This window comes from Hyla sarda, chromosome 1, assembly GCF_029499605.1.
Source record: "Hyla sarda isolate aHylSar1 chromosome 1, aHylSar1.hap1, whole genome shotgun sequence".
Taxonomy (NCBI): domain Eukaryota; kingdom Metazoa; phylum Chordata; class Amphibia; order Anura; family Hylidae; genus Hyla; species Hyla sarda.
In genome coordinates this window covers 408,433,280-408,555,175 of record NC_079189.1, presented here as the reverse complement: position 1 = coordinate 408,555,175, position 121,896 = coordinate 408,433,280, and the positions used below count along the sequence as shown (strand labels likewise).

The 121,896-nt window shown below is 42.8% G+C and overlaps 2 protein-coding genes across 9 annotated transcripts; both read right to left on the bottom strand.

Moving 5' to 3' along the window:
• Window positions 1-3,710: 3,710 nt before the first annotated feature.
• P2RX2 (purinergic receptor P2X 2) lies at window positions 3,711-64,205 on the bottom strand. 4 transcript variants are annotated; one of them, XM_056528644.1, is made up of 14 exons: window positions 58,365-64,205; window positions 58,025-58,149; window positions 29,171-29,401; window positions 28,885-29,035; window positions 27,285-27,356; window positions 25,035-25,110; window positions 23,694-23,790; window positions 21,843-21,923; window positions 21,047-21,179; window positions 19,989-20,116; window positions 13,086-13,176; window positions 11,982-12,047; window positions 7,781-7,858; window positions 3,712-5,668 (listed from the first exon to the last, which is right to left on the bottom strand). In XM_056528644.1, exons 3-14 carry the CDS (start codon window positions 29,311-29,313, stop codon window positions 5,465-5,467), a joined length of 1,320 nt encoding a protein of 439 aa, XP_056384619.1. In that variant the 5' UTR covers window positions 29,314-29,401; window positions 58,025-58,149; window positions 58,365-64,205; the 3' UTR covers window positions 3,712-5,464. The 4 variants fall into 4 exon arrangements, with proteins under 4 accessions (XP_056384620.1, XP_056384619.1, XP_056384617.1 ...); XM_056528642.1 differs by having other exon boundaries at window positions 58,025-64,205; XM_056528643.1 differs by lacking the exons at window positions 58,025-58,149; window positions 58,365-64,205 and adding an exon at window positions 34,113-34,458.
• A 263-nt stretch (window positions 64,206-64,468) lies between these two features.
• Window positions 64,469-115,157, bottom strand: INPP5J (inositol polyphosphate-5-phosphatase J). 5 transcript variants are annotated; one of them, XM_056528640.1, is made up of 13 exons: window positions 115,113-115,157; window positions 86,130-86,668; window positions 81,752-81,859; window positions 81,534-81,642; window positions 79,199-79,315; window positions 76,915-77,090; window positions 73,229-73,340; window positions 70,235-70,344; window positions 69,943-70,126; window positions 66,864-67,001; window positions 66,685-66,774; window positions 66,491-66,595; window positions 64,469-66,329 (listed from the first exon to the last, which is right to left on the bottom strand). In XM_056528640.1, the coding sequence occupies exons 2-13, from the start codon at window positions 86,666-86,668 to the stop codon at window positions 65,832-65,834; spliced, it is 2,286 nt and encodes a 761-aa protein (XP_056384615.1). In that variant the 5' UTR covers window positions 115,113-115,157; the 3' UTR covers window positions 64,469-65,831. The 5 variants fall into 5 exon arrangements, with proteins under 5 accessions (XP_056384615.1, XP_056384614.1, XP_056384612.1 ...); XM_056528639.1 differs by lacking the exon at window positions 115,113-115,157 and adding an exon at window positions 92,265-92,758; XM_056528637.1 differs by lacking the exon at window positions 115,113-115,157 and adding an exon at window positions 92,019-92,172.
• Window positions 115,158-121,896: the final 6,739 nt, after the last annotated feature.

The window sequence follows — 121,896 nt, the reverse complement described above, 5'->3', positions numbered from 1 at the left end:
CTTATATTCCTGGTCACCATAAACCCGTATGACCTGGAATCGGCGCAAATCGCAGGTGTGAATTCACTTGCGATTTGCGCCGATCACCAACATGGGGGGGTCTTATGACCCCCCTGGACAATTGCGCGGGATGCCTGCTGATCGATATCAGCAGTCACCCCGGTCCGGTCCCCGCCCTGGGTCCTTAAGTACCAGGGACCGAAGGCGTACCTGTACGCCCTGGGTCCCTATGTGTCCCAGTTGATATTTTTTTCATATCAACTGGCTCCAGAAACAGATTTGTAAATTACTTTTATTAAAAAAATCTTATTCCCACCAGTACTTATCAGATGCTGAAGTTGAGTTGTTCTTTTCTGTCTGAAAACAGTGCTCTCTGCTGACACCTCTGTCTGTCTCAGGAACTGTCCAGTGCAGGAGAAGTTTGCTATGGGGATTTGATTTGCTTCTACTGTGGACCGTTCCTGAGACAGACAGGTGTCAGCAGAGAGCACTGTTGTCAGACAGAAAAGAACAACTCAACTTCAGCAGCTGATAAGTACTGGTAGGATTAAGATTTTTTTTATAGAATTAACTTACAAATCTGTTATCTTTCTGAAGCCAGTTGATTAGATTTTTTTTTCATTGAATACCCCTTTAACCCCTTAAGGACCCAGGGCGTACAGGTGCGCTCTGACGTCCTGGGACTTAAGGACCCAGGGCATACCTGTACGCCCGTGGGAATTCCTGTCCCCGCCTGGCTGAGTCCTGAGACCCCGTGCCCCCCCCCCCCCATATGTTGGCGATCGCCGCAGGTCGCCGGTGAATTCACACCAGCGATCTGCGCCGATTCCGGTCATACGGGACCCGATGACCTGGTACTATACACCGCTAATCAGCTCCTGTTGCTATGGGGAGGTGGCGATAACGTCACCTCTCAGATGTGCTGCTATTGGTGGTTCGACCAATAGCAGCTGGCAGAGGAGGGGTTAATGTCCCCTTCTCTCAGCTCTGCTAGCCCACCGATTTTTTTTTTCCCTTTATAACGGAAACAACACACAACACTGTCCCCTCCGAAGTGATCCTGCCTATGACCGGATTTACAAAGTGAGGCCGGTCATAGATCACTTTGCGGCCAAATTTTTGGAGGCCTACGTACCACTCAGGGAGCTCTCGGTAGATGAGCCAGTATATTCCCTCGAAGCGGGCGCGGTATGGCGTGAAACTCTACAAACTTTGTGAAAGTACCTCCGGGTACAATTACAAGTTTAGAGTATATGAGGGACGAGATTCCCGTATTGAACCCCCAGAATGTCCCCCCACTCTGGGTGTTAGCGGGAAAATCGTTTGGGACCTTGTGCACCTATTGGTGGATAAGGGTTACCACGTGTATGTGGATAACTTTTATACCAGCATCCCTCTCTTCACATCCTTGCTGTCAGATCCACTCCGCTTGTGGGACCGTGCGGAAGAACCAGAGAGGCCTCCCTCTAAAGGGTGAGTCCCGTGCCCTTACCCAACAAAACCTGTTGCTGGTCAAGGAACTGGGAAACTTGCCCTGATCATCCGAGCCTCTGCATTAAAAATTGCTTCAGGGAGTATCACACTTCCATGCTGTACTAAATTTTCCCTATTCATTTTAATTTCCCATAATTTGATCCCAATGTACCAAGTCCAGAGTACATTCCAAATTTTAACCCCATAAACCACTAAATTGCCCAAAAAACTCTTTAAAAAACAAAACAAAAAAAATTGATAAGACCTCTGGGGGTATTTTTTCCAAAAATGGGTCATGGGTTACTAGTCACCTGAGTGAGGTGCGCATTTGTGGCAACAGGTTAGGGACGGCCACATACATTACATTCCCAGAATGATTCAGAGCATAGGGTTTGGGGTGGGCATATTTTTTTTTACTTTTGGCTATACTCTGGGTCATCATTCTGGAAACATAATTGGCATATCAGTAGTAACATTGTAATTTCCCCCCTATACACCTTTCCCAGGGGCTGTACTGTGTGGAATGGGGTCACATGTGGGTGTTCCTTCCTTTTATTTTCCGCTGAATGTATGTTACCGTCAGCTACTGATATGCCATAGGCTTCAAATGCAAACAGACCTCTATGGGGTAACCCCAGCATTTTAGTGTAAAAAAAAATCTTATTTTTCCTTGTCACATCCCACTTTAATGAACATTTATCAAACACCTGTGAGGTGTTAAGGCTCACTGTACTGCTTGTTACGTTCCTTGAGGGGTGTAGTTTCCAAAATAGTATGCCATGTGTATTTTTTTTTTTCTGTTCTGGCACCATAGGGGCTTTCTAAATGCGACATTCCCCCAAAAACCATTTCAGAAAAACTCACTCTCCAAAATCCCATTGTCGCTGCTTTCCTTCTGAGCCCTTTAGTGCACCCACAGAGCACTTTACATACACCTATTAGGTATTTCCTTACTCGAGAGAAATTGGGTTACAAATTTTAAGGTGATTTCTCTTTTACCCTTGTAAAAATTCAAAAACTTGGTCTACATGCGAGTGTAAAAATGAAGATTTTGAATTTTCTTCTTTACTTTGCTGCTATTCCTGTGAAACACCTAAAGGGTTAACAAACTTTCAGAATGTCATTTTGAATACTTTGAGGGGTGCAGTTTTTATAATGGGGTCATTTATGGGGTATTTCTTATATGAACATCCTTCAAATCCACTTCAAAACTGAACTGGTCCCTGAAAAATTCTGATTTTGAAAATTTTGTGAAAAATTGGAAAATGACTGCTGAATTTTGAAGCCCTCTGATGTCTTCCAAAAGTAAAAACATGTCAACTTTATGATACAAACATAAAGTAGACATGTTGTATATGTGAATTACTATATCATTTATATGGAATATCCATTTTCCTTATAAGCAGAGAGCTTCAAAGTAAAAAAAAATGCTAAATTTTGACATTTTTCATAAAATTTTGGAATTTTTCACCAAGAAATGATGCAAACACTGGTGAAAATTTACCACTAACGTAAAGTAGAATATGTCAGGAATAAAAAAATCTCGGAATCGGAATGAAGAGTATAAGTGGTCAGATGTGCAAAAAAAATCACACATCCAACATTTTTATGGATAAATAAGTATGACTTACTATAAAGATAAAAAGAGATAAGAGAGCGCTCCAATGTGAAGTATCTAGATGTACTTTGTGAGTAATTTTCAATCAGTGTACCCTCACTGAGTGTTGTTGTGCAAGCAAAGAGGCACAACGCTCAGGCTAAGTTTCCATTTGGGTTTTTTTCTGGCAGTTTTTGGAAAGCTGCCACTGCAGTTTTTGAGCCAAAGTCAGAAGTGGATCCATAAGGGAGGAGAAGTATAAGTCCTTCCTTTATATGTCCTATTCCTTTTGAATCCACTTCTGACTTTGGCTCAAAAACTGCAGCGGCAGATGTCCAAAAACTGCCAGAAAAAAACCAAGTGGAAACTTAGCCTCGATAAGCTTGGTAAATGCAGATCCTGGCTGGACATGCGGATGGTGATAGTTCCCTCACGGACTGCTGCTGGTTCCCTCTATTCACACATTCGTGAGCACAATAATGAAGGAAGAAGCTCACTAGGTGCGTATGAGGAATGGAAAAAAAAACGCTGTCTTGGAACCAGGATAATGTTATTTTATAAGAATAAAACTTCAACATTCTTCCTTTATCCTGGTTCCAGGACAGCGTTTTTTTCTTCCAGATTTTCCGCACGCATCTTGTGCGCTTCTTAATTCATTAGTACAAAGATTACAGTCATTCAGAATAATTCTGGGAGATTTTAGTTCTGAAGCTTTCAGAATTGTGAATTCAGTTCTGGATTATATTTAAGACTGACACACAGAGAGAAACCGTCCACAATAAATAAAATATAATTACAACGTTATTCAACTTTTCACATGGATTCTATATGTACATTGTTAAAAAGTGTTTAAAGTCAGATATACCCTTTGAAGTGGTATAAATTATAGATTTAAAGGCTTTGTGTTCAGGGCTTGACCACATGTAGGACTGAATCATACTTCAATCCTTTTTTTTTTTTGTCTTAAAAGATAGCAGTATGAATATTCACCAAGGCAATGGACAGTTCCTGACACGGACAGAGGTGTCAGCAAAGAGCACTGTGGTAAGACTGGAAAGAAGTGCAGAGCTTTATCTGTAGTATACAGCAGCTGATAAGTACTGGAAGGATTAAGATTTTTTTTTAATAGAAGTGATTTACAAATCTGTTTAACTTTCTGGAGCAAGTTGATTAAAAAAATTAGTTTTCCACCGGAGTACCCCTTTAAGACCTCTAAAGATCATATAGCAAATTTTTATCATCTTCCTAAAGTTTTTCTTCATAGATGTTGGTTAGTAAGAAGCAAACATTAAATTATTTCAGTTCTAAAATAGAAGGAATTCATACATCCCCATTATCAGGTGTGTTCTTTCTGTATCACATATAGAGACATCTTTGTAACATGTTGCTATTTTTAAGAACATTCAACACTTTTATAGCCCAGGTATTCTGTACATCTGTCCTAGTACTTATCTTATAGGTTTGTTCCCCTGAACTCTATGAATTGTTCGGGGTGATATGCGCCCCAATATATATATATATATATATATATATTTAGCTGGTGTCTTTTTCTGAAAACTGACAGTACAGCTAGGCTTCATCTAGGAGATATGCTCAGAATTTCATTATGGCCACTCTAATACCACAAGCAACTTGATAATTGATTTATGGACAGTTCTCAGCACTTACTACATCTCCTGATAATATTCCTGTGAGGCGTCCTAATATACAAGGCTTCCATTTCACTTGTAAAATTAGATGAAAAAAGATGTTGTGCAGTAAGTAGATTACAAAGTAATGGAAGTAAATCTGAGACCACAGGTCCTGATCTTTATAATTACTGTTAAATCTTGTTATCTACAGAGAAAGATCATTGCTTATGATTTCCCTGCTCATGAATCCCCAAAGGACGAGTGTCCTGGACTCTCAAACAGAAAGAAAAGAAGGGAGGTCCCAAAAGAAAGATGGCAGAAGTAGCTAGAAGTAAGAAAATGTAATGGATAGGTAGATCATATGATTATAGGTCGTGTAAGAATTTAGCAGCAGCTAAAGTAGTAAAGAAAGGAATAAAATAGGAAATATCCGGGAACTGTAAAAAATGACAAATGGGAATATAGTTTGAGATATATTTACAAAAAGAGGCAATACATTACAGTAAATATGAGTTAGGGTTTAGAGCAAAGGTTGTGCATTGTCTAAGAGAGTGTGACATCAGTTAGCGCTGGTGGTCCAATGTTGAGTGGTAGTCCTTGATTCCTTTTACTTCTGTCCAGTTTTCTTTTTTTAAGTTGAGAGCCTTTTAAAGTCATCCAGACTAAACCCAGACAGAGACAGTAATTTGTACGTTCCTGAGTCTTTAATCATCGATAAAAATTGTTAGACCTTTATAGAGAGTTTAAGCCTCTCTTTGAAATGTCAGCTTCCTGGTGGAGGCTTTGTCCCATGACTTTGTGATTGCTCTTGATGGCCCTCTTGATCTGTGACACTCTTGGATGAAGGACTGCTGTCTTTGAATGGAGGATCATGATTGGTGCAGAGGGATTCAGAGGTAGCGGGTGAGTCCTGGGGAGAGCTAACTGTGGTAACTGTTGCAGTATTTGTCTCTTCTAATTTCCAAACCTTTAAAAAGTGATTCATAGTTGCTACTGTTAGAATAATTATGGTTAAAACATCAAACTCCACAAAACATCTACATATGTTTCCAGTGCACACTACAGGCAAAGAGATTTCTGAACCATCAACTGCTAGAAGAGTATGAAAGATTCACACACTGATAGTTTTTGCTTGCATGTACTATGTTGGAAAAAAACCCATAAACATAGCAAAATAATAACTCTCTGCTAGATAGTGATTCCTTTAGGTTCAACAAGATGATACCATTGTGTATCATGTTATTTCACATATTTATGCAGTTAGCAATGCTAAGCTACAGTATCTCACAATTGAATACACCCCGCACATTTTTGTAAATATTTTGTTATCTCTTTTCATGTGACAACACTGAAGAAATGACACTCTGCTACAATGTACAGTAGTGAGTGCACAGCCTGGATAACAGTGTTTAATATTGCTGCCCCCCCCCCCCCTTAAAATAACTCAACACACAGCCATTAATGTCTAAACCTTGGCAATAAAAGTGAGTACTCTCCTAAGTGGAAATGTACAAATTGGTCTCAATTAGCCATTCCCCCCCCCCCCCCCCCGATGTCATGTGATTAATTTAGTTTTACAAGATCTCAGATGTGAATGGGGAGCAGTCTTAAATTTGTTGTTATCGCTCTCACACACTCTAATACTAGTCACAGGAGGTTCAGCATGGCACCTCCTGGCAAAGAAATCTCTGGAGATCTGGAAAAAAAAAAATAATTGTTGCTCTACATAAAGATGGCCTAGGCTATAAAACGATTGCCAAGACCCAGAAACTGAGCTGCAGCACAGTGAACAAGACCATACAGAGCTTTTACAGGACAGGTTCCATTAAGAACAGGCCAAAAAAGTTTTAAGTGCACATGCTCAGCATCATATCCAGAGGTTGTCTTTGGGGAAAAAAGACATATGAGTGCTGCCAGCATTGCTGCAGAGGTTAAAGGGATAGGGGTGGGGTGGTGGGGGTCAGCCTGTCAGTGCTCAGACCACATGCTGCACACTGAACCATATTTCTCTATATGGTTGTCATCCCAGAAGGAAGCCTCTTCTACGGATGATGCACAAGAAAGTCTGCAAACAGTTTGCTAAACACAAGCAGACTAAGGGCATGGATTACAGGAACCATGTCCTGTGCTCCAATGAGACCAAGATAAACTTATTTGGTTCAGATGGTGTTAAGCATGTGTGGTGGCAACCAGGTGAGGAGTAGAAAGACTGTTTTGCCTACAGTCAAGCATGGTAGTGGGGAGTGTCATGGTCTGGGGCTGCATGAATGCTGCTGGCACTGGAGAGCTACAGTTCATTGAGGGAACCATAAATGGCAAAATGTACTGTGATATACTGAGGCAAGCATGTCTCCAGACCTAAACCCTATTGAGCATCTGTAGGGCATCCTCAAATGTAAGGTGGGGAACGCAAGGTCTCTAACATCCACCAGCTTTGTGATGTTGTCATGGAGGAGTGGAAGAGGACTACATTGGCAACCTGTGAAGCTCTGGTTAACTCCACGTCAAAGAGTCTTATGGAAGTGTGTAAAAATTAAGGTGACCACACAAAATATTTACACTTTGGGCCAAATTTGAACAGTGTACTCACTATTGTTGCCAATGTTTAGACATTAATGGCTGTGTTTAGTTATTTTGAGGGGACAGCAACATTAAACACCGTTATACAGACTGTATATTCACTACCTTACATTGTAGCCGAGTGTCATTTCTTCAGTTATGTCATATAAAACGATATAGTACAATGTGAGGAGTGTACTCACTTATGTAAGATACTGTATGGAGCTACAAACAGTAGGGTCTTCATTAATCTGGCCTGCAAAAAGAATAGTGAACTTAGATTGACCCATTGGCCCTGACATTGAGGGACTGGATCTAACCCTGTGTGACTATTTTACATTTGGTTTCACCTACAGTATTGTGTTCTAACACAAATAAATACATTTTAGACTAAATTTCAGCAGCCAGTTTGACAAAAACTGGCCCTTCTGACATGTCTCTAAGCTTAGCTTCCTATGACATGTCAGGTTTAAAAAGCTAGAAGATTTTATATGTCAGCGTACAGATATATCATCTTTACCTTGTCATATTTCCTGAGACTGTAAATGTGGTCTTTGTTCATGAAGGTCAGCAGTATCCAGTCACAGAACACGGAACCCTACAGGGCAAACAAACACGTTAAGGTCTTATGCAAAAAGCTATACTACGGGAATATTTGATGCTATATGTATGGGGGTATTATTTCTATTTTTACAATAATAATAGTAATATGCCTACAGCAGCAGACACAGCTACATATAGATTCATAATGTGATGAAAAATGTATTTTATTTGTAAAAGAATAGTAAAAGATGCACTGAGAAACACTAATGACACAGCAGCAAACTATAAACATAATTCATAAATTAAGATCAAAACTAAAAGCAAATCCACATCATTTAAATAGTTACTGTTGTTTCAAACATCCCTTATTGTGATAACCTATGTGATTTCTAACAGATTTGTAAATCAGTTTGTTAACCAGAGGAAAAACAGCTAGGTCAGGACAAAACACAGGAATAAGGGGGCAGGCTTAGCATGTGCTATATGCAGAAGAGAGAGAGAGAGCCTTGACTGTGTATCTGCTTAACTTATCCCCTATCCCAGCAGTCAGACCCCCCTGCAATCTCTGGAAAGGGGCCTTGCTTTCAGTGAGAAGCGCATGCTGCAGACTGCACGCGTTCCATTCATTTCTACGTGAGTGCCGAAATAGTAGCGCACTCTGGCATCATCTGCACTCCCATAGAAATAAATGAAGGGTGTTCCGTCTACCGGTAGATGACACGTGCGCCTCAGTGAGAGAGCAAGTGTCCCGTTCTGGAAACCGCGGGGGTCCCCCACATTCAGCTAGTTATCCGTGCGCATGAACGTCCCTGTGCATAGTCGTCAAGGCAACGTCACTAGTCTGGGGTCAGCCCGGAGTGGAGAAGAGGGCCTCCCGGTGAAAATGGACAGCCCGGAATGACTAACCCTCCACACCGGACAGTCCCTGCAGCATAGATGGCCCGGATCAGCTCACCCTTCCTTCCCACCAAGGGGAGGTGAGTAGAAAACTAAAGGGGGGGGTCAGGATGATGACGAAGGCCGCAGTGGTCTTCAACCTGCGGACTTCCAGATGTTTCAAAACCACAACTCCCAGCATGCCCGGACAGCCGATGTTGGGAGTTGTAGTTTTGCAACATCTGGAGGTCAGCAGGTTGAAGACCACTGAGTGAAGGGATTGACAGGCAGTGATGATGAAGGGGGGGGGGATGATGACGAGGGTGATGATGACAGGGTGATGATGATGGGGTGATGATGATGGGGGGTGAAAATGACAGGGTGATGATGACGGGGTGTTGATGACGGGGGTCTGGATGTTGACAGGGTGATAATGACAGACGTGATGACGGGGGTGATAATGACGGGGTCTGGATGATGACATGGGGGGGATGATGTATTTCCCACCCTAGGCTTATAGTCGAGTCAATAACTTTTCCTGGGTTTTTGGGGTGAAATTAGGGGCCTCGGCTTATATTCGGGTCGCTTATACTCGAGTATATATGGTAATCGTGGCTATAGTTCTCCTTTAAACTTAACCATACACTGTAGGGATACACTTTAACTAAATGCTATTAAGGCTAGTATTCCATTGCCCTATATTCCTATCTCTGAATTCCTAGCAGTCAAACAATACATTATATACTTGCAGCTTATCACACAGTAACATATTACAGGCCACATGAGACTCTTGAGCTGCAGGTTGTGTGTATATGATCTATGGGAATAGTAACAAATGCCTGAAACATTTATAATTTATTACAGAACTAGCTGAGTACCCGGGGTTGCCCGATTTTCCTTCCTAATCTTTGTTGGGGAGGAAAATAAACAAAGGAGGAAGCTTTTGACTTCATATCCCGTCCTCATATATTGTTGTCATATCCCAACCCCACATCCCAACCTCCTATCCCGTCCTCCTATACTGTCCTCCTATGCCGTCCTCCTATGCCGTCCTCCTATGCCGACCTCCTATCCCGTCCTCCTATCCTGTCTCCTATCCCGACCTCCTGTCTCGACCTCCTATACCGTCCTGCTATCCCGACCTGCTATGCCGACCTCCTATCCCGTCCTCCTATCCCGACCTCCTATCCCGTCCTCCTATCCCCACCTCCTATCCTGTCCTCTTATCTCGACCTCCTATCCCGTCCTCCTATCCCGTCCTCCTATCCCGTCCTCCTTTCCCATCCTCATATCTTGACCTCCTATCCAGACCTCCTATCCCGACCACCTACCTGACCTCCTATCCCGACCTCCCATCCCGTTCTCATATCCCGACCCGTACCTCCTATCCCGTCCTCCTATCCCGTCCTCCTGTCTCGACCTCCTGGCTCGACCTCCTGTCCCGTCCTCCTATCCCGTCCTCCTATCCCCAACCCCTATCATGTCCTCCAATCTCGAGCTCCTATCCCGACCTCCTATCTCGAGCTCCTATCTCGAGCTCTCATCCCGTCCTCCTTTCCCATTCTCCTTTCCCGTCCTCATATCTCGACCTCCTATCCAGACCTTCTATCCCGTCCTCATATCCCGTCCTCCTATCCCGACCTCCCATCCCGTCCTCATATCCCGACCCGTAATATGTGACCAGGTAATGAAATAGATCCAGCCGTACGGAAATTATGTGGGAACATACATTTCCCATTGATTTGCATGGGACTTTAAACAAAAACCCCGACCCTCACAAATGGGGGTAGTTAATGGTTAAATTAACTGTCCTATATTTTAAGTGGACATATCAGTAACATGTGACCAAGTATTATGGAAATATCTCCAGCCGTTTGGAAGTCATGCAGTAACATATATTTCCCATTGACTTGCATGGGACTTTAAACATCAGCCCCGCCCCTGGCAAATGGGGGTGAGTAAGGGTTAAATCACCACCTATATAAGTAACATGTGTGCCAAGTTTCATGTTAATATCTTTAGCCATTTGAAAGTTTTTGTGGAACATACATACACACACACGTTGAGTTTTATATATATAGATAGGAGAGCACTGTATGACCCTGCCAATAACTATGAAAATGGAAATGGTAATGATCCATATCTAATGAAATGTGCATATTTGTAACATTATCAGACAGCATATGTTCCCTAGAATTATAAAGCTGTAACTCTAAAAAGTTTGTTATAAAATTGTGAACACTTCCCCTGCGTAGCTGAGCAAAATGTAATAGTGATGGTAGTAACACATCTTGGCTTCATGGCTATGTTTCTAATCTCCATCCTGGTTACCTTTTTAGGTACTTCATCTGGTACTTGTAGTCCTTTCTAACCCTAACCCATGCCTAGCCTTTATGGGTGCACTGCCTGACCCTTCACTGACAACCCTGGCCGCCTTCTCTTTACATCTCCGCCTTAGCTATGCTCCCAGCTATGCTAATCTGAGACTATTTGGGGAATTCTGTGCACCAAGTCAACATAACCATACAAAGGTTAAAGAATGAAGCGGTGGGATGCGCAAACATGAAGCTTGATCTATTCTCTGGGAGACGCAGAAACAGCCCAGTACAGTCTTTAGTTGTTTCCGGCAGCTCCCATAGAGAATGTATGAAGTGGTGGCATGCACGCATTCTAAAGGGAGACTGGGATCTTTGTTCTTGAAAGGGCGGTGGGCCCCAGCAGTCAGCTAGTTCTCCACTATCTTGTGGATAGGGGCTAACTTTATTTTTTTATGAAATTATTTTTTTTTATGTTGACTTCAAGCCAAATGGCATGTTGGCAATGGTTAGCCTCCATGAATAAAATAGGCACTGTCACAACAATATTTAGTCATGATTCCCAAACAAGGGATCCCCCTTATTGTCTGAGGTAATACTTTCACACACAGCTCTGGTGTGTGGGAGTATACCTCATCCGAGATCCTAATGCTTTATTCATATATTAAGGTTACATTTCGCCCAATGGAAGGATGCCTTAAGGACATTGCTCTTTATATGGCCAGACAACATAGAAAGATAAGAAACATTTGGAACAGATTAGAAGTTATGCAGGAAACAGAATAAAGGACCACTTTGGAGGGATATCGTAACAACGGGGCTAAGGACATATATATATATATATATATATATATATATATATATATATATATATATATATATATATATGTAAATAATAATTGAGATGAAAAGATTTTCCTCTGTTCATCAGTACATTTTCAGCACAATAATTGCACATGATTGAAAAAAGAAATAATGTTTACTTACAACACCAATGGAAGTCAGGGCTGTGGCCAAGTTAATGATGGTTGGGATGAGACTAAACTTTCCAGCCTGTGTGATGAGAAATACTTTTACCATTACAAAAGTGAATGGACAGTGGGTAGGTACAGTATGTTCACTTTGTTATAAAAACCACGTGTATAAACCACCTAAAAACTTCCTGCAGAACAGCTTGCAAATCAGTGCGATTTTTTACAGGTTTTTCTAGAAACTTTATTCTGGGAACTAGAAACCAGACATTTTTGGGGCCTTTTTTGAGCATTTTTTGGGGGTGTTTTTGAGGCTTTCTTTGCCCGTGTCAACATAGACACATTAGCTGTCCGCATAACAATACAGACAGAACACTTCATTTAGCAAGATCATTTCTTTTTTATTCACATTTAAGGCTTTCCAGACTATGTAAAACCGCCATCTCAGCAATGCCCATTGCTGCACATTATAGAGCTAGAGCAGGGCACTCTTCAGAAGTGGTTTGGGCAGCATGAAACAGGCACTGGCTCCCAGATCACAACTAGCTATGATTTGCTTTGAAGAAAGATTTACTTTAGAGAAATTGTGGCTTAAAAAACAATTAGGAAAAGGGCTATTAATCACCTGGACAGTCCATGAGGGTTATTTCTCTGCACTGAGCTTGACTGATAGATCTTCCACTATATACAAATGAGGAGAGATCTGTCCATGAAGCCCGGCGGGGCAGGGAGAAGCCTGCGGAGACTATCCAGGTTGCCCACTACAGCTCCACACACCCCTCCTGGTGAATGATGGATATCTCCCTGCCTGGGATTCAGTGCTATCTAGGCTGATGTCACAAGCGGGAGGAATATATTCATCGACCAGGCATCTAATATACATTCTGCTCATGCCACAAACAATCTATAATAAAGGGATAAATGCCATTTACATGGCCATAGTAAGGATATGTTTGAAATTCATTCTAAAAGAGAATAGACCATAGAGCCAGCAGTTTAATATTGAAACAGCTGGTGACAGGTTCCCTTTAATGTTTCTACTACTCTGGTATAAGAGTTGGCCTCTGCTTTCAATCATGTAAATGTCCCTCTGTATAGACATAAGATGAACTGACATTACCTGTCCATGCACAATGACATCAATACGGATTCCATAAACTTTTATTAACGTGCGGACTTCTGAACCATTCTTGTTGTAATACTTGGCAAACCTAAGAGTGATAAAATAACTATAATGACATATATTTTATACAAAACAAACATTGTTTCCTTACAGTGCTAGGGCCATAGGTTTAAATCTAAGCAAAGGGAATGTCTGTATCAAGTTTTTATTTTCCCCTGTGTTTGTATGTGTTTTCTTTGCGTATTTCAGCTTCCCTCCATATGCCAAAACATAGCAAATAAAATTCAGTGTAATAAAATCAGTGGATTGGACAGGATTTGGAAAGACAGGTTTTAATGTGTTAACCTATTAGGAAGATGCTCACGTCACGATTTAACCTTACGCTCAGGATATATATTGGCCTTCTGTCTATAAAAGGATCACCAACATTTCAGAGGCTCCATGTACTTTTATGGCCTAAACGTAGTCAACTATTTTTGGTCCATTTCCTGCATGTATATATTTACTTAAAAGTACAGTCTGTAAAAAAATAAAAATAAATAAAAGTACATAAGGCCACTACAAGTACCCTGAAATACATGTTGGCATCCTTTTTTGACAGAATGCCAATGAGTGTAAGGTTAAATCATGGTGTGAACATCGCCCTTATATAGGACACATACTGTATATTCCCTTATTCCTCCTCTGGCTTCTCCTGTCTTCTCGTCAGTGATATTTATGGCATGTCCATAGATTTAACCCGTTCACTGCTTCTCTATTGCGGAAATTACTGGTACACTAGCTGCAGAAGGGCAGTGTAAGTGTTAAATCTAGAGACTTCTGCAATAAATACCACTGATAAGGCGACAGCAGCACGACAAGAATAGAGCTTACTACTCCCTCATGTATTGTGGACTGTTTTATTGTTTTTTAGCTTCAGTGAATGGGAATATAGAATACGGCAAATTACCTAACAAATTAACTATTACCTTGCAAGATTGTTGTGTAACTCCATCAAACACCCAGGAAATAAACTGGACTGTCATATCTATCTATCTATCTATCTATATATGTCCAGAGGAAAAGTTGCTGAGTTGCCCATAGCAACCAATCAGATTGCCTCTGAAAAATGAAAGAAGCGATCTGATTGGTTGCTATGGGCAACTCAGCAACTTTTCCTCTGGACAGGTTTTCATACATCTCCCCTAGTGTGTGTGTGTGTGTGTGTGTGTATATGTATGTTCCAGTATCACTTCTAAACGGCTAAAGATATTTCCATGAAACTTAGGACACGTTACTAATTTATCAGCTAAAAGCATAGGCTAGGTAAATTAAAGGGGTATTCCAGGCAAAAACTTTTTTTTATATATCAACTGGTTCCGGAAAGTTAAACAGATTTGTAAATTACTTCTATTAAAAAATCTTAATCCTTCCAATAGTTATTAGCTTCTGAAGTTGATTTGCTGTTTTCTGTCTAACTGCTCAATGATGATGTCACGTCACGGGAGCTGTGCATGATGGGAGAATATCCCTTGCATGATGGGAGAATATGCCCATAGGAGCTGGACAGCTCCCGGGACGTGAGTCATCAGAAAGCAGTTAGACAGAAAACAGCAACTCAACTTCAGAAGCTAATAACTATTGGAAGGATTAAGATTTTTTAATAGAAGTAATTTACAAATCTGTTTAACTTTCCGGAGCCAGTTGATATATATAAAAAAAGTTTTTGCCTGGAATACCCCTTTAACCTTTACCCACCCCAGGTCAGGGTTTGTGCTTAAAGTCCCATACAAGTCTACGGGAAATATATGTTACTGCATAACGTCCAAACGGCTGGAGATACACTGCTCAAAAAAAAAACAAAGGGAACACTTAAACAACACAATGTAACTCCAAGTCAATCACACTTCTGTGAAATCACACTGTCCACTCAGGAAGCAACACTGATTGACAATCAATTTCACATGCTGTTGTGCAAATGGAACAGACAACAGGTGAAAATTAGAGGCAAATAGCAAGACGACCCCAATAAAGGAGTGGTTCTTCAGGTGGTGACCACAGACCACTTCTCAGTTCCTATGCTTCCTGGCTGATGTTTTGGTCATTTTTGAATGTTGGCGGTGCTTTCACTCAAGTGGTACCATGAGACGGAGTCTACAACCCACAAAAGTGGCACAGATAGTGCCGCTAATCCAGGATGGCACATCAATGCGAGCTGTGGCAAGAAGGTTTGTTGTGTCTGTCATCATAGTTTTCAGAGCATGGCGGCGCTACCAGGAGACAGGCCAGTACATCAGGAGACATGGAGGACACAATAGGAGGGCAACACCCAGCAGAAGGACCGCTACCTCCGCCTTTGTGCAAAGAGGAGCAGGAGGAGCACTGCAAGAGCCCTGCAAAATGACCTCCAGCAGGCCACAAATGTGCATGTGTCCACTCAAACGGTCAGAAACAGACTCCATGAGGGTGGTATGAGACCTGACGTCCACAGGTGGGGGTTGTGCTTACAGTCCAGCACCGTGCAGGACGTTTGGCATTTTCCAGAGAACACCAAGATAGGCAAATTCGCCACTGGCGCCCTGTACTCTTCACAGATGAAAGCAGGTTTACACTGAGCACATGTGACAGACATGACAGAGTCTGGAGATGCCGTGGAGAACGTTCTGCTGCCTGCAACATCTTCCAGCATGACCGGTGGGTCAGTAATGGTGTGGAGTGGCATTTCTTTGGGGGCCGCAGAGTCCTCCATGTGCTAGACTGACTGCCATTAGGTACTGAGATGAGATCCTCAGACCCCTTGTGAGACCATATGCTGGTGCGGTTGGCCCTGGGTTCCTCCTATTTCAGGAGTTGGCGGATGCTTTAGTGCAGGTCTAGGAGGACATCCCTCAAGAGACCACCTCATCAGGAGCATGGCCAGGCGTTGTAGGGAGGTCATACGGACACGTGGAGGCCACACACACTACTGAGTCTCATTTTGACTTGTTTTAAGGACATTACATCAAAGTTGGATCAGCCTGTAGTGTGGTTTTCCATGTTGATTTTGAGTGTGACTCCATATCCAGACCTCCATGGGTTGATAAATTTGATTTCCATTTATAATTTTTGGGTGATTTTGTTGTCAGCACATTCAACTATGTGAAGACAAAAGTATTTCATACGATTAGTTCATTCATTCAGATCTAGGATGTGTTATCTTAGTGTTCCCTTTTTTTTGTTGTTGAGCAGTGTATTTCAATAATACTTGGTCACATTTTACTTATTTATCCACAAAAAATATTGGATAGTTAATTGAACCCTAACCTACCCCCATTTGCGAGGGTCAGGGTATGTTCCAGAATAACTTCTGTACGACTGTAAGATATTTCGATAATACTTGGTACACATACTACTTATATGTCAAAAGAAAATATAGAATAGTTGAATTAACCTTAACCTAGCCCCTTATGTGAAGGATGGGGTTTTTGTTTCACGTCCCATGCAAGTATGTGGGGCTTCAGGTACCTTACTCCACAAGCTCTACTCTTCATCTCTTGGTGAATGCATCAGTCCGGCTGGCAAGCCAGACCCTCCACGCATGCAATCTCACAAAGCCACGCCCACCCTTTAAGCCACACCTCATTTATTTTCTACTCTTTTGTGCATCTGTCTGGCTGGCAAATCATGCCCACTCTCACAAAGCCATGCCCGCTTCTATTTCCAGCTTACAATATCTTCATTACAACTCAGCCCCACCTGAGGATGGGATATGAGGACGGCATATGAGGATGATATATAAGGACGGGATGAAAGGTCGGCATATGAGGACGAGATATGAGGGCCAGGTATGGGGATGGGATATGAGATCAGGATATGAGGAGAAGACGGGCAATGTCGGGTACTCAATAGTACTTTATACAGTAAATGTTGTGGATGAATGGCTGACACTTCCATAACAGCAAAGTGGGGTGTCAACTGCATGGTAAAGTCTATGGTGTTTAAAACAAATGCTATATGACAATGTAATAGATTATGTATTTCCTAATACAGAAGTATAGGTTCCCCATATTTTTTTTTTATAATTTGGCTAAATTAAAGCAGATTATTTTCCAATAAGGCCTAGATGTAACCAAGTCTGGAAATGGTACAGATTTCGTATGTTTAATTCTTAGTGTACACTTAGTCTACACAATCTACAATGTTTCACATTTATTGAAAATATCATGCTGTTTGATAAAATGTGTCCCATTCATAGGCTGTCTAGTCCAAGTTTAGACCAACTATTAATTGGCCTAAACTGCATCAGAACCTTGTTCCAGAATTCTGACACATTTCTGGTGCATCTTTAAGTGTATGAGGAAAGCCTCCTGCGAGAGGCTGAAACACGTCACACCTGTTATCCTGTATGACCGCGGTTTTTACTGAATAAAGTACGCTTTCTTCCACGGATCTTGTGCTGGACATTCTCCTGTTTTGCATTGTTCGTGGCGTGGTCCGCACCTGTCCATGCATCAGCCATAAGGAGGTGAGCTGGACTAACAACTTTCTCTATCTTTAAGTGTCACTATAATTTGGAAACCTTTTGACATGTTCTCCAGACATGTTAAAAGTTTCATTCACATTTGGTCCAGTCCAGCTATGGTCAAGAGTTATAACCCTGTGAAGTGGCTACTCCATCCAACTTATTCAGCCCAGGGTTACTGAATCTGGATTGAGTGACAGCTGGGGAATAAGGCGCGCAATGACACACGCTTCTCAATTGCTGTGGATATCAGGACTGACAACTGGTGTGGTCTTAACTTTTGACATGACTGTTAAAGGGGTTATCCAGGAATAGAAAACCAGAGCTAATTTCCTCCAAAAAAAGGAGCCACCTCTGTCCTCAGGTTGTGTGTGGTCTACAACTTGTCTCCATTCACTTCAATAGAACTGAGCTGCAATACCACACACAACCTAAGGACAAAGGTGGTGCTGCTTTTAGATTAAATTAGCTCAGATTTTCTATTCCTGGATAACCCCTTTAAACATGTGAAAAGTTTTTCCAAATGGCAGTGATGCATTAAGCCATGTAATGTTTTGTAGGTGTCTAAAACTCATAATGAATGTGGCACAAGTCATGTAAGTCAGATTTTGGTGCAAGTTTGGTGCATTTGAAGTAGTAGCTTCCCTGACTCCATAAAAAAATAAATAAAATACTGCAACATTAAAAGCGGAACTCCAATGATGGTATGGCTGCAGGATACCTGATTAAATCTTGAAACTTACCAGCTCATACAGCAGTCAGAAAATTGAGTTGCAGGAAGTCCTATGCAAGTCCATTGGACGTCTGATATATCTGTATACTGATCACTTTAGTCTCATGCTATGAGATTTAAACAGGTATCCTGCCACCAGAACATCCAGTATCCTACTTTAATAGGTGCAGAATCAGACTGAACTTTCTAACAGTAACATGTTAAGAGTTCATGTATAACGCCTGTGGTTGGCTTTCAACAATGAACTGTCAATCCTGCCATTCACCACTGCCAGGTTTCTGTCTGTGCCCAACTCTCTTCCCAACTGCATCATGCTGCTTCCTCCCTTACTGTTTTTCGTGGTCTGGCCCATAGGATACATGCTCTCTCTTTACTACTTAAAGGGCCAGTGCATGCATATCTGTTTCCCACCTATCCCTGCCCAGTTCTACCTATTTAAGGCTGCTCCACCTGCTTATAAGTGCCTGAGCAATGTTATGGTTTGTCACCTGGCAAAGTTATTTTGTGAAGCTGATCTGAAATCCTGTGTTCAACCCATACCTGTCCTCTCAACTCCATCTCTGCCTGACCCTTCTGAACTGTATTGACTTCCCTGTACTTTACCTGAGCTGTTGACCCTGAATCTGTGTAGACACAACCCTTCTGCCTGTTCATGAGTATGCTGTTTTGAAGCTTGCCCTAAAAGGAGATCTCCAGTCTTTAGAAACGTATCCCCTATCCTTAGGATAGGGGATAAGTTTCAGATTGCAGGGAGTCCGAACGTTGGGACCCCCGCAATCTCCCGTACGGGGCCCCGGCAGCCCGCGGGAAGGGGGTGTGTCGACCACAGCACGAAGCAGCAGCTGACACACCCCCTCAATACAACTCTATGGCAAAGCTGGAGCGCTGCCTTCGGCAATCTCCGGCTCTGCCATAGCGCTGTATTGAGGGGGTATGTAAGCCGCCGCTTCGTGCTGTGGTCAACACGCGCTCTCTGGCCAGCGAGCCGGAGCTCCGTACAGGAGATCGCGGGGGGCCCCAGCGGTCGGACCCCCCGGGATCTGAAACTTATTCCCTATCCTTAGGATAGGGGATAAGTTTTTCAGGACTGGACTACTCCTTTAAACTATGCTCAAACCCAAACTTGTTTTTGTTTGACCCTTTAGTGCCTCACATTGGGGTCTTCTGGGCAAGCTGCTACCCACATCGGGACCACTGTTCAGAAGTCACATAGTACCTTTAGCAGTTAAGTTTAGCCCGAAATAAAACCAGTTGGAGAGCACAGCAGTTCACATTCACTGCTGTTACAGATAATTCTCAGTTACAGGCTAGCCGGATCTGTCACACAATTGTCACCAATGGCACCTCACAGGTTCTATTAAGCTATAATGGAATGTCTGTTGTTTGTTAGGGAATAATAGTGCTGTATGCTCCATTTCTGTTACCCTGCCCAACTGAGATGCTCATGCTACTTTAAATAGGGATAAGAAGCTGAAACCATTATGAACCACTATGCTGTGATGCTGAGTCTACAGGCAAATGGTCCTGTCTTGATTAACCTCTTCCCCTCCCAGTGTCTATTATTGATGTGTGTCATATCTTCATTATCACTCCACTGTGCATTGCATAAGGAATGTATACATAACATTGTTTTCTCTCTCTGCTATACATTACTTGTTATTAAATGGTAAAACCATCAAGCACTAACCTGTAGTTATAACCAGTAGAAATATTGTTCTGCAGGTCGAGGCGTCGGAATGAATACTGTGGACGACACTTTGAGGGAGGTAAATCTAAATTACAGTTCCAGTTAATGATAACGCCAATGATTCCTCCCTTTAAAATAAACAGACCATTTTTCAGCATTAGTAAATCATCACTGAGAGTTTAAAACACTAAACCAGCAGCAGAAAATGTTAAGAAATATAAAATAAACCATTTCTCAACTGCGCTTTAGTGACCATGCTCTGCTGGTCCCTGCTTTCTTTATTTTTCAAAAGCAACATGCACATGACCACTGCAGCATCAGCAGGGATATTAGCATCAGACCATTGAGGCCAGGGATGAGCTACCATGGTCATGCGGTACATCAACTCTCAAGGAAAATAAAGGCAATGGACAATAAGTACTGTCTAATTTGCTCTCATCAACCAATCCCAGCTAATTAGTATTATTTTTTTATCAGATTGGGAAATCTTGGCCATTGAGGAAAAACAATTAAAGAAAATGTCCTGCTTTGTGCAGAAAGAGTGTGTGGGGTCAACAGTAGCCTGTCCACCTTCATGAATAAGGAGAGGTGGTCTGCATCCTAGACAATGAGCCATAAACAAGAGGCAGAGAAAAGCAGCTGTGATATATATCTATATATATATATATATATATATATATTTCTTTACACAAAAGTGTATAACTTTACATGTTTAAAAAATTACTATGAAGTTGCGAGTGCCCATATAAGACCATCTGGGACCACCAGAGCATTGATACTGGAGTAGTGGGTGATTAAACATGAGAATTATATTTGATATTTTTTTCTTTGTTAATATAATTTTCTGCTATTGGTTTAATTATTATTATTTTTATTCTCAGACAAGCTCTCAGGCTTTTCCTTCATGGACTGGAAAATGGCATTCCAGTCAGCTGTCAGTCTGTGGACTTACCAGCTAAAATTACACTAAAATCTAAACACTGGATATGAAAGGAAACTGCATTCAGCTTTTTTTTCTGTCATTTACCATCAGTGATCTTTCTGAAATACAAGCTGACCTTATATGCTATTTCTGTGAAGTTAATACCAGCTTCTTTTACAATAAAGTCCATGGTGAAAATTGGGCATGAATGAGAGTGTACAGGGTGGTAAGTACAATTCTTCAAGGCATCGTTCCCCTCGATGTTACCCCTATGAGACACAAAATAGATCAGAAAGTCAGAGTTTTTATGCCCACAACACAAAGTTTAGATTTTTTTCCTGCAAATGTTCAAAAATATCTTTATAACTTTAACCCCCATATATTACAGCACCTATCTTCTGTTGCAGTATTTTGTAGGTTATTTGTTTATGTTGCCTCAATTTATCTCAGGTGTTAAAGTAATACTGTAGTGGAAAATAACTTATCCCCCCCTCCGCAATCTCCTGTACGGGGCACTGGCAGTCGACAGTAAGGGAGTGTTCCATCCCCGCATGACGCACGCAGCGGCTGACTCGTCCCCTCCATGTATTTCTATGGGATAACTGGGTGGGGGCGTGTCAACCGCAACGTCATGCAGAGACATACACGCCCCCTTTCTGCGGACTGCCGGGGCCCTGTACAGGAGACTGTAGGGGGTCCCAGCGGACAGACCCCCGCGATCTATAAATTATCCCCTATCCTTCGGATAGGGAATAAGTTATTTTCCACTACAGTATTCCTTTAAGTAAATACTTAATGCATTGTCTGAAGCTCATCAACAAAACAATTTTAAGCATACATTAGGAGCATTGGAATCACCTCGCTGAGCAATCTAAGTAGTCTGGGCTCCATTTGTACACACTTTTTGGACACTATCGATTAAATAATCTTACTTGGAGAATCCAAACTGAGGGAAATGGATGTTGTTCTTGATCAGGATGGTGAAGCTTGGGATAAACTCATGCAATGACTCACTACAAAGAAAGAGACAATGGGCAGAAATGAAGACAAGATTTTATTATGGTGGTGGGAAATGGGAAGAAGAGATATATATAGACAGCCAAGAAATGTAAAAACCCTCTGAGGACATTAGCAATGGTTCTGAGCTCTTCTCAAGGGAAATTAAGTATTGTATTTCCTTGCACTGTGCAATTTAAAGAGAACGGTGAAGATTTAGAAGATACAGAACAAACATGCAACAAAAATGGCAGGGCTCTGCACAGGTAAGCAATAAAGTCAGTGAGCTTTTAAAATGTAGGTCAGCATCTTTTATACAAAATCTAAACTCCCATCAATAAACTTAAGTTAAATTAGAATTAAGTCGTGTCAGTGGCAAGGAGGCGTGGCTTAGAGTGTGCAGTGTCCTACGTATGCAACACCTGTGCTTTGTATGCTCGTTATTTTGCAAAATCATGGTAAAACTGTAGTAATGTGAGTATGGTCACATAGCTGTTTGGACTACACAGAGTCCATAAACCAGCACAGATACTCCTCCTGTCCCTAGAAGCACCTCCCTGATGATGTCAACAAAGGTCCTACAGTGTAAAAGGAAGAAGTATTGAGAAAAGCATGGGGGTTAGGGGGAAGATATAGAGACCAGGGATGGGAATTGGTTAGGGTGGCAGTAAGTAGAGGGCCATAGGGAACACTAAATAAGGGAGGTGTGTATAGGGAACAGTGTGGAGCATATGTGGGGCATAAAAGAGGCACTGTTACTGATTTTAGTGCGTGCGAGCACCATTACGGTATGAAGTACAAAAGTTGGCACTATTAGGCTAGAGCTACACGGTGACTGTGAGCGTAACATGGGTTGCATGGCCAAGGATCACCATGTTGGACTCCCTGAATTATGCTGCCTCTCACCTAATGTATGTGAATGGGATCACATTACCACCCGGTAATTATCGCGACCAGAAAGTCATCTGGGATGGATTTATCACATTTGTCAGGTCACGGTCACAGCCATTTGTGGTTTGCAATGCAACCACATCCACTCAGATTAGCTTAGATGCAGCATGATTCAGGAAGTGGGACATGGCAATTTTTAAAGAGTACCTATCACCATCCAAACTTTTCCTAATCCCCCTCCCCATATGTCCCTGACTGTGACAAAGTCTATCCCTGCATTTATTTTGCTTTAAAAAAACCTAAAATACCTTTTTTCTATGCTCTTCGGGTAGTGCAGTTGTAAGCAGAGCAGGGGAGGTTGTCATAGCAAGGAGAGCATAATTAGCCATGTGGAAAGTGGATAGAGGGGAGAGGAACATGAAAAAGAGAAGAGGGAATGTATCCTCTCTGTTTGCTCCCTGCTTGTGTACAGCTCAGTGCTCTCTCCCTTCCTCCCTCCTGCCTGTCTGACAGGCTGGGAGCTGCACTGAGCTGATTTCAGACACACTCACTGAGTCCGAAATGCTTCCTGACAGGATTGCTAGGGAGACCCCTTATGGAGAAGTTTTTAAAGTAAAAAAACAACATGAAAGGAGGGGAAAAAATCAATAAAAACAATTAAAAAGTTGTTCAGTAGGGCTTTATCTTTAATATATAAAAAGTTTGTTTCATGAGAGGTACACTTTAACTGCGGAACTGATAGACCCCACTTTTAATTTTGCCTAAGGCAAGGCCAATTTTGCACAAGTCAGATCACATTTTGTCTTGTCTGCAAACATGTACAATAAAAAATTAAGTACAATTCCCTCTATAAACTTCCTAGAAATGGAAGTATATTTTTAAAATACATTACCAACCTAGTCACAGTTTCATCTTCCAGCGGACACCATGCAAGAATCTCACAAGTTTTAAGTGATCCACGAGGTGAACTGACACAGCGCCCGGTCTGCACTCCTACAGGAGAAGATACAGTAAGCTCACCTTGTATATCCACATGATATAAACACAGTGATTCTACATCGGCTACAAACGTCAATGATGACATCTGCTGTGTGTAAATAGCAAGGCCTTCAGATGCAACATTCTAAGGGTAACATTTTTTGAAATTGTGTAAATTATTTAGTTTAAACACATATATTTATTTTTCTATATTTCCTTTTATATTTTTAAATCACTTCGCAACTTTGCAATTTGTAAATTTTTCTTAAGGGTGATCGCCAAGCAGGATAAATGACGTTACATATAATCTGCAATACAAATTTGATTTATTTACTTTATTTATTTATATATTTATTTGTTTAATTGTTTACTATTTTAACACAATAAAAAAAAGTAGCTTGGAAAAAAGTTTTCAGTTGTTTTTGTGCTGCTGTGATCAGTGCATAGAGATAACAGGAAGTTACAACCAGGGCCAAACATGGGGCTGAAGGGGGAATAACCTCTGGGCCCAAGATATACAGCACTAACCCTTCCAATCCCTTCCATCAGGGATTCTTACATTAATTTTCGCTGCCACATACAGTTAACTCCTTTACTGCCCTAGACCACTAGGGATTACGATAATAACCCCCTCACTGGTGTACACTACCAGGGACTACCAACAACCCATTTACTGCTATATACAAACAGGAATCATCACATTCATACCCCTACTGTTCTAGATTACCAGGTACCACATTCATTCCTTCACTTCCCTCAACCACAATGGATCCATACATTAACTCATTCACTGACCAAGAGTACCATTAACCAGGCCACCAGGGATTCTTAAATCAATCCCTTCATTGTCCTCTATGACCAAGTAGTATGAAATGAATCCACTTACTGCTCTAGATTACCAGGGATTCTGAAATTAACCCCATTACTGCCCTAAACTACCAGGGATGTAGACAATAAGGTATGTATCTGACAATTATAGATAATTACTAGGATTTTGTACATTTATATTTATGTGATCGAGAAAGAGGGAACTGAGGGCAAGTCTCTAACTGGTGCCCTTAAGGCTTAGGGAGAAAATTAGCGGTGATGCCTCTGAAAGTTGTGGGCCACAACCATAAAGAAAGGTTGCCTGGGGTAGGCAGGGGCCAAGATGAACTTTTGCATTAGGGCCCATGAACTCTTAGCTATGCCCCTTGCTCTAAGCAGCATAATCTGCCACTAAAGTAAACCATGACTGTAGTAAACATTAAGAGACTTACCATGACCAAGCACATGCATCTCTCCATTTTTACAGTCTTCGGCTGAGACACAGCGAGCATCAATAACACTCTTACTCTGAAAAGAAATGGTAATAACATAGCAAATAATCAGAAATGTTTGTTTTGCCAATGTATGAATCGCTTTGGTATTAACCAACATTAGTCAGTATCAATCCACAATGCTGACTTTAAAGGCAAAATAGGCAAATGGGCCCTGTGTATACTATGGACTGATGAATCTCTGCATTGGAAAATTAGATAAAATGATCCTCCCAGTCAAAATAGGCCAAAAAAAAAATATTGTCCTTCAGTAGGATAGTATAGATGTGACATTTTGTCATAGTTTCATAGCTGACATTTACAAGTCCTCTTGTGCTATGCTGGAATAGTATAACAAATCCATTTGCAACAAATACCGTACACACATATTACTCTAGGAATGCAATGTAAAGATTACAAGAGCTGCTTCTTTTTCTTTATTCAAAAAAATAACCCTACAAGCTATTGAACATTATGATCTATGGCTGACGGAATGCAAAGCCAATACATAAACTGTAATGTGGTGAAACAGCGTGTACTATTTTAATGCTGAAAAGGCCAATGTCCTTAGAACATATTTACAGGGACAGTTACTTAAATGATTCAATATACTCAGGAAAATGACATTTCTGAACTCTTAGAGTTATCTTATCTTAGTTATTTGTGCAGGGTTTTTTTTGTTTGTTTTTTTTCAGATGACCATCATATTTTATAGCCTAATATAAATGCAAATGGTCAGATATTTGGTTTAAATACTGTCTATTGGCAAAATAAAGAGGGCAATGCCATAAAAGGCACCAGTTATATGTAAAGCAGGGTGAAGGCTGGCATTCATTTAAGTTTCCTTGCTTATTTCTTAGGTTTTCTAATGTTTAATAATGTAATGGAATGTTTGTCTTAATCCGCCATTAAAAAGAATGTAGCTTTTTTTTTCCTTTTTTTGCAAAAGTACCAAAATGTGTTTAATGCTACATCACCAAAATAGAATGGTGTCCAAGTAAACAACATGCAAAAATGATGGCTTCCTTTACAGAATACATTCCCATGCTCTTTTAAACCACCCTTATAGCTACTTTAGACTCTCTTTTTGCAGGGGTTGTTACATTCATCTCCTGGCTACACAGGTACATTTGGTAGCTTCCCTAGACACGTACTGCATGATCCCAAGATCAAACACTGGCATCTTCCATGGACAATGTGAGTACCGTATTTTTCGCCATATAAGACGCTCTGGCATATAAGACGCACCCAATTTTAAAAGAGGAAAATCTAGAAAAAAAAGATTCTGAACCAAATACAATGTGAAGAATAGAACAGTGATCTTCAACCTGCGGACCTCCAGATGTTGCAAAACTACAACTCCCAGCATGCCAGGAGTTGTAGTTTTGCAACATCTGGAGGTCCGCAGGTTGAAGACCACTGGTATAGGAGGTATTACTCACATGTCCCCGCCGCTCTGGACCCGTCACCGCTGCCCTGGGTGTCACCCTCCATCGCTGTTGCCGCGGGTGTCGCCCTCCATCGCTGTCCCAGGGGTGTCCCCGTCGCTCCAGACCATTTCTGCTGCCCAGTATCCTCGCTCTCCGTCGCCGCCTTCATGTCGCTACACACGCCGCTCCTATTGGATGACGGGACGGCGTGGGCGATGACGTGATGACGACGAAGGAGAGCACCAGCCCGGCACAGAGCAGACACCGAGGAGGCAGGTAAGGTCCCTCCCGGTGTCCTGTAAGCTGTTCGGGATGCCGCGTTTCACCGCAGCAATCCCGAACAGTCCCACTGAGCAGCCGGGTTAGTGTCACTTTCACTTCAGACGCGGCGGTCAGCTTTGATCGCCACGTCTGAAGGGTTAATAAAGGGCATCACCACGATCAGTGATGTCCTGTATTAGCCGCGGGTCCCGGCCGTTGATGGCCGCAGGGACCGCCGCGATAGGACAGGGTTTTAATGTGTATTTGCCATATAAGACGCACCAACTTCCCCCACCCCCCCCAGTTTTGGGGAACAAAAAGTGCGTCTTATACGGCGAAAAATACGGTACTTACTACGGTACTTTGCCGCCCCACCTGTAGGATTTTTTTTTTTTTGCACTCTTTAACCCTTACGTTTTTTGAACCCTACTGCAGCAGCATTGAATGTCTTTATGGTAGGAAATTAGGGAGCTACAAATAATCTACATATACTTAAAAAATAAAATGAACTGGTTCTCACCTCAGGGCAGGTTCCCAAGGTCTGGAGTTTGGTGCTTTCTGTCCTGGTTATGATGGTGAAAATGCTGCCGCCCTGATACAGAAGGAAGTGATTGATAAGGCTTTATCACAGGAAGCTTGTGATTTTACAAAAACCGTGACTGATGGGTCTTACAACTGCCTTTCCTGGTCATTATTTTCCCAACGCTCCTCACTTAATGGTTTTTACATTCTCGTCTTCCATTCACATTTACATATTTCTCTCTAATTCATTTCTCAGCACAACTGACAACATCCTGCACTGAGTTCTCCAGAATGTAATATTGTGTCTTACTCCTCGCTTCTTTCTTATTCACTCAAACATGTTCACCATTTCTCACAGTCACTTCTTCACTTTCATTAATTTGAGTACACAGCTTCTGATCCTGATATTATTATTATTATTTTTATTATTATTACTATTATTATTCTGTAGATAAAACTTTGCACACCACTGTTGAATTGAATCAAGGTAGCTTTATTTGCAATCCCAAAACAAGATTTTAATGACGTCATTAAAATCTTGTTTTGGGATTGCAAATAAAGCTACCTTCAGGTCCAGTGTGGACCGAAACGTCATTAAAATCTAGTTTTGGGATTGCAAATAAAGCTACCTTGATTCAATTCAACAGTGGTGTGCGAAGTTTTATCTACAGAATAGTGTAAGGATTGGCGTGACCAAGCGGTTTTTGCCGCGAAACGTTGCCGCAAGGGCTCCTCGGAGCTCTCTTTCCTGTCCTCCCCATGAACCCCATTGTACCTGGATCACTATATGGATTGTCTATGGATCTGAAATAAACCAGTGCTGCGCTGTGATTCTTTCTTCTTACATTGTCGCATCTCTGTCTAAGTGCTACTGCACCGCCCAAGTGTAAGGTACAGTTAACCCCCGACAACACCAATTCCCTATAAGACCCGGTGCCGAGCGCTCTTTTCTTTGCATCATAATAAAATACTGTAAGGATTGGGATTCCCACTCCTGCACCCACGACCAATTTGAGCGTGACGTATTTCTACATAAATTATTATTATTCATCACATTATTGAGACATTTCCTTCATCTAGCTACCTGTCATTTTCCACCAAGTTATTCTGTAGCCACAACTGCCATGGCCATTTTATCTTCCTTCACCACAACAAGAACACAATAATTCATTCAATGTAACATTTTAACTAACTTTATCTCTTCTGAACAGTTGCATTTCCATTATTCATTCCTTTGTCTTCAGCACCTCTCTGTTCATCATGTAAGTTAGCTATCCATGGTATCATTCATCTGTTCCTAGAACAATCATTACTCACTTGTATCTGCTAAATGTATAATGTCCGGATACATATTTCTGGATTCTTTTTTGTTACTTTTGTGTATATTTCATGTATTAATCAACTTTTCAATGTTTATAGAATCATTCCTGTCTGATCATTCACACTGTAACAAACATTTTTCTTTCCTTTTGTCCACAAAATATAAATATAGAATTACTATAGAGGGCACTTACATAATGAAAATACCTTAGCTTCATTTGAATCTATGTAACTTCTTAATCTCTACCATTTCTCATTACTTTACTATGACATCTTACCTCTGGAGGCTTCACATACTCAGCAACATCCCAGATCTTCTTAGTTCCTCTTTGGACTTTGGACATAGAGACCCCTTTGACTTTAGTGATAACAGCGCTCTCTGGACCTGTCTCCCGAGCCTGATATCCTTTCTGGACCACAAACACATACCTGTCAATTAAGTAGAAATGATCAGTAGAGATCTGGACGAGAAGATTCTGATGTTATAGAATTATTGTCATGTATATAGACACTAGATATCTGATGTGTGTCTATTGTCATAGCCACTACTGGATGTGCACTCACCAAGCAAAGTACACTATTATCAAAAGCTGCAATAGTCTGTATATGGTTCCAAGATGACGATTCTTGACCACAATTACTTTGGGGGTCTCGTACTCCCATAATTGCCCAAACCATGTCAGGGAGCGGGTTCGGCAGCCTGTCATCGGCCAACGTCCTGTCCACAATCACAAATTGGCAAGTGATCTCAAAATTCCTGCTTTGTAGCTTTAGTGCCAGAATTTTCATAGAATGCTGGGAAAAAAGAAAATACAACATCCAGATCTGCAGCACTGGGGTTTGTGCATTGTCCTCTCACTTCTCCTTAGAACGTACATAAAGTACTCAGTGCTAATCTAGTGTATGGAGGGGAGGGTAAACCCACAGAGCAGAGAGGGCGCAAGAATCAATCGGATCAGTACAGTTTATACATTGGTTCCCTCTAGTGGTACATTTAGAGAATGCATTCTGTCACTAGACATATTTTCTTTTCTTTTTTCTTTCTTTTCAGAACTAGTCATTGTTTTCCCTTTTAAAATGATCTATAAACCACCTACATCTCACTTGTGGCACTACAATCACAGACTCATTGTTACCTTTATGAGAATAGCAACATCATTTCAGCACTATTCATAATACACTTCTTGCCATGCACTATGGGAGCTCAGTGGTTAGCACTGTTGCCTTATTGCATTGGCTCCCTAGGTCTAAGTCTAGATGAGCAATCCATATGGATGGAGTTTGTTTGTTCTTCCCTTGGGTACATAGGTTTCCTTTGCGCTCATTTAACTTTAAAGGGGTTATTCAGGAATAGAAAACTACAACAAATGTCTTTCCAAAACACGTCTGTCCCCAGGCTGGGTGTGGTTTTACAACTTTGCTCCATTCACTTCAATGAAACGGACCTGCAGAACCACACCCAACCTGGAGACAGATGGGGAACGTTTTTTGAAAGAAAGCAGCTCTGTTTTTCTATTTCTGGATAACCCCTTTAAAGGGGTTATCCAGGAAAAACTTTTTTTTATATATCAACTGGCTCCAGAAAGGTAAACAGATGATTTGTAAATTACTTCTATTAACCCCTTAAGGACCAAGCCCATTTTAACCTTAAGGACCAGGCCAATTAAATTTTAGCGTTTTTGTTTTTTCCTCCTCGCCTTCAAAAATCCATTACTCCTTTATATTTCAATCTACAGACCCATGTAAGGGCTTGTTTTTTTGCGTGACCAATTGTACTTTGTAGTGTAACTTCTCATTTTACCGTAAAATGTACGGCAACCCCACCCAAAAAATTTTTAGGGAGGAAATTTTTATGAAAATCACAATTTTGCACATTTTGGAGGATTTTGTTTTCACACTGTACACTTTACGGTAAAAATGACATGTGTTCTTTATTCTGTGGGTCAATACAATTAAAATGATATCCATGGATAGATACTTTTATATTTTTGTACCGCTTAAAAAAAAATCTAAAACTTTTTGTACAAAATCAGTAATCTAAAATCGCCCTATTTTGACCACCTATAACTTTTTCATTTTTCCATATATAGGGCAGTATGAGGGCTCATTTTTTGCGCAATCATCTGTACTTTTTATCGATACCACATTTGCATAGATAAAACTTTTAGATAATTTTTTATTTTTTTTAATAAAATGTGACAAAAAATCAGCATTTTTGGACATTTTTAATTTTTTTACATTTACGCCATTCACCATACAGGATGATTAACATTATATTTTGATAGTATGGACATTTACACACGTGGCCATACCAAATATGTTTATAAAAAAGTTACACTTTTTGGGGGTAAAATGGGGAAAAACAGACTATTTTCATTTTTATTGGGGGAGGGGATTTTTCTGTATCATCAGTGATCTTCTGCTCTGGTCTGCTCGATCTCAGACCAGAGCAGAAGACCCCGGGAGACGGCCGGAGCCATGTGAGGGGACCTCCGGCCGCCATGCTGGATGATCGGATCCCCACGGCAGCGCTGCGGGCGATCCGATCATCCATTCAAAGTACCGCACTGCCGCAGATGCTGTGATCTGTATTGATCACAGCATCTGAGAGGTTAATGACGGACATCCGCACGATCACGGATGCCGGCCATTATCGGCGGGTCCCCGGCTGCTACTAGCAGCCGGAACCTGCCGTGTATGACGCGAGCACCGTTCCGATGCTCGCAGTCATACACCGGACGTAAATGTACGTCCTGGTGCGGGAAGTCCCGCCAAACCAGGACGTACATTTACGCCCGTGGTCATTAAGGGGTTAAAAAATCTTAATCCTTTTAGTACTTATGAGCTGATGAAGTTGATTAGTTATTTTCTGTCTAAGCGCTCTCTGATGACACGTGTCTCGGAAACTGCCCAGTTTAGAAGTAAATCCCCATAGCAAACATCTTCTACTCTGATCAGTTCCCTAGACAAGCAGAGATGTCAGCACTGTTGCCAGACAGAAAACAACAACTCAACTTCAGCAGCTGATAATTATTTAAAGGATTAAGATTTTTTTTAATAGAAGTAATTTACAAATCTTAAACAGTAACGAACCCCTCAAGGCTAGCATCAGTTGCCTGATACATAGATGAAAAATATTGATAATAATGACTGGATCGTGCTCCAATTATAACATGAAAATATAAAATATAATTCAAATATAAAACATTTTACAGTTAGTCCTCGAAGCACAGGGCCCTTGTCCCGAGGAAATTAATATATAAAATAGATTATATGACATAAAATATCAATATAAACAAACACCGATAGCTAACATTGGAAAATTTCAACAATATGATATCACTTTTGATAATCCGGCCTCCGGTAATCCGGAAATGAGCTCAAGTCCCATAAGTGGTAAAGATTCCAAAATGATGGAAATAGAAGGATATATTATAGTTACCAGCCTGCAATAAGTCCCGACAGCATGTCACCTTGAGTTAAAGCGTGAAGTCTGCACATTTGAGATGGTAACAGACGCTGGCATGCGTCTTCGTGGCGGTCTGCCTGCCACAGACCAGCTGAAATGGTAGCCGCTTTCGGAATTATTCGCTGTAGATGGACTAACTATTCGCTGTAGAGGACTAACTGTTACATTTTTTATATTTTAAATATATTTTATATTTTCATGTTATAATTGGAGCACGATCCAGTCATTATTATCAATATTTTTCATCTATGTATCAGGAAACTGATGCTGGCCTTGAGGGGTTGGTCACTGTTTAAATTTTGCTATTTTAATTCTAACACCAGGTGTAGGTATACAACCTCCTTACCTCGGCTAGTTAATTGTGAGCTGCACATCCCCTGTTTTAATTTACAAATCTGTTTAACTTTCTGGAGTTGATATAAAAAAAAAAAAAATTTCCTGGAATACTCCTTTAAGCTCTGTTTCCTACATACACGTGAACACTCGGCTCAACCAAGCATGCATGTATTCTCTCCTGGAGAACAAAATGATTGGGCAGTTGAAATCCAACATCCCCAATCTTTCTCTTCCTGTGACATCTGCCATTGTGGGAAGAATTGAGAGGCCACTATACACATGAGTTGGTCGATTAATATTGACAAAATTGGTGGGTTTGACCAACATACCTAATATGTATGGGTAGCTTTAGTGTTTGCATCTGAGTTAAGGAATTAACATTAGGAGCACCATTGGTAACAGACACTATTGGGAATGGTGACAATCTCTGTATAGAGCTGCAGAAAATGTGGGCTATGAAATGAAAGACAGATAAATAAATAAAAACTTTATACATATAACATTACAGTTTAGACATCAGATCTTGTAAAGTAGTGATTTGTTCTGCCAATTTCATTTCAGGAGATGCAGTAATGGGTAGCTGCCATCCAACATGAAAAGTTAAAGATGTGTGTTGCAGAATTTCCCTACTTTGTAATTCTGTCATTATGTGGTTCCCATAAGCTTCTTAGTTATAACCTCATAAAATATTAATATCCAAAGGCTACTGGAAGGGGGAATTTGCTAAGATTGGCATTTTACATGCTAGTCCAAGAAAAAAACCTATAGGCTATGTTCACATGGTGGAATTTCTGTGCTTCTTATTAGATTCCTTTCTGCCAAGCTTGCAGAGGATTTTTTTTTTTTTTGCAGTTTTGTATATTCCTTGTGGAATGTGTGTGGAATTTGTGCTGAATTTGTGCTGATTTTCTTGCGCTCAACACACACATTCTGGGCAGAATTTAGAGTCCCCTTGACTTTAATGGACTCTGCAAAAACGTTTGACTATTGGGCATGATGACTACTAGATTATAGCAGCCAAGTACCCGCTGCAGTGATGGATGCCACATTATCACAAAATGCCACAATCTATTGTCAGTATGTACAATGTCATTATATCCAGAAGGTGAAGTAGGCAAAAGTGGGATCAGTGGTTGTAGAATGAAGGATCCATGCGGACATTTATTCTCTAATTTTCCAGCTATCCGTCTTAATTTACATAAACCCAGTAAGAAAAAATGTCATATTTTTTACAATGTATATCAAGAGTTGTGAAATACTGCACTCACCATGGTGTCCGGCAATGGTCTTTTTTTGTGGACTTCAATTTCTAAAGATGTGCTTGGAATAGGTAGTCAGTTGAATCATGGTGTGACTGTAATAAATCCACCAAGCCATTATATGTAATTATATCATTGCCAGGTTAATGCCATTGTAATGTAATCTAACAATAACATGCTATCATCATTCCTAACAATGTATTATTGATCCATTTAAATCTGATTTTATGATACATTTGCCTATTAAGATGACCTCATTCTTCTGCATCAGCTCTAGAATTGTTTATCTGTTCTATCCATGCATAGTTCTGTTACTGTCACGGAATATGTCATTTTATGGTAAATGATTTTCAGCACCATCCAAAGGTTAGTAGTAAAACTTATGTGCAAGTGAATATAGCAATACATATAGTAATACAGAAGAAATTCATGGGGCACTAACCTGGCGTTGTAGAATGGTTCTCTTTATTCAGACAGGTGCAGGACAGAACATACGGCAAGGCAGCAGGGGCGTAACAGGCTACATCCTTTTCGTACCCAGCATGTACTTATTCCGACCTTATCATTACCAGCACCAGCCTCCGCAGCAATCCTAGATATCTGATGAAGATCCTCTTATGGGTCGAAACGTCATGTAAATAATCTGTTGGATTGCTGAATATGCGGAATAAATCTACACATACTTTATTGCATATAAGTGCTGAGTTTATTTCTATTGCAGGGAGCACCATGTCAGACTGGAAAGACTACACAACAAAAGAGTACCTGTCACTAAATAAACTTTTCGAAACTAACACAGGCTATGTTCCCTAACTACTCTTTACACCCCTCCTACCCTTAGCTTTTTAAAGCTCTGACATTTTTTCTGTGTCTAGTACCTTTAAAATCTTCCAGCAAAAGAAAGTAGGTGTTTTCTGAACTGAAGCTGGGGGACCACTTCCGCCCTCTCATGGTTGCAGTGCTGTGATGAATAAAAGACCTAAAGCTCTGTGCAGCAGCTTTCAGTCAGGCTCTTTGTAGCTGTTAATCAAGCTCAGTGCAGAGAAACACTTCCTGAGTCTGGACTCCTGCCATTACAAGCAGGAGACCAAAATCTGAGATTTTGACCAGATAGAAAGTGTTCTGCCCAAGAAGGGAGACCCTTAGTGGCCAGAAGTATTCAAAAACTAATGAAAAACTAACATAAAATGTTTTTTTTTTTTTTTTTTTTTTTTTATGGAAGCCAATTACAAAAGTTTTTTATTTGGCATAAGGAATCTGTGGTGCCTTGGGAGGGGGGGTGTATGGCAGTTGGGGTGTTGCTGTGAGGTATATCACGGTTATAATTAACTCTTGTCAGTCGGGACGCCAGGGTGAGGGTTAAATGCTGTATGGCTTGGCCTATCGCCACCCTTCCCAAAAGCAATAGGGAGATGTAGAATAAAGTATTGTCCACAACCAGAGCTTTGCTGAAAACTTGCGTAAACTTTACTGAAGATTTTCTGTAACGTGCAAATACAGGAACAGTGTTTATAACAGAGTCTATATACAGCTTAGCAGAGATTGACGTATGGTTGGTACTTTTGTAAGTTTTTTTTAGCTTAGTAGGATTTAGTATGCGCAGATCCGCTGGATTTAGGGTTATGTTTAGGTCCAGAGGTCTCGCTAGCATAAGCAGGGAAGTTGTAAGAACTCACTGTTTCGTTTCAGGCCAAGGCCGGCAGGCTGTGGCCTAGTATTTGTCATTGTAAGTTGCGCAGATCTTGACTCTCCAACGATCCGGAACCCAAGAGCAAAGAGATGCTGCTTTCTTTGCAGCGCAGGAACAAGAGAGCGTCTATTGGCTTCAGCTCCCTTATATGGGCAGGGGCTGGCCGTTTTAGGATTGGTCCACACCATCTGTCAATCAGCTTTACAAGGCATTGTGGGTATCACATCACCCAGAATCTCCAAAGGTCCTTTTACCTACCATAGAGACTAAACTACAGTCACATGACCTGCAGGCCCTGCGACGCTATGCAAGGTAAGTATACACTTTCTATACAGTATTTACATTTATTTTAGCAATATAACTATATGAGGGGTGACTAGGGGATGACTAAAGAAGCGGAACCCCACAGTTACTAGGAACTCTGACTTTGGGGACCCATAACCAAGGTACGGTATCGGGACACCACAAATCAAATGTTTAAAATCATGTTTGATGACAGTGCCCATTCAAAGCCAAACTGCAGCTGATAACTACTGGAAGGCCCAATTATTATTATTATTTTTTTTTAAATAGAAATAGGAGTAATTTACTAATCTGTATAACTTTCTGGCACCAGTTGATTTTAAAAACAATTTATTTTTTCTGGAGTACTCCTTCAAAAATACCATTAATTTCAAGTACCGTATTTATCGGCATATAACACGCACTTTTCTGGCTAAAATTTTTTGCCTAAAGTCTACCTGCGTGTTATACGCCGATAAGCCGCTGCAGTTCAATGATTTAAAGCGGGCGTTTTAAATCAATGAACTGCAGCGGCTTTGCAGGTGCAGAGACCTGCCGTCGCTGTCGGCTTCTCTGCCCCTGCCTGTCCTGGAGTCTAGAGCCCTGCTGCCAGCCCTTCTCTCCCCCTGGCTATCGGTGCCGCTGCCCGTTCTCTCCCCCTGGCTATCGGTACCGCTGCCCGTTCTCTCCCCCTGGCTATCGGTGCCGCTGCCCCTTCTCTCCCCCTGGCTATCGGTGCCGCTGCCCCTTCTCTCCCCCTGGCTATCGGTGCCGCTGCCCCATTGCCTCCCCCATCCCCGGTTGTATAATTACCTGTTGCCGGGGTCGGGTCTGCGCTGCTTCAGGCCTCCGGGGTGCGTCCCCTGCGTCGTTGCTATGCGCTGTGAGACGCAATGATGTCACTCGTCATTGCACCGCTCCGTGCAGTGCATAGCAACGACGCATGGGACGCACACCAGAGGCCTGAAGCAGCACAGACCCGACCCCGGCAACAGGTAATTATACAACCGGGGATGGGGGAGGCAACGGGGCAGCAGCATCGGCAATGGGTGCCGCTGCCCCTTCTCTCCCCCTGGCTATCGGCGCCGGCAGATAGCCAGCGGAAGAGAAGCGGCGGCAGCAGGACTCTAGACCCCCAGGAAAGGCAGGGGGAGAGAAGCGGGCAGCCACGGCCTCTCTCCCCCTGCCTTTCCTGGGGCTGTATCGGGGTATACGCATGCACACACACGCACCCTCATTTTACCAAGGATATTTGGGTAAAAAACTTTTTTTACCCAAATATCCTTGGTAAAATGAGGGTGCGTGTTATAGGCCGGTGCGTGGTATACCCCGATAAATACGGTATTTATAATAGCGTATTCTTTAAAGGAATTTTCTGGAGAAAACTTTTTAATGCTATGTTCCCTGGCTGGGTAAATAAAAAAAAAAGTGTATACATACCTCCTTTGCTCCCCGCCAGGCTCTGGTATCAGGTAGTTCCCTCTGTGGCACAGACACTGTGCTTTTCTGAACTGCAGATTGTAGCGTCTGTGGCCGATGTAGCTCACAGTACCACTCCGCCAGTCGCTGACTGAGGCGGGACAGCGCTTGTGCCAATGATTTTGTTATGGAAAAAAAAAAAAAAACTAGAAAAGCATACTAAATTTATAAAGAAAGAAAAAAAAAACAGAACAAAAAGCCATCACTGAGCAGCTGACCAGTGATCATCCAAACAGAACAAACATCATAAAACGAAGAGGGCGTGTGGTCACTTCCCAGTGAGTTTTTGACACCTTTGGAAAGTTTAGGGGGGCTGGTTACATACCTTTTTAACCCCCCCCCCCCCCCCCGATCAGACACTTATCGCTTATCCTGTGGATAGGGGATAAGTTGTCTTTTGCTGCAGATGTCCCTTAAAAGCATATGCACACAGCATTCTACACCCATAATAACCTGATACCAAATATACAAGGCACACTAAAAATCAAGCCCAGTTTGTATACGAATCCATTAACTAAAACCTGATTTGGATTTCTCCCAGCAACATCCACAGACCCCTCAAAAAGCTATGAAACATCAACAAAGAAAGACGAATTGCTTGCAGTGTATTAATATTTCACTATAAACTTTTGTGTACCATCTGACCACAGTGGAACAAAAACAGCCTTTCTTTGAAAAACGTGTGAAACTACCCTACCACTGTATATTCTGATAATTTTCTGTATAAAAGAAGGTGTATTCTAAGTTTTTTGTTGAATCAGAGGTAACAGACTGCCATAACATGTTGGCAAAGTGAAAATGATCACCCGAACCGCGGACCTGGCTGGCCACTAACACTAGCACACAAGGTCCTGACACCTGTCCAGAGGAAAAGTTGCTGAGTTGCCTATAGCAACCAATCAGATTGCTTCTTTCATTTTTCAGAGGCCTTTCCAAGAATGAAAGAAGTCCAATACCTGCAGGGTGGCCGCTCTCTGTCTGTCTGCCTATTTACCTAAACTAAGGGGCTAGGCAGGGAATACACCTATACCTGTGAGTTTGTGTGGAGGGGGCCTGTCTACCTGCCTTTACCTATCTAAACTAAGGGAGTAGGAGATCTACCTAGTCAATTGGAGGGAGGGGGGTACTTGGGTCTGCCTGCCTACCACCAGCCTATTCATCTTCCTAATCTAAGGGAGAGGAGATCTAACTAACCAATGTGAGGTGGGAAGGTGGGTCTGCCTGTCTACCTGCCTATTTACCTACCCAATCTAAGGGGGGGGGGGGGGGTGGGGCGGGGGAATCTACCTGGCTAATTGGGCGCAGGTGCTGCCTGCCTGCCTACCCACCTAATCTTGAGGGGGGGGGATTTATCTAGCTAATGTGTGTAAGGAGGGGGTCTGCCTGCCTACCTACCTAGTCTAAGGGAGGGATATCTACCTAGCGAATGTGGGGGGCTGCCTGCCTACCTAGGGAGCTAATATGGCGCACAAAGGGAGCTTACTACTAAATGGGACACAAAGGGTGTCTGATTGCCATATGGGGGCACAGAGGGGGGCAAACTATTATATGGGAGCACAGAGAGGGCATCACTACTATATAGGAGCATAAAGGGGACCTAATACTATATGGGACACTGAGTGGGCTTATACTAATATGGCCCCCACATAGTAGTAGTGAGGCAATATCATGGGACGTTTGTATAGAGATGAGGATGATGCTGAAGCGAGGAGTCTAAAATGTGTGTCTCGCAGATTCGGCGGCGACAATTCTTCATGATGCCCAGGACAGATGGAGAAGAAAAGTAAAAGTGAACCACTCTGAACAAAGAGGACTGCAGCACCTGTGTAGTGTTGGTGTCTACCTGTATATGCACACTGTATGTGAGAATCTTGATCTTTGCATGGTGGATTTTTTTTTCCAATTAAAGTTTTATTCAGTTTCAAATAAAAACAAATAAAAAAACAAAGTACAATCACCGTACAAGTATACTGGTGCAGAACAAGTCTACGTTTAGGAGTTACATAACACCAAACTTCCGATCAGGGAACAATAAAGCATCTTAGTAAACCTCAAACTGAGAAAGAGAAGTATGCCATACTGGAAAATTCAATTGACATTAACCAAATCGTGTCCAGCCAGACACGAACGCAACATGAGTAAGGAAACTGATATCAAATTCCAGGTAACAAGATATTCACAAGAAGGGCACAAGGGTACAAGCACAAGGGGACAAGACAAGGGAAAGGAGAAAAGAATTAGGAGTCCACAGATGGGAGAGAACAAAAGAGATAAGAAGTTAGGTAGAGATAGAGGGGCCAGGAACAGGAGCCACTGGGTTCTGAGGGGACAGCAAAGTACGATATTCAGGAGTAGACTGGAAAGACAGCCAGTCAAACCAAGTTTTAGTATAGCGATCCTTCTCTGCAGGGGTCAAGGCAATTAGTTCCTCCATATTGCATGGTGGATTTTATTTAGTGAATCAAAAAGAAAAAAAGATTATGATCACCCCTCCATGTTGTAGCTCCAATGTCCAAGATGACCAGGTGTTGCTGCCGTAAGCACGGTGATGAGAATGAAAGGAATCCTTTTTGCAAAAGGAGAAAACCAGCACTGCAGTCCTTCTACCCTGAGTAAAGCTACTGTTATCCATAACTTGGCGTCTGAGTCATTATTGCCCCCCTTGCCTAGCCCCAGGATCTAGCGGTATACCTTCGGGTGGTATCAAGGATAAACCACGCCCTGGAGTCATGAATAGAAGGGGTTAATGCCATCTGCCCCTAGGGTAACAACATCTGCCCTCATCACACCCCGTTACCACAACTTTTGGTGTCCTACGAACAGGATATGGGTGTGCGCCTTATGCCACAAGTCCTCCCCCAGTCTGCACTGTGTCCAGTATTGCAGAGAAAAATGCACGAGTGACAAAAATTGCGCCAGAAAGTGTACGGTACATTATCAGTGGAAAGTGTTATACCCAAGGCACTTGTGAAATAGAGGGGGAGATGAAGAAAAGACTGTTATCTGCTACTGTGAACTGTGTGAACTGTACAGAGTCAGTACCTCAAAGGGTTAACTTGGTCCGGTGTTTCTCGCACGTGCAAGCGGTCGCAGCTCCGCCCCATCAGTCCCCAGCGGTGACGCCTCTTCAGTGCTGCGAGGAGGAACCAAAGAGCCACCCTGTGTTGCACAGGGGAAGATTTTGCAGACCGGACCAAAACCGGAAGTTCCCTGGGCGCAGCCATATTGGAGGCTCTGGCTGCTGCACTCCTCTCTGCTGTCATCTGTCAAGCACCCGCTGCTGCGCAGACTCTGCAAACACCAACGATTTCCAGTATCTAGTCTCCGGTGCCAGTAGCTATCAGTATTAACCCGTAAGTGCCCGCAAGTCTGGTCGCAAGATGGATTACAGCTGCGTGCCTGCAAAATAGAGGGGGAGCATCCATTACAGTACCCCCATCAGTCAAGTCAAAGCCGCTGCTGCACTACAGTAAGCATCTTAAATCAGAATGCACCTTATTTCCCTTAAAGCGACAGCACACTCAAAATTCAACAGGATGTCAGAACCCAACTCTCCAGATCAACCAGGCGACAGCGCCCCTTCATCTCCAGCAGCGAGGTCATCACCTGCGCCAGTAGCCAGTATCTTGCCAGACCTGCCTACAGTCAGCATCAACAGTCCTGGTGTTCCAGCGTCTACACCGGTATTCATGGGGAACCCTGTCCTCCCTACCTACAATGGAGACCCCTTCACCTTGAGGGATTTCAAAGAGAGGATCCAGAGTTTGTTTGTCTTTTACTCTTTCCCTCCTAACCAACAGGTAAAATTGCTCACAGGACAACTCCAGGGACCAGCGTTAGAAGAAGTCCGCACCTGGCCAGCCTCCGAGAATGCGACTTCAGAGCAGATCTTTGAAGGACTGTACCAGGTATTTGAGTCACACTCTCCGTCAGAGATACGTCTCCGGCTGTATGAAAAGCCAGGTGAGACCTTGAGAGCATATGCCGTAGCCCTACAGAATGCCCTAGAGACTGTCCAAAAATTAGATGGTATAACTCCCGAGCAGGGCAACAAGGTGTTAATGGACAGATTTATTATTCATAATAAGTGGGACAAAGCCCAGCTGAGAATGTTAGCGGTCCAAAACCCCAACATGTCATTCCCCACTTTCAAAAGACTGGCTATCCAAGTGATTGAGTCCGGGACTGAGATAGAGGAAGTTTGTACACCCCTTACACCTGTTCCAGAGCCACTAGGGGCAGTAGCCAGACCTATACCAGCACCCTCACCAGCCCCGCCCCAGTGTCATCTACTTTGTCAGTCACCGCAGCCTCAGATTTACAGAGTGTTAGGCAGGACTTTGAACAACTGACTAAGGCTGTGAAGGAGCATGCCACCCGGGCTGCTCCACCTGACCGTGAACCACTCCTGCCTAGGAAACCTGCTCCTACTCCCCACAATCCTTCACCCAATAGACCATCAGGGACTAAAGACCCTTTTGCACTTACTGTAATAAGTCAGGACATTGGAAAATGCAGTGCTGGGAATTAAACGGATTTCCCCTGAGGTCGTGGACCGGCCCTCAGGAAAACAGTCATCAGGTCCAATCCCCGAACGACCTAACTCAGGACTCTCACTTTATGTTGCCTCCTGCCTCTATGTAAAAGTTATTGTAGAAGGTGTACCATTGGAGGCATTGATAGATACAGGGTCACAAGTGTCTACTATACCTAAAAGTGTTTTCTATCAGCATTGGGATGCTAGTTTATTGTGTGAGCCTGATGATGTTAACTTCCTAGTAGTTGCGTGTAATGGGCAACCAGTCCCCAGACATGGGGAGAGCATGTACTTAGCGGACAGGGTGTGATTGTAACTAATGTGACCGATAAGGGGTCTGCTGAGTTTTTATTGGGGATGAACATTATGAAGAATTGTTTCACTGAAGAGTTAGATGCCTTGCATACCTCTCTTTCCCATATGTCCCCTTCAGGCCAGTGGGCTGTGCAGCACCACTTGAAAGTTCTACAGGCGGAGCAGAAGTTTGCCAACAAGCAAAGTGAAATCTGCAGAGTATGAGTCCCTATTCTGGTGTCGTGCACGTCCCGGAGTCAAGAATAGGGACAATCAAGCCCTACTGGAATCTATGCAAATGGAAGATCATCCTCTAGTTCGAGCTGCGAGAAGCCTTGTCACTGTCACCAACGGGAGAGTCCTGGTGCGGTTAGTAAACCTGTCTGATTCTGCTACTGACTTGCCTAAATACACTTATGTAGCCCAGTTGTACCTCCTAGAGTTAAAAGACATTGTGACAGAACGTCTGGTGGCCTGACAGCGTGCAGCTCAAGTGGCCGAAGCATCCAGTGTGAGCCCTCCAGAGCCCCGGTGGGCGTAACTCCAGGTTGGAGACGACACTACCCCAAGGGACCAAGTCAATTGAATTATCAATGTGGCCAAGAGGTACAGTTAGGCTTTCAGCAAGCACCCCACAGACTTCGGGCAGACTTCAATGATCCAGCACCGTATCCTCACAGGTGACTGCCCACCTATCAAGGAAAGACACCATCCGGTGTTGCTCGGCATGTATCAGACTGCCAAAAAGATGCTGGCCGACATGAAAGAGGCAGACGTAATCCAGGAAAGTCAGAGCCCCTGGGCGGCGCAACTTGTCCTAGTCAAAAAAAAGGATGGAGCTTCTGAGTCGAAATTGAACAACGTCAAACACAAAGACGCTTATCCTTTGCCAAGGATCGAGGAGTCACTCACCGCCCTCGGGTCGGCTGCTTACTTCTCCACCCTGGACTTAACCAGTGGATATTGGCAAGTGCCCATGAAGGATCAGGAGAAGACCGCCTTTGTGACAGCCATGGGACTGTTTGAATTTAAAAGTATGCCTTTTGGGCTGTGCAATGCCCCTGCTACCTTCCAGCATCTGATGGAAAGGTGCCTGGGCCATCTGAATTTTCAAAGTGTCCTATTGTACCTGGACAATGTCATTGTGTATTCCAAGTCCTACCAGGAACACCCCAACCACCTTTTGGATGTCCTTCAAGTCCGAATCAAGCGTAGATTGAAGATTAAACCGTCAAAGTGTCATTTGTTCAAACCTCAAGTCCATTACTTGGGTCATGTTGTCAGCGCAGAGGGAGTCCAGCCCAATCCTGAAAAGGTGGAAGTACTGGCCAATCAAGTGCATGGTGAAAGACGTCAGGAGCTTCCTGGGATTTGCCGGCTACTACCGCTGCTTCATCCCACATTTCGCCCAAATTGCAGAACTCCTCACAGCTCTCCTACGGGGTACAGCAAAGGAGAACTACAATGGAAGACTACCTATTGAATGGGCTGAAGAGCAAGAGACAGCATTCCGAGCTCTTAAACATCTGCTGACAGGACCACCCATCTTGGCGTAACCAGACTACAGTCAGCCATTCCGGCTGTATACTAATGCCAGTTTCGAAGGTCTGGGAGCTGTCCTGTCCCAAGTCCAGGAAGGGCAAGAGCGAGTAATTGTCTATGCCAGTCGTGACCTGCGTGGTGCAGAGAAGAACAATGCAAATTACAGCACATTCAAGTTGGAACTTCTTGCCCTGGTGTGGGCCATGACTGAAAAGTTAAAAGACTATTTGGCAGCCACACCATTTACTGTCTGGCCCACCTGAACACTGCGAAGTTGAGTGCCATCGAGCAGCGTTGGGCTTCAAGGTTAGCCAATTACAGTTTCACCATCAAGTACAGAAGGGGCAAGTCGAATGTCAATGCCGACGTACTGACTAAGATGTCTCCCGGCGTGTAGAATCCCCTGATGAAGACGTGTGGGAAGAAGGGGAGATGCCCCCATTCTACCAACGGTTCGTGAACCATAATGTTGTGAATGCCCTCATGGTGGGTGAACCCAGGTCTGAATAGGTTAAAGAAGACCTATACACCTGGAAGACTCTTCAGGACAAAAGTCGAGTCATGGGGGATCTGTTGAACTACCTTTTGGCAAAAAAGGTACCAACCCGTCTACGCTGGGCCCAATATGACTAAGAGCTGAAACGTCTGTGGTGACAGAGGAAGCGGCTGTTTGTGCAAAAAGGAATGTTATACCAAAATTCTTTGGATCCGGTCGACTTCATCAGATTCTGGTTCCCCGAAGAGATGCGGCCATAGTCCTCAAGGCATACCATGATCAGTCGGGACACTTTGGAGTCCACAAGACCGAAGCTACTGTCAGGCAAAGATTCTATTGGTTCGGAATACGGAGCAAAGATTCTATTGGTTTGGAATACGGAGCAACATTGAGAAATGGCGCAGTGAATGTGCTGTCTGTAATGTCACTAAGAACGTGCGCAAGGACGCAAGAGCACCCCTCCATTCCATCCAGAGTGAAATGCCTAACCAGTTGGGCATGCTAGACCATGTCAAGTTGTCTCCAACCTGGTCCGGGTACATTTATGCTCTCACCATGGTGGATCACTACTCTAAATGGGTTGTCGTTGTACCCGTCAAAAACCTCACAGCCAAGACAGCGGCCCAGATGTTCTACTCCAATTGGGTGCAAACCCTTAGGTGTCCAGAGTCTGTCCTGACAGACCGTGGAACAGCCTTTGAGGCCCAACTCTTTCAAGAACTGTATAAATTCCATGGCTGCAAGAAACGCCAGACTACTGCTTACCACCCCCAGGGGAACAGGCTCTGTGAGCGCTTCAATCAAGTCTTTATCCACGTGTTGCGAGCAGCCTCTGTGTCAAGACAAGAAGAGTGGGACCGAACTATTGGAGATATATAATAATACAGTCCATTGTTCTATGGGATACACCCCTTTCTACTTGATGATGGGGCGACATGGGCAGCTGCCTAAAGACCAAACATTTGGGCTTCAAGCCCCGTTCAACAACTCTCCGTAAGCCTCCCTGGATTGGATCTCAGACCACCAGAGAAGAATCCAAGCGGCAAAAGAAATTGTCAGCAAGAAGATGGGTGAGGCCCAGCAGAGGCAACAGGAGGACTATAACCATCATGCTTCTGCCAAACCACTTCAATTGGGCAAGTCTGGCTGCGGACGTTTCCAAGGACCCAAAAGTTAGACTCTATCTGGGAGACAGAAACATACATGGTGACGGCCTTACCCTATCCGGAATCTGATGTATATGACGTAAAAAAGCCTGGGTACGAGCCACAAGTTGTTCACCGAAACCGAATCAAGTTATGTCTGAAAGAAAATCTTCCAGTGCTCCCAGCACCACCTCCTCCAGCTGACAGACCTGCGAGAGAGTATGTTCCAGGTGAGGGAATCCACCCATCCATGGATTTCCCCATGCTTTCTCCAACCCAACCTGCGATCTTCTGTGTCTCACCAGCATCGGGGCTGGTTCAACCTACTCTAGTCTCTACGCCAGTCCCAGTCTTGTCACAATTGGCTCCGGTCTATACACCAGTCTCTAGAAAACCAACTCTGTCTCCAGCGCAGATGCCAGCAACTATGGGCCCTACCAGTCCTGAACTAATACCAGCTCCTGAGTTCGTGAAGGCGAATCAGTTGCAGCCTCGGAAGTTCCAAGAGCTCCAGAAGAAGCAAGAGTTCCAGATTCCCCCGAGGTGGTGTTGCGTAGATCCCAAAGGTCTACTCAAGGACAGCTTCCCGCTAGATATAGGGAGTAAAAACAGTATCACACATAGTACAACTAATTCAGTCAGTCTCTATAATGTATATATGAATTAGTCAAAATGTCTAATCAGGACTATATCTAACGTGTCCATTACCAGTCCATATTGCCGAAATGTTTATATGTATCTAACATTTTTCCTGTCCCCGTGTACAAGGTGCTCTCCTGGCCAGAGGGTTCCCCTGCAACTTAAGTAAAGCACGTAGAGTGACAGAAATGCTGTATATTTAGGTAACAATAGTGTGTTGTATAAAATATGTCTAGAGTTCTGGGGAGAAGTGTTTTAGTACTGAAGGGCCCCAGTAGCTAAGGCATTGGGTAAATAGCCTCCGGCAGCCCAATCCGCAATTTATAGTTCAGTGTCTAGAGTGTAATGAATCCCGTGTGTCTAAAACAATTTATTTCCCAAAGGAGCATGTATGGACATTTCTTAAGTGCTACATGAACTCATCCCCTGTTGTTATTAACTATCCAGACCTGTGAAGGACATTTTATACCATGTGTTCAGGAAGCGTTGTCATTTTAAGACTGTTTACCATGTGACTTGTCATATGATTGTTACCCAGGAGGTACCAATGACCAGGTGATCCCAGGGGTGACCTATGGGTGTGATGAGGGCAGATGTTGTTACCCTAGGCGAAAAAAATTACCCTCATGCAGTCCTGTATATGAAAAAATGAGAAACTTATAGGGGTCAGAATAGGGCGATTTTAAACAAACTTATTTTGTTAAGTTTTTTTAATCCCTTAAAGGGGTACACCCCCTCCCATAGACTTGCATTTTGGGGGCGGGGTGAGACGTCACATGGGGGGGGGCAGGGAGTCATGACGTCACGATACTCCGGCCCAGTAGTCGTGACCCGGCAGACTCCCAGAGGTGGCAGCTGCATGCGAAATAGCGTGGGTCCCCAGCGGCGGGACCCCTGCGATCAGACATCTTATCCTCTATCCTATGGAGAGGGGATAAGATGTCCTGGGGCCAGAGTACCCCTATAAGAACTCAGCAAATTTTCATTTTTTCATTTTTGTTTTTTCCTCCTTCCCTTCTAAAAATCATAACGCTTTCAATTTTGTACCTACAGACCCACATAAAGTCTTGTTTTTTGCATCACCAATTGTACTTTTTTTTAGTGACATCACTTATTTTAAAATATAATCTGCAGCGAAACAAAATAAAATATTTGTGAGGTGAAAAAAAAATGCCATTTTGTAATTTTGGGGGCAACCGTTTCTATGCAGTGCACTTTTCGGTAAAAATGACACCTTATGTTTATTCTGTAGGTCCATACAGTTAAAATAAAACTCATATAAATTGGGTATTTTTGTATTTTTAATACTATAAAATACTATAAAAAATTATAAACTACATGCACCAAAATTAGTATGTTTAAAATTGGCATCTTCTGACCCCTATAACTTTTTTATTTTTCCACTTACAGTCATGGCTGTAAATGGAAAAAAGAAAATGAAGTATTTCTCACAGGAAAGGATTGCAGTAACACATGTTTTGCTATACACATGTTTATTCCCTTGGAATAAACCAAAAAAGGGAGGAAAAAATGCAAATTGGACATAATGTCACACTAAACCCCAAAAATGGGCTGGACAAAATTATTGGCACCCTTTCAAAACTATGGAAAAATAAGATTGTTTCAAGCATGTGATGCTCCTTTCAACTCTGGGGCAAGTAACAGGTGTGGGCAATCTAAAAATCTCACCTGAAAGCAGATAAAAAAGGAGTTCACTCAGTTCACTCAGTCTTTGCATTGTGTGTCTGTGTGTGCTACACTAAGCATGGACAACAGAAAGAGGAGAAGAGAACTGTCTGAGGACTTGAGAACCAAAATTGTGGAAAAATATCAACAATCTCAAGGTTACAAGTCCATCTCCAGAGATCTAGATTTGCCTTTGTCCACAGTGCGCAACTTTATCAAGAAGTTTGCAATCCATGGCCCTGTAGATAATCTCCCTGGGCATGGACAGAAGAGAAAAATTGATGAAAGGTGTCAACACAGGATAGTCCGGATGGTGGATAAGCAGCCCCAAACAAGTTTCAAAGATATTCAAGCTGTCCTGCAGGCTCAGGGCGCAACAGTGTCAGCGCAAACTATCTGTCGACATTTCAATGAAATTAAACGCTATGGCAGGAGACCCACAGACATAAAAAAAAATCTACATTTTGCCAAAATGAACTTGAGTAAGCCAAAATCCTTCTGGGAAAACTCTCATTATTGCTTTGATTGACTCCCGCCTTGACTACTGTAACTCTTTACTAATAGGCCTTCATTTCTCCAAACACTCTCCTCTCCAGTCCATCCTTAATGCCGCAGCCAGACTCAGACGCAAGCGCTGGAGAGTTCTGAAGTGGCCAGCAAGGTGGTCATTATTATACAGTAAGGTGCAAAAAGGGGGCATTGTGTGGGGCATTAAGTGGAAAACTATTAGTGTGTGAAGAATAAAATGAGCGCTATTACTGACAGGTAGCACTAAGAAGATCACTGTTCTAGTATATGTGGGCACTATTAATGATGTACTATAACAGTGATCTCCTCAGTGCTGTCTATCAATAATAGCACCCACATATACTATAACAGTGATCTTCTCAGTGCTGCCTGTCAGTAATAGCGCCCACATATACTATAACAGTGATCTTCTCAGTGCTGCCTGTCAGTAATAGCTGACAGGCAGCACTGAGAAGATCACAGTTATAGTATATGTGTGCGCTATTACTGACAGGCAGCACTGAGAAGATCAGTTATAGTATATGTGGGTGTTATTACTGACAGACAGCACTGAGAAGATCACTGTTATAGTATATGACTGTTATAGTATATGTGTGCGCTATTACTGACAGGCAGCACTGAGAAGATCAGTTATAGTATATGTGGGTGTTATTACTGACAGACAGCACTGAGAAGATCACTGTTGTAGTATATGACTGTTATAGTATATGTGTGCGCTATTACTGACAGGCAGCACTGAGAAGATCAGTTATAGTATATGTGGGTGTTATTACTGACAGACAGCACTGAGAAGATCACTGTTATAGTATATCACTGTTATAGTATATGTGGGCGCTATTACTGACAGGCAGCACTGAGATCACTGTTATAGTATATGTGGGCGTTCTTACTGACAGATAGCACTGAGAAGATCACTGTTATAATATATGTGGGTGCTAATACTGACAGGCAGCACTGAGATCACTGTTATAGTATATGTGGGCGTTCTTACTGACAGATAGCACTGAGAAGATCACTGTTATAGTATATGTGGGTGCTAATACTGACAGGCAGCACTGAGAAGATCACTTACAGTATATGCGGGCGTTATTACTGACAGATAGCACAGAGAAGAAGGGCCACACTTAGTCTAAAACCGGCCCTGCACACAGGATTTGAAATGAAGGGAAAGCACTTGATGGAAATGTTAGCAGAATGCCCAGGGCGTGTCCAGCTTTACTGTTTGCAGGAAGATGGCACAACAAGTCCCCCTTTGGGTGAACTCCGGGGGATGGAGCCAGAGGTCTACTTTGGGCTGACTCCCAGGGAGTATGCAAGAAGCCCACTTTGGGCTGATGACCAGGAAAGTATACGCACAGCTTTGCAATAGAGGGTCAGTATGTTATGGTAATGTCTGGGGGGGGGGGGGGTGCCACAGGCCCCTTAAGGGCTGACTCCGGAAGAGGGCGCCACAGGCCCCCTATGGGCGGACTCTCAGCGAGGGCGCAATAGACCCCATTTTTGCTGAATCCAGGAGAGGGCACCACAGGCCCTCCTTGGGCTGACTTGGGAGGAGGGTGACACAGGCCCTTTTTAGGCTGAATCCAGGGAGAGCACCACAGGCACTTATTTGGCCTGACTCCCCTGTAGGCTGCCACTAAAATCCTAGGGCAAGTAACTGTACTCTATGGGAGAGATGTCGGCTAAAGGTGAAGAATGTTTCCATCCCATCATTTCTGAATAAGGGCTATCTATCCTATATATTTTACACAAATGTGTTGATTGTTGTTATGGCAGATTTGGCAGACATATGTGATTAGGTGCTAGGGGTAGCTTTGGTTATACTTTTGGAAAATAAAGTATTGGCCAGAAGAAAACTCAGATGACACACAAGTTCTGGAACAATTGACTACCATCTATAGGCAAGATGGAGATTCACACTTTATGACTATAGGCAACCCAATACATTCTGCACATGAAAGATTATTTTTCTGTATGGTAATTGTGACAAATATATGTGATCATGTACTATTGGCAGCTATGTTTACAAAATAAAGTATTGATCAGAAAAAAAGGTTCTGGTGGCTGCTAAAGGCATAAACAGTTTTCATTCCCAACATTTCGAATCACAGGCTAATATATATATATATATATATATATATATATATATATATTACTCATTGGTGTGGTTTGCTGTATGTCGTGACAGATATCTGTGATCATGTGATAGGGGTAGTTTATTTTGTAAAATTAAGTATTGGACAGAAGAAAAGTCCAATATCACACAAGTCCTTGGGCAAGTGATTGCCCTCTATTGGAAAGATGCCAGAAAAAGATGATTTTTTTTTCACAGTTTACCTTACACTATATATGTTACAAATAGAAGAGTTGCTCCCTGTATGGCAATGCAACAACCAAGGCCAATAGATGGGAGAAGTGCCAGGTAAAGTTCAAGACTGTAATGAGGCTTATCTGTTTTGCCCACTTGTTGCCATTTTTATGTATTATCGTAAGGTGTTTTGTATGAATTACTTAAGAGATTGTGATTTATAATGCAACACATGTGGTAGTGTAGGTCTGCCCTTCTTTTGATAAAATTTGTAGTGTGTGATAATGAAAGTTCTAACTCCCTTCCTGGAGTGTGTAGCAGTGTTATATACAGAGGGTTCAGTGTGTGGCAGCATATTCAGCAGGTACAGTGTTTGGCAGTATTCTATTCAGTGGCTCAGTGTGTGGCAGGGTTATATTCAATGGGTAAGGTGTGTGGCATGTCCTGAACTATCAAGTTACTGATGTAATGTTTCCAGAGGTGCGATTCAAATGTTTAACAGGTTCCCTACTTGACGTAAAGGACGCCCATGGTGTAGTGCCTCGCAGAAAAGTTTTTACAATGTAAAAATACAGCGCAAGTCAAGGCTATGTTCACACTGCAGTGGTGCACTGTGTTCAGGGTCTGTTTTTTGTTCCAAATGGACCATGAATGGGTCGGAAAACACTGCAGTTGTGCTCTGTGTTCAGGGTCCTGTTTGTTGTTCTCCGACCCATTCATGGTCCATTTGGCACAAAAAAAAAACAGACACCGATGGGTCACGACAGGTCATATTGACTTTGAATGGGGTCCGTGGATATACAGAAGTTGAGCAGAGAAATTTGGACATGCAGGATTATCCTCTCTGCCTAACTGCCATAACTTGAATGAACTTGGCTAGCGGAGGTCCTCTGTAAGGAGCTCAACACTAATAACTCAGTATTACTTAGAACAGTTTTAATACATGAGGTCCAGTATCTCTAACTCATGCAAATATGTTTTTCAGGTAATAGCTTTATATTCACTATGTTAGTTTTCAGTCTATATATCTCCAGGTGTTTTATATAGTTCGGATTTTCTTCATTCCTAGCGCATCCCTTCTGGAACTAAGAGCTCCTTTAATTTGCGCATTATAAAACATAAGTGTCTATACCCCACCCATAAAAAACTGACAGTAATTGATCAAAATGTAAGGATTTTCTTGTACTTCTTCTATGTAAGACGTAACTATTCTATTTTACCATATAAGGGTTATATGAGGGCTTATTTTTTTAGCTGTGATTTGTAGTTTTATATATATATATATATATATATATATATATATATATATCACTTTTGCATATATGTGACTTTTTAATCACTTAAATTTTTTCTGGGATGTGATGTGACCAAAAAGCAGCAATTTTGAACATTCTATTTTTGGTTTACGCAACTCACAATGTGGAATCATTAACATTAGATTTTAAAAGTTCTGACACTTACACATGTGACAATACCAAATATGTTTGATGTGACCAAAAAGCATACATTTTAGCATTTATGTGACTTTTTAATCACTTTCACTTAAAAATCACTCATAAAATCTTTTAACCAATTCATAGTAATAGTTTACAAGTTAATAAACTACATCATCCTTTTCATCCTCATCCATTTGCAACCTTTGTAACACCTCTAGTGTTGATATACAGTGTCACTATGGACCATGGACTTCCACAGTGGATGTCTGCGTGTCAAGTGAGCAGAGGTTGAGGTTATCTAACCTCTCTATAGACATGTCACAGTGTGAGTAAATAATAACAGATCCTTCCCATAACCAGACACATCAAGAAAAGAAACGTTATTTAACTATATGATGGCATTGCTACTAAAGAGAAGTTGCTTAAAAACAGTTTGCCTGTACTGTATTGTTGTGTTAAATATTATTACTCTATATGCACACTCGGAGAAGCACAGGCTTCAGTTATACAATTGTTTATATCAAATGTCAGAAATAGTGTTCAAAGGAACGGCATTATCTTAGTAAATACCTAATATATAAACTGCCTGTACACACAAAGGGGCAATTGGTGAGGGGGGGGGGGGGCGACTTCTCTCTTTACAGTCATGTCACATCTTGTAGGGTAGACAGTGAACCCTAAGCTATCCCAGCCCACTGTCCAAACCTACCTGGACGATCCACCCTAAATGGCTTCCCCTAATTTGGCAACATTCTCTACAATGATTAAGTGTGCATGAAGTATAAGAACAGATGTAGTCAACAGGCGACCACATAGTCAACCAAACTATCTAAGATCCTAGGGACCCCATTCTCTAGCTCCCCCTGTACCTCAGTTGAGCAGGAATTCTCTGAGAAATTGAGAGAGAAGCAATGTATTTTTTAAACAAGGACCTATATTGTTGGACCTTGGTATGAGCTGATGCACTGTCTAAGTGCTCAAACTCAGATCCTGCATAATCTTTATCCTGATGGCACATCCTGGCCTTCCAGACCCTGGTGACCTGGTCTGAAGCACGGGAGATGCCTTCTAAGCCTGACTCGATTACAGGACATGATCGGTCCGCAACTAAGATGGCTTTGCTTGTGCCAGGATGCAAGATGGCGCTGTAGCACGGCCGCACTCCTTCCCCCTTTGCACAGGGGACCTGGGTACCTGCAGAAGGGAGCGCAGAGGCACAGGAACCTACATTTAACAATGCAGATACCCTTCTTCAGGCCTTTCCAGCCTGCAAGACTTCCCTCAAAGGTAAAATGGAGAAAATCAAAGTGGATGTGGGGCTCCTTAGGCAGGACATGCAGAATCTCTGTGCTCAGCCTATGTCACCCTGTCCTTGTATATCTGGGTTGGGGGACACTGTGGCTCCCATGCCTAAATTTCTCACTTCCCTCACAGCACAGGCGGAGCAAGCTAAACAGAAAAATAATGATCTTGAAAACCAGCTACATCGGAACAGTGTTGAACAGTGGCTGAAGGAACTGTTTCCTGATGTTTTATTCTCCCCTGCGTTTGCAGTAGAACGAGCCCACCAAGTCTCTGCTAAATTGCCTATCCCTGAAGCTCCACCAAGACCTTTATTGGCAGGATCCGGACCTGATCCTACGGTCTGCCCACAGGCTGCAAGTCATCACATTTGAGAACGCCAAGGTTTCTATATTCCCTGATTTCTTTGTATTTACAGAGGCACAGAGCTACCTTCGCTTCTGTCAAGGTTCGACTGAAGAGCAAAGGGGTCCCTTATTCCATGGCGTACCCAGCAAGGTTGAGAGTTGTGCATGGAGACAGAGCAGTTTTCTTCTCTATGCCGCAAGAAGCAAACAAGGATCTATGTTATGCATTGTGAATCCTAAACAAATTTGGTAGCCCGAGGCGATAAGGTACAGGATTTATTACCTATACAATCTCATATTGCCCAAAAGAAACCTTTTGACACATTTTTTCTTTTTTTGTGGACAACTATACTTTTTTTTGCAAAAAAACAAAAATCCACAACTACAAGTGGGCCTTATAAGTTGCATCTGGGCCCATACTGTGCACAGATCACATATGATGACATGATAAAATGGTGATACCTTAGTAGAAGAGCTGTCATGGCTATTTAGGGCACATTCCGTTGATCTTCTTGTGTAGTCTGCTCATAGAGATACCAATAGCACTAGTAATAGCAATCAAAAGACTGCTATAAATAGTTCCCTATGAGGACTTAAAATATGTAAAATAAATAGAAAAACTTTTTAAAAATGTGAATAAGCACCTCCCCTAATAAACATTTATTTCCTTTTTTTTTTTAAAGTGAAGAAAAAAAAAAAATTAATAAACATATTTGGTATTGTCACATGTGTAAGTGTCAGAACTTTTAAAATATAATGCTAATGATTCCACATGTGAGCGGCGTAAACCAAAAATAGAAAGTTCAAAATTGCTGTTTTTTGGTCACATCACATCCCAGACAAATAACAGCTCAAAAAAATAAGTCCTCATATAACCCATATATGGTAAAAATAAGAAAGCTATAGGGGTCAGAATAGGGAAGTTCTAAAAAGATACTTATTTGGTTACAAAAAGTTTGGGTTATTTAAAATCAGTACAATAAAAGATTAAACTGTGGTATAACTTACCTGGATCCGCGGTCCAGTTCTGCTGCTTATTAACAGGCATTGCTAATATGTTAAACCCTAGCTTTACGCAATGAAGGTGGAAGCCAGCAAGAAGGCAGGAGAGCTGGGTCCTGCATCCATTGCGCAAAGCAGGAGATTAACATATTAGAAATGCCGGCTAATAACCGGTCTAAAACCAGAACCAGACCACGGATCCGGGTAATTTATACATAATTTTAATCCAGTTCACCAGCACTATAATCCTGTGTATTGGGTTTAGTGTTTGTGAACTGGCTGTCAGTTTCACTTTAAAGGGGTAGTCCAGTGGTGAAAAACGTATCCCCTATCCTAAGGATAGGGGATAAGTTTGAGATCGCGGGGGGTCTGACCGCTGGGGCCCCCTGCGATCTCTCTGTACGGGGGCCAGGCTCTCCGGCCAGATAGCGGGTGTCGACCCCCGCACGAAGCGGCGGCCGACACGCCCCCTCAATACATCTCTATGGCAGAGCCGGAGATTGCCGAAGGCTAGCGCTTCGGCTCTGTCATAGAGTTGTATTGAGGGGGTGTGTCGGCCGCCGCTTCGTGTGGAGGTCGACACGCCCCCTTCCCGCGGGCTGTCGGGGCTCCGTACAGGAGATCGCAGGGGACCCCAGCGGTCGGACCCCCCGCTATCTCAAACTTATCCCCTATCCTTAGGATAGGGGATAAGTTGGTCACCACTGGATATCTCCTTTAAGGCCAAAATGGGCTGTGTTCTTAAGGGGTTAATTCCTTGCAATCAATACAGGGTCTCAGACCACCACCCTTTCTCCCTACAAAGAAAAACCTTGCCCCCACAGGAGACACTGAAGGACAGATGTGGCCCTTTTGCAAACTTTTCTGAATGTAATCCTTTATAGCTTGTCTTTCAGGGCCAGACAGATTGTAAATCCCACAAGTGCGATACTTAGCACTAGGCACCAGATCAATTGCACAATCATTGTGGGGGATGGGCATCGGAACCAGTTTTGAATAAACAATAAACTTAAAACATAAGCAAAATCTGTAGGTTACTGTAGTGATTAGATGATGACTTGTAATGCCAAAGTATAATGCAGTATAATAACTACAGTGCAGTAGGTCTATTTACTTTATTAACCTAAACAAAGCCAGTCAGTGACTGTGTTTTTGCCCACTTCCTGCACATTCCCCCCTACCCACCCAGATCTGTATACTGCTGCTATGGGATAAGGATCTATAGAAGTTATATACCTTGAAAAACAGCCCATAACATGGTAAAAATGCTACAAAAATGCTGTAAAAAAGGCAAAATGTGAACATAACCTAAAAAAAAAAAAAAAAAAAAATCTCCATAAAACATTTCTCTAAAAAAAAAAAAAAAAATAATGTAAACTGACCCCAGTGTCAGCAGTTTAGGCTGTTGGGGTCTAGCCAGAATATTAGATAACCAGGTGCAGTGATAAAACTTCAAACCCTGTCTCTGCAAACCAAAGGCAGCATTAGGAAATGATTTCAGTGATGGAATCGAAATCACTAATGCACAAAACCTCTGCATGCCACTTCAACTTTAACAGGTAAGCACAAGGCATAGCCTTCTATATTGTTCCCTAATAATAGAATATGCTGCACTATACGAGTAAAGTGCTTCTTTAAGACATTTTATTACAGTAGAGAAGTGTTTCCCAACCAGGGTGCCCTCAGCTGTTGCAAAACTACAACTCCCAGCATGCTGGGAATTGTAGTTTTACAGCAGCCAGGGGCACCCTGATTGGGAAACACTGCAGTAGAGAAATCAAGAAGGGAGAGATTATGGCAAATAAGTCCTCCATGACATTATTGTGCATTAAAGAATTCACTCAATAAATGTTTTTACCTAAAGACCGTAAGGCATGTTCCCATTGTCCTCTGCAAAACATAAGGAAATACAGAGAGGTGTTCCTTTACAATCATAAAGATAAGACTTTGTAGAAGCTTCGGTCTGTGGATGCGGAGCATGAATGAGACAGGTAGGTGTGACGCCAAGGTCAGGAGACAAATAGCATACATCACCTCATTCCTTTATCGTACTATAAAAGTGCTCTCTGATTCACACACAGCCACTTCTATGGGTACTAAGGCTACATTGTTCTACAGCTATGGATTGTATTGAGGAAAGGACAGAAATGTTTCCATGAGATGGGTTTTGGTGGCTTTGTGCAGTTTTGTTCCACGATTTGTGAAACTGCAACACACATTCTGACTGGTGCAATATACATAGATGCTTGTATAAGTATGTTTTGGAGGGCTTGTATAGTTGTACCAATGCTCTGTCTCATTGCCTTATTTACCGTAAATGGGGAGAAGGTTAAGTCCAGACCTAGACGGAGTTGGATCATGCCCGGAACACTATGGTGTGGAGTCGGAAGCGCTGCAGAAAACTTTACCAGCTTAGGTGAGATGAATACACCAAAATCGGTGTAGATCCAACATCCCTGCAGATATATATATATATATACACCCATATACACACAATAAAGTGATATGACAACCGGCAAAAACTGCACCCTACAAATGATATGTAATTATCTTCTCTGTAAGGACTAGTATACAGATGAATTCCTCCTCTTAGGAATTCTACTTGTACAAGCAGACACTTTTTTGGGGGGGATATTTAGGCTTTATGTACATATAAACTTACTCATGTTTTCTCATGTAATGTTTTTCTTCTTAGGTGTATTTGATGGGGTGGACCGCTGCTGCAGAGAACATGACCACTGCTTTCCACAGATTCAATCATTTGAATATTTGTATGGGATTCGGAATTACAGGTTTCACACCATCTCCCACTGTGACTGTGACCAGAGGTGAGAATCGGACTTAGAGAATGCTTAGAAATCATATTTTCTGGAAACCTGGTTTGGAGAATTTTTTAAAAAATGTAGCTTACTGATCGGAGATCTTAGCTGAGAGAATGTGCAGTGAATGCATGAACTGGGAACAGAGCAGTGGCCAGGGAACAAGTAACTTCTGTTGGTGGGGGTCAAACCCCCACCAATTAGTTAGTTGCTCCCTATCTTGTGGATAACTACCTTAAGGGAGTTATCCAGAGAAAAATAGTTATACAGATTTGTAAATTACTGCTACCGTATTTAATAATCTTAACCATTCCAGTACTTATCGGCTGCTGTATGCTCCACAGAAAGTTGGGTAGTTCTTTTCGATTTGACCACAGTGCTCTATGCTGCCACCCCTGTCGGTGTCAGGGAACTGTCCAGAGTAGGAGCAAATTCCCATAGCAAACCTCTCGTGCTCCGGACAGTTCCTGACATGGACAGAGATGGCAGCAGAGAGCCCTGTGGTCAAGCTGGAAAGAACTATACAACTTTCTCTGGAGAATACAGCAGCTGATAAGATTTTTAAATAGAAGTAATTTACAAATCTGTATAACTTTCTGGCACCAGTTGATTTAAAAAGGTTTTAATTCTTTCACTATGCAAGCAAACAGCAACTGAACCACTCGATTGCTGGAGGAGAATATTTTTTATTTGCCAATAAGTCAGTCCACATGGCGTAAAACAAGGCCTACATGACAAGGAATATTGCTGAGGTCTATCTGTGGCTTCCTCTAGTAGCATGTTGCTATAACATGAGTAAGTTTACTTCTATTTTACTCTTACCACCATTGGTCTCATGTCTTCATTGTTTCCTTAGGTTTAGACTGTGTCTTCACGCCCTTAATGATACAATGTCCTCAATTGTTGGCAGCGTGTTTTTCAACATCTTGGAAATGCCCTGCTTCAGCCTGAGAGAGGAGGAACAGTGTGTAGAGTGGTACTGGTGGGGAGGGTGAGTTTCTGGTTCTAATACTGAATTTGCTCTACTTGTAAGGGCTTAGTTCTATTGAAATGCTGGCAGAGGTAAACAAGCTTTAGTTGCACAGTAATATTCAGTAATATGTAGTAATGCCCAATTTTTCTATGTATCTTTTTACTAGTTGCAAAAATAATGGCACTGTACCAAAAGCCGAGCTTCACAATCCAGAGATCTTCAACTCCAGCAATCCAGAAGGTCACACATCTGCCTCAATACGTCACAAAGATGGACAGAGGGTGGAATCCAGCTCACATATACCCAATCTTACATCTAGCCCTCCGTCACTGGCAAACAATGCAAAGTCAAGAAGAAGACGGCTGAAGAAACTGCAGAGAGCGCAAACTAAAAGAGAAAGTCAAGGAATCTCAAAGGAAAGCGGTATAGCAGAAGAAAAATCTAAAAAACTGCATGTAAAAGCCAAACAGTACTCAAAACACTGATAAAAAAAAAGCTACGTGGACAAAAGTTCAGGTAAACAACCAATTATTTAAATAAAAATAAATTTCTTAACAGTAGGAACAGCCATGTAAATGGAACAAAAGACACATTGCAAAAATATCTATCTTGCTGGAGATTAGAGATTTATTCTAGAACAGGGCTGGTTCACGCGCTGCATAAAAGCCTTCAGCGATGAACGCTGCAGAACTACGCATGATCCAGTGTATGGCATCACAGAAGATGTAACACAGATGTATGTGGTCCTGGAAAACACTGGTTTATGACAGACAGAACTAACATGCAGCTGAATTCCTGTCGCTACCACATAATCACATTGTTTTCTTTGCACTCACTATAAAGTATTTTATTATATTAGGCATACAAGAATACCACAATGCTCTATGTGGCTACTGTGCTATATACACATTTTTGGTAGCAAAGTTATTTATAATGTAATCTTAACTTTGGGTTACAAAAGAGTCAAGGGATTTCCCATTTCTAGGCCCATTTAAACGAATGTATTTCAGTTTTCTCAGTTTATAAGTTCTGTATACAGTACATTTTATTTCAAGTGATAGTTTAAATGACCACTAAACCTAAAATAACCTATGATGTACAGTAACTAATGTGATATGTGTAGATATACCTGTTCGGTATATGGGGGGGTGGATATTCTCCTATACATAGAACACTTTAGATCACTGTCCTTACCCTGACACAACTGGCTGCTAACATGGAGAAGTGTGTGTGTATAATTATATTGCTAATTTCTTCATGGGAATCATGGGACACATTTTTAAAAACCTGCCTAGAAGAAAAATTGCTGAGTTGCCCATAGCAACCAATCAGATCATTTTTCAGAGGCCTTTTCAAAAATAAAAGAAGCGATCTGATTGGTTTCTATGGGCAACTCAGTGTCTTTACCTCTGGTCAGGTTTTGTTAAATCTGACCCAATTTCTCTTTTATATATTATTGGGGGCCAATCGTTGTACCCAAACAATTCCCTGTTAGCCCCTGAGCAGCACTGAGAATTTCATGCATAATGTGACAACGCATAACTAAATAAGAAAAGTAAAACAAAGTATGACAAAGGAACATGTCATAAGGCCTTTTAAGACCCGATAATGAGAAGCGATCTTGCTGGACGGAGCTTGTTTACTATTTACAAGGCTCGGCCATTTGTGCAGCCCTTATACTCCATCATTGTCGGCCGCATATCCTGTTTACATAAGGCGATATGTAGCTGATAACAATCATTTCATTGGCCACACAAAGAGATCCATCAGCCAACACCACCGTTAGCTCATTCGGCAGCTGACATTAGACCATTTCACACAAGCCGATTATGGGGAACAAGTGTTCCAAGGAATGCTTATTAAGCTGAAACATGACATTTTTGTATTGTTCTTTGTATTTTTAGAACTTATAACTATACATTTCTATATTTTATACTAAAAAAAAATATTTTTTTCCTGTAAAGTATTTTGCTTGTAAATAAAGTTGTAGAATGAAATTCATATCATGTTACTGCGCATACTGGAAAATTAAAAAAAAGCATATGTGAAACATAAACCTTTACATTTTCATATGTTTTCCATTTACTGTAATGTAAAAACAATAAAGTATACAGGAGGTATATGTTTCTCAAGAAGCATAGTAAAGTATGGTATGCTATGCTATTGCATCCCACAAAATTAAGAGTACACAGAAGTAAACAAGGCAAAAGTGGTCACAAGTATGCACTTTTGCACTAGGGGGATTAAACTGGCAGAGTCACTGGTAGAGAAGGATCTGGGTGTACTTGTAGATCACAGACTACAGAATAGCATGCAATGTCAGGCTGCTGCTTCCAAAGCCAGCAGGATATTGTCATGTATAAAAAGAGGCATGGACTCAAGGGACAGGGACATAATACTCCCCCTTTATAAAGCATTGGTACGGCCTTACCTGGAATATGCTGTTCAGTTTTGGGCTCCGGTTCATAGAAAGGATGTCATGGAGCTGGAAAAATCAACTAAACTAATAAGGGGCATGGAACATTGTAGTTATGAGGAAACATTAAAATAATTACAGTTGTATAGTCTTGAGAAGAGACTAAGAGAAGGGGGTATATGACCAATTTATTGAAATAAATAAATGGACCATACAAAAAAATATGGGAAAAATCCTGTTCCTGGTAAAAAAATAAAAAAAAAATAAAAAAAGACAAGGGGACACTGCCTCTGCCTGGCAAAAAAGACAAGCCTACTTTAATATAAGAACTGTGAATTTGTGGAAAAGTCTACCTCAGGAACTGGTCACAGTAAAAAGATTTTTTAGAGAATAATAACATTAATGCATATGTAGAAATGATCAATTATCAGTTATCACATCCCATCCCCTTCATCAATCCATACCCCTTCCCTTTATTCATTGAGCTGAACTTGACAGACATGTCTTTTTCCAATCGTACTAACTATATAACTATGTCACCTGGAGTCACTGATATTTAATATATAACATATATTTTATAGAAAAAGAAATCTGTACGTATATCATGATCACCACCAGTAAATCTCAGTGCACAGATAATATAGACTTTGTCTAAAAAGTAAAGATTTTATTATTCCTGCTAGGTTCTAAGCACATTTTTTATTTCAAAGTTTAGATTGCTATGTGAAAATGGCCTTTGACTGTGAATATTCCACAATCCACTAGAGGCAAAACATTGCAAACAATACAAACACGTGAAACAGTCATAAGAGGGTGAACTAAAAAAGAAATGTCCACATGATGTGCATTTCCTTCAGAGCAATATACCTAACTATGTGAGGTGCATTACATTGTACAGCATAGAAAAGTACTCAAACAGTCAGTGCTGAAACAATACCAAACCCCCAAAAATCTATTCTGCCACTACAGGCAGACAGTACTGGAACCCAGGCAGCCTGCTTCCTTCTTCTTAATAATGAAACATCAGGACACTTGTAGAACATCTTAGAAAATACAACAGTGCAACAAAAGGGCAGCTGAGTGGGTATGGCACATCTGGTCAGACTGCGAGTGGGCAGAGGGTATCAGCATTTAGCGTTTTCCCACTCAACTAAGATGGCAAATCTTCTAATACATGAAAAACAACATAAAATATACAGATACATATCCTCATTTCTGCATTAACACCTTATAGAACATTTGTTTGAAGTAAATTCATAGAATTGTATATCCCTTTATGTACCAGTCTTCTGCACAACTAGTTAACTTCTACATTCTTTCTTCATTTGCAAGCTAAGACTTTGGTCTCATAGGATTCAGATTTCTCGGATAGTTTTTCTGTAAAGCTGATAGTAAGCCAGCCAATATGTCAGACTAGTCAAACATATATTTTTACTTTATGTAAGGGAATGACTGGTGTACTTATGTATGTAAGATTATTATGCGTGTATAGACCTGATTTAATGTGCCTTTGATGACACCTAGTGGTAATCTCTGAATACTGCAGTTACAGAGGAATTCTGGAGTTTGGAGCAAAAAATTGAATGGTGGCTGCAGGGTCATTATACACAATAAAGCAGTATAATACTAATCCTACAGCCTAAACATGTATACTTACCTTTTTGTCATACCTTTTCTCCTTATGTGCTTCTTCACAGCCAGACTAGATATGGCTTTAGCTGCAGCTCATGTGGGTAGCAGACTACCGTTCCCATCATGCATGCCTGACATCAAGCATAGCTGTGCTTCTCCACCTGTATTTCTATGTATCTCTATCTTCTTATGCACTTCATATTGTGCTCCCTCTCATACTGCTGAGCCTCTCATAGTAGTTCCTAATTCCCATGTTCTTCTATTTAATAACTCCCAATGCTATCAACAAAAAACCCTAAGGAGGGTAAGGGGTCCTTTAATAGAAAAACCACCAACTCCTGGGCCAAGGCCCCGAGTAACAAACACCCCTTTATATTGTGCCCACCTATAAAAATTAACTTTTACTTATTGTCAAATAAACCCTATGAACAGTGAATTAAAATTACACTGTGATGATACTATTATCAGTACCAGATATACACTGCTCCAAAAAAATAAATGGAACACTAAGATAACACATCCTAGATCCGAATGAATGAACTAATCGTATAAAATACTTTCGCCTTTACATAGTTGAATGTTCTGACTACAAAATCACACAAAAATTATCAATGGAAATCAAATTTATCAACCCATGGAGGTCTGGATATGGAGTCACAACCAAAATCTAAGTGGAAAACCACACTATAGGCTGATCCAACTTTGATGTAATGTCCTTAAAACAAGTCACAATGAGGCTCAGTAGTGTGTGTGGCCTCCACGTGCCCGTATGACCTCCCTACAACGCCTGGGCATGCTCCTGATGAGGTGGTGGATGGTCTCCTGAGGGATGTCCTCCCAGACCTGGACTAAAGCATCTGCCAACTCCTGGACAGTCTGTGGTGCAACGTGGCGTTGGTGGATGGAGAGAGACATGATGACCCAGATGTGTTCAATCGGATTCAGGTCTGGGGAACGGACGGGCCAGACCATAGCATCAATGCCTTCCTCTTGCAGAAACTGCTGACACACTTTAGCCACATGAGGTCTAGCATTGTCTTGCATTAGGAGGAACCCAGGACCAACCGCACCAGCATATGTGTGGCACCCCAAATAAATGCCACCCAACACCATTACTGACCCACCGCCAAACCGATCATGCTGGAGGATGTTGCAGGCAGCAGAACATTCTCCACGGCGTCTCCAGACTCTGTCACATGTGCTCAGTGTGAACCTGCTTTCATCTGTGAAGAGCACAGGGTGCCAGTGGTGAATTTTCCACTCTTGGTGTTTTCTGGGAAATGCCAAACATCCTGCACGGTGTTGGACTGTAAGCACAACCCCCACCTGTGGACATGGGGACCTCAAACCACCCTCATGGAGTCTGTTTCTGAACATTTGAGTGGACACATGCACATTTGTGGCCTGCTGGAGGTCATTTTGCAGGGCTCTGGCAGTGCTCCTCCTTGCACAAATGCAGTGGTAGCGAAGCGGCCCTGCTGCTGGGTTGTTGCCCTCCTACGGCCTCCTCCACATCTCCTGATGTACTGGCCTGTCTCCTGGTAGCGCCTCCATGCTCTGGACACTACCCTGACAGACACAGCAAACCTTCTTGCCACAGCTCACATTGATGTGCCATCCTGGATGAGCTGCACTACCTGAGCCACTTGTGTGGGTTGTAGATTCAGTCTCATGCCACCACTAGAGAGAAAGCACCGCCAGCATTAAAAAGTGGCCAAAACATCAGCCAGGAAGCATAGGAACTGAGAAGTGGTCTGTGGTCACCACTCCTTTATTGCGGGTGTCATGCTAATTACCTATAATTTCCAACTGTTGTCTGTCCCATTTGCACAACAGCATGTGAAATTGATTGTCAATCAGTGGACAGTGTGATTTCACAGAAGTGTGATTGATTTGGAGTTACATTGTGTTGTTTAAAGGGGTATTCCAGGCAAAACTTTTTTTATATATATATCAACTGGCTCCGGAAAGTTAGACCGATTTGTAAATTACTTCTATTAAAAAATCTTAATCCTTCCAATAGTTATTAGCTTCTGAAGTTTTCTGTCTAACTGCTCAATGATGATGTCACGTCCCAGGAGCTGTGCATAATGGGAGAATATCCCCATAGGAACTGCACAGATCACGGGACGTGAGTCATCAGAGAGCAGTTAGACAGAAAACAGCAACTCAACTTCAGAAGCTAATAACTATTGGAAGGATTAAGATTTTTTAATAGAAGTAATTTACAAATCTGTTTAACTTTCCGGAGCCAGTTGATATATAAAAAAAGTTTTGGCCTGGAATACCCCTTTAAGTGTTCCCTTTATTTTTTTGAGCAGTGTATATGACAGGATATCTAGGGGTGTTAGTTACTCAAGGCCTCGGCCCAGGAGTTGGTGATAACTCCCAGTGCTGACACTGAGTATGTGCAGCCAGCAAGCTAAAGCAGCACTGCAGGTCGTAACCCTAGGTGACTAGCTAAAAACTTCACATTTTGGGTCAATAATGGGGATTGATCATACAGGAAACAACTGAAAAGATTTAGAGGGAAACTGACAGCTAGATTAAGAGGATGTATTACTTATCCTGATCGGTGGTCTAGTGCCAGAGCCCCCATTAATAATATGCTAATGCCGCCCATTTTGCAATGGAAGTGGGAGCCAGCTTTTTGAGCTTCCCTGCCACTTTCCTCCATGCTCAGATCCCTTCCCACCTCTTCAATATGTATAAATCTTCTCTCTCATGTCCTAAAGACGTGAAAGACTATACGCACGTGACCACTCTGCTATTCTAGCAAAGCGCAGGTGCTGCTAAGTCAGGTACACAGAGAGAGAGAGGCGCCTGAGTTCTGCCACAATAGTGGCCATGCTCTCATGTCATTAGGCTCCAAGAGTAAAGATTTATACATATTCAAGAGGTGGGAAACTGACAGCAGGACAGAAGATCTAAGGGCTAATAGGGCAGGGGACACTGAATAGCACATGACCTTAATCATTCCTTTCTGCTGTTTTTGTGTAACATACACTTATATTAATATGCCAATGAGGGTATGAGGGTTACTTTACCCCTAGGTGCACAAGTCAGCCCATCAACTGCTGTAACAGCACCTTCTCATGTAAATCCATTGGCCCTCTGCAGTGACAAGCAGCCTTGAGTAATGTCCCTGGTCAAAGCACCAGATGAATATTCATGAGGAGACACTGTTAGAGCAGCGGGCCGGGGGATCAGCGCATCTAGGGGTAAAATTAACCCCTAAGTGCACCCAACGCTCTCATTAGCATAATAAAAAATAGTGTTACACAAAAATGTTGCAGTTGTGAGGGATAACAAAGGAGATTATTCAGTGTCCCCTGCCCAATTGGCCCTTACCAGCAGGTTACATTCTTCTAACCTACTGCCAGTTTTCCTTAAATGATTGTATATTAAGGATGTTTACCTAGTATCATATACTTTTCAATAGAGTTAAGTTACTTACCCCAGAATATTCCTTAAACACTTGGTGTCAAATTTCAATATAAATCATAGTAACACTTTACAAATTGTCACATTTCATAAAATAACTCTGATATTCTATCTAATGACCAAATCAACTTTGACCCTAGTGCAAAGATTACACAACATCATCTCTAATCTGCTTTCTCTACACCCCGACTTTGATTTTGTGAGTCTGAATTTTGTTTAGGAGCAGGGACTGGCGTCAGGCTGGCGTCTCTTCTATGTGAATTAGGGGAGATAGGAATTGTTCCTTTTGGACTAAAGCCTTGACCCACAGCGGCTGGTCTCACAGATGGTACAGCACTGATTTGGGACCCCTGAGGGCTGTGGAATTTATGACCTTGGGGTTCATGGGTAATTTCCCTAGATCGTGGCCTTTGAGGCCTCTCCCGTTTGGGGCTTTTGGCCCCACATGGGGATGGACTGCGACTCTTCTGACGAGAGGAACCAGGAATGATAAGATCATGCAAACGTGAAAGTGCTGGACTTCTGCTTCGCGGTGAGCGGGCATTTGCCGGACTAGGACTGCGGGATTTGGGCCGGAGGAGGACTTGAGTGCTGTTATCATCCTCTGAGCTGGAGTCTGAGCTGTCAGAGGTTGAGCTTGGTTCAGAACCTGGCAAAGAGATCTGGGGCAAAGAGAAAAGAAATACAGAAATACACATTGGGAGGTGAAAACGGAAGTCTACAGTTTCTTATAAACAAGGTATGGAAATGTAAGAATATTAGTCAAAACAGGGAAGGAGACTCAAATGCAGTGTTTTATACATAGAAAAGAGCAGGAACTCACATGAAAGGGCTCTGTAACCCCAATGAGGGTGCTCATATTGTTACTGTAGTAGCCAAGAAGATATTCTCCAGTGCCTTTTGGAAGTAACTCTTCGCTGAACATTACCTGTGTTAAGAACATATAGATATAAAAGAAAATATGACAAACACATTGATATGACGGCACTGTTTTTGCTGCACTACTACTAAAACAACAACCTGGTGCTGGTATTTTGATCCTTCCGCATCCTCCTCTGTTTTCACCCAAACATAAGACACATAATCTTTATGATGTCGAAACCCAACCTAAAAATAAGAGAGGACAAGATGTAAAAGTGCTGGAGAATATTACATATGCTATTGAAAATATTGTTTATTCTGACATTATCACTCACCTTATAAAGTCCAATCCAGTCCCACGAGCTCTTCATGTAAATGGGAGACCACCGGTAGGTGACATTGGCATCTGCAGGCAGTATCCACTCATCACGTACCCAAATGTGTACCAGTGGGGCAACAAGACAGGCAGAAAACTGAGACAATGGAAACAATTGTAAAGGAATAACATCAATACAATTGGGGTTGTTCATGCAGCATATTCTTTTAGATAAAGGGGACAGCTTCAGAAATATTTAATGGGTGTGACTATACCCTAAATATAGGGTGTATCCCTGTAAAAAGACAAAAGAAGAAAAGAATATAAGGAGTGACTACATTCGGCCCATTTCATTCACATATACCTTTATGAACTTAAATGCATGGTCTGCTTTTGAGTCCCATAAAATAAAGGTATAAATTTAAGAAATGGATTGAGCAAAGTCACTAGTAGACTTAATTGGGTCCACAGCAGTGAAAGAGCCCCACACATTATATATGTTGGCATACATGTTTGCCAGTATCCTATAGAACCCAAACCCAGTGTGAACCCATCCTTACTGGTAGACAGGGCTCGGTGCTGGATACCGATCCCTGAATGTCACTAAAGCAGTAGAGGGAGGGATGGGGAGCGAGGAGAAGAGTAATGCTGCATGACTTTAGCATCTTGATCCTGCCACCTTGACATTTGCGCCCACTAAACAAAGTAAATTTTCAAAGGCATACATGGAGTAAGCACTGGGGCATTGGTATGTCTCGTATACATTTCCTATTAACAATGGTGTGTGTAGTGCATATTGTGAATATGAGCTGCTCATGTTTTCTGGATAAGTTGTCCAAAAAGTAAGTAGATGGACAAGTGTTCATGACCAGACACTTTTCTGTACTGTGGTCGAGAGCACTTGGTAAATTAAGTAACCAGACTGGGTCCTTCTGCTGCTGAGGGGACTGTTGTCTAATATTATATGTTAGCAGAGTCTCTATAGGCAGCGTCAGAATACCACTTTCCCCTATGTCCTACAGATGTAAAAGAAAGTTAGCAGTTATGGAGAAATTTGTCATTTGACTACCACAGAAACTATAGAAGATATTTTACTGATACTACTGTTGCAAGGAAATAAAATGTAAGGACTGACTACAGCTATTAAGCCCTAGACATTCTATAAATAGTGACCCAACTGCAGGGCTGCTGTAATGTTTATCCCCACTAAGTCACTTCTATCTGAATAAAAGCCTAGACAACTTTCTAATAAAATCTGAGACTGCTGTATTAGCAAAGAAGGGACAAAATCCATATGAAAAACATAAGAATGTCATGTCGGAGTGTCCACATTCTTTTGGCTACATAGTGTACCGTTTCTTTATCTGGTGTACCTCCCAGCTAAGGCCTCATTCAGACAATCATACTGTACCTGTTAAAAAACAGTAGCAAGAGGTCCCCTTTAGGCGCAAAAGTTTCTCCAGATGGAATCAGACAGGATGATATATTTAAAAATTACAATATTTTATTTGATCCAATGACGCGTTTCGGGTATACACCCTTCCTCAGATTGGCGATGCCAATCTGAGGAAGGGTGTATACCCGAAACGTGTCATTGGATCAAATAAAACATTGTAATTTTTAAATATAGCATCCTGTCTAATTCCATCTGGAGAAACTTTTGCGCCTAAAAGGGACCTCTTGCTACTGTTTTTTAACCTGCTCTATTGTGGACGGACGCCAGACCGTAACCACCATCCCACGGCTTTGCATTTCCTCCAGGAAACCTCTGCACCCTGTTACGCCAAGCGCTCCGGGTACCCGCTCCTCCACGGAGCGCTCGCTACACTCTCCTCACTGCAGCGCTCCGGTCAGATCCACTGACCCGGGGCGCTGCGATACCGCCTCCAGCCGGGATGCGATTCGCGATGCGGGTAGCGCCCGCTCGCGATGCGCACCCCGGCTCCCGTACCTGACTCGCTCTCCGTCAGTCCTGTCCCGGCGCGCGCGGCCCCGCTCCCTAGGGCGCGCGCGCGCCGGGTCTTTGCGATTTAAAGGGCCACTGCGCCGCTGATTGGCGCAGTGGTTCCAATTAGTGTTATCACCTGTGCACTTCCCTATATCACCTCACTTCCCCTGCACTTCCTTGCCGGATCTTGTTGCCATCGTGCCAGTGAAAGCGTTTCCTTGTATGTTCCTAGCCTGTGTTCCAGACCTCCTGCCGTTGCCCCTGACTACGATCCTTGCTGCCTGCCCCGACCTTCTGCTACGTCCGACCTTGCTTCTGTCTACTCCCTTGTACCGCGCCTATCTTCAGCAGCCAGAGAGGTTGAGCCGTTGCTAGTGGATACGACCTGGTCACTACCGCCGCAGCAAGACCATCCCGCTTTGCGGCGGGCTCTGGTGAAAACCAGTAGTGACTTAGAACCGATCCACTAGCACGGTCCACGCCAATCCCTCTCTGGCACAGAGGATCCACTACCTGCCAGCCGGCATCGTGACACACCCATTGATTTGGGTTATATGTGCATACTTTTTGCGCTCCAGGTGAGCACAATACTATCTGTTCATTCTACGTAACATCTGGGATAATGCACTAGGCGCCTCCTGTGGTCTTTCTTTTCTCTCTCCTTATACTGTACCTGTGTTAGTATTTGCAATAAACCCCCCAGAACAGGCTACAATTCCTCATGTAGTTCTACTGAACGGAACTTACAGCCCCATATGGATCTATGGGACTATTGGTTTGATTTGGTCATTTCTACATCAGTTATATCTACATTATCATTAAGCTCATATAATTTATCCTAATTATGCATACACAACCCAATGCATTTCCTTATCTACCCATCTAATAACATAGAAATGATAATTACAGAAAACAAAAACTAAAATGTAATGTACCTTATTTTTACATAAAACATACAAGAGCCTAGAAGTGTATAAACTATGTTAAAGCTTTTCACCAGAATGACTATTTTAGCTCTTATAATACCTCTAGCTCACAAGCATTCTTTATAGTAGTGGGATATAACACAATTATCTCTGTATGTGTGACCCTTTGTGTGCACCACAGATAGTGCTAGATGCCTGCACTATAAGATGAAACGTTATCTCACCTTTAAGGAAAAAATAGCAGATACAGGTTTGTGGTCGCTTTCTGTGTAATGCATATGGGACCCATAGCTGAGCAGTGTCACTGACAGGCCTTCTGACATACTGTTGTCTTTGTCTGACTCTGAAATTTGATTTTTCATTTTCCACAGAATGCGGTCAGTCCATGCAGGCTTTCTCTTTTTGGAACTGTAGAATATAAAAATAATTATAGAATAGTTAAGCCTACTGCATTAGTTAACAAATTCCGATAATACTACAAACTGCCAACGAGTGATATTCCTATATACACATTACCTTGTATCATAGGTGTTGGTCCCGACATCGTATTTATACGTGGGTGGGAAGGTCAAGGGCCCCTCCATAAAGCCAGACAATACAGGTTCACTGCATTTTGCCACATTTAGCTGTAAGGAAAGATGAGTACAGTATTTAGGTAACCTTACAATCATCTTTTTGTTTGCTAAGTTAATAGATCTCCTTTTGACAAGTAGAGCACTGAAAAGCTGCATTAGTAAACTTACATAGAATCTCAAGTCTTAAAGCTGAAGTTCACCCTTAAAGGGGTTGTCCCACCATTATACCCTAATCCCAGGTTCACTTGGGGTCCAACTGCTGGGACCATCCATGATCTAAAAGACCGTGTCCTGAGTCTCCTGGAGAAACAAAACAGTGGTCATGCTCCCCACTGCTCAATTTACTGTCTATCGAAACTGCCAGAGGTCACTGAATACAGCACTTGGCTTTCTCCGGTAGCTCCCATAGACAATGAATTCCTCTGGAAAACTTGAGATCCCCTCCTTCAGATCACATGGGGCCCCAGCAGTCAGACCCTATCATGCACTTAAGTTCTAATGATGAGAGAACCCCCTCAAGTACCATTTTGGATTTTCATATAAACAGACCAAGAAATGTTGTGCTTATTATTTTCACAGTGGTCCCATTTTTATGATACATAGCTGCATAAACAGAGTTAATAGATAAAATGTAGTCACCACTATAGTGCGTTTAGGAGCTTAATGCATACTATACATTCAGCTGGATACCAATATAGCACATTTGAAAAAGTTAGTTCTATTTTAAGCATTTATGGTACAGTGATCCCTCAACTTACAATGGCCTCAACATACAATAGTTTCAACATACAATGGTCTATTCTGGACCATTGTAACTTGAAACCAGACTCAACATACAATGTACAGACAGTCCAGATCTGTGAAACGTGTCAATGACTGGAAGAGCCGACCAATCAGAATGGACATTCACTGGTAAAAATCCTGTATTACTGAAGCGTATGCACTGACTGATGTCTGGTAGCGCCCCCCTACAGTACAGGGAGGTATTACATGTTCTGTACTCTTAACCTGTACCAGGGTTACCTGCTCCTTTGGACACCAGGTGAGGGCGACTCCATATTACTTTTTTGGGACACTTTGTGTACTGTACAGGACCCCGAAGAAGCTCCTGTCCTCTACATAGACCAGTGTTTTCCCAAGCAGGGTGCCCCCAGCTGTTGCAAAACTACAACTCCCAACATGCCCGGACAGCCTTTGGCTGTCCGGGCATGCTGGGAGTTGTAGTTTTGCAACAGCTGGAGGCTCCCTGATTGGGAAACACTGACATAGGCAGTGATTTACAGCTCCCAGCAGATCTTTCTTACTTTTATATGTAAGGATTTGCTTTATCTGTATTAATTATCTACTTATTTTTCTTTAATCCTCACATTTTCCTATTTTTGGATGAAATTTTGGTGGCTTCAGAACCAATAACCAGGTTTCCATAGAGTTATGGTCTCAACATACAATGGTTTCAACATACAATGGCCGTCCTGGAACCAATTAATATTGTAACTTGAGGGACCACTGTATATCCAAAAGATAGGCCATAAATGTATAAAATTGAGGCTCCCATCCACACATCACAGTAGGTGATTTCATAACTCACATATAAATGAATGGAGAAACCTGCGCACATGCACAGTCATCTCTCTTATATGTGTGGAAAATGGCCAAATGTAGTCATTAAAATGAATGGAGCTGCTGCAAGTATGCTGCTATATCATCCACTATATTGGCATCCACTTGTTGGCAGGCTACCAACATATACCCCCAACATAAAGGGAGACATGATGTAAACAGTCCATTAGTGTAAATATAGCAAATAAACTATTTGTCAGAATGATATAGAGACAAATGGTTATTTTGGTTTCTTGCATGGAGGCTGACAAAAGATAGAGTCACATCAAACTATAAAGAAAAAAACATAATAAAAAGCATAGCAGACTTACATCTTTAAAGGTGCAATCATTTTACCTATATTAGGTCTTTGTCAAGAATGCTTCTCTCTCCACTCCCTGTCTATGGGACCAAACACATGGTCTAGAGCCGGCAGAGACTGTGCATGGCTCACACTTCTCCCGACTACATGTAAGCATCGGTCAGGGTCTGAATACCCCAACATTTTTCATATGTTGCTAAGGCAAATCAAATATTTTTTTAATGACATTGTCCATTTAAATATGGATATTAAGCTGCTTCTGATATGAATTTTTACTTTGGTTGTAGGCTAAACGTTTGTATAAAATTACTATAATTACAGTGATCATTGTTCATTTCATCTCAAAACTCTGTGTAAATGTAGCTCCATAGGTTACCTCTTTGTGACACTGATGGATACGCCATCATGTCCAATTGCTGAGGCCAAAATCTTGTGACTCTAATTTGAAGTGGTAGTGGTACTATGATAGTGCAGTGCTCTAGAGGCCATGTGGCTGGTACTTTTCCTTCTCCACTACTGCTTTGTTCCACCAAACTAGTGACTGGTGATACCCACCAATTTAATATTAACAGCATATATCCTAGAGATAAGACATCAATGTCTTAAAGGGGTACTCCGCCCCTAGACATCTTATCCCCTATCCAAAGGATAGGGGATAAGATGTCAGATCGCTGGGGTCCCGCTGCTGCGGCACCGCGCTATCATTACTGCACAGAGCGAGATCGCTCTACACGTAATGACGGGCAATACAGGGGCCGGAGCATCGTTATGTCACGTCCCGCCCCCGTCAATACAAATCTATGGGAAGGGGGCGTGGCGTTCGTCATGCCCCCTGCCATAGACTTGCATTAAGGGGACGGGCCGTGATGTCATGAGGGGCGGAGCCAATGACGTCACGATGCTCCGGCCCCTGTATCCCCTATCTGAAGGATCTTGCCGATATGGAGTAATGTTCATATTTTCTATGTAAGTCTATCTACTCTCATTCTAAACATTTTCTACCCTCATCCTCACCTGATCCTTCTCCCAAAGCAGAGACAGCTTGTTGCCTTGGATAGCATGCTTCACAAAATACAGGTCTAGATCATCAATTCGGAAATTTAGGTCTCCAAACCAGAACACCAGGCTGAAATAATATGTACAGAAAAAGTAATCATGCCAAAAAGTAATACAACTTACGGTAGATCATTTCTAGCAAGTCCAACATAAAACCATAGTGCTAATCCTATCAGCAGACTGATGCATAACAAATCCAGTTCTTCAATGTATCTTAAAGCTAGGTAAAATAGCATTCGCTATTCCATTTTGTATACAGTATTTCTCAGACTTGATTGTTACAGATCTTTAAAATTCCCCCTGTAAGCCAATACCCAATGCAATAAAGGAGGCTTTGACAAGGCTCTTTAATGGGTCAGTCACTGCCTTTCATGGTAGCTACCTTCAATAGCTGACACTGGAGACAGCTTGGTTCCTTCTAAAAGAGAGCTAATTTGATTTTTTTTTTTTTTACCAGGAGGCATTGCCTTACCTATAGAACTCACTATACCGGCTCATAGAGTCCAAAAGGCCTCCCTGTGCATTGGAAATAAAAAAGCCTGCATACTTACCTCTTCTGCTCCTGTTAAGTCTTCTGTTCGCTGCTGCAGTCAGCTTCTTTCTCCTAATGACATTTTATCTGGGCAGCAGCCCATTCAGCCCATTGATTGGCTGAGCAGGAAAGAAACATAATCAGAAGGGTAAGGGGAGGACTGCAACAGGGACCGGAAGACGTGAGTATGTGGGGCTTTTTACTTTCACTGCACGGGGAGGCAAATAAAAAATGCTTTTTTTTTTTTTTTTAGAGTGTTACTGTTATTAAAAACAACTTATGAAATATCGATGCAGAAAGTTTTATAGATCTCTCGGTCAACCTTAACTCTTGATCATAGTGGGTCTCAGGAGTGAGATCCAGTAAGATCAACAAGTTTTGATGTGTCTGATCAACATGTCAAAAGTTGTTTTTAATGACAGTTACACTTTGGGGAAAAAGTTCTCCAAAAGTGCATATTTTCTCCCCTCTGTTGGTCTGTTAACTTAATAACACTGCTGACGTCACAGCTCTGCTACCTCAGCTCAGAGAGCATAGCAATGACATGAGCGATGCCCGGGCTGTCAATCACACCTAGGCGTGGTTACAGCCCGAAACAATGGTGACTACTACAGGATGCCTAACGCCCATGGGACTACTTATGGGGCATTACCCATATGGTGCAGGACAAACTCATTATCATTACAAGTGAGGATGGTTCGAGGACAATGGAACATGATGAGAAAGCAGATTTTACCCTATATAACGTGTTCCCACCAGTTATATAGGATAAAATATCATGACAGGTTCCCTTTAAAAAGGATCAGTGGTCAGTATTAAAAAAAAAAAGTATAAAAATATTAAATATTATAAAACATGTTGTTTCCTAATATCACCTTGTATTCTAAGGTGCCCCGTTACAGTGCTTTTTTTAATTTTTTTGCCTCACCCTTCCATTCCAGTAATAAAGGGATTTTACTATTATGTTGTGTATCTGTGCTTGTCCATGAATAGCGAAATTGGGGGGAATTTATTTTAAGGTGTGAATATGAGGCTGAAGAGGTGTTATTTAGTCGCAGGGGGTGTGAATATCAGACTAAGGGTGTGTGAATCAGGCTAACAACACCCTGGGCCTAGAATTATCCCTCCTTCATTTAATAACATTTCTGCAGATCTGACTATTTGAGGAAAAGTACAGATAGTCAACAAATAGCTAAACTTCTATAATTTAACAGAATAAAATAATTTTTTTTACCCTGACCACATGTCCTCTTTAGGACAACTGACTTTTTAAAGCACGTTTTAAGATCCACATGAATGTCATATACCTACCTGCACAAGAGTAATGATCCCTTTAAAAAACATTTGCCTGTGTACATTTGTTTGCATACATTTGTATAACCCTAGAAACCTTTGAAGGCCCCTATTATACCCACATCAACTCATTTTCATATGCTTACTTCCAGCCCAGCCGATTTACATTCTGAAGCCACAAAACAACAGTTCATTGCAATAAACTAATGATTAACCCTTTCTACTTAGACATCAATGAAATGCCTATTAGCCATTCAAATGTAACTGAGCCATAATAGGTTTTCCAAGATATGTTATGAAAGAGGGCTGTGTAGCATATGATATCTTGATCTTCATCCTAAACCATGCAGGAATTGTTAGTCTTATAGGGTCACTGAGCTTTCTCAAAACTTTTTAAATGTCCTAGTGTCATGCCAAAAGTATTGATCAGTGAGGATTTGAGGGTTCAGACTCCAATCGATCCCTAAAACAAGCACTCTCTGCACTGTGCCACATGATCAAAACAACCCAATAATGTAACTCTATGGGTCTGTCTCAGAAAGCATGCACAGCGAGTGGGAAGATTTGTGATCTGAACACTCAGACCTATCAAAAGTTTTGTAAAGCCTCAGGTACCTTATTACCATTATTTTCTCCTCTACAAAGTCATCAGTTTCCCTAACAGCCTCCTAAATGAGACAAATAGGAAAAGGCTTGTGACCTTACACAGGTCATGTTAAAGTGGGAGATTGGCCAAGAGGCACCAGAGTCTGGAGATCAAATGGTTGAGGTTTGAGTCTTTCCAGCAGGGGTCAAGTCCTGGGGAAAAAAAGTGTGGGAACTCTTCGCATAGGATAGGGGATAAGATGTCTGATCCCGGGGGACCCCCACGTTCTCCCTGCTGCATCCAGCATTCGTTTAGAGCGTTGGGTGCAGCGCCGGAGGCTCGTGACGTCACGGTCATGGCCCCTCAATGCAAGTCTATAGGAGGGGGCGTGAGCCCACATGATCAGACACTTATCCCTTATCCTGAGGATAGGGGGTAACTGTCTTACACTGCAGATTTCCTTTAATTTGGACACAGGGACTATTTTTGTATTGTGTAGGGGTTTAAAGGGGTATTCCCGGAAAAACTTTTTTTTTATATCAACTGGCTCCAGAAAGTTAAACAGATTTGTAAGTTACTTCTATTAAAAAAGCTTAATCCTTTCAGTACTTATGAGCTTCTGAAGTTAAGGTTGTTCTTTTCTGTCTAAGTGCTCTTTGATGACACGTGTCTCGGGAACAGCCCAGTTTAGAAGAGGTTTACTGTGGGGATTTGCTTCTAAACTGGGCGGTTCCTGAGGCATGTGTCATCAGAGAGCACTTAGACAGAAAAGAACAACCTTAACTTCAGAAGCTCATAAGTACTAAAAGGATTAAGATTTTTTAATAGAAGTAATTTACAAATCTGTTTAACTTTCTGGAGCCAGTTGATATATAAAAAAAAGTTTTTTTCCTGGAATACCCCTTTAATGGTACTGTAGTTCGTAACACACAGATACTGGTGTCTAACAGAGATATTGTTTCTCTGCAGTTTTACTTTTTTTTATTTAATTTGTTTCTTTAGTCGTAGCTGTCTAAAATAAACAAAAAAGAACCATATCTGTTGCCCGGAAGCAGTAGGTACATCATTGAACCAACTAATAGTTAATCTAATATACAGCTTATTGTATTCTTGTGCTGCCCTTAGTATTAGTATTGAGCCCTAGGTGACTGCTTCACATGAATACCCAATGTATTGATACAACGTTTCATGCCAAATTGTACAACCTACTGTAAGTTCAGACCAGAAACCTACTCATGGTCTAGGACGCCATTCGCCAGTGGACCCTGAAATTGTTGAAGCTGCAAAATACTCTCAAAATTGTCCACACGCTGGTCAGAATTTTCCATGTGAGCCGGCAAGTGACAGTTCAGAAAACACACCATGTGTCCAAACAGGGATAACCGAATGCTGACACCTCCTTTGTTACCCTAAGAATGCAGTAAAATTGACTCAGTAATAACTAAGTAAAAAGTCACATTCAACAAGCATAGGAACACTATACATAGAACAGGTCTATGTACTCTACAGAGTAAAAAAAACATTGCCAATATGCACAATTTTTATGTGTATGGGGATTATTATCATCCCTATTTTTTTTAAACACTGCAACTCAGAACACAATATGCAACAATGAAGAATGCAAAATGGAAACAAATAAGAAAATCATTTCTTAACATATATTTGATGCATATTATTGTACAGTATTTGCCAGGCCAAAACCAAGAGTGGGACCTACACAAAGAAAAGTATAAGTCCTGTGCAACACAGAGACCTTTTGTAGCAATACTGATTGATTTGAACTATTAGGGCCCAAAGTGTAAATATTCTGCTCAGAAATTTTGGTGCAGCAGCCTCTCACTGTTTTCAATGGGATTCTGCCGCACTGTGCACATGGCAGTAAATTCAAATTCCGGACTCAGCAGAAAGAATGAACAACAGAATCCTCTCAGAAATGCATTGCCATCTATGGGAACTGCACATTTCCAAATGCCAACTGATTTGTCAGCGCCTGCCACCCACAGAATATCCAAGCAGAATGGATATTCTGCCCTTTAAGGGTCTATGACCCGTACAGTATTCTGCGCAGATTTGATGCGCAGGATTTGAAGCTGTGCTCAGTCGTTTAGTTTACATTGGAATCTGCAGCATAAAATCCTGCACATGAAATCTGCACAGAATACTGTACGTGTGAATAGACCCTAAATAAGCATTTAAAGGGGCTGTTCCCATTAACAAAAATAGCTCTAAACTGTTGCAATATGTGAATTTAAACATATTTCAAATGTACATCATTCTGTATAAGAGATAGAAGGTGTCTGCTTTGTTTTGATAACTGTTGCCCTTGGTTACCACCCACTGAGGACCCACTAAGGAGGGTCACACATGCTCAGTCCAACTTTAGTCTCCCGAAGGTAATGGCGGTTGGTCTTCACTATACATGCAAGCAAGGAGGATTGTGGGAAAGTGTGGGCTCTGTTGCCTGCAAACGGCAGGGTCACAGTTGTAAAAGGTAACGAGGAAGTGATCAGATCTGTGGGGGGGGGGGAGATGTTCTGCGGGATGTATGATATTTTGACATAAAAACAGCACATTTGTATTCCCTTACAAGTATGTATGAGGTGCAAATCTGATTTGACCTACTTTATTTTGTAAGACAACCCCTTTAAGCTGCACTGCCAGTCTGAAGATACACACTGAGTTTGCTCGCAAGCTTTTACACTGCAAAAATCAATAGTGCAACAAAAACTCTCAGTATGGGCCAAGCCGTATAGAAACACTGGCATCTCTTCAGTATTCTTCTAGTTTTATATATAAATATTGATACAAAAAAATGACAAAAATGCTGAGGGAGATTTATCAATACCTGTCCAGAGGAAAAGTTGCTGAGTTGCCCATAGCAACCAATCAGATTGCTTCTTTCATTTTTGAAAAGGCCTCTGCAAAATGAAAGAAGTGATCTGATTGGTTGCTATGGGCAACTCAGCAACTTTTCCTCTGGACAGGTTTTGATAAATCTCTCCCACTGTGTTTCAGTTCCAAACTTGGGGGGGGGGGGGCGGGGGGATTTATCAAAACCTGTCCAGAGGAAAAAAGTTACTGAGTTGCCCATAGCAACCAATCGGATTGCTTCTTTCATTTTAAAAAATTAAAACAAGTGATCTGATTGGTTGCCAGCAAGTTTTCCTCTGGACGGGTATTGATAATTCTCCCCCTGGATGTTTACCAACACATACGTATGAAACAGGCCTAAGGCCGCATGCACTCCACCATAGTCGGGATCTGTGTGATTCCAACCCATAATACATCGATATCAGTTTTGTAGAAAGACATGCACATCATAGTTATATGGTAGTATAAGGGTTTCTATTTCGCAGTAAAAACACACTCATTGTTGCTAAATAAAATTTCAGGCCATATTTTCCCTTTTCCCTGTCTGGTATCAGTGACAGTAGAGAGAATTATAGTTCAATACACAGCACACAACACAGATGTCAATATTGCTTTACATTGTATATGCCTATGCCAATGAACGTACCCAGTATCCCCCTAAGCCAGTCCTTGTGCAGTCAGTCTGTACATCACGTAGATAGGGAAGGTGGAAATACTTTGCAAACACCAATAAAAGGCAACCCTGCATCCGAACAGAGGTGACCTACGACAAAAGCAGACGGCAAAGTGTGTAAAAGAAAGCAAAGCATGTTATTAAAATATGGCAAATATTCATTAAAACCCTGCCTTGCCTTGACATGTTACATGAAACGCCTATTTTGAAAGCCTTGTAAAATATACATCGACTCGCTGGGTAGAAAAGCTCTGCTACAACCTGATATCTTCTCTACTTTCTCAACACATCTGCTATAAACAGGCAAGTTAATACATCAATACAAATCCAGTGAGAGCAGCACGTACTGTACTTAACACATAAATGCTTCTTTAGTGGGTTACTAAGGAACAGCAACAAATTGGGATGGGGGGGGGGGGTTAAGAAAGATTCTGATCACTATGAAATTCTATTAATTCAATACAGCCTCGTGGATATAAATAACCAAATAGATCTCTGCATGTAGGTGTTATATGCAACACGCCAATGACTTTATTAGAATACTGTATATGTAATTTTTTTTATTTATTATTATTTATTTTTAAATCTAGAATTGTGTGCATTCCATTTACACATGCTTATACTTCTTTGTAGAGATGAGCGAAGTTACAGAAATTCGATTCGTCACGAACCTGGCGGCTCGGCGGTTGCTGACTTTAGCCTGCATAAATTAGTTCAGCTTTCAGGTGCTCCGGTGGGGTGGAAAAGGTGGATACAGTCCTAGGAGAGAGTCTCATAGGATTGTATCCACCTTTTCCAGCCCACCTGAGCACCTGAAAGCTGAACTAATTTATGCAGGATAAAGTCAGCAAACGTCGAGCCGCGAGATTCGTGACGAATCGAATTACTGTAACTTCCCTCATCTCTATTCCTTTGTATAGGCACGGAATTAACAAATATCATTACGTAAAATGCATTACATTTTCTCTATTATCTCCCCTGAGGAAGCAGACATAATAGCCGGCAGAAACGCGTCGAGAGTTTATATTTATTTTCTGAGAGATCTTACGTTACCAGGCGGGCTACAAGTATGGTGGCGGCCTGAGTACAGTAGTGTATATTTTTGGTCCACAGGTTGTGCATAACAATAGTATAATCAAGCACCACCTGCTGGAACTTCGTGGAGTCAATTTTAAGTAGGACGTTGTTTGGAGTGTATTTTAATCAAACCCAATAAAGGTATGTTTAAATTTTTTTTTGGTTTATGGTAAGCCAAAGTCTAAGCCAGTATTTCCCTATCAGGGTGCCTCTAGCTGTTGCAAAACTACAACTCCCAGCATGCCCGGACAGCCAACGGCTGTCCGGGCATGCTGGGAGTTGTAGTTTTGCAATAGCTAGAGCCACTCTGATGAAACACTGAGAAACACTGCTTTAAGCAACCACTTATATAAAAAGACTACAACACGTCTTTTGTTCTTAAAGGGGTTATCCAGGAAAAAACTTTTTTTTTATATATATATATATCAACTGGCTCCAGAAAGTTAAACAGATTTGTAAATTACTTCTATTAAAAAAATCTTAATCCTTTCAGTACTTATGAGCTTCTGAAGTTAAGATTGTTCTTTTCTGTCTAAGTGCTCTCTGATGACACGTGTCTCAGGAACCGCCCAGTTTAGAAGAGGTTTGCTATGGTGATTTGAGGTTCCCGAGACACGTGTCATCAGAGAGCACTTAGACAGAAAAGAACAACCTTAACTTCAGAAGCTCATAAGTATTGAAAGGATTAAGATTTTTTAATAGAAGTAATTTACAAATCTGTTTAACTTTCTTTGAGCCAGTTGAGATATATATATAAAAAGTTTTTACCTGGATAACCCCTTTAAGTAATGCAAAAGTCTCAAATACAGTGGAATTATTATGGTGTGATATAGTTGCTGAGTTGTCTTTCAGTTTTGAAAAGGCCTCTGAAAAATGAAAGAAGCGATCTGATTGGTTGCTATGTTTTGATTAATCTCCCCCTAAATATTGTTACAATTTATGTATACACATTCTTGCGGCAAATATAAAATCCCAGGGCTGTTGCCAGCTATTATTTACTATGTGACTATATAATGCATGTAATGTATCATTTCATGTTGCACATATTTTGATACAAGATATAATATAAAGATATAAGATGATATAAGACCATACATTTATATTATTTATATACTGATTAGGGAATTATAGATGCATGACACACGCACAACAATAAACAGACAGAAATCTAAAACAAGTATATGAGAGAATGCAGACTGTGATCTCCGCGCTCTCCCGCTCCGCATCTCACCAGCACATAGCTGAAGAGGCTCAGGACATCCATGAACACTTCACTCCACTGATCTGAAAACAGCGCATCCTTTAGACGCTTATTGATCATGGAATTGACCTCCTGTAACCTGTAGAGACATGGTATGAGCAGACTGATAACAAAACACTGAAAGGGGCCACAGATATTTTTTCTTCCTTGTAGGGTTTAAAGGGCAGGTGAAAAGGATCATTTCTTACCCAATTACAAACATGTCAGTCTTGCCATCGCCAGCATTAAGGCAAAGAAGACCAGTGAGGTCTGAAGGGGGCACAGAACAGCCGACATTCCACGTTATGATATATATCCTGCACAAGAACATTGTATTCGGCAATAAGGGTAAACATAAAAACAGCATCTATACTCAAAATAACATTGTATCAGCAAAGGAATAATATATAAAAAGGGGAAGAATTAAAGGGGTACTCCATTGGAAAGCATTTTTTTTTTTATATCAACTGGTGCCAGAAAGTTAAACAGATTTGTAAATTATTTCTATTTAAAAATTTTAATCGTCCAGTACCTATTAGCATCTGTATACTACACAGGAAGTTCCTTTCTTTTTGAATTTCTTTTCTGTCTGACCACAGTGCTCTCTGCTGACACCTCTGTCCATGTCAGGAACTGTCCAGAGCAGGATAGGTTTGATATGGGGATATGGACAGAGGTGTCAGCAGAGAGCACTGTGGTCGGACTGGAAAGAACAAACTCAACTTCCTCTGGAGCATACAGCAGCTGATAAGTACTGGAAGGATTAAGATTTTTAAATAGATGTAATTTACAAATCTGTTTAACTTTCTGGCATCGGTTGATTTAAAAAAAAATTTTTTTTTCCAGTGGAGTACCCCTTTAAAAATGAACGTAGTTTGGCAGATTTATTTTCTGCATTGAATAGGATTGCAACATATAATATGCATTTCTGAACAAAAACCTATGCACAGCAAATAGTCACAATTATTGTATCTAATAGATGGATATTACATTCTGTAAACTCTGTCTACCTAAAGACAGTCCAGTCAACAGACATCCAGGGCTGTGGAGTCGGTAGATAAATGTTCCGACTCCGGAGTTTTTTGTACTTCCGACTCTGACTCTCCGACTCCTCTGTATTAATATGCGAATGTATTTTATACATTCCTTGAAGTAAAGAAAGGCAACATACATGTCATTACCACAGGACTACTGGCTGGGAAGCCAACAGTCTACTGTATTGAACAGTTTGTGTGCTGATCTGCTGCTGAAGATAGGGCAGTGGGAGGATCAAGGAAGGGGCATTTGTTATAAAACATGATTTCCCTAGTAGAATCCCATAGTCATGTTTAAAGGGGTACTCCGCCCCTAGACATCTTATCCCCTATCGAAAGGATAGGGGATAAGATGTCAGATCACCGGGGTCCCGCTGCTGGGGACCCCCGGGATCGCCGTTGCGGCAACGCGCTTTCATTACTACACAGAGCAAGTTCGCTCTGTGCGTAATAACGGGCAATACAAGGGACGGAGCAGCATGACATCACGGCCCGCCCCCTTAATACAAGTCTATGGCACGGGGCGGGCTGTGACGTCACGAGGGGCGGAGCCGTGACGTAACGATGCTCCGACCCCTGTATCGCCCGTCATTACGCACAGAGCGAACTCGGGACCCCGGCGATCTGACATCTTATCCCCTATCCTTTGGATAGGGGATAAGATGTCTAGGGGCGGAGTACCCCTTTAAGCTAACAATCGAGTTTACAAGTTTTTATATCCTTTTTCCAATGGTTTACAGCTTCAGTCTTGAATTATTGACCCTCCATTCCCTTCACTTATACAAGTGTCTTTAGTCCTGCAAAAAACATATTTACTTAATCCCTTATCAGTGAGAGGCTAGGTTACCCATGGGTTCCCTGTAACAGCAGAACACAACACTATGGAAGCTATAAGTATTGCCACTCCTAATTGTGCGTTGCGTGCCATATAGTGAAGCACATGGAGAGCATGCTTCTTCACGGTCACTTAACGTGTTTGTTTTGCGGTTACGTGAGGCACTGCATGCATTGGTCTTTATTCTTACAGTAGAGAAGTCATTAATTAAAGTTGCTTTTTTAAATTTTTTTTATTCCAATCTAAATTTAGTAGAAGTCGGAGTCGGTTCATTGTTTGCCGACTCCGACTCCAGGTACCCAAAATTTAATCCGACTCCTCGACTCCGACTCCACAGCCCTGCAGACATCACCAGGTACTCACTCCATAGTTGGGAGGATGCGAAAGTAAAGCTATGTTCACATAATTTCCTGCAGAATTCAATGCCGAAATTCTGCCGTGTGAATGCGGCCTTAGGATATGTTCATACACTAGAATTTCTGTATGGAATTCTGCATGAAAAGTCTGCATGAATTTATAGCCAATTCACTTCAATGGAATGAATTCTGCTGTGTGAATGGGAATGGGGAATCATATTGAAGTGTATCGGCTATAAATTCATGCAGAATTCCATGCAGAAATTCTAGCGTGTGAACGTAGCCTAAGGGGGAGATTTATCACAGATAAAATTGTCCAGTTGCCCATAGCAACCAGCTGGATTGCTTCTTAAATTTTTCAGAGGACACCTTAACGACCACGGACGTATATTTACGCCCGCGGCCGGCTCCGGATCTGTGAAGCGCGTTCAGAAGCTGAGCACGCTTCGTATCTGTGGGGTAGCAACCGGGACCCACGGCTAATACTGGACATCACTGATCAGGCTGATGTACGATATTAACTTTTTAGACGCCGCGAGCAAAGTTGATCGCGGCGTCTAAAATGGGAGAATACACTGCCGGTTAGCTCAGTGGAGCTGTTCGGGACTGCCACAGTGAAATCGCGAAATCCCAAACAGCTGAGAGGACAGCGGGATGTGTCTTACCGGCTGTCCTATCGGCGTTTGATTGTACCAAGCCTGAAATCCAGGCTTGAGCAATCAAGTGCAGAAAACACTGATCAATGCATTCCTATGGCAATGCATTGAACAGTGCCTGCAATCAGTATATGCAGTGTTACAGCCCCAAGAGAGGGCTATAACACAGCATAAAAAAAGTTTTAAAAAAAGTTTTAAAAAAGTTAATAAATGTGATTTAAATTAAAACATGCATACGTGGTATCTCCGCATGCGTAAATGTCCGAACCATAAAAATATATCATTAATTAAACTGCATGGTCAATGGCGTATGCACCAAAAAATTCCAAAGTTCAAAATAGTGTATTTTTGGTCACTTCTTATATCATAAAAAAAAAATGAATAAAAAGTGATCAAAAAGTCTGATCAAAACAAATATGGTACCAATAAAAACTTCAGATCACTGCGCAAAACATGAGCTCTCATACTGCCCCGTTCATGGAAAAATAAAAAAGTTATTGGGGTCAGAAGATGACAATTTTAAACGTATAAATTTTCGTGCATGTAGTTATGATTTTTTCCAGAAGTACGACAAAATCAAACCTATATAAGTAGGGTATCATTTTAATCGTATGAACCTACAGAATAAAGATAAGGTGTAATTTTTACCGAAAAATGTACTGTGTAGAAACGGAAGCCCCCAAAAGTTACAAAATGGCGTTTTTTTCTTAAATTTAGTTGCACAATTATAATTTTTTTTCCGTTTCGCTGTAGATTTTGGGGTAAAATGACTGATGTCATTTCAAAGTAGAATTGGTGGCGCAAAAAAAAAAAAGCCATCATATGGATTTTTAGGTGAAAAATTGAAAAGGTTATGATTTTTAAAATGTAAGGAGGAAAAAACGAATGTGCAAAAACTGAAAAACGCTTGGTCTTTAAGGGGTTAGAAATTAAAGAAGCAAGCTGATTGGTTGCTATGGGCAACTGAGCAACTTTTCTCTGCACTGGTTTTGATAAATCTCCCCCAAAGGCAGCATTCACACTGCGGAAATTCAGTGCAGAAATTTTGGTGTGTGAACATATCCTAAAGAGGAACCCAACACCTGTTGGTTACACAAACATAACAGATTTCATAGTAAAGTGAATAAACTATTTGGCAGAAGTATTCTACGCTATATAAAGAAGCCTGTTGCAATACAAAGCAATATATTTGGTCTACAGACTATTTAGGCAGGTGGACAGAGGGTTTGACTACTTTGAGCGACTTTACCCGAGAATTTACCTGGGAATTCACCGGTAAAACCCCTGTATTACTGAAGCGCATTCACTGAATTCCTGTCTGGTAGCGCCCCCTACAGTACAGGGAGGTATTACATGTACATTCTGTACTACTCTTTACCTGTGCCACAGTTAGCTGCTCCTTTGGACACCAAGTAAGGGCGGCTCCATTTAACATTTTTTGGGACACTGTGTGTAATGTACAGGACCCTCTACATAGACAGTGATTTACAGCTCCCAGCAGATCTTTCTTACTTTTATATGCAAGGACTTTTTTTTTCTATATTAGTTATCTACTTATTTTTCTTTAATCCTCACTTTTTCCCACCCTTTTTTGGTTCAGTTTCAATAAAGTGATACCTATTACTTGTTCTTAGTTATTATCAATACAGACAAGTCAATGTATTAGCATCTACGTTAGTATCCTGTAGTTATTTCACTTCAATTACCTAAAATCCTCTCCTGCTTTGAGTTGTTCCGCAACACTGAAAGACAATTTGTCTGCTTCCACTAGAGATGGTTGAATAGAATCAGATCTTGCACGAGATTCCTGAGATCTAATGGGACGTGGAGAAACATGGGATCTGCTAGGTTGTGGTGATCCTCTTGGACTAGAGGATGGAGATCGATGAGGTGAGGATGGAGCAGGCAGAAGTGGTCTATATTGATTTGTTGGAGATAGAAGGCCTGGACAAGATCCCTCGGGTTGTGATCTACCCGACTCATCTTTAGGACTGAATTGAGAACCTACAGGATGCAATCTCAAGGATCCTTCTGGTTGTGACCGATCAGGAGCAGATGATCCCACTGGGGCTAAAGGACGGATAGGCAACTGTCCCACTGGAAGTGGATTTTGTGAACCACTAGAACCTTCAGGCTGTGATCTACCAGATCCTGCAGGACTAAGTCGAGGAGAAGAAGCCAGGGAAACAGGCCTTGCAGACAACTCTGGAGATGGTGGAGCAACAAACACACGTTGAACATCCATCTTTAGGGAGCAAGCACAAAACATGATGTATATCAATATTTCTAGAACTGTATAAAGACATAGTCAACAAGCACATATGGCAGCTTTTAGTGACGTTTATGATTTCTGATGCAATTCTGCCTGACTGTGGACATCGGCTCCAGGCAATGACTGTGTTTACTGACAGACGTCCACAATGCTATTGTTTGCAGCCAAAAAAGTCATAGCTGCAGGCATAAGGCTATCCTTCATATAAGATAGGGCCAGGAACTATTCAGAATATTGGGCCAAATGGTTCTTATTCTATGAGGGAGATTTATCAAAACCTGTGCAAAGGAAAAGTTGTCCAGTTGCCCATAGCAACCAATCAGCTCGCTTCTTTCATTTTTAACAAGGCCTCTGCAAAATGAAAGAAGAGATCTGATTGGTTTCTATGGGCAACTGGGAAACTTTTCCTCTGGACAGGATTTGATAACTCTCCCCCAATGTTTCGAGATATACACAGGACTACTTTACCAAATATTTTTCTTAACACAACTTTTAACTTTTCCTTACTTTACCAAATATGCCATGTTACATAGTATTAGCACAGCAGACATGTTCAGTTAAGTTAAAACAATTCTTCTTAAAACCATATCATCATTTACAAAAGCAGAACAATGGTGTTAACATTCATTCCCTTCCCCATAATTGCATTTAAAACATCCTACTACAAAGTGTCCAAACCAGTCTCAGATAACCCGCCGTCTGAGGAAGAAGTTGTCAGATGCTGAGTGCACGTATCTAATCCATTGATAAGCGACGGAATGAGCTTGAGAATCATAGGGCTGGGTTCACATTTGAGAAGCTCCAGACTTAACTTGAGTCCAGAGCTTACAAAGGTGGCCAGTGCGACTGAATCAGACACCGCTAGGACCGTATAGATATTGGCGTCCCCATAGACGGCAATGCCTGCGGAGCGGAAATACGCCATTCAATGTTCCGATTCAATGTTGTAGCAGAATTTTTCAAGTCTGCCTTACAAACTCCACAGTGTGCACTGCGCAGCGGAATCTCATTGCCAGCAATTTCAAGACTGAATTCCGCTCAGAAATTCCATAGTGTGAACCCGGTCATTGTGTCAAACTTTATTATTTTAGGGAGTTGTGTATGTTTGTTTCACTGTGTAAATCTTAACTTTTTCTATGTTAGGTTGGAGTGTGTATGTCAGTATAAGTAGCGGAAGGACAAAACCAAAAAGATTCTAAGGAACTATAATTAACTTACATCGTTTTCTAATTTATTTTTTATTCCACATAAAGCTGGTCACAGCAGGAACAATTAACAGCTTTAAAACAGGATTAGATACATTCATGGAACAAAATAAGATTAATGCTTATGAAGAAATATAAAATCTCATCCCTTCCCCAATATCGCGCCACACCCCTACCACTTAATTCCCTGGTTGAACTTGATGGACATATGTCTTTTTTCGACCGTACTAACTATGTAACTATATGTAAGTTTGTTTGTTTTTTGTTGTTTTTTTCTTTTCAGACTTCTGAAAATGTTTGAATTTCAAACCAACCTCCCCCCCCTCCCCCTTTAAAGTTTTTTTTTTTTTTTTTTTTTTACCATGATCAGAAGTGATGTCATATAGCTAGTATATGCCATTACACAATGACTGGTGGTGGGCCAACTACTAGACACAAGAATTAAAGGGGTATTCTTTCAACTATTCTATCAACTGGCTCTGGAAAGTTAAACAGATTTGTAAATTACTTATATTAAAAAGAAATCTTAATCCTTCCAGTAGTTCTCAGCTGCTGAAGTTGAGTTGTTCTTTTCTTTCTGACAACAGTGCCCTCTGCTGACACCTCTGCTTGTCTCAGGAACTGTCCGAAGAATTAGAGGATTGCTATGGGGATTTGCTCTTACTCTGGACAGTTCCTGAGACAGACAGAGGTGTCAGCAGAGAGCACTGTTGTCAGAAAGAAAAGAACAACTCTACTTCAGCAGCTGAGAACTACTGGAAGGATTAAGATTTTTTTAATAGAAGTAATTTACAAATCTGTTTAACTTTCTGGAGCCAGTTGTTATAAAAAAAAATGTTTTTCCTGGAATACCCCTTTAAACGAGATCTGTAGTGCTCTGAACTTTATCCCCTATCTTTGGATAGGGGATAAGTTTTAGATTGCGGGATCTCCTGTATGGGGCCGCGGCAATGTACAGGAAAGGGGGCGTTCCGTCCCCGCATGGCGCGGCAGCCGGCACGCCCCTCGATGAATCCCATAGAGATACATGGAGGGGCGTGCCGGCTGCCGCATCATGCGGGGACGGAACGCCCCCTTTCCTGTACATTGCCGCGGCCTCATACAGGAGATCGCGGGGGGCCTCAGTGCTCGGACCCCCCCACGATCTAAAACTTATCCCCTATCCTTCGGGGATAAAGTTCAGAGCACTACAGATCTCCTTTAAGGATATAGCACACCAGACCATGAGGGGCGAGTATGTTTTGTTTTTTTCTCCTCCCAATCCCCCTCGTGAAATCACACCACGCCCCCATCATTCATGTCTATCCTTTTGATAGGGGAGAAAGATGTCTGGCAACGGAGTACCCCTTTAAGGGTAATTAAAAAAAATAAAGTTTACTAGCCCTATATTTATCACATGCCATGCGACCAATTAATAAATCTGTCTACATACACCTTACCACCACACAAATTAAAGGGGTAGAAACATTATTCCCCTACACCACCCCAGATAAATTCCCTGGTCAGCAAATCGAAAAAATATCATTGTGAACTGATAGCTGTGAATTTTAAAGACAGATTATCTTAGCGAAATCGAGCTTCAAATATGCTCACTGTAACCATCAATATGGAGAAAAGAACACTGGCTGCCCATACATTATTGTATATACACAAATGTTTAACGTCCCCCATAAGCATGAACCAAATGTACACATACATCCCAAGGAAAGGCAAGAATTGACTATTTGCCAGTACCGCTCATCTCAAGGGAAAAGTGTAGGAGTCAGCAAGTAATATCAATCAGAGAGATGATGCCCAACAATGAGGCAGCCCCACATATGAAGTGCATTACATCATTGGTGGATATTGGCCAAAACACCAGGTTACATAGTTACATAGTTAGTATGGTTGAAAAAAGACATACGTCCATCAAGTCCAACCAGGGAATTGAAGGATAGGGTGTAAGGGGATAAGGGAAAGAGATGTAGTTTTATAATTCTGCATAAGCATTAATGTTATTTTGTTCCAGGAATGTATCTAACCCTGTTTTAAAGCTATTAATTGTTCCTGCTGTGACCAGTTCCTGAGGTAGACTGTTCCATAAATTCACAGTTCTTATGGTAAAGAAGGCGTGTCGCCCCTTTAGAATAAACCTTTTCTTCTCCAGATGGAGGGAGTGCCCCCTCGTCCTTTGGGGGGGGTTTAACCTGGAACAGTTTTTCTCCATATTTTTTGTATGGGCCATTTATATACTTATATACGTTTATCATATCCCCCCTTAAACGTCTCTTCTCAAGACTAAACAATTGTAACTCCTTTAATCGCTCCTCATAGCTAAGATGTTCCATGCCCCATATTAGTTTAGTCGCACGTCTCTGCACCCTTTCCAACTCCACAGTGTCCCTTTTATGGACTGGTGACCAAAACTGAACAACATATTCCAGGTGAGGCCGTACCAATGCTTTATAAAGGGGGAGTATTATGTCCCTGTCCCTTGAGTCCATGCCTCTTTTTATACATGACAATATCCTGCCGGCTTTGGTTAGTGCATTTGGAGGTCCATCTTTTGACTACTTCAATAATATAATTTATTTAATTTATTTATTATGATCACTAAATATCAACAAAATATTATAAAATTGTCTACAGAAACATTATGGTTCAGATTAGTTTACAGTTTATTAGTTTACATTATGGTTCAGATTAGTTTACAGTTTATTAGTTTACATTATGGTTCAGATTAGTTTACAGTTTATTCGTTTACATTATGGTTCAGTTTAGTTTACAGTTTATTAGTTTACATTATAGTTCGGATTAGTTTACAGTTTATTCGTTTACATTATGGTTCAGATTAGTTTACAGTTTATTAGTTTACATTATGGTTCAGATTAGTTTACAGTTTATTTGTTTACATTATAGTTCAGATTAGTTTACAGTTTATTAGTTTACATTATGGTTCAGATTAGTTTACAGTTTATTAGTTTACATTATGGTTCAGATTAGTTAACAATTTATTAGTTTACATTATGGTTCAGATTAGTCTACAGTTTATTAGTTTACATTATGGTTCAGATTAGTTTACAGTTTATTCGTTTACATTATGGTTCAGATTAGTTTAGGCTCTGTTCACACCTGACGGAGCTTCCATCACAGATGCTGTCCTGCATGCAACACTATTTTACTATGAAAACAACGGACACCTCAGAAGAACCTAATGGACCCCATTATGAGTCGACGCCATCCGTCAAACGCCTGTAGTTTCTGCTGAGCTAAAATAGCATTTAAAAAAAATAAAAATAAAAAAAACGGAAGTCATAGCTCAAATGTGAACACAACCATAGCTGAGTACAGGAACAGTGCATTGTATCCAATATTCTAAGACATTCTGAATGAAATCTACATGCTGGAATTGATCAGGCGACTCTCTTTTTCTGGGAAAGTTGTATTACAGCCAATATGGCGGATATTCTTTGACCCAGCTTTACTGAGAATCCTGAATGCAGTTAAGAGAGAATTTGTATTCCAATAGACCAGTGTTTCCCAACCAGGGTGACTCCAGCTGTTGCCAAACTACAACTCCCAGCATGCCCGGACAGCCTTCGGCTGTCCGGGCATGCTGGGAGTTGTAGTTTGGCAACAGCTGGAGTCGCCCTGGTTGGGAAACACTGTCATAGACATTTTGAACTATGTGTGGCTCCCTATCTCCTGACACTACAGGGGGCACACAGAAGAGCTGGGTATTATCTCAGTCACATTCCCTCTACAATCAGTATTGTAGGGTCTATAAATAATCTTGCTGCTTTCTGAGCATTTATGTGACTGGTAGGAGCCTGGAATAAGCGGCAGACAAGGTGATAGGGAATATGGAGCAGAGCAATGGGGCAGAGTAATCTTACACAGGGATGGGTGAAGAGCGTGCAGAAGGGGTTAATCCCAGCACTGCACTCTAGGGTTACATAGGCGCTGAGGTGACCACATGATCAGCTCAAGGTCAGGGCATACGGGCTGAATACCATGGCACCCTTCATCCCTCTCCTGACTTATAATGGCATTGTATGCGCCCTGGGCATGAGCCTCGTGTATGTATGAGGAGCAGTGGCATTCCAGCCATGCCACCTATCCTGACTGGCATGCATTACCTGGGAGCCCGCATCCTGCGCCCTGTGTGTCCTCCCGCGGTCCCTGTGCTCTGCCATAGCTGCTCAGCAGATGCTCTCCTCCTCCTCCTCCTCCTCAGCCTGGCAGCCCCTCACTAGCAGGTGACGTCAGGGCACCAACCTGCAGGGTGACTTTAAAGGGACAGGCGGGCGCTGTCATGTGCTTCCTGCTCAGCTCTATCAATTATTCACTAGCAGTTTCCTGCAGCCAATAAAGGAAAGCTTTACCTTCAGGGGTTAACAGGAGCGGCGGCATGGTTGTTACCTAGCTCCGGTAAGTGCCCATAACACAGCAGGCAGGAGTCGGGGTGGAGACTGGCACACCAGGAAGAGGAACACAAGCTGCACCCTGGAACTTCCACCCCATAGACTGTCACTATGCCAGATGTGGTGGCTTTCACTTTCCTCTGGGCATTTGTCAGATTACATGGTGGGCACAGCACTGAAGAGGACTTGTCTACCGCTTAATGGCCTGTGTGCTATACCGATGAGGGTGTTTGTAGGGTACAGGTTACCTCAGTGGACAGCTGACACAGGGAGGCAGAGCTGTAGCTAGTAGGGGTCAACCGGTATAGATTTTTTAGGGCCGATACCGATAATCTGTGACCTAATCGATAATCCGGTATAAATTATCTGCTATTTCTCCACTCCCCCCACCCCGGCGGGGCAGAAGCCACTGCAGATCAATGATTTCAAGCGGGCTCTTTCAATCAATGAACTGCAGTGGCTTTTGCAGACCCAGAGACCACCACCCGCTTCTCTCCCCCTGCCGATCCTGAGTCCAACCATTGCCGCTGCCCCATTGCCTTTCTAATCCCCGGTTTTATAATTACCTGTTCCCAGGGTCCGCGCTACTTCTGGCTCCGGCGGTGTCCTGAGCTGTCACTGTGCGCACTGACGGTGACGTCGCGTTGAGGACATCACTCGTCATTGCGCAGCGCACAGCAACAGCGCAGGACGCTGCAGGAGCCAGAAGTAGCGCGGACCCCAGGAACAGGTAATTATAAAACCGGGGATGGGGGAGGCAATGGGGCAGCGGTAGTCTGTGGCCGGGGGGGGGGGGGGGTTGGGTTTTCGGGGCATTATTGGCAAGGTAATTGCAGATACCAATAACATCCAAAATCGTGAATATTGGCCAAACCGATAATCGGTCTGTCCCTGCTAGCTAGCTCCTTTTGCGCCTGAGGCAAGAACAGAAGATTGCGCCCTCCCCCATTTGGGCTCAGGGCACCCCTCAGAAATTTAACCTGTTCAGGATGCTGGGCGTATGCATACGCCCTGCATCCCGAGTCCTTAAGGACGTGGGGCGTATGCATACGCCCGTGGGAATTCCGGTCCCCGCCGCTAGCCGGTTGGGGACCGGACCGGAATGCCTGCTGAAATCATTCAGCAGGCATCCCAGATGATGTCGGCTATCACAGAAAATCGCATGTCAATTCAGACATGCGATTTTCTGTTATTCCTGGCTGATCGGGTCTCTGGTGACCCGGAAAATATCGATGATCAGAGCTGTCAGGGACAGCCCCGATCATCCTGAGGGCTAGGAGTGAGGTCGCAGTGCTGCGATCTCCTCCTATCCCCTGCCATTGGTCAGAACTGATTCTGACCAATGGCAGAGCAGGACAGTGGGTTGCCATGGCAACCCCCCATTCTGCCCACCCCTGGATGTCGAGGGGAACATGGACAGAAGATGGAGGCCGGTACCTGCAGGAGAAGATGCCTGGGGACCCCCCCAATCTTCGCTGGAGACTGCTGGATCCCGGCTCAGGTAGGAAAACTACGGTGGGGGTGGGGGGGGACGACGACGATTGAAAGTGAAAGTAAAGTGATCTTTACTGTGGCAACCACTAGGAAGGCCAAACTGCAACTCCCAGCATGCCCAGACAGCCAAAGGCTGTCTGGGCATGCTGGAAGTTGTAGTTTTGCAACATCTGGAGGGTCGCAGTTTGGAGACCACTTTTACAGTGATGCCCAAACGGTAGCCCTCCAGATGTTGCCAAACTACAACTCTCAGCATGCCTGGACTGCCCAGGCATGCTGGGAGTTGTAGTTCTGTAACATCTGTCCCTTCAGATTTAGCATTTTTCATGATATTTTTGAAAATTGCTGCTCTACTTTGAAGCCCTCTAATTTTTTCAAAAAGCAACAATATGTCCATTTTATGATGCCAACATAAAGTGGACATATTGTATTTGTGAAGAAAAATAAAATATATTGGGAATATCCATTTTCCTTACAAGTAGAGAGCTTCAAAGTTAGAAAAATGCAAAATTTTCATGAAATTTTGGGATTTTTCACCAAAAAAGGATGCAAGTAACGCCGAAAATTTACCACCAAAATAAAGTAGAATATGTCACGAAAAAACTATCTCAGAATCAGAATATTCGGTAAAAGCGTTTTCGCGTTATTAATTCGTAAATCGACGGTCGTCAGAATTGCGAAAAAGGGCTCAGTCCTTAAGGTGAAAAAGGGCTGCATCCTTAAGGGGTTAAAGGGGATCAGGCCAATGCAGGAGATAAGCACATGTGAACCACTTCAGATGAGGTGCTCTGTTATAAAGTGCAGTCTCTAATGCAGCATTTTGTATAGAGAATTATGAGACAACACCATCGGTGGAACTTCTTATTTCTTTATTTTCTTCTGTGCATATACAAAACTGCTGCGGGGATCTGCGTGGAGACAGACAGGGGAGTATGCAATCAGCGTGACAGCTGTTTCAAGCGTTGACGCGCTCTTTCTCAAGTGTACTGCAGCAGGGAGCTGCGTGGAGACAGACAGGGGAGTATGCAATCAGCGCGACAGCTGTTTCAAGCACCAACACGCTTTCTCAAGCTACACTTTAGAAAGAGCGTGTTGTCGCTTGAAACAGCTGTCGCGCTGATTGCATACTCCCCTGTCTGTCTCCACGCAGCTCCCTGCTGCAGTACACTTGAGAAAGAGCGCATCGACGCTTGAAACAGCTGTCGCGCTGATTGCATACTCCCGTCTGTCTCCACAAAGCTCCCCGCTGCAGTTTTGTATATGCACAGAAGAAAATAAAGAAATAAGAAATTCCACTGATGGTGAGTGCTGTTGTTTCATAATTCTCTATACAAAATGCTGCATTATAACCCTATAGTGTTGATCAAGAGGAAGGCAAAAAAAAAAACAAAAAAAAAAACATGATGTTTTGATGCCATTTGCCCCATGACAGAATAAATCCCTGGATAAACGTAATATCCCCATAGTCCCATAGTCTCACTGCTCTTACAGTAAAGACTTCTCTTCTGTGATGTGTTAAAAAAAAAAAAAAAAGGGTAATCTGTATACATTTTTATACTGACCACAGGTCCTCTTTAAAGTCACAGGAGGGATTTGGTAAACAATGTACATAGGCTTTTGACATAAAGAAAGTTCCAGACTTGTTTAAAGGTGATTTGCTTAGTGTAAAGAGGGGGTGGCCTTCATGGCCTGTCAGTATATGGCATGAGCTATAGTGGAAACTGGCATAGGGTTCTAGGTGCAGGGCTGCAGGCGACAGCTGCAGAGACAGATTCATTTAGAAGTGCAGCAGGAGTTTACTAAATAACGGTGTGTGAAAGGTCGGTCTTACAAAATTTTCCCCACAGTCTTTGAGCTCCCTAGAGCTTTAACAATTTTTTTGTGGGTTAGAGTGTTTTTGTTCTTATTTTTATTAAATTTAGGGTACATAAAGTAGTGAAAAACTTTGATTATTTTTGTGGGTGGGATTTCACCATTTTTTGGGGTTTTGTTTTTACCTCAATACCTGATTTTAGTTTTTTTTATATATTGTTCATTTGTTTTTTTGAATGAAAACATCAACTTTCAGATATTCTTAATTAAAAATTTCCTACCATTTTGCTGCAGTAGTGTCTGTTTTTCATAAAGATACAACACCCTTCTGTCAGGGTTTGATCTGCTGTGTATAAGTTCCTCCCCTCTTTTCTGCCTTCTCTGAGTATGGATAGTTGGGAGAGCACACTTGGAGCGCAGTTTACCTGCGCTGAATATAACAACAACAACGCAAAAAATTCAATGTTGCATGGAAAAATTTAATAGTCTGTGAACAAGTGAAGAGGGTAAGTAGAAAACCCACAATAAACTGTAGACTCCTACACACAGATTTTATCACCAGCATGTATTAGGCTAAGTTTCTACTTTTTCAGCCAAAAAACGCTGTGGCCAGATGTTAGCTGTAAATCAATGAGAAATCGCAAAATTCTTTTTCCACTTGGCGTCTTTCAGTTTGGCGTTTTTTTTTATTTTTTTATTATCCTTTTGGCATTTTTTCACTCTTTTTTTTGCGTGTTTCAGCTCCTTGGCGGTGTTGCAAAATCGCAGCATGTTGAGCCACTGGCGTTTTTTCCCCTGAAATCGTGGCGTTTTTCTCCCATAGAAGTCTATGGTAGTAAAAAAAACGCCATGTGAGTTTTAACTTTGGTGTTTTTTCAGACTGTTTTTATTCTCTTTTGGACTTTAGCGATCTAAAAAAGTGATGGAGATACCTTTTTTAATAAAATTTCGTAGGGTACCATTAAAAAAATTTAAAAGATACAGTAGCAATGGAAAAAATTGTATTTAACGAAATTTATCTTTTTTATAATAAAATTTTTATCAATTTTTAAACAGGGATCAATTTATGTGGGCGGGAAGGGCACAAAAAATATAAACGACAACAATAAAAATGTAGTGTGTGTGTGGTTTTCACTTTTTATTCTTTATTTTTTAGGTGGTACTACTACTCCCAGCATGGAACACACACTGTTCCATGATGAGAGTAGTAGTACCTGTACTAATTGACAGATCACCCTGGGTCTGTTGCAATCCTTCTGTATAATGTATAGATGTGGCTGCTCTTCTATGGTCCTCTGCACTGCCGTATATTTATACCTATTAATATTTCCCGCAGAGAGCTGTGATTGGCCAGATGGTTCCAGCCAATCACAACTCTGTGGGAAATATGAATAGATGTATATATACGTCGGTGCAAGGGACCATAGAAGAGCGGCCGGCCGCATCTATACATTATACATGAGGATGACAGCGGGTGTCAGGAGTGACATCCACTGTGATCTTTCCTTAACTGCAGGTACTACAGCTAGGTAGTAGTACCTGCAGTTAAGGACAGATCACAGCGGGTGTCACTCCTGAAATCTGCTGTGATCGCCTTATCTATTGCAGAGATGTGGAGCTGTTCTCTACAGCGCTCGCATCTCTGCACTATACTCTGGCCAGTGATGTGAATAGAACATCACTCATTCATATTTCCCTCCGAGAGCTGTGATTGGCTGCAACCATCCGGCTAATCACCACTCTGGGCGAAAAATATGAATGAGTGATGCTCTGTTCACATCACTGGCCAGAGTACAGAGCAGAGATGTGAGCGCTGTATAGTGCCGCTCCGCATCTCTGCTATATTATGGACGATCGCATCGGGCGATATGTCTATTAGTACAGGTACTACTACTCCCATCATGGAACAGTGTGTTTTATGCTGGGAGTAGTACTATCTAAAAAATTTCAAAGTACTGATGTGGCATTGGGGGGGAATATCGGGTTTTATATTCTCTATTACCTGTAGTTGTGTTCGGGGCCAGCGGGAGAGTGTAGTGCCATATGCCTATATAACTTTCATTGTGTACTCCAATCTTATATTGTAATTTTACCTTTTGTACCTGACTATTGTTATTTGTTTCCGGGTCTACGGACCTATTGTTATTTTTTTTTCTTTTATTTCTTTTCACTGCATTTTAATATGTTCTTATGCATATCATCAATAAAGCTTCATTGTTTGATGGTTAAAAAATTTCAAAAAGAGAGGGGAAAAAAAAGTGAAACACACACACACACACTTTATTAAAAATTAATTAAAATTTTGTTATAAAAAAATAGATTTAATAAAATTTAAAAAATTTCCATCACTACTGCATCCTTTTTTTTTTTTTTTTTTTTTTGGTACCCATCAAAACGCCAAAGGGGCCAAAAATGCCATTTCCATACAAATGAAAAAACGCCAGATGCAGGCGTTTTTTCTTGCGTTTTGTTTTTTTTTTCAAACAAAAAAAAAACGCAGGACAAAACCAAGTAGAAACTTAGCCTTACTGAGAGGGTCACAACCACATAATAATCTGGAACCAGAAACAAACAGCAAACTAAATATCAGTGAATCTCAAAATAAATGAATGAATAAAGATTGCAGATTGAAACTGCACCATTTAAACTCAAAGTAACCAGTAACATATATAAAAATATATATAATTGTTCCATTTCAGAGGCGTCCATGGGATTTAGGTATGATACATTTTGGCCATTTCTCTATCACTACTTGATCCCTGGCAGAATGAGGGCTCTCTTATGGGGTTTGTTCACACTGTGGATATTCAGCCATTGGAATTCTGACAGATGAATGTCCACTTGCAGTAGGTAATGCAGTCCGGCATAATTCCACCCAAAGTATGAACATGTTAATTTTTTGGGTGGACATTCATTATGTTGGCGGGATTCCGCTGTGGCAATTCCCACTGTGTGCACGGAGCAATTGAATCCCATTTAACAAGCCCTTAGAGTGCCTATGACAAATAAAGAAGCTCAAGTTGTGGTTTGAGAAAACATCAATATCTCCTCCATATTTGTATGGAACACTTCTATTTGTGTCTTTTTACACATGAATTATTGAAGTTATTTCAGGTTTAAAACCACCAGGAAAAATCGACTTCACAAACAAATAAATATAAATAGCTTTATAGCCATTGTTGACCTTTTAGGTCTGTGACACTATGTAGTTCTGCTTTTTTTCCGTTATGTCTAACAAAAAAACATATACCCCAGGTCTTATATATTATTAATATATGTACAGTATACGGATAAAGGTTAATGATAAACACTCATTTTCAAATGGCAACAGTTTGTTTCCTATTGATTGTGTTGTGTATTAATGAGATAAACAGTAAATCTCACTAATTCCCAGAACAAAGGACACAATATATGTGCAGGTACAGAGGGGCAAAAAAGTATTCAGTCAGCCACCAATTGTGCCAGTTCTCCCACTTAGGCTGCATTCACATCTCGTTTTGTACATACGGGCGCCGGATCCGGCGGGGGGAGGGGCAAACCGGGCGCTCCCGTACCCCATCCGGATCAGCCCGGAAGTCCATTTACTTTAATGAGCCATCCGTAGTCAAACGGTGACTACGGTCTGCTCAGTTTTGACCCGTATGCGGTTTTGGACCGGACCTAAAACCGTAGTATACTATGGTTTGAGGTCCGGTCCGGAAACCGCATACGGGTCAAAACTGAGCCTACCGGAGTCACTGTTTGACTACGGGCGGCTCATTAAAGTAAATGGACTTACGGCTGATCCGGCTGGGGTACGGGAGCGCCCGGTTTGCCCCTCCCCCCGCCAGATCCGGCGCCCGTATGTGCAAAACGAGATGTGAATGCAGCCTTAAAAAGATGAGAGGCCTGTAATTTTCATCATAGGTATGCCTCAACTGTGAGAGACATAATGAGCAAAAAAATCCATAAAATCCCGTTGTCTGATTTTTAAAGAATTTGCTTGCAAAATTATGGTGTAAAATAAGTATTCGGTCAATAACAAAAGTTCATCTCAATACCTTGTTATATACCCTTTGTTGGCTATGACAGAGGTCAAACGTTTTCTGTAAGTCTTCACAAGGTTTTCACACACTGTTGCTGGTATTTTGGCCCATTCCTCCATGCAGATCTCCTCTAGAGCAGTGATGCTTTGGGGCTGTCGCTGGGCAACTTAGACTTTCAACTCCCTCCAAAGGTTTTCTATGGGGTTGAGATCTGGAGACTGGCTAGGCCACTCCAGGACCTTGAAATGCTTTTTACGAAGCTACTATTTCGTTGCCCGGGCAGTGTGTTTGGGATCATTGTCATGCTGAAAGACCCAGCCATGTTTCATTTTCAATGCCCTTGCTAATGGAAGGAGGTTTTCACTCAGAATCTCACAATACATGCCCCCATTCCTTCTTTCCTTTACACGGATCAGTTGTCCTGGTCCCTTAGCAGAAAAACAGCCCCAAAGCAGTTGTGGACAGGTGTATTTTATTCTGATAAGTTCAAACAGGTGCCATCAATACAGGTAACGTGTGGAGGACAGAGGAGACTCTTAAAGAAGAAGTTCCAGGTCTGTGAGAGACAGAAATCTTGCTTGTTTGTAGGTGACCAAATACTTATTTTCCACCATAATTTTGCAAATAAATTCTTAAAAAATCAGACAATGTGATTTTATGGATTTTTTTTTCTCATTCTGTCTCTCATAGTTGAGATATACCTATGATGAAAATTACAGGCCTCTCATCTTTTTAAGTGGGAGAACTTGCACAATTGGTGGCTGACTAAATACTTTTTTGCCCTACTGTAAGACCTCATTCACATCTTCTTTTGCTGTGCACTGCTATCACACGTATGCTGACTTATACCACAGCATACTCATTACGCGTTTTGGACGAACATATTCTACCTGTAACTGTTTGCTTAAATTTTCGATAGGCGCGGCAATCAACTTTGAACGCCGCATCTAAAGGGTTAATAGTGCGCTGCATTGTGATCAGTCACGGGTCCTGGCCTTTGTTACAGGCCGGGCCCAACCTGCTTTATAGAAAGGGGGCGAATTCAGGGCGTACAGGTACAGAATAAAAGCAGAAGGTGAAATATTTGGTGTAAAGTCAAGGAGCAGGATTAAGTATCTTACTTTCTGGTTTTGTTTTGACCATATCTGGAAGGAAGATCACACATTCAGACACATTTTTACATTTTAACAAAACTTCACAATTTGATGCAAAGTTACATGAAGTTGCTATAAGTGTAAAGGCACACATTTTGTAAGCCTATTACACAGTCCCACTCTTCATTGGCCACACAACCCCCATTACACCGAGCGATGTGCGACTGAGGGACAAGACTTTTTTTTTTTTTTTTTTTTTTATATATTTTATTCACGGATCCAGAGCATGTACAAAGCATATATGACAAAGGTGCATTGAAATCAGTCAGAATCTGGAACAACAATACAATGTCAGGATAATAGGTCAAAAGTATCGTCTGGATCCAGTTTGTAATACGGAGGATTACCCCCAAAATATAGGAAATAACAAGTAACAACTGTGAAACAAAACCTCAAATCTCCCAAGGAAGGCTGCACCATTCCCACCCGAGTACAGTGTCGTACCTATGTAGGGTATTTGCCACCTGAGGTCAGACTATACATTATGCATACAGAGAGTTCTAATAGTGGGGTCCCATAGAGAGCCAAGGATGTAGAGGATCATATAACATTAAGATGGTAGCTCTAGATTACCAAGAGTGCCCCTGAGAGCCTCAGTTGAATACCATGTAGTATGTTTAAAATATGTCATTATCCTGTGACGTTCGCCGACATCAGGTAAGTAGTGCAGATATCTTTTCCATTTATTAAAAAAGGCCTTTGCATGCAACTCTGAGCATCTTATGGACAATAACATCTCTCTATGTAATACAGAATGATATTCCTTTAAGATTTCTGTAATTGTCGGCACGGTAGGTTGGAGCCAATGTCTAAGCAAGCACAGTTTAGCAATCAAGATAAGTAAGTGTACACCCTTGGGCATTTTGCCCCTATCAGAAGGGTTCGATTCTCTAACAGGTAGATAGTGAAAGAGGTATGGTTCTGGGGAGAACGGTAAATGTCTATCCCAAATGGTCAGTATTAAAGAGGATAGGTCAGACCACAATTTCGACACCTGCGGGCATTCCCATAAGCAATGCCAGAGGTCTGCCCCCTGTAGTTGACATGTCAGACAATGTGTGAGGAACGGAGGCGGGGGTGGCGTGCCCCTCCATTTAAATGCATACGTAGCCTTGTGTAGAATACGCCAATGAATTTCTCTTAACTGTGCACTGGGGGTAGAGCCATTGACAGCCAATAAGCCCTCTAGTAAACGGGGCGATTTCAGAGTCACCAAGTTTAGAGGACCATTTGGCAAGAGCTGTGGCCCCCCGTCCCTTTAACGCTATATCCCTGATGGTTGCGTAGATCAGCGAAAGGGAACGGTGGGACTGTGTGCTCCCCAACAATTTGTCAAAATCATTAGGTTTTTCTACCGTCGCATAACCTCTCACTACACCATGAAAAAAGGAGCATAATTGATTATACAGCCACTGATGGGAATCGGGAAGGGTATATTTGCTCTGGAATTCCCCCCAGCTCATTAACACTCCAGTAGATTCAGTCAAGAAATCAGCAAACTGAGTGATACCCAGCGATTTCCAATTGTTGCCTATCGGACTATTGGTACAGTGATCAAGCGCAGGGGTGCTCCACAACTGAAAGTGTCTAGAAAGACACCAAGGCATCCCACACATCTTACGGAGCGCCTTCCACGTTGCCAATGTGTCACTAAATAGTACATTCTTTCTCAATGAACCAGGGATATCTTTATAAGGTAAATGAAACAGGGTGGACAGTGAACCCAGCGGGCAGAGACCCCTCTCCAAGGGCGTGTTTGAAAAATGAGCGGTATCAAAGATCCAGTCCCGGACATGTCTAAAAATAGCTGACAAATTATATAGACGAGCATTAGGCATTTGCAATCCCCCCTTCTCTCTTGCTAGACATAAAGTGTCATAGGCTACTCTTGGGCGTTTACCTACCCAAATAAACCTTGTAAAACTAGCATGGAGCCTTTTAACATCAGTATGGCGTAATAACAGGGGAATTGTCTGCAGCGGATAGAGGAGTTTTGGGAAGCTCATCATTTTAATTAATTGCACCCTACCATAAAACGAGAGAGGCAGGTTCTGCCATCTGTGCAACTCGCCCTCAATTTTCGCAAACAAGGGGGGATAGTTTAGAGTATACAGGGAGAGTGGAGTGCAACCTAATTTTATACCTAAGTAAGAGATATATTTCTTAGCTACTTGAACCAAGGGTACCCGGGCAGGATCATGAGATCTCGAACCTAAAAATAGCAGTTGACTTTTATCTAAATTCACCTTGTAGCCCGATAAAGAGCCAAAAGTGAACAAGGCTCTAAAAACAGCCGGCAGCTGGGTCTCTGGTTCGTTTAGATATAGCAGTACATCATCAGCAAAGCAGCTAATTCGCACCTCCTCCGACCCCACCATAATACCTTCATAGATGCTGTGCTGAAGAAAGTACTGTGCCAGCGGCTCCAAGGCCAAGTTAAAAAGCAGGGGTGAGAGGGGGCATCCCTGTCTTGTGCCCTTCTGTAATGGAAATGGGGTAGAAAGATACCCCGGTAGATGTATTCTAGATACAGGATTCTTATATAAAGCCGACAAAAATGTTCTAAAACTACCCGTTAACCCCATTTTGTTCAGTACCAACTCCAGCCAAGACCAGTGAACATTATCGAAAGCCTTTTCGGCGTCTAAAGACAACAGTGCTGGAGCCCGGCTGGAGTATGGACGAGACGCCACCGCCCCTTGAACTGCTAGAACTGTCCGTATATTGAACACGGCAGCTCTATTTTTAATAAAACCAACCTGATGCGTCCCTATCAGGGATGGCAAATATATTGCCAGCCTGTCTGCTAATATTTTGGACAAGAGTTTAATATCGACATTTATTAAAGATATAGGGCGGTAGGCGCTAGGTTGAGAAGGGTCCTTCCCCATCTTATGTAAGACCTTTATATGGGCCAAATTGCCAGATGGGGGTAACTTCCCCACCGACAACGTACTATCATATACTGCCAATAATACTGGACTAAGCTTCTCACGTAGAATCTTAAAAAACTCCCCCGTAAAGCCGTCGGGTCCAGGTGCCTTACAGCATTTCAAGTGGGAAATCGCCTGAGCAACCTCCTCCAGCGTAATAGGGGCATTAATCAAGTCCCTATCCTCCGCAGACAATTCAGGAAGTGTAATGGAACTCAAAAATCCGTCCCCTGCAGCAGTATCTATATCTTGGGCCGCATAGAGGTCTTGATAATATTGAAGAAAAACCTCCACCACATCCCTAGGCTGCCTATGCAGGGTGCCAGCTTTATCTCTAAGGGGCCGGATGGGCTCTAGGGGCCGCTGACCACGCGCCATATTGGCCAATAATTTCCCAGACTTGTTTCCAAACCTGTAAAATTCCGCCCTAAACTGGTCCCTGTAGTAGGAATCCACCGCAGCCCGAGAGATTTCAAAATCATGCTGCGCTTGAACCCTTATGTCTTTCTTTACTGGAGTTGGATCATCTAAGAAAGAAGTATAGGTTTGTCTCAGTTGCGTAGTCATGCGATCATAGTTGTCCCTAGCCAATTTCTTATGGTGGGCAACATGTGCTATAATTTTCCCCCTCAACACCGCCTTACCAGCTTCCCAAAACAAATGAGGGTCGTCCCTATGTGCCTCGTTAAACATGGCATATTCCTCCCACCAGTGGCTTAGTAGTTGGACAAAAGACTCATCTTTAGCTAGCATAGCAGGGAATCTCCAAACCCTATCTCCTCCCGGGGGTATTGCTGGGGTCAAAGACAATCCCACTGGTGCATGATCTGAGATAATTATGTCATAAATGTGTTCAGATTGGACATGCGACAAAAGAGGATGGGAAATAAACAGGTAGTCTAGGCGTGACCAGGACAGGTGAGGGTGTGAAAAATGTGTGTACTCTCGTTCCGTAGGATTCAGATGTCTCCACGCATCAACTAACCCCGTAGTGTGAAGGAGTGATTGCAAATATAGTTCCGTGTGTGGTGTACTACCCACATCTCGTCTCCTGTCTTCCGCTGCATTGACTACGGTATTAAAGTCTCCGCTCACCACTATAAATCTTTCTGTGTCCGTCAAAATGTGCGAGGCCAGAGCATCAAAAAAAATGGCTTTCCCAGACTGAGGACCATACACATTGTATATGCTATAAGAATTATCCCCTTCCATCAAAAGGACATGTTGCAGCAACCCCTCCACATCTTCCCAATGTGCTTTAACACTGTGTACCAGTCTCCTATGTATCAGGATCAATACCCCCCCTTTTCTATTTACAGCTGGGGACCCCAGAACACGTCCCACCCACATTTTCTGCATTCTCACAAAATCCTCTGTAACTAAATGCGTCTCCTGAAGAAGTGCCACATCCGCCTTCAGTTTTTGTAGATGGCGTAAAACAGACGAACGCTTCTCAGGAGAAGCCCTTAGTATTCCAAGAAATAATTTTCATATGGAGGATAGGAAAATATGAGTAAAAGACCTAGGTGTTCCTGTAATACAAATAATGGTAAGAGCAAAAGGCAAGTAAATAAACTTAATGAGGTGCAGCCTCCCCGGGAGAAAACCCAAAAACAAAAAAAACACCAACATATAAATGGCAATAACACAGAACCAATCCCTGTCTATGGTAAATCCCATAGATCTAAGCGAGATAGGGAGATTAAGGACTTCACTTCTTCCGCGGACCTCCACTGGGTTCCCGCAAACCCAACTCATCAGTACACCGCTTAGTAGTACAAAGCAAACCAGAAGAGGCTCCGGCCCTGAACCTCTGGGATGGTGATAAGATGACAGTGTCAAGGCCATGTGAGAACAGGCAGGAGAAAAGTAAAAAGGTAAGTGGATGGAAGAGAAGGAGGCAAGGAGTAATAGAAAAGTAGGAGGGATGGGGGGGAGAAGGTGGGGGGCAACAGAGGGTGAGTAGAGGAGAAGAGTAGGGGGGGGCGGGGGGGGGGAATGGGGAAAGGAAAGAGTAGGGGGGGGGAGGGGGAAGGTGGGGAAAGAGAGAGAGTGAGCACCCAGGTAGCTAAGCTGCCACAGCGAGTTCCGAGCAGACCATAACTGTAAAATAATCAGCATGTTCATGTTTTTTGCAATTGACATGTATTATATATTTGTGTAGCATGTGTCTTTTTCCTCTTACCTGTTTGTGGGCCAGGAAGTTCTATAGTTCTGTGTTGGATCTCTGACTGTTGTCCACAGGTTAGGATTAGGCTGTGGACAAGATGTCATAGCTTTTCTTTCTCTGTTCTTTCAGAACTGCATGAGAGATAAGCCACACCCCCTCATCTTCCCCTCCTGGAGGACACAGATCTGCATGAGAGAGATAAGCCACGCCCCCTCATCTCCCCCTCCTGGAGGACACAGATCTGCATGAGAGAGATAAGCCACGCCCCCTCATCTGCCCCTCCTGGAGGACACAGATCTGCATGAGAGAGATAAGCCACGCCCCCTCATCTGCCCCTCCTGGAGGACACAGATCTGCATTAGAGAGATAAGCCACGCCCCCTCATCTCCCCCTCCTGGAGGACACAGATCTGCATGAGAGAGATAAGCCACGCCCCCTCATCTGCCCCTCCTGGAGGACACAGATCTGCATGAGAGAGATAAGCCACGCCCCCTCATCTCCCCCTCCTGGAGGACACAGATCTGCATGAGAGAGATAAGCCACGCCCCCTCATCTCCCCCTCCTGGAGGACACAGGTGTGCATGAGAGAGATAAGCCACGCCCCCTCATCTCCCCCTCCTGGAGGACACAGGTGTGCATGAGAGAGATAAGCCACGCCCCCTCATCTCCCCCTCCTGGAGGACACAGGTGTGCATGAGAGAGATAAGCCACGCCCCCTCATCTCCCCCTCCTGGAGGACACAGTTCTGCATGAGAGAGATAAGCCACGCCCCCTCATCTCCCCCTCCTGGAGGACACAGGTGTGCATGAGAGAGATAAGCCACACCCCCTCATCTCCCCCTCCTGGAGGACGCAGGTGTGCATGAGAGAGATAAGCCACACCCCCTCATCTCCCCCTCCTGGAGGACACAGTTCTGCATGAGAGAGATAAGCCACGCCCCCTCATCTCCCCCTCCTGGAGGACACAGGTGTGCATGAGAGAGATAAGCCACACCCCCTCATCTCCCCCTCCTGGAGGACGCAGGTGTGCATGAGAGAGATAAGCCATGCCCCCTCATCTCCCCCTCCTGGAGGACACAGGTGTGCATGAGAGAGATAAGCCACACCCCCTTATCTCCCCCTCCTGGAGGACGCAGGCGTGCATGAGAGAGATAAGCCACGCCCCCCCATCTCCCCCTCCTGGAGGACACAGTTCTGCATGAGAGAGATAAGCCACGCCCCCTCATCTCCCCCTCCTGGAGGACGCAGGTGTGCATGAGAGAGATAAGCCATGCCCCCTCATCTCCCCCTCCTGGAGGACGCAGGTGTGCATGAGAGAGATAAGCCACACCCCCTCATCTCCCCCTCCTGGAGGACGCAGGTGTGCATGAGAGAGATAAGCCATGCCCCCTCATCTCCCCCTCCTGGAGGACACAGGTGTGCATGAGAGAGATAAGCCACACCCCCTCATCTCCCCCTCCTGGAGGACGCAGGTGTGCATGAGAGAGATAAGCCACGCCCCCCCATCTCCCCCTCCTGGAGGACACAGTTCTGCATGAGAGAGATAAGCCACGCCCCCTCATCTCCCCCTCCTGGAGGACGCAGGTGTGCATGAGAGAGATAAGCCACGCCCCCTCATCTCCCCCTCCTGGAGGACGCAGGTGTGCATGAGAGAGATAAGCCACACCCCCTCATCTCCCCCTCCTGGAGGACGCAGGTGTGCATGAGAGAGATAAGCCATGCCCCCTCATCTGCCCCTCCTGGAGGACGCAGGTGTGCATGAGAGAGATAAGCCACGCCCCCTCATCTCCCCCTCCTGGAGGACGCAGGTGTGCATGAGAGAGATAAGCCACACCCCCTCATCTCCCCCTCCTGGAGGACGCAGGTGTGCATGAGAGAGATAAGCCACGCCCCTCATCTCCCCCTCCTGGAGGACGCAGGTGTGCATGAGAGAAAGAAGCCAGAGCAGGGGGAGAGAGGACATACACATCTCCTCATCTCCCCTCCCCCTGCTTTGTCTTCTGAGGACAAAGGTCTGCACTGAAAGTAGACAGAGAAGATAAAAGTGTTATCTGAAGGGGAGGATAACAAAGTGCACGGGCTGGGGATGTATAGACTGCAGGGGAATAAATCTCGGACTGGGGATGATTTCTATGTGTGAAAGGGGGGGGGGGGGGGGGCTCCAGAATGATACATGCTGGGAGTTGTAGTCCCTGTTATGTGTGTGTAACGCTAGTGTTTACAAACCAGTGTGTCTCCAGCTGTTGCAAAACTACAACTCCCAGCATGCCTGGACAGACTTTGGGCATGCTGGGAGTTGTAGTTTTGCAACAGCTAGAGACACACTGGTTGGGAAACACTGTCCTAGCCTATTCAGCATACACATCATGTTACACCAGTGTTTCCAAACCAGTGTGCCTCCAGATGTTATAAAACTACAACTCCCAGCATTCCCTGACAGTCTTTGGGCATGTTGGGAGTTGTAGTCTTGCAACAGCTGGAGGCACACTGATTGGGAAACACTAGCCTAGCCTATTCAGTATATAACAAACAAAGTGCATTGTTTCCCAACCAGGATGTCTTCAGCTGCATCAAAACTACAACTCCCAGGATGCCCGGACAGCGTTTGGCTGTCTAGGCATGCTGGTAGTAGTTTTGCAACATCTGGAGGCACCCTGGTTGGGAAACACTGGTGTATGCCCTATAGAGGTCTGGTGAACTACAACCCCCAGGAGACTACAGAGGCAGCATGCTGGTGTTATACCACAGACTGAAGACTCCTGATTGACACATGCTGGGAGTTGTAGTCCCTTTTGTGTGTGTATGACAGTGTATCCCAACCAAGGCTGATTATATTAGTGTGCTTTGTATAAGGGGGCCGACCCGGGAAAATAGTAGGGTAGGTAAAGGGCGGAACAAACAAAAAAAGAAAAAAGGAGCAGCCCCAAACCAGCAAGGCATGTGGCATGCTGGAATTTGTAGTTTTCAGCTCAGCAAGAAACAGGAAATAGAAGCAAAGATAGAAAAACAAAGTGGGGGATGAAAAGACAACAAAGAACGGAAATAGAGTAGGTTAAACAACAAGAATAGAAATTAAACAAAACAAATAGCGTAAGTCAAAAACGGAAAAACACGTTGACCACCGGAGTTCCCCTTTAATACATGAAAAAAAAACTGTCTACTATTGACTAGGTTTTGTCCGTTCTCCAAGCATACACTTATGCTTTTGAGATTGTTCTGTATCCTGTTGAAAAACAGGATACAGAACAAACATACTCATTACTAGATTAGACTATGCTGCAGTATACGTCAGAATACGTTTTTGCTGGTAATCGGATATATATATTGGTGATGTGGAGCATAAAAACATGATGTGAATGAGGCTTTAGATTATTTAAATTTTTACAATAAAAGAATATTACTGCTTAACTATGCATATATATTTCTTATTTTGTATGCTGATCTAGTCAAGGGCAATTTCCCCTCTCCAACTCATTTTATTAGAAAAGTCTACAATTTTCTTTGTAGTATTGTTTAACCAGTATTGTTCTCATTGTTTTGCCAGACTACAAAACTATCTACTGACTGTCTCCAAAAGTTGTTTGTTTTACTTTGTGTTGTATGAGATCTGCATATCTGCGACACCTTTCTACCTCAAATATTTAAGGAGTCGACATCTATATTGTGGAATTTGAGCGGTAGTGTGAAAAGTTGTTGGATCAATTCTGTGCTTCCAGGATTCCATGGGATAACTTTAGTCCAGACAGACCGGCCAGTGTTTCCCTTAAAGGGGTACTACCGTGGAAAACTTTTTTTTTTTTTTTAAATCAACTGGTGCCAGAAAGTTAAACAGATTTGTAAATCACTTCTATTAAAAAATCTTAATCCTTACAGTACTTTTTAGGGGCTGTATACTAAAGAGAAATCCAAAAAAGAAATGCATTTCCTGTGATGTCATGACCACAGTGCTCTCTGCTTACCTCTGCTGTCTATTTTAGGAACTGTCCAGAGAAGCATATGTTTGCTATGGGGATTTTCTCCAGTTCCTAAAATGGACAGCAGAGGTCAGCAGAGAGCACTGTGGTCAGGACATCACAGGAAATGCATTTCTTTTTGGATTTCTCTTTAGTATATAGCCCCTAAAAAGTACTGGAAAGATTAAGATTTTTTAATAGAAGTGATTTACAAATCTGTTTAACTTTCTGGCACCAGTTGATTAAAAAAAAAAAGTTTTCCACGGTAGTACCCCTTTAAAGATTTGTAAATTATTATTATTTTTTTTAGTACCCCTTTAAAGATTTGTAAATTATTATTATTATTTTTTTTAATCAACTGGTGCCAGAAAGTTAAACAGATTTGTAAATTACTTCTATTAAAAAATCTTTATCCTTCCAGTACGTGTCAGGAACTGTCCAGAGCAGCATAGGTTTGCTATGGGAATTTTCTCCTGCTCTGCACAGTTTCTGATACGGGCATCAGGTGTCAGCAGAGAGCACTGTGGACAAGACAAAAAAGAAATTCAAAAATCAAAGAATTTCTACTGTATCATACCGCTGCTAAAAAGTACTGGAAGGATAAAGATTTTTTTAATAGAAGTGATTTACAAATCTGTTTAACTTTCTGGCACCAGCTGATTTAAAAAAAAATAATAATAATAATTCCACCAGAGTTCCCTTTTTTTTTTTTTTTTTCAACTGTAAATTTTTATTGAAGATTTTCCAAGACAAAAGGTAAAACCACACAAGATACATAATAGGGCAATGTGTAGGTCAAGTAAATACCTAGGAAATAACACAAAACAGGTAGAGAAAACATCTAGGCAATCAAGTGCAAAAATACCGCTGACGGCATACACAACTTTTAGTTATTGCGTAGATGAGAAAAATCTCCTGGGTTAATCCCAAAAGGCCCTTCATTGGGCACCTGCATACAGAGAAATACAAATCTCCACCAGACATAACCAACACAGACAACAACAGGACAACAGAGAGAGGACACGGAAGGGGGGGGGGGCAAAGGATCGGGCATAAGAAAGAAAAGGAATGAAGTGTCAGAGGAAGAGCTAAGGAGGCTGCCTATCCAGAAACCCATCCCAGGGCTCCCACACATAAAGAAAAAGAGGTAGAGAGTTATTGGGAGAGGCAGTAAGATATTCAAGAGAATGTATTTCCCTTATTCTTGCCACCAGATCAGTCTCTGAGGGGGAAAGGGTCAGTTTCCAGCATTTCGCAATGAGTCTTGGCTGCCAAAACCATGTGCAATAACAATTTAAATGGCCGTTTGGGTAGGATTTGAGTGGAGAGGTATAATAAGTAGACCCGGGAATCCAAGGGGACCCTAGCACCCAGGACTTCCAAGACCAGTCGCATCACCACTTCCCAGTATGGAGCAATGATAGGACAGGACCAAAATATGTGAAAGACCGGACCCAGCCCCACCCCGCAACGCCAGTATTGAGGAGGGATGTTTGGGTTCAGTTTCTTAAGCAGCGCAGGGGTGTGATACCAATCCATTAACATCTTAAATTGGGTTTCCTTATATGCCGTACAAATGGAAGCCTTAGAAGCCCGTTGCCAAATAACCCGCCATTGGGGTGGGGTGATAGGGGTGTTCAAATCCTCCTCCCAACTGCTCATGTAGTGATGTGTCGGGGCCTGCCCGTCGAGGGGGGCATTAATAAGAGAGTAGATGTCAGAGAGGAGCCCTTTCGTCCGCGGCCCCAATCGGCATAACCGCTCAAAGGCCGTTGGCAGGGAGACTACATGAGCGCCAAGCACAGAGGACATAAAGTGCCGGAGTTGGAGATAATGAAGCCGTTTGGAGGAGGGAAGACCATACCGGGAAACTAAGTCCTCAAAGGATAACAGTGTTCGGGACAGGGGTCCAACTACGTCGGCCCAACAGAAGAGCCCTCTACCTCCCCACTCCCTGACCATACTGGAAGAGAGGCTCGGAGTGAAAGCAGGATGGTAAAGAAAAGACTGCAAGGGGGAGACACGGGAGAAGAGCCGGAATTTCCTTGAGCAGTACCCCCAAACATACTTAGAGAAAGAGATAGGTCCCAGCAGAGGGCCAGGGGGGGTTATAGGAGGGAGGCCCTCCAGAGGAACGTATTTGGGTGAATCAGAGCCAACCACAGCTTCTCGAGCTCCATCCAGCGGCTAAAGGCATGGTAAGAGGACCAAGAAGCCAGGTGGCGCAGATGGGCAGCCTAGTAGTATTTAGTAACGTCTGGTACCGACAAACCCCCCATATGCCGACTCGCCAACATGACCGACATCGGGAGGTGATGCCTCCTACCGTCCCAGATAAAACGAAAAATGGCTGATTGGAATGCACGTAGAGCAGACAACGGGACACGCACTGGCAGCATTTCAAAAAATATATAACAATTTGGGAAGGATGATCATTTTAACTGCCGCTATGCGTCCGAAAAAAGAAGTATATTGGGACCGCCACTTGTCCATAAGAGAGCGAAGGTGTTGGAAGAGAGGACAGAAATTAGCAGAATACAGAGTGGAATAGCTGGAAGTAAGGCGAACACCAAGGTAGGTAATAGAAGCAGGGGACCATCAAAAAGAATAGGCAGCCCGCAATCGGGCGGAAAGAGAAGACGGGAGATTCAAAGGTAATACCTCAGTTTTAGAAAGATTGACCTTATAGCCAGAAACGGTACCATAAGAACGGAGAACCCTGTAAAGGTTAGGAAGCGAAGTCAGAGGTCTCGAAAGGGTGAGAAGGACATCATCCGCAAAAAGGCAGATTTTAAAGTCTCTATCATGGAGGGCTATGCCAGAGATGTCCGCAGTCCCACGAATCATAGCAGCTAAGGGTTCAATACATAAGGCAAAAATCAGTGGAGACAACGGACATCCCTGCCTAGTTCCATTGAAGAGAGGGAAGGGAGAAGGAGAGGCGTGAGGGAGTTTAAGAGAAGCCGTAGGGGAAGAGTAGAGACCCCGCAGAGCAGTGAAAAAATTGCCCAAAATCCCTAACTTCCGGAGGGTGGCAAAAAGGAAGGGCCAGCCTAGCCTGTCAAAGGCCTTCTCAGCATCCAGACTAAGGACCACAGCCTGCTCAGACTGCCGATTAATCAGATCGATCAGATTGACGACCCTCCTCGTGTTATCCCCCCCCCCCCCTGGCGGCAAGGAATGAAGCCCACCTGATCCTTATGAATGAGGGAGGGGAGGAGATACCCAAGACGGGCCGCCAAAATTTTGGAAAACAGTTTCAAGTCGGTATTTAGCAGGGCTATGGGCCTATAGCTGGCGCAGTCATGGGGATCCTTTCCCGGCTTGGGGATAAGGGTAAGTAAGGAGTGCAAAAAGGACTGCGGGATCCCCTCACCCCCCATGAAAGAATTGAAGAGAGAGACAAGGTGGGGGAGAAGAAGAGCGGAAAAGGTTTTGTAGTATAGGTAGGAAAATCCGTCTGGGCCTGGGGAGCGACCAGAAGGTAAGGATCTCAGCAAGTTCCTCAAGCGTGATCGGAGCATTCAGAGTAGCTTGGTCAGCCGCCATGAGGGCAGGCGACACTCCGAGAGAAAGGAGTCCAACAAAGCATCTCGCAATTGGGAAGGAAAAGAGTAGAGCTTACAGTAGTAGTCTCGAAAGAGGCGAGAGATAGCATCGGGGTGATAGTGAAGAGTGCCAGAGGGATCCTTCAGTGCCGAAGGCATCTGTGACGCTGCACGGTCTCTCAAGAGTCTAGCTAGCATTGTGTGGGCTTTATTACCCTTCTCGTAAAACCTCTGTTTAGCATAGAGAAGCTGCTGCTCCATCTTGTGAAGCGCAAGCTCACCCAATTGGGCACGACCCGCAACCAGATGCCTCAGCACAGAGAGAGGGAGCAGAAAGCAGGGCCGCCTCAAGTGCGCGGATTTGTAGTTGCAACTCCCGGGTTTGGGCCAAGGCATCACGCTTCAAACGAGAGCCCAGGGCAATACAATGCCCTCTAATAACTGACTTATGCGCCTCCCAGAGGATGGCCTGGGAAGAGACCGATCCCAGATTGAGAGCGAAGCATTCCACAATAGAGGCCTGGATCGAATCCCGGGAGGGCAAAGACTTGAGGAGGGAGTCGTTAAGACGCCAGTGGCAGCATCTAGGGGAGGAGGCAAAAGGAGAGAAAGACAGGAAGACTGGTCCATGATCAGACCAGGAAATAGGAGCAAGAGAAGCAGAAGAGAGCATGCGAACCATAGGGAGATTGCCAAAAAAGTAATCTCTGCGGGTATGTAATTTATGGGGGTGGGAGTAAAAAGTGAACGACTTGTCGGTAGGGTGGTTAATCCGCCAAAGATCATAGAGGGAGGAGGAGCAAATCAAGTGACGGAACAAAGAAGCGAGACGCATCTGAGTGGGAGGGGCGGGATTGCCAAGGGCCGAGTGGCGATCCATAGAAGGGGAAAAAATAAGATTAAAATCACCGCCAAAAAGCCAGGCCGACGAGGGGGTACTTATGCAACCGAGTTCCCTTTTAAGTGCATTGTTAGGTTAGCACAGTTTATAGTTTTCACTTATTTTCCCTTCTATCCAGCCCCTCTCCTGCTCCCCAATCTATTTTGCTATAAAGTTATTATAATTTTGATTTTTTCTTTGCATTTTTGCCAACCATTCATTACTTTACCTGTCAGACTATTAGCCACTTGACAGACAAAAGATAAATTAATCCTTTATCCTATATTTTTCATGTAGCTATTGGTATTAAAAATAATAATAATTTTACACTGAAAACCATTTTTTCACACTGACCAGAGAGTCTGATAAGGCCATATTCACTAAATTTACATATGTTTTACAAATGTATATTTTAATGTTACAAAGTAAAAATGTCACTGAAAGCAGCTGGCAGCTTCTTATCATTCCACCAGGCTTGAATGACAAGTCTGTTCCTATGTCTGTATAGGAAGAGATGACCTACGTGACTTGAAACCCCATTGTGACTTCCATTAACCACCAAAGCATTTCAGAATGAGTCATAGACATTTGTAATAAAGTAACCTGACCCCGTTTCATGCAGCTTATTGTTTAGACTCCATTATTACTTTAATAGAGGGTTGGATAACACACATTCTTACAATCCTGGCTGTCAGGAAGAAGATGCTACCTGGATCATAGAATATCTTGGTTTTAACACTCAAGAATACTGTCTTAAAGGAAATCTGTCATCGGATTCACCTGCACTTACCGGTTGGTACAAACAGGTTGTGCAGGTGACATTGATGACAACCATACTTACCTGGACCCAATCCGTTCTCTGGTTCTTCCACCATATCTTCTGTCCCGAGGCTGACTTGGAGCATGGGCAGAGCTTTGTGACGTCATCACTGCTGGGTCCCAGAAGCCACGAAGCTCCGGAACCAGGTAATTACCATTATCATCAGTGTCACCTGTACTACTTGTCTACCGAAAGGTTAGTGTAGGAGAAACTGATGACAGATTTCCTTTAAAAGTAGTTGCTATAGAGATTTCTTTGTCTACACTAGCTTTTATGTCTTCCTCGTATCTCCCTGACATTGTATTTGCAGTTGCATCATGCATACAGCACCTTATCATCACAAATCAAAGCTATCAATTTACAGACAATACTTATCGTGTACATCTCACCCAGCACTGCTGCTTAGCAACCGCTGACTTGTTTGTCATTTCTTTCCACTAGCATTAATAACATGATAAACTATGGACATATTCTGACCTATTTTCCCACAGTTTTCTTGGATCACATGGCTGCCTGTGCTATAAGCTGAGACTTGAAATAAATCCTCTCTGGTGATCTGATCACAGCTGGTTGGAAAGCTCTGGACATCAAAAAACAATTCATATTAACCATTTATTAGTGGCAATGCTTTAGCTGGAAATCACTGACAAACTGCAGCATGCTGTGTGCTTGGTATTCTATCACTGTAGGGAAAAAACAGCAATGTCAAAAATTGCAATAAAGTACCTGAAAAGCTGTAATCCATATGCATTGGTGGATCTGGCCTGACAGCTTTATGCTCTGCCTGTGTATAAGAAGTTTACACTCTTTCTCGTTGTGGTACTGTTGTTTTACCCTAGTGCAAAACTGGGCAGCTGCTACTACTCTATTGGATGAACTGTAATAGAACTTAGATGTAATACACCTTTAGGCCAAATGAATAGGTTACAGACAATATTGGAGTGCCAATTTTTGGAAGTTCAACTAAGACCAAAATTATATTTCAAAAAGTAGCAATCTGTTCTTGATTTTGCAGATTTCAAATAACAATTTTTAAAGATATATTTATAAAGATATAGCATTGGCAATACTATACAAAGACATGTTGTACATCAGAAACTTTCGCACAAAAACGGCATTATGCATTTACATTAACCAAAATCTAAACTGAATCCTAATAAAACAGGATTATTAAACCCAAACTGAGTAATAGTGTGTTTCATTATTAAGGTGTAACATTAAAATCGCTTGTGTCCATAACAAATATATCTAGCATATATTCCATGGTGGTGAGTTTGTCCACAGCATGGGGTCTATTGCGCTGTATTCAATTATTGTAGTTTGGTCATGGTCTGAATCAGAATTCATAAACTGACCATAACTAATGTCATAGATACATTTTTGCAGTGGAGATGCTTCTTAAAGTGGTTAGTTTTAAGGTGTGAATTAGCATTTATAGGCAAGAAAAAATACTTTTCCTGTAGTGTCATCTGGTTCATCGCAGATCAGCTGCATCTATACAGTTCATTATTACAGCTGGGTTAAGGACTACCAATAATATCAGGGATAGGCTGCCTAACTTCTTATCTGTCCAGGTGTGTGGACAAAATACTGAAACCGGGAGTGAAGAAATTACCAACATACCTAAAGGATACCACACATTTACTCGAAATTTTAAAAAACATTAAAATAATAAAGTTCATACCTCAGAGGTACACTATGTGTTATATCTCTTTATACAGTGAAGGAGACAAATTAGGTTTGTGAGGCAGCCCCTTTCATTTTTATGGAGTTTCATATATGTCCAGAAAAACAAATCTCATTCAAGAATGGATAGAATTTATATCCGTATGCAATTATTTTTAATATGAAGGTGATTTCTATCTAAAGGTTTGGGGAACAGCCATGGGAAGCATATTTATTCTGAATTACGCAATCTATATATGGATAGGTGGAAGAACATTACCATCTTCCCTAATACGCAGCTTCGGATGGGTTTGGTCCTTTGGTGCCTTTTTATTGAAGACATCAGATTTATTTGGGACCATAATTACGAGGAATTGTGGATACCAGGCGCATGGAATCCTTAGACTGACTGTGCTGACAACCAAGTTTACTATTTTCAATCAATATGGCCCCCCTGGGAAGATTATATGGACAAGCAACTTTCTGACAGGTGATCAAGCAGCCATAGTTGGGTGGAGGCAGGTACATGCTCCTGGTCATGTTGCTATATTTTTACTTCCTTTCCTGTTTCTCAAATTCTCTTTTTCTCTGTGTATTATGCCTGATGTGTAACTGTCACATTTACCAACACTTATCTGGCTTTCCTTGCTCTGTATTATAAGAACTGACTTATCTTGGCAACCCGGAAAAAAAAAATGTAAAATCTTTCTATAAATAGTATACTAAAAAATAAAAAATAAATTATATTTCCAAAAGTACATGACCAATTTGATCAGGAACTGAGAATATTTGGTCCTCATTGATACACCACTGCACTGGAAATAGAACACATTGTCAAAAATGAATTTTTGTCATTAAATGTGTCATTACAAAAAGTAACACTTGATAAGTTCTTGTAAGTTCAGAGAATAGTTACTGAAGCCAGAAAGATGAAAATTCTGAGCCTCTAAAGATACATTCTGTATTATAAGTATTACATAGTTCACAAGGTTGAAAAAAGACCAGAGCCCATCAAGTTCAACCTATATCCCTAATGAGTCCCTCCTGAGTTGATCCAGAGGAAGGCAAAAATCCCTCATACTAGAGGTAAAAATTCCTTCCCGACTCCAAATATGGCAGTCAGAATATATCCCTGGATCAACGTTCTTTTCCTATAAATCTAGTATTCATAACCAGCAATGGTTCCTATAAATCTAGTATTCATAACCAGCGATGTTATTACTCTCCAAAAATGCATCCAGCCCCCTTTTGAACTCTTTTACAGAGTTCACCATGAACACTTCCTCTGGCAGAGAGTTCCATAGTCTCACTGCTCTTACAGTAAAGAACCCCCATCTGTGCTGGTGTAGAAACCTTCTTTTCTCTAGACATAGAGGATGCCCCCTTGTTATAGATACAGTCCTGGGTATAAATAGATCATGGGAGAGATCTCTGTATGGCCCCCTGATATATTTATACATAGTTATTAGGTCTCCCCTAAGCCTTCTTTTTTCTAAACTAAATAACCCTAATTCTGATAATCTTTCTGGGTACTGTAGTCCTCCCATTCCCCGTATTACCCTGGTTGCTCGTCTTTGAACCCTCTCCAGCTCCACTATATCTTTCTTGTACACTGGTGCCCAGTAGTGTACACAGTATTCTATGTGTGGTCTGACTAGTGATGTTACGCCTAGCGCTCCGGGTCCCCGCTCCTCCCCGGAGCGCTCACGGCGCCTTTCTCCCTGCAGCTCCCCGGTCAGCGCTGACCGGGAGCGCTGCCCTGTCATGGCCGTTGGGGATGCGATTCGCACAGCGGGACGCGCCCGCTCGCGAATCGCATCCCAGGTCACTTACCCGTTCCCGTCTCCTGCGGTCATGTGCTGGCGCGCGCGGCTCCGCTCTCTAGGGCGCGCGCGCGCCAGCTCCCTGAGACTTAAAGGGCCAGTGCACCAATGATTGGTGCCTGGCCCAATTAGCTTAATTGGTTCCCATCTGTTTCCTGGCTATATCTAGTCTCCTCCCTTGCACTTCCTTGCCGGATCTTGTTGCCCTAGAGCCTAGTGAAAGCGTTTTTGTGTGTTTATACCCTGTGTACCAGAACTTTGCTATCTCCCCTGACTACGAACCTTGCCGCCTGCCCCCGACCTTCTGCTACGTCCGACTTTGCTTCTGCCTACTCCCTTGTACCTCGCCTATCTTCAGCAGCCAGAGAGGTGAGCCGTTGCTAGTGGATACGACCTGGTCACTACCGCCGCAGCAAGACCATCCCGCTTTGCGGCGAGCTCTGGTGAAAACCTGTAGTGTCTTAGAACCGGTCCACTAGCACGGTCCTCGCTATCCCTCTCTGGCACAGAGGATCCACCTCCTGCCAGCCGGCATCGTGACAGTAGATCCGGCCATGGATCCCGCTGAAGTTCCTCTGCCTGTTGTCGCCGACCTCCCCACACTGGTCGCCCAGCAAGCCCGACAGATTGCCCAACAAGATCACCAGCTGTCGTACTTGACCACCATGACTCAGCAACTCCAGTCGCAGCTACAGCAGATTCAGTCTCAGCTACAGCAGCAGCAACCATCTCCTCCGCCAGCTCCTGCACCTCTTCCGCAGCGAGTGGCCACTCCTAGCCTCCGCCTGTCTTTGCCGGACAAATTTAATGGGGACTCTAAGTTTTGCCGTGGCTTTCTTTCCCAATGTTCCCTGCATCTGGAGATGATGTCGGATCAGTTTCCTACTGAAAGGTCTAAGGTGGCTTTCGTAGTCAGCCTTCTGTCTGGAAAAGCCCTGTCATGGGCCACACCGCTCTGGGACCGTGATGACCCCGTCACTGCCTCTGTACACTCCTTCTTCTCGGAAATTCGAAGTGTCTTTGAGGAACCTGCCCGAGCCTCTTCTGCTGAGACTGCCCTGCTGAACCTGGTCCAGGGTAATTCCTCCGTTGGCGAGTACGCCATACAATTCCGTACTCTTGCTTCTGAACTTTCCTGGAATAATGAGGCTCTCTGCGCGACCTTTAAAAAAGGCCTATCCAGCAACATTAAAGATGTTCTGGCCGCACGAGAGACTCCTGCTAGCCTGCATGAACTCATTCATCTAGCCACTCGCATTGACATGCGTTTTTCTGAGAGGCATCAAGAGCTCCGCCAGGAAAAAGACTTAGATCTCTGGCCACCTCTCCCACAGTCTCCACTGCAATCTGCGCCTAGGCCTCCCGCCGAGGAGGCCATGCAAGTGGATCGGTCTCGCCTGACCCTGGAAGAGAGGAATCGCCGTAAGGAAGAGAATCTTTGTTTGTACTGTGCCAGTACTGAACATTTTCTGGTGGATTGCCCAATCCGTCCTCCACGTTTGGGAAACGCACGCTCACACTCAGCTCTCGTGGGTGTGGCGTCTCTTGATGCCAAGTCGGCTTCTCCACGTCTCAAGGTACCTGTTCGGATTTCCACTTCAGCCAGCTCTCCCCTCTCAGCCGTGGCCTGTCTGGACTCTGGAGCTTCTGGGAATTTTATTCGGGAGTCCTTTGTGAATAAATTCCATATTCCGGTGACCCGTCTTGTCAAGCCACTCCGCATCTCCGCGGTCAACGGAGCCAGGTTGGACTGTACCATACGTTTCCGCACGGAGTCCCTTCTTATGAGCATCGGATCTCATCACGAGAGGATTGAACTTTTGGTCCTCCCCAATTGCACCTCGGAAATTCTCCTTGGACTTCCCTGGCTTCAACTTCATTCCCCAACCCTGGATTGGTCCACTGGGGAGATCAAGAGTTGGGGGTCCTCTTGTGCCAAGAACTGTCTAAAACCGGTTCCCAGTAACCCTTGCCGTAACTCTGTGGTTCCTCCTGTATCCGGTCCCCCTAAGGTCATTAAGGACTCTGCCTGCCACAGGAAATGCCCCTCCCTCCCTCCCAGGCAAGCTTCTGTGTCCCCTCATGGCCCTCGTCCTGGTGTCACACTGCCCCGTGCCAGGTCTCGCCCTCTGCCCTCTCTCCCCATTCCTACTCCTGCGGTTCTGCCTGCCGTTGAGGAATCCCTCCTTCCTTTCCCGGTGTCCTCATCCCAGGGGAGGCAGTTACCCGATAAAGAGAAGGGGAGACCTAAGGGGGGGGGTACTGTTACGCCTAGCGCTCCGGGTCCCCGCTCCTCCCCGGAGCGCTCACGGCGCCTTTCTCCCTGCAGCTCCCCGGTCAGCGCTGACCGGGAGCGCTGCCCTGTCATGGCCGTTGGGGATGCGATTCGCACAGCGGGACGCGCCCGCTCGCGAATCGCATCCCAGGTCACTTACCCGTTCCCGTCTCCTGCGGTCATGTGCTGGCGCGCGCGGCTCCGCTCTCTAGGGCGCGCGCGCGCCAGCTCCCTGAGACTTAAAGGGCCAGTGCACCAATGATTGGTGCCTGGCCCAATTAGCTTAATTGGTTCCCATCTGTTTCCTGGCTATATCTAGTCTCCTCCCTTGCACTTCCTTGCCGGATCTTGTTGCCCTAGAGCCTAGTGAAAGCGTTTTTGTGTGTTTATACCCTGTGTACCAGAACTTTGCTATCTCCCCTGACTACGAACCTTGCCGCCTGCCCCCGACCTTCTGCTACGTCCGACTTTGCTTCTGCCTACTCCCTTGTACCTCGCCTATCTTCAGCAGCCAGAGAGGTGAGCCGTTGCTAGTGGATACGACCTGGTCACTACCGCCGCAGCAAGACCATCCCGCTTTGCGGCGGGCTCTGGTGAAAACCTGTAGTGTCTTAGAACCGGTCCACTAGCACGGTCCTCGCTATCCCTCTCTGGCACAGAGGATCCACCTCCTGCCAGCCGGCATCGTGACAAGTGATTTGTACAGCGGTAGAATTATTTCCTTGTCATGGGCATCTATGCCCCTATTGATGCACCCCATGATTTTATTTGCCTTGGCAGCAGCTGCCCGACACTGGTCACTACAGCTAAATTTACTATTATCTATGACTCCCAAGTCCTTTTCCATGTCAGTCGTCCCAAGTGTGCTCCCATTTAATACAAAATCCCAGCCCGGATTTTTCTTCCCCATGTGCATTACCTTACATTTATCAGTGTTGAACCTCATCTGCCACTTCCCAGCCCAAACCTCCAACCTATCCAGATCCATTTGTAACAGTGCACTGTCCTCTATTGTGTTTACCACTTTACAGAGTTTAGTATC

Bases quoted from the DNA above. Each gene is read 5' to 3' on its own strand.
- P2RX2 (XM_056528642.1), bottom strand. From the start codon at position 29,313: ATGACAGGCTGCCGAACCCGCTCCCTGACATGGTTTGGGCAATTATGG. The intron at 13,177-19,988 runs GTTAGTGCTTGA...TATCACTCTTAG, and splicing joins TCTACTGGTTATAACTACAG to GTTTGCCAAGTATTACAACA. The intron at 5,669-7,780 runs GTAAAGATGATA...CACTTTTTAAAG, and splicing joins GTCTCAGGAAATATGACAAG to GTTTGGAAATTAGAAGAGAC.
- INPP5J (XM_056528637.1), bottom strand. From the start codon at position 92,075: ATGGCAGAGCACAGGGACCGCGGGAGGACACACAGGGCGCAGGATGCG. The intron at 77,091-79,198 runs GTACGTTCATTG...CTGCATTCTTAG, and splicing joins CTGGCTTAGGGGGATACTGG to GGTAACAAAGGAGGTGTCAG. The intron at 70,345-73,228 runs GTGAGGATGAGG...CTTTCCTTACAG, and splicing joins TGCTTTGGGAGAAGGATCAG to CTAAATGTGGCAAAATGCAG.